General features: G+C 39.5%; 1 protein-coding gene across 2 annotated transcripts; it reads left to right on the top strand.

Annotated features, from left to right (window-relative positions):
- Positions 1 to 64,843: 64,843 nt before the first annotated feature.
- Positions 64,844 to 126,876, top strand: LOC149237648 (putative E3 ubiquitin-protein ligase RING1a). Of its 2 annotated transcripts, XM_089372733.1 has the most exons (10): positions 64,844 to 65,206; positions 65,325 to 65,367; positions 120,167 to 120,225; positions 123,683 to 123,764; positions 124,260 to 124,380; positions 124,567 to 124,608; positions 124,927 to 125,463; positions 125,774 to 125,884; positions 126,021 to 126,281; positions 126,518 to 126,876. In XM_089372733.1, the coding sequence occupies exons 1-10, from the start codon at positions 65,155 to 65,157 to the stop codon at positions 126,542 to 126,544; spliced, it is 1,335 nt and encodes a 444-aa protein (XP_089228859.1). In that variant the 5' UTR covers positions 64,844 to 65,154; the 3' UTR covers positions 126,545 to 126,876. The 2 variants fall into 2 exon arrangements, with proteins under 2 accessions (XP_089228859.1, XP_089228860.1); XM_089372734.1 differs by lacking the exon at positions 65,325 to 65,367 and having other exon boundaries at positions 64,845 to 65,206.
- The last annotated feature ends 17,303 nt before the right edge of the window (positions 126,877 to 144,179 follow it).

Genomic DNA, 144,179 nt, shown 5'->3' with positions numbered 1-144,179 from the left:
GGAGGCCAAGAAATGATTTATAAAGGAATTTCACGAAAAAACAAATGTCGGGCCGCCCACTTCTCTGTCCTCCACATGGAAGTATGGCGGTACAGCGATCGTCGATCACTAGCTTTGGGTTCTCAACATATTGGCGATTGGCAGGGTCACATATCCAAAACATGGTAAACCACCGATATTGCGATTTAGTGCAAAGTCGTCAAGGAGGCCAAAAAATCATTTGCAAAGGAAATGTTTACAAAAACAAGGTCGGGCAGGCCTTTTTCTCTCTCCTCAAAGGGGCCACGCAGCGACCTCTGATTGGTCCTCGAGGCTGACATGGCAGCTGACATCACCAATGACGTGGCACATACAGATGATGACGTGGCGGGTGGACACATGTCACTCGTTTTCAGCATTTTCAGGGGTCTTATGGGGCCATTTTCGGGTGCCACGTGTCACCACTCAAAGGGTGACACGTAGCAGTAGTGACTTCACCTATTGCAATCGGTGATCAGTGATTGTTCAAAGTAAATCATTCTCTTTAGTTGTGTTTCCTCCTCAGCTACGATTGCGATAAGGAAAGGGGCCCCCCATCTTTGATATGTTATGTGTTGTATTGTATAAAGATTTCGCGTCAGGACTGTCGACCCGCTCCAAAGTAAAACGTAAAGTGTCCCCCCATCTCTGTGGTTGTGATTGCGGTATCTTTTGGCAGCCTGACCCTGTAGATCGAAGATCACAAGGATAAAGGGAAGCGCCATAGGAAAAACACAATAACACGTCGAAGTGCGAGATTTCATAATAACAAAGGAAAGAAGCCCTCAGAAGAGGAGCTCGAATTCTTAGCGCCAGAGGGTTAAGCCCCTAGCGGTAGCCTCAGTCATATGATAAGAAAAGCACAAAGGGGCTAAAAGAATAGGGGGCTAAAGGGGAAATTAAAAGTGCTCATTTGTTCATTTGTTCTAAACATTAAGGACTCGCGGCTGTGGTGCTCTGATAATGTTCTGCAGTGGTTTCAAAGGACGTAGGGTTCAACAACTCCGGTATTAAATGAAGCAGGGGGCAGTGCATAAATGACAGTATGGGAGGCCTCTACAAAGACTTAATGCCTCGACATGGAGTCCCGCTCCTCTGCACAACGCAACACTACCCAGAAACACTCCATCACTTCTCCACGGAACAACTCACTCAGGTAGTTAAGGCATAATTGATAAAATACGACTGATGCAACAGTAAACCACCTCAATGGTAGCGAGAAGCATGAAAACAACAGGGACGTGGCTCCATCCAAGGCCTCCACTAAAGCAGCAAGGGGACACCTCCTCCTTCCTCTCTCAAATTTCTTTCTTTAAGCATTTATTTATGTATTCTTCCAAGTAAGGGATTCGATCCCTATTGTAATCTTAGGTACGTGGTAGCAGAGCCGAGACAACTAGTCTAGCATGAAATATGGGGCTCAGGATCATATATTGTGATTGTAATTCAAAGCTATCTCCCCCCTCTTCTTATAAACAGGGGGATGAAACATAATACAAAGGCTCTGGATTCTCAGACCCGCGAGCGCTGAACTCTATGTTGCCATTTTGGTTCAATTTGTCTTTCATGGAACTTCACTGATATCGTGATGAATGTGTGGAATGGTTATTAAACCCTTTGAGATAAATGGTGTTTCTCTGTTGATTCCAAGCATGATTAATGTGCAGCGTGTTTCCTCTTGGTAAATCTCACTTCATCTGTGTTTTCCATTCCTAAAATAGTGTAATGAGGCTGTTGGTTTCTTGTTGATTTGTGGATTTATCTTAGCTGCTAAATATAGAACGGTACCTAGGGTAGCTCAGATTTACTTTAGCTATTGGCAGAGAATGATACCCATCTCATGTTTAGCCTGAAACCTTCTTTTTCACTCCTCTATTTCTATCATCTCATTGGAAAACCATGGTTTAGGATTTTGTCTTGCTTACAGCCCTATCCATTGAATTCCCCTTTCTGTTGGAACATTGCTTCCTAGGATTCTGTTTGTTACAACCCTATGCATCTATTTCCCTCCTTCCTTTCCTCCTCTCCACCATCACTACAACTTCAGTTTTAAGCTGTATCATTGTTGTGTGTCACCCGTCATACAAAGAAGTCATTTCTTTTTTAGATTGCCCCAAATATTCCCCCAGCATTTGGATCCATGAGTTGGCCTGAATCTACCTCATTGAAGGCTTATTGAACCAAGCCCCTCCTATTTCCTTTTTGTTTTACATGAAAATTGGAGTGTTACAACCCCCTCACATATAAACTCACAAGCACTCCTCTATTTAATATGTCCTAGGAATTGGTCTACAATTGACCCAGAGGTTGTCTCTAGGGATCTTTCCTTACCTCCTGCTGCACTTGTGCTGTAGGTCAAGATTTAGCGACAACATCTTTCTGGCACCATTGCCAGGGAACGGATTAGAATATTTTTCCCTGGGTACGACAAAACTTTTCATTTCCTCTGTTAGGTGAGCATAGGAAGTGTGGGTTGAAGATCTCTCACCTTGGCGACTCCACTGTCAATTTTATGGTAAACATCCTGGTGACTCCACTGTCCAAATCTCTATCTGATCATCCTGGATTTCAAACAACCCCATACTCAATCTGATGTTGCAGGATCGGAAAACTTTCCCTACCTTTCAACCTGCAATCACTCATATAGGGAGGTTTTCAAGATGGTCATTCCAGCATTATTGGCCAACAAATTTTCCCCATTGTATTTCTCTTCTATTGTTGGTTATCCCAATCATGTCCCTGCATTTCATGAATGGAATACCAATTTGCCTAGATTTGGTGGAAGCACGGCTAGAAGGCCTGACGAGCACCTCAAAGAATTTCATGAATGTATGGAACAACAAGGAATTTTCCTTGAAGATGTACAAATGAAATTGTTCATGTATTCTTTAGAGGAGGGTGCTAGAATCTACTATAGAAAAATACCTCATGGCAGTATATCTTCCCTGAGATGTTTTCATATAGCATTCAATCACTATTGTAAAGAATTATATCCACTGAATGCTCTATTTGAAGATTGTTGCACACATTTTAACAATGAATACATCTCCGAGGTCGAAGACCTAGCTAAAGATGTTTGTGGAGCTCCACTCAAAGAAAACATCCTCTCGCATCAAGAAGCATCACCTACTGAGCTAGAAAGTGAAGAAATAAATATCATCTAGCTGCCTACAAACCCTAATGGGTCTAATTCAGCCGAATGCGATGTTTCCCCTTCTTATGATGAATATGACTCTCGTGAAGAGTCAAGCTATGTAGAGCCATAATGCTTCCAGTCATGGGAAGTTGTGCAAGAAGAGGAAGCCCATAAAGAGGTCAGCAAGGAGGCTCCAGTGTACAATTCTCATCCTTCGCCCGAAGAACAAGACTAAGATCCTCCTCCAATTTGTGATTCGTAATATTTAGAGGTGGAAGAGATGGTCGCGGAATTTCAAAAGGAGCTGTTTGACAGAAAGTGGAGAAGAAGCTCCCAACAACAAGTCTTTCAAGAAGAGCCCAAAGCTAAATTGTTGTAGAAAGATTTCCAAGACAACTGCCCCATTAAAAAAAGGCAGTAAAAGAGCAGCAGCTAGTCTTCCTTGAAAAGATTGAATTTGAGGAGCTGAAGGGTGTTTGTAGCTGCCTTGGCCAAGAGGACATTGGTTAGCAGACTGTCTGTAAAAAATAGATAGCTGCAAACACTCCTTGTCTATTCCATGACCCTGTGGCTGAATATATGAGCATATTTTTAATCCAGCAACATAGGTTATGTCTAGAGCATGTATCAAGTTCAATGTTTGAAGATTTTTCATGGTGCATGCTCATTTTAATTTTTGTTTTTCAGCAGTGTCAAGACACAAGGCCCAACAATATAAAGCTGGCCTGGCTCCATTGGAAGGTTGAACTCACTTAGGTGAATTGAGGCTTGATCATAAGTAGGATTGTACATAAATAAGCTCACCAACTGAGCATTTACTTTTCAGTTGTAAGAATTTTTATTTCTGCATTTTAGATTGAGGAGGAAAGTCCCATGGAGATTTTGTTGATTACAAATATGCATTTATTACTGACTCCATACCCAATGGTGAAGGAGGCTGGTCTGCAGGTTCTCAAAGCCTTGCAAGCAAGGCACTCTCCCCAGTAGCAGCCAATGTTGTCACCCACTGCTTCACAGGTCATCTCTCTCCTCCACATGGCAGTATGGTGGTACTGCGATCGTCGATCAGTGACTTTGGGTTCTCGGCATTTCGGCGATTGAAGCAGGTCACAACTCCAAAACATGGTAAACCACCGATATTGCGATTTAGTTCAAAGTTGTTGGGAAGGCCAAAAAATCATTTGCAAAGGAAATGTTTGCAAAAATAGGGTCGGGCAGGCCTTTTTCTCTCTCCTCAAAGGGGCCACGCGACGACCTTTGATTGGTCCTCGAGGTTGACATGGCAACTGATGTCACCAATGACATGGGACGTATGGATGATGACGTGGCGGGCGGACACGTGTCACTCATTTTCGGTATTTTCAAGGGTCCTATGGGGCCATTTTCAGCTGCCACATGTCACAACCCAAAGGGTGACAGGTAGCAGTGATGACATCACCTATCATAATCGGTGATCAACAATCATTCAATGTAAAGCTTTCTCTTTAGTTGTGTTTCCTCCCCGACTGCGATTGCGATAAGGAAAGGGGTTCATGGATGTAATGGGTTATGTGTTGTATTGTATAAAGATCTCGCATCCGGACTATCGGCCCGCTCCAAAGTAAAAGGTAAAGAGTCCCCCCCTCTCTGTGGTTGCGATTGTGATATCTTTTGGTGGGCCCGACCCTGCAGATCGACGATTGCAAAGATAAATGGAAGCGCCACAGGAAAAACACAATAACACAACAAAGTGTGGGATTTAATAATAACAAAGGAAAGAAGCCCCTAGACAGGATCTTAAAGGCCTTAGCGCCCAAGGGCTAAGCCCCTAGTCGTAGTCCCTGGTCATATGATAAGAAAATCACAAAGGGGCTAAAAGCATAGGGGGCTAAAGAGGAAATTAAAAATGTCTGCCTGTTCATTTGTTTTAAACATTAAGGACCTGTGGTGGTGGTACTCTGATAGTGTTCTGCAACAGTTTCAAAGGACGTAGGGGTCGGCAGCTTCGGTATTGAATGAAGCAGGGGGCAGTGCATAAATGATAGTATGGGAGGCCTCTACAGAGACTTAATGCCTTGGCATAGAGTCTCGCTCCTCTGCACATCGCAACACTGCCCAGAAACACTCCATCACTTCTCCACGGAACAACTCACTCAGGTAGTTAAGGCAGCATTGATAGAAGTCGACCGATGCAGCAGTGAACCACCTCAACAACAGAGAGAAGCATGACAACAGTAGGGACGTGGCTCCATCTAAGGCCTCCATTGAAGCAGCAAGGGGAAACCTCCTCCTTCCTCTCTCGACTTTCTTTCTCTGAGCATTTATTTCTGTATTCTTCCAAGAAAGGGATTCAATCCCTATAGTAATCTTAGGTAGGTGGTAGCAGAGCCTAAAAGAGTCGAGACAACTAGTCTAGCATGACAGGTGGGGCTCAGGGTCAGATATTTTGATTGTAATTCAAATATCTCCCCCCCCCTCTTCTTATAAATAGGGGGATTAAACATAATACAAAGGTTCCAGATTCTCATATCCGCGAGGGATGAACTATGTGTTGCCATTTTGGTTCAATTTGTCTTTCATGGGACTTCACTGATATCATGATGAATGTGTGGACTGGTTATTGGACCCTTTGATATAAATGGTGTTTCCCTGTTGATTCCAAGCATGATTAATGCGCAACGTGTTTCCTCTTGGTAAATCTCACTTCATCTGGGTTTTCCATTCCTGAAATAGTGTAATGAGGCTGTTGGTTTCTTGTTGATTTGTGGATTTATCTTAGCTACTAAATAGTGAACAGTACCTGTGGTAGCTCAGATTTACTTTATTTGTTGGCAGAGAATGATACCCATGTCATGTTTAGCCTGAAACCTTCTTTTGCACTCCTCTATTTCTATCATCTCATTGGAAAACCATGGTTTAGGATTCTGTCTTGCTTACATCCCTATCCATTGAATTCCCATTTCTACTAGAACATTGCTGCCTAGGATTCTATTTGTTACAACCCTATGCATCTATTTCCCTCCTTCCTTTCCTCCTCTACGCCATCACTACAACTTTAGTTTTAAGCTGTATCATTTTTGTGTGTCGGCCATCAGAAGGAGAAGTCATTTCTTTTTCAGATTTCCCCAAATATTCCCCAAAGATTTGGATCCATGATTTGGCCTGAATCTACCTCATTGAAGGCTTATTGAACCAATTCCCTCCTATTTCCTTTTTGTTTTACGTGAAAATTGGAATGTGGTAACCCCCTCACATATAACCTCACAAGCACTCCTCTATTTAAGATGTCATAGGCACTGATCTACAATCAACCCAGAGGTTGTCTCTAGGGAGCCTTCCTTGCCTCCTGCTACACTTGCACTCAGGTGCAAGATTTAGCAACAAAAATCTGCAACCTGACTTTCCATGCAACAAAATTGGATGAGTCACCCAACTTCTCATTTTCCTTGAAGAAGGAAGACATCTTGACTAGAATAGATTGGTTCCTTCAACTTTCCAAAGATGATTTCTTTAAGGCTTGTCCTTCACCTTAGCTCTGATACCATGTTAAATTTTTAGATTGTTTTACGTTGTGTCAATTACTTTAGTCCAATTAAATGTTTCAATTAACACTCTTTCCCATAACAATTAGTCTTTCCAATCATCAACAATAATTGAAGATAGAAAAATAAATGCAGTGACAAAGGAGACAATTACACATCAACAAGAGACACCAGGTTTGGTCAAAGACCAAGGAAAAACCCCACTAGGGGGGAAATCCTTTGAAATTATTCTTCTATTAGATTGTCATAAAATGTTCAACAGTGAGTACAATGAGCCCAATAAAATATCATCCAGCAAAACAACCGAATAACATTTGGAAATATGTTTTGAGCACCAAAATATATCAAGAGACTACTTTTCATGTCTGGGGTCAACTATGATCAACTTTGGTCACGGTCAAATCTGAGTAAAACTTCCCGGTCGCATGGAGGAGTTATGCGAGAAACTGAAGGCTTCCATTCGCTCCCTTGATCTTGCAAGCCAGTGATTGTGGTCTAATTTGTCCCGTGACAAGCCAGCAACTGCAACCCAAAAACCTTAAAACAAATATGAGCATCGGACCCTATAATTTCATACTTTTGTGAACTTCTTCTATCGTCCTAGCCTCAGACCTGTGTGAACCAATCAATGAATAAGAGAAGAAGAATATTCTTGGTGATGTCCAAATGAGATTGAGTTCAATTGTATTTATAGGCTTCCATGGGTGTCAAATTTTCTTTAGGGCTGACATGTCCAAATGTGCATATGTGGGATTTTCTTCATAAGTACACTTTCCCTTGTCCAAATTTGATGATCTTTAGGTCGATTTTGGTCCTCTCTAAAATAGGAATTCAATGCAATCATCATATCCATCAAATGAGATATCCAAAGTGGAATTTGACCGTAGTTGCATAATTTAACAACCCATAACTCAATGAGACTTTCTAGAATGATAAATAACATCTGGACAAAACAATTCATGCCAAACTTGATCAAATACTTGACCTAACCAGGCCTAACCATGACAGTCATTTTGTCAAACATATTGAGAACATGTAATCTACAAGTCATGAATGCATATAAGAACACAGGGGTCTAATACTTCTCTGAGAATCATCAAGAAGGTCTAATGCCCTCTCAAAATGGTTGAAATCGCATTTGTTAGCTCATGCATTTATTAACTATTCATCAACAAACCAAACATATTGATAACCATAGCTAGAACCTTTTATGGAACCATGCTTATAACCAACATATAACCAGAATAATAACCATGATCGAATAGTCATAAAAGCCACATAATAATAAGTACAATTACTAATGAAATACAAGAGGAAAAGAGCTCTTATTAACATATGCAAAAGCCAACCAAGTCAGGGACTTCCACGTACCACCTGACCATGGATTTAGTTGAACCAAATCTTTCTTTCAACCAATCACCCTTGTGCCATATTCCAAGAATGAATGTGGGACTCAAGAAAAAAACAACTAGGGCTTCCCGGAGATTAAACCACCTCCACCCTCATGCTTCCGCAATCCCGCCAAAACTGGTCAAGAGATCACATAAGCAAACCAATACATAAACAACTAGGGATTCCCAAATATTAAACCACCTCCATCTTCAGGATTTATTGCAATCCCGCCAAAACCAATCAAGGGATTGCTAGGCCCACAATAAGCTTGGATGCCTCAGAATTTCTTCACCAATACCTTAATGAATTTTACCATCTCCACCCTTATGCCTTACCGCAATCCTGCCAAAACCGGTCAAGGGATTCCTAGGCCCTATGGGAATTTTCCTGAGACCACCTCGCCTGGTTCCAAAACCATTTGACAATCCAAAGCTCAACCAAATAAGAGAACCCCATCACACCATGGCTATTCGGAAATGGCAAGGAAGGGTTGAAACCAATGTCACACCTTGAAAAACCCATGACAATGATAATAAGAGAACCAAATACACACATGCATGTACCATGCATTAACAAACCAGCTAGGAAATCACACATGCAACCTGTTACCTACAAGTATTCTTGTTGAATCTGCTTGATCCAATTTTTCATTGTTTGTCCCTTACTTTCCTTTGCTTCCTTGTTCATCCTTTGCTTGCTTGTTTTCGCCTCTTGATTCTCTTCTCTATCTAAAACCAATTCCAAATCCAAACTGACAAAAAGTTGTGAATTGATTCTTAGAAGCCTTTTTATCATTGAGGCTTCTATTTTCTTCAATTTCCTTTATTTTTCCCTTCAATTTTCCTCACATGAAAATCTATGACCTTTAATCTCCCTTTTCTCTTATTTTCCTTTATTTTTCATAAATAAAATGCCAATTAATGCCTCATTTCCTTTGCCAATGCCTTTGCCAATTTCCTTAGCCATAATAAACCAAATGAACACCCACTAGGATGTTTTTCCCAACATTCAACTTGGAATACGTGTCCCATGACCTTGGTCTTATTTTTCTTTATTAACTCTATTACATGAACTTCTAACTCAGGGTTGTTACATTGGAATTCTCCTAGTGAATCACCAAGTGTTGTCATTGTAGAAAACACCCTCCAAATTTTTTCCTCCTCCAAATTTTAGAGCCTCATTATGATGTTGTGATTTGTTGTTTCAAGTTGTTCATAATCGCTTCATGATTGGTTAATGTTTTTCTAAGTGCTCAAGTATCATTTTAAATAATCTAAGTGTCGAATTGACCTACTTTACATGCTTATCTTGTGATGCCCACATAACGAACTTCTTCTAAGCAAGCCTAATAGTCAATCTGTACCCTTGGAAATCAAGCATTGCACAATACTTGATGACAGTGACTGCGCAATTTCTAGAGATGGTGACTGCACAACCCTTGATGATAGTGCTTATGTTGTTCCTAGAGACAAAGACTGCACAATCATTATGGATAGAGACAACGTAAGGGAATCCCATGAAGATAATGATTGTGCACTCTTTGTTGACAACGAGAGTGTACTTCTTCAAGTTACTCAATTCACTCTTGGATTCTAGTTTCCCAACATGCACTCACCAATCTTAATCCTAATTGCATGTCTACTCTCCCTATATAAAGAGTCTAGTCCAGAGCTCATCCTTATATTCATGTTTCGATTTTAGCTCTATGCAATGTTGGAGTAGAAGGAGAATTCTCTCACTTGTGCTTGCAAATTCCCCATCTTCTGGGTGAGTCTCTTAACTTTCACTTAAGCTTTTGCAAGTGTTGCTTTTGATTTCTTTTGCTCTTACATCTGTCGTTTTTGCTTGCTCTATCTTTTGCAAGTTTTAATTTTTCCTGATTTTATTCTTGCATGTGATGCTTGTGTTTTCTTTGTGTTTGCATGTGTCACTTGTGTTTTCTTTGTGTTTGTATGTGTCACTTTTACTCTTGCATGTGTAGCTTTCGCTTGTTTTCACACATCTTGAGAGCATTATGGCACACCTTCTAGAGGCAAATCTAGCACACTCTCTTGCACTAGTTGATGCTATTTATCATTAGACATGTGTTGGACACATTCTTATGGCATATCATACCTTTTGGTTACAGTCGACACTTGCATCATAAAGGTACATCTTAAGTGTCGCAGTAGTAGATAAGTGTTTTAATATCATTTCATTGTATGCGTGTTGGTTTTAGGTACTATTTATTTTCTTGCAATGTGCATGAATGTATATGTGTGTGTGTGTGATAATGTTAAAGACCTATTATATGTTCTTACTCTCTTGTCTTATTGATCTCGCATTCAAACAATTTTGGATTTCTTCACTCTCCTCACCTCTTGCACAACTCATCAGCACATTCAACTTTTAGCTAAGTGATGAGCACATCGCACATTCCTAAGCCTTAGTGATGAAACCATTACCTCCTTGACTTGCGCATTGTACTCATCTAGAGGATAGCCTCCTTCAACTACGCATTGAGCAACCTAGGAGCACAAACCCTCAACATTGTCGCTTACACTTTCCCACTGCACAGTCCTTGATCAATATTGTCTTGTATTGCACATTGCGCAGCTCCAATGGATAGTGAGGTCATCTTTGGACCCCTGCATTAATCAACTACGCAATCCCCTGAGCCTCCTCTTCAATCATTGCACACTACGCAATTACAGTGCTCAAGCCTGTCACTCTTGTCTCTTACACTTGCTCACTGCGCAATGTCCTAGCCAACCTTGCCCTCACTGTGAATTGCATAGTCGTAGTGGATAGTAGGGACATCCTTAAGCCCTTGCAATGCTCAATTGCACAATACATGAATCCTCATCCCTGAGCACTATGTGTTGTGTAATCTCAATGACCAAGCTTGTCACCTTTGTTTCCTATACTTTCCCACTACGCAAATCCCTACCTATACCATTTTCCATTGCACACTGTGCATCCCCAGTGCCCAGTCCTTCACTCCCTGCCTCATGATTCTCTACAGTGCACATCGACGGGCTCCTCTCTCAGTCCACATGAGCAAACAAAGATAGAATATGTGATTTTGGGGTTGATGTTGCCTTGTCATGAGTGAACTTCATTTGCAGGTGCTATCACCCTATCATGACAAGGTGATGCTCAAGGAGGTGTACAAGAAGAGGTGTACAACAAGGACACTCATGGAGACAAGACACAAAAATGTTATCATGCAGGAGTAAAGGAAATTTGGACCATGATAGAGAGATGGCCACACATGTTGACTTAGAAGGTTCCAATACTTATCTAGACCCTTAGAAGGGGGATGTGGAAGTACAAGTCATATCTATCATGGAAGACAAGAAGACATAACAAGAAAGAGAGGAACTTGGCATTTGTACATCATAATGAAGTCTTATGTCACAGTCGCCAAATTATGGCCTCTCAAAGTGTCATCATAAAGTCTAATTTTGTCTGTGTATTTTGCCATAATTTATGGAATGCTATTTTGTATTTCCAAAAATGAGAAAATTTAAAATGTGTGGAAGCACAAGGCTCACACATGGAATGTGGAAAGTCACTAACAATTCCTAAGGTCATATAGAAGCTCAAAATTCATATGGGAGGTCAAGAGTCACGAGGGAGGTCAAGAGTCACATGGGCGACAAATAGTCAACTCATTTGTTATAAATATACCCTCATAACTCAAGCAAATGGAATTTTCACCTTGGCTTCTCTAGCTTGGAATAGGAGTGAAGATCATTCTTTATAGGAGCAAGGAGTGGCTTAATATTCTACTACTAGAGCTAGTGTTGCATCGTTGCAATTGTGTATCTTGGAACTTTCACTTAATGTTTGAAGCTTTCAAATCCAGTGCACTTTCGTGCATGTATCGTGGATATTTAAGAATATTTTTTTAATGTTTGCGATATATGTTTGTGTTCATACATACTAAATAAAATAAAATATTTCATTGGCTTTGGTATACCTCTTGTTGAATGTGCGTTGTTACTTTCTTTTACGATCGTTGTTATCTCATGAACTATTTTGTAGGTTAACTAACAAGTCTTTCCTTACTCTAATGTGTCTCTTCTATGATTATTACTTTTCTTCTAGAGGCTTACTCTTTCTTTTCCCTTCCATGAAAATATCTTATACACATTGCAATTGCATGCTTCACATTGTCAACTTATTTGTTTATTTCAAAGGTTGTGTGTATACTCCCTTATGTTGTTTATTGCAGCCAAGGAAAATCTCTAAGTTATGGCAGTTGAGCCTATTATCTGGATGGGGCTCCTATCCCAAACAGTGTGAGGTATAGTTGGGACTTCATACTGGGTAGGCCCCCATGTGTTGGAAAACTTCTAACATCGTCCACAAAGCCCTAGAGGCTCCTCCTCTAGGGTGGAAAGGAGCATCAAAACTCGTCTTCATGCTAAGAACGATGCCAAGCATTATTAAGCACAAACCCATGCTCCAATTCAATAGGAGATCAACCATGTATATGAGGAAGTCCATGTTGATCTTAAATAATACAGAGACAAGCAAATTCCTGTCTTTGTGGCTTAGTGGGTACCAAACCCAGGTCACACTTGAGGGCCCCAAAATTTGTATCTATGCACAAATTAATTATACTACAACATGAAATGCTTAGTAATTAAGGTCTTGGTATAATGCAATGAGGTGAAAAGTAAGATCCTTATGCAGATTGATGGATTGCAATTACAACATTGTGACATGAGGCTTGAACACATATATATGTCCCTCTAGTTGGCTAGAATTGAAGCTTTGTTGCAGAATGGAAAGGGCCCTACCTCGCTAGGGACCCTGCAGACCTGTAGATGTTTCTATGTCCTCTTGAGTTATGTTCATGGATTTTTGTTTAGATGATTTTGTTTTCATGTTGGTCATTTATAGGTTATCTATTAAGTTTAGTTGTCCTCTTTTTTTTGCTAGGCCTAAGATAGATACTATGTATTTCCATTTGGATATCGTCATTCTGGATAACTTCTATTACCATAAACACTCTTTGTTTGTACTATTTGGACCGAATCTTTGTTCTTCTATTGTTGGTCTAGTTTTCGTAGTGGCAAACCAATGTGGAACTATAACAACCCTGGTCAAAATTCCATGTAATAAAGTTAATAAAGGAAAAATAATAACTAAGGTCATGGCACACGTATTCGAAGCTAAATGTTGCACAAAGCATCCTAGTGTGGGTGTTCATTTGGTTTATTATGGCTAAGGAAATTGGCAAAGGCAATGGCAATGGCTATGGGAAGGCAAGAGGCATTAATTGGTATTTTATTTATGAAAATAAAAGAAATTACGTTTAAAGGAAGGTGAAAGGTCACAGGTTGCATGTGAGGAGGAAATTGAAGGAAATTAATGGAAAATTAAATAAAATAGAGGCCTCATTAATAAAAAGGCTTATGAGGATCAGTTGGTACCTTTTGTCAGTTCAGTTTTGAAGCTCTCTCTATTCTCTCTCTCTCACACACTCCTAGACACTTAGATCATTCTTGTAGCACTATAGCATTTGATCAAGGAAAGCAAAGGAAGGACCAAGAATGCAAAGGAAAGAAAAGAATAAGCAAGGAAGAGAAGCATCTAGCAGCTATAGTGGAATTATTTGCAGGTATCGATTTGCATGTGTGATTTCCTTGCTATATTTGGCATGCATGATACATGCATATGTGTATTTGGTTCTCTTGTTGTCATTGGCATGGGTTTTTCCAGGTGTGACAATGTTCTTCATCCTTGCCTTGTCATTTCCGGATAGCCATGGTGTGATGGGTTCTCTTATATTTGGTTGAGATGGATTGTCGAATGGTTTCGAAACTGAGTGAGGTGGTCTCTGAAAGAAAGAACACAAGGCATACGAATCCCTAGACCAGAGAAGGCAAGATTGCAGTAAAGCCAGATTTTGTGTGCCTTGGTAGGCCTAGGAATCCTCGACCCGTGAATGGCAGGATATATGGTAAATCCTAGAGGTGTGTGCCCTCAATCAAGCCTAGGAATCCTCGACCAATGAATGACAGGATATACGATAAATCTTGGAGGGTGGGGTCTTGATTAGGCCTTAGAATCCTCAACCGCTGCATGGCAGGATATACGGTAAAGCTTAGAGACTAGGAGACATGAAAATTCCTCACTGTGTAGGTGGAGAAATCTAGTGGCATCCATGCTTGTTTAGGGCCTAGTGATCCGGTGGGGATTGCAGTAAGGCTTGCAGAAACTTGGTTTGGTTTCGTTTTGAGTCGCACATTCATGCTTGGAATATGGCACGAGGGCGATTAGTTGAAAGAAATATTTGGTTCAACGAATCTATGGTTGGGTGGTTCATGGAAGTACCAAACCTGGTTGGATTTTTCATTCATTAATAGGAGCTCCTTCTCCTTGGTATTTCAGGTGTAAATGTACTGGCTTATATATGGATTTTATGGTTGTTATATCCTTGTTATTTCTGTTTTTTATATGTTGGTTATGAGTATGTTTTATGACATACTTGATGTATGGCTTTCATCATGTTTTGATTTGCAAATGAATGTACAATGAATATATGGCCAAATAGATGATAATGCAGTTATTGTGATAGGGCAATAATGCAGTTATTGTGATATGGCAATAATGCTTATTTGTGAATCTCGTATAAGTATGAGACCCCTAGGTTCAGATCTATTATTATGACTTGTATATCACATGTTTGTGACATGTTTGTGCCATTTATCATTCCTGAAAGTTTTATGAAGTTTTGGGCAGTGGCCTGAGTTCTGGCCCTGAAAATGTGGCACAAAATCTAGGGTTGATGGCTTAGAACTGCCTGGAAAAGTCCACAGTCACTGGCATGCCTTTCTGTGGGAGTGACTGGAAGGATTTGGTCACATACATGCCTTGTTGTGAGAACGAATAAGGTTCTAAGACAGTAAAAAGATAAGTTGTCTTAGGGATTAAGCACCTAAAAGGGTTGGTTACCTATTGAAGGGTATGTAGCTCCTAGGGATGGTCAGTTTGTTTGTAATTTGTCGGTTCCACTTCCTTAACTGTACTTTGGGATTTGAATTACATCATAGTAGCCTCTTGTCACATGTTTAGCCCAGTGGATTGGTTATCTTGGGTAAATGCGAGAGGAGGGCATTACAGAGTGGTATCAGAGCATGGTTCACCCCATGGATTGGATGGGCAGTGTGTTGGTCATGCATTCACGACGGTTGCATATGTGTTATTTATGCTTGTGGTCTATGTACCTATTGTGTATGCACAGTGGCGATCATGGTCGCAGTGTTGTCACCATGTGAAAGTGGATGGTGTGTTGTTGGATGTGGTCGTCATGAGTATATGTCGATTATGCATGTCAATGCTTATATATTGTTGTGCATACATTGATATGGTTGTAGTTTTCATACATGGGGTCATGGTATGTGGTTGGTATGATCAGGCATTGATAACTAGATAGTGGTTAAATTGATGTTATATACTGATGTGATTATGATTATACATGTATCGTGCTAATCTAGTTGATATTGCAGATGAGATATCCTCCCCTAAACTATACCGAGGTAAGTTAATTATGTTATGTTTTGGTTTTAGTTGACATGGTGTAATTTCAGGAAAGAGATCAAAGATGAATAGCAATATGGTAAACTACAATTCACAAGACTCCATATGGATCAGATGAGCAGTGTGGTCTTGGGCACTCTTCTGACTTAGCAGACACATTGAGAAATTTTAAGGAAGAAATAAGAAGTTGCAAGGCAGATAATGACAGGATTATTCGGGCACAAGAGAAACTAGTATTATTTAATGTAGCAATCCTTCAAAGTTTGTCAGAATTGCAGAGACATGGACCACTTCGGATCAGCCATGGGTAGGAGGATAGGACAAATGGGGCATAAGGTAGTAGATCTAGTTCTAGTTTTGATCGACACTATGAATCATCCTTACAGGAGGAGTGACAGTGGATATTTGTCAAATGAGTTCAAGAAAGCAAAGCCACCTACCTGTGATGGATATTTAAAGAAGTCGAAGGATGCAGAAGCATGGCTACTTGGGATGAAGAAATTATTTGAGTTGCATGAATACACAGATAATATGAAGGCCAGAATAACTATCTTTGGCCTCAAAGGAAAGTAGACATCTAGTGGGAAGATGTGAAGTGAGTTAGAGACATAAGGATAGAGGAGTTGAGTTTGCATGAATTCAAGAGACTTTCGGGAAGAAGTACTTGTCAGAGTAGTGCTACGATAGCAAATCCAAGGAATTCTACAAGTTAAAGATGGGATCGATGATAGAGGAGGAGTGCACGACTAAGTTCTTGGAGTTATTGAGATATGTATCATATCTTAAGGATGAGAAGGCCAAAGTTCAAATATTTTTCAATGGATTGCCATTAGAATTTAGAGATCAGATTTAGGATGATGAGCCTCATTCAATTGAGGAAGTTATTGGGAAATTAAAGCATTGTTATGAGCAGTCAAAGCACAAGACAAAATCTCAACAAGGTTGGAAAGGGAAAGACAAAACCAAAGGTAAATGGCAGCAAAATAAAGGTGATGGTACATGAAAATTGCAGTGTTAGACATGTGATAAGGAGCATCTTAAGAGAGATTGTCTGAAGAATCTGGGTGGTAGGCCTCAGATTTACAGTGCATAGGAAGCGTAGACAGTTGGGGATGTTGGGCAGAGCATTCCACGGATTTATGCAGCATCGGATAACAATCAGGTAGATCACCAGGAAACTATTATTGAGATGGACAGTAAGATTTGTGATCAAGTTGTTTCCATTTTGATTAACCTTGGATATAATTATAGTTATGTTAGTCCAAACTTGGTGGATAAGTGCGATTTGAATAAAGAAGTGCATGTAGAATCTTGGTTAGTGCAGTTGGCTACATGTACAAAGAAGAGAGTGTATCATTGGGTAAGAGCTTGTGCATTCAAGTTGAATGGTATGCCTACCTCAACACATTTGAATGTATTTCTGTTGGGATCATATAGTATGCTTTTGGGTATGGATTGGTTGTATCTTCCATTGAGTTGGTACCATGGGGCAGCACCGGCATCAAAGGCATCATGCAGGATGAGCACACCGGAGTTAGTAGAGTTGAAGTTATAGTTAAAGGAAATTCTTGACAAGGGATACATTATGCCAAGTGATTCACCTTGGGGTGCACTAATGTTGTTTGTGAAGAAGAAGGATGGTAATATCAAGCTATGCATTGATTACAGGCAGTTGAACAAGGTGACCATCAAGAATAACTATTTGTTGTCGAATATTGATGACTTGCTCGAATAGTTGAAGGGAGCAACAATGTTCTGTAAGATTGATCTAAGATCAGGATACCATTAGGTACGCATCAAGGAAGAGGACATCTACAAGACTTCTTTCAGGACTAGGTATGGGCAACTATTATTAAAATGGATGGTAAGCTTTGTGATCAAGTTGTTTCCCTTTTGATTGACCTTGGATATAATTATAGTTATGCTAGTCCTGACTTGGTGGATAAGTGTGGTTTGAATAAAGAAGTGCATGCAGAATCCTGGTTAGTGCAGCTGGCTACATGTACAAAGAAGAGAGTGTATCATTGGGTAAGAGCTTGTGCATTCAAGTTGAATGGTATGCCTACCTCAACACATTTGAATGTGTTTCGGTTGTGATCATATAGTATGCTTTTGGGTATGGATTGGTTGTATCTTCATAGGACTAAGGTGGATTGTTATGACAAAGCTATTGAGTGCTTGGATGAAAATGGTGGACAAAAGATCTTGCAAGGTAAAGAGAAGGCGATATCAATTAGAATGGTGACAGCTATGCAGGAAAATCGCAGTAGCAGAAAAGGGTGTGTTATTTGTAGAGCATATTTTTAGTGATAAAGGTAAGGATGTTGAGGATGCAGAGGTATTAAGTAGGTACCCAATATTACAATGGTTTCAGGATGTGTTTCCAACAAATATTTCAGAGTTTCGGCCTCATAGAGAGGTGGACTTTTCCATTGAGTTGGTACCATGGGGTAGCACTAGCATCAAATGCACCGTGCAGGATGAGCACACCAGAGTTAGTAGATTTGAAGTTATAGCTGAAGGAAATTCTTGACAAGGGATACATTAGGCCAAGTGATTCACCTTGGAGTGCACCAGTGTTGTTTGTGAAGAAGAAGGATGGTAATATCAAGCTATGCATTGATTATAGGCAGTTGAACAAGGTGACCATCAAGAACAACTATTTGTTGTCGAAGATTGATGAATTGTTCTAATAGTTGAAGGGAGCAACAATGTTCTCGAAGATTGATCTAAGATCAGGATACCATTAGGTACGCATCAAGGAAGAGGACATCTACAAGACTTCTTTCACGACTAGGTATGGACATTATGAGTTTGTGTAGTTCCATTTGGTTTGACTAATGCTCCAACTACTTTTATGTGCTTGAGGAATAGTGTATTACGTCTTTATCTGGACATGTTTGTTATTGTATTCATTGATGACATCTTGATATATTCTAAAAATGAGGAAGAGCATGCCGAGCACTTAGCAACAGTGTTGATATTACTGAGAGAGCATCAGTTGTATGCCAAGCTTAGCAAATGTAGTTTCTTTCAGACATAGGTACATTACTTGGGACATGTTGTTTCCAAGGAAGGCATAGCAGTGGATCCAGAGAAGATAAGGGCTATCATGGAATGGGCAGCTCCTAGAAATGTGGATGAGGTAAGATCATTTATGGGTCTAGCAGGGTATTATAGGAGGTTCATTAGGAATTTCTCTCACATTTCATATCTTATTATGTCAGTGTAGAGGCAAGGTAAGAAATTTGAATGGACAGAGAAATGTGCAGCTAGTTTTGAGAAATTGAAGTAATTGTTAACAAATGCTCCAGTGTTAAAGATTGTAGATCCAGACAAATAATTTGTGGTGTGCATAGATGCTTACAAGAGAGGACTTGGTGGAGTCCTTATGCAGGAAGGACAGGTAGTATGCTATGAGTCACAGAAACTGAATGAGCATGAGCAGAATTATCTGACACATGATCTTGAGTTGGCAACGATCATCCATGCATTGAATATGTGGAGGCACTATCTTCTTGGTAGGAGGTTTGTATTGATGAGCGATCACAGTGGATTGAGGTATCTATTTGACCAACTGAATCTGAATGCCAGGAAAGTTAGATGGTTGGCCACGATTAGTGAGTTTGACTTTGAGATCAGGTACATAAAGGGTAAGGAGAACAGGGTTGCAGATGCTCTTAGCAGGAGAGTACAGGTGAATCACATAGTATCTATGAGTTCTTATGGTAACTTACAGGATCAGATTTTACAAGCATGACAACATAATGGTAGTTACATGGAGCTTATGCACAGGTTACAACATGGTACAAGTGGTCAAGATGTGGACTATCGTCTTACAACAGATGGTTTGGTCAGTTTTAGGGACATGATATATGTGTCGAATCACAGTTAGCTCAAATAGACTATCTTGTGAGAGTTTCATGCAAAATCGTATCCAAGTCACCCAAGATAGCAGAAGACATTAACAACAGTGAAGAAGTTTTATCATTGGTCAAATATGAATTTTTCCAAGGACACCTAGACAACATAATTCCACCATGGTTATGGTGGATAGGTTGACAAAGGTAGCACACTTCATTCCAGTGAAGTCTACGTATTCAGCTAGTGATGTGGCACAAGTCTTTATCAGAGATATAGTGAGTTTGCATGGTGTTCCGAGGAAGATTGTGTCAGACAGGGATGCTAAGTTCAATTCCAAATTTTGGAAGGAGTTGTTTGTAGGCTTGGGGACAGAGTTGGATTTCAACACACCTTATCATCCGTATACAAATGGACAGACTGAGAGGGTCAACAGGATAATGGAGGACATGTTGAGGATGTATGTGCTGCATCAACAAAGGATATGGGAGGAGTACCTTCTGTTGGTTGAGCTTGCTTATAACAATGGGTACCAAGAGTCACCGAGGATGATTCTGTTTGAGGCACTATATGGGAGGAGTTGTAATACTCTCATCAGTTGGAGTGATCCAGTGAACATGGTATTGATAGGATCGAACATGTTGGCAGAGATGGAACAAGAAATGAAGGTTATCAAGAAGAATCTAAAGGCAGCATATGACAGGCATAAAATTTATGCAGATCAGAATAGGTTGTTTAAGGACTTTTAGATTGGGGAACATGTGTATTTGTACATTAAGCTAAAGAAGAGCCCCTTGAGGATTGGATCATGTGCCAAGCTGGCACCTCGGTTTTGTGAAACTTTCAAGATTCTTGAAAGGATTGGACAAATATCCTATGCATTTGCACTTCCTTCGACGGTGAAAGTCCATGATGTTTTCCATGTGTCCTTGCTTAAGAAACATGTTAAAGATGTTGATCATGTGATTGAATGGTATGTATTGCAGGTGGATCTAGATGGATAATTCTAGTCGGAACTTCATTGTATATCGCAGAGAAAGATACTCATGCTCTGGAACTGAGCAATCGAGCAGGTTAAAATGCAATGGAACTACTTTGGGCGCGATGAAGCTACATAGGATATGGTAGATCAGAAGCAAGCTATGTATCCTTCTCTATTCGCTGGTTGAGCGAATGTTTTTGGTATATGTTTTGGTGTGATGTTTTTGGTATATGTACATATGTATATTAATGTAAATATCGCCATGAGTTGTGTTATAAAGCTCCAATAAGCGGTATGGGTGTCATGTCATCATGATTGTCATGTTGTCATGTTTTTCATGTTGCTTTTCTTCTTAGCAGGTTGATCATTGTAAATATTGCATCGATCTAAGTTATAAAGCTCCATGGGAAGTATGTTTTGCTTCTAAACAGTCTTGTTGGTTGTAGGTGTCATTGAACACTGAGGACTGTGTTCTCCCAAGGGGGAGGGTTTTGTAACAACCCTGGTCAAAATTCCATGTAATAAAATTAATAAAGGCAAAATAGTAACCAAGGTCATGGGACATGTATTCCAAGATGAATTTTGGGAAAAACATCCTAGTGTGGGTATCATTTGGTTTATTGTGGATAAGGAAATTGGCAAAGGCAATGGCAAAGGATTTGGGAAGGCAAGATGCATTAATTGGCATTTTATTTATGAAAATAAAGGAGATTAGGAGAAAAGGAAGGTGAAATGTCACAGGTTGCATGTGAGGAGGAAAATGAAGGAAAATAATGGAAAATTGAAGAAAATATAGGCCTCATTAATAAAAAGGATTATGAGGAGCAGTTGGTACCTATTGTCAGTTTAGTTTTGGAGCTCTCTCTATTTTCTCTCTCTCTCACACTCCTCGACACTTAGAGCATTCTTTGAGCTCTCTAGCATTGGATCAAGGAACACAAAAGAAGGAACAAGAAGGCAAAGGAAAGCAAATATCAAGCAAGGAAGAGCGGCATCTAACAACTACAACGAGATTATTTGCAGGTATTGATTTGCATGTGTGATTTCCTTGCTAGATTTGGCATGCATGATACATGCATGTGTGTATTTGGTTCTCTTGTTGTCATTGGCATGCGTTTTTCCAGGCGTGACAGTGTTCTTCAGACTTGCCTTGCCATTTATGGATAGCCATGGTGTGATGGGATCTCTTGTATTTGGTTGAGCTGGATTTCCACATCATTTCGAAATTGAGTGGGGTGGTCATTGAAAGAAATAACACAAGGCCTAGGAATCCCTGGATCGGAGAAGGTGGGATTGCGGTAAAGTTAGATTTTATGTGCCTCGGTGGGCATAGGAATCCTCGACTAGTGAATGGCAGGATATACGGTAAATCCTAGAGGTGTGTGCCCTCGATCAGGCCTAGGAATCCTCAACTGGTGAATGGTGGGATATACAGTAAATCCTGGAGGGTGGAGTCTTTATTAGGCCTAGGAATCCTCGATCGTTGTTTGGAGGGATATACGGTAAAGCCTAGAGACTAGGAGACAATAAAATTCCTCACGGTGTAGGTGGAGAAATTCGATGGCATCCATGCTTGTTTAGGGCCTAGTGATCTGGTGGGGATTGCAATAAAGCTTGCAAAACCTGGTTTGGTTTGGTTTTGAGTCCCACACTTGTGCTTGGAATATGGCACGGGGATGATTGGCATAAAGAAAGATTTCGTTCAACTAATATATGGTTGGGTGGTTCGTGGAAGTCCCAAACCTAGTTGTCTTTTACATTCATTAATAAAATCTCCTTCTCCTTGGTATTTCAGGTGTAAATGTACTGGCTTATATGTGGATTTTATGGTTGTTATATCCTTATTATTTATGTTGGTTATATGTTGGTTATGAGCATGTTTTATGACAGACTTGATATATGGCTCTCATCATGTTTTGATTTGAAAATGAATGTACAATGAATATATGACCTAATAAACGATAACGCATCTATGTGTGATATGGAAATAATGCTTATTTGTTAATCTAAAATAAATATGAAACCCATATGCTCAAATTTGTTGTTATGACTTGTAGATTGAATATTTTTTACATGTTTGATGAAATGCCTGTCATGGCTAGTAGGGGTCCGGTCAAGTCGTTACTCAAGTGTTTGAATTGGGACCTTTGTTTCAATGTAATTTATCATTCCTGAAAGTTTCATGAAGTTCTAGGTAGTGCCCTGAGTCATGGCCCTAAAAAAGTGACACATAATCTCGGGTCGTTGGCTGAGAATTGCATGGAAAAGTCCATAGTCGTTGGCATGCCTTGCTGTGGGAGCGACTAGAAGGCTTTGTTCGCATGCATGCCTTGTCATGGGAGAGATTGAGGCTCTAGGACAATAAAAATATAAGTTTCCTCTGGGGTTAAGCACCTATAAGGATTGGTTACCTCTTGAAGGGTTTGTAGCTCCCGAGGAAGGTCAATTTGGTTGTGTTTTTTCGGTTCCACTTCCTTAACCATACTTGGGGAGTTCAATCACATCATAGTAGCCTCTTGTCACATGTTTACCCCAGTGGACTAGATAGATTCAGTAAATGTGGGAGGAGGGCGTTACAGGAACAATTAGACAACCATGCATCTTTAATGACATATTAATGGAAACTTCTTACCTTACAAAAAAATAGTGATTCATATTCATAATCATTATATTTCAAAAAAATCATATTTAAATTTAATTAATAAACATATAAAAACATAATAAGCATGCTCTCTCTCTCTCTCTCTCTCTCTCTCTCTATATATATATATATATATATATAATGGTTTTTTTTTTTTTAAATCTAGAGGAATCAAGAATTGAGTTGGTTTTGTAATCGCATGACACATGGTTGATTCCAACCACTACCACTATAACCTATAAGTGCCTATGTATGCCCCTTCCATAGGCATAGGTGAATCGAGGGGATTTGGACCTCAAACCTCTTTGCACATAACACTTCATTTTCATGGCCATCGCTGATTGAGCTACCCCTTGGGGTATATATATTATTAGGGTTTTAATAAAATAAAATAAGAGTATTTCTATCTATAGAGATGTGAAATTTATATAAATATAAATAATATTACTAAGAACTAGCATAGATCCATCTTAACTTTGGAGATACTATTTGTTGAAAGGAATCAGATCTTTGGAGGTGCAAACTTTTCCTTAAGTTTTTCACTCAAAAAGAGGTTTGTAGCTTAAGAGATTTGATCCTTCTCAACACTTGGTAGATCCAGGGTTAAGATGACTTGTTGACAATGCTGGAACTACCAACATGTCAAGGGGATCTCCCCTGTAAGAAGTCCCAATTATACCTCAGACCATTTGGTGTAGGAGTCCCAGCAGTGGGTCGTAAGGTAATGCCTTGACCGCGGTGTCGCACAAAGGCAAGTAAAATAACTCTGTCAGCAGCAAGGGTGTGACTGATTCAGTGATTCAAGGAAGGTGTATGAGAGGTTCCAACACTTCGAAAGGGGAAGGAGGTGAAGGTGAGTTCCAGGTTGAAAGGGAGCAGTCCCAACTCGGATAAGAACACACAACACAAAAGACATGCACAACTTCCAGCGGAGTAGTCCACTCGGATGCGACAGTCACATCATACAAGGTAAGATAACACGTACGACACTCACGGATCAGTCTAAAACGAGTGTGATGGTTGTTATAGCAAGGTTCAAGTGAAAGGTCTGTCTGATGTCCCACAGAGCAGTCGACACGGACGATGACAACATTAACAACATATGCAACACATTAACAACAAGATTCATATAATTAAATGTGAATCAATTCATACACAAGTACATAAGTTAAACAACACATATCACTAAAGCAACAGGAGCAGTTCAACTACAATAACAACATATGCATGAAAATGTGTTGCCTCTTATTATATAAAGAAGTGTAAGTCACAATCATACAATACATCCATGTATTCTTGCTAGCCCCAACAGTGGAACGTTACAGCCACATCCGCCTGCTTCTCCAAAGAGATGTACTAGCTCCATGCAGTGGAGAAGCCAAGGCGCGTTACAATACTGTCCAAGACTTCTTCAAGATAGTCTTAGTAGAAGCTTGGCTGACCAAAAGCCTATACAATGAGTTATGAGGGACTATTTATAGCAAAGGGTGGGGTGACCCTTGACATTCCCCTTTTTGACCATTCAACTACCCTCATGACTCTTCACCTACTCTATGACTGTTACATCCACTCTTGACACTTAACTTACACTTGACATGACTCAACATTACAATGCACATGTACCCATGTGAACAATGGCTTAGACAAGCCAAACTAGACATCATTCGGACTTAGACAACCATAGAAGTCCAACTGATCAACAATGACATATTGACGCCAAGATTGGTAGTCCTTGAGAGTGTCTGTGTGTTCTGCTGTAACATCCATATGAAACCTGAACCTTGCCTCCATAGCATTTGGGTACACTACTTGGGCTCCTCTGTCCAACTCGTCTGTGAGCATGCACATCGTTGTCTTTAGTGTGGTTGGACTATCAATGTACTTGCACATGATGTCTGCACTGATAGGCAAGTTTTGGGCTGGTAGCGATGCACATCAGCTCGTCGAAGTATGAGTCAAGCTCCTGTTGGACTACTTCTTGGTCTTCGCTTGAGTGAGGGTCCCAAGTGATGGGATCACATGAGTGTGCACTATAGCTTCCATGCTTTTGAATACTCGTGCATGGGAAACCTGTATGCTAGTGATGAGTTGCGACATGTCTTCATAGTTCCGACCCTAACTCCAGATATGTGCTTGCAGCTCGACCACATTAGCCTTCATCATCTTTGGCAAGTGAAGCGGGGCTCCCTTATACTTCATCGTCCATGCTCGCATGTTATCAACAACAGTATGTATGTTCTTCATGATGCTTACTCTTCATACACATCGTTGCTGCCATCTGTGGAGATGAACGACTGCTTGATGCACAATACCAAACTTGGAGTACAATGCTCGCATAACTGTGTCCAAGGACAATACTTCATCCAGCATTGCCTTCTTCAGTTCAACTTAGGCAGACATTGTCACCAAGTTTCCTCCCTTCTTGGCCACATGTAGTTCCTTCACCATTCGCTCATTCTCAGCTATGATAAAATGAACACTTGAGCTAGTGGCTTCGGCATACACTCTAGTTGCATCGGCCAACATAGTTGGATGCTTGTGCACATCAGTCACAATCACTTGCTCTTCAAATTGCATAGGGGATGTTTGGTCTTCCGAATTTGGTACTCTTTGAGACTGTACAACTCTGTGATGAGATTCGTCAAAGGAGATGTTGTGCATCTCTGCTTCCTATTTACCACCAAGGATCTCAGTGCCTCCTCTGTCATCTGAGGCTTGTTCATTGTCTGGATGCATTGAAGCAGGTGAGTCGACCTCTCTTTGGTGAGGCATGAGGTTAGTGTCATGTTCCAACTCCTGTTGCTCCATGTCTGCATCCAACTATTCAAGAGCATGTTCTATCTCCTGAGCAAAGTCTTGCCCCTACGAGGGTTCACCCTGTTCACCTAATGCCAAATGTTCAGAAGAATCAACTACTTGTACGGGCGTTGCTTCATTTGTCTGCACGTGATTCACCCCTTGCTGAATCTGCTGTTGTTGCGCTTCCTTCTCCAGTTGGCACAGCTCTTGTTCTTTCTGGATTTGCTCCCTCATCTCATGCAACTCTTTCTCTGCTTATTCCATTCTCTTCTTATCCCTCTACTTTCACGCGATTCGCTTGTCGCGCTGCTGCCTCTTCTATTTAATAGCCATATATGCTTGTTCTATAAGTGGATCTACTTGAAACTTGCAACTTTATTCCTCCACCATGTGTTCGACAATATTTCTCTTCGCTTTGTCGCACATAGGTATGCTTGGCTCTACTGTTTCTGCTGCTGCTACTACTATTGGTGTTCTCCGTGATGCTGCTTCATGCTGTTGTGCTAACCACTCTATGGAGAAACCGACCTGTTCATTAGGTCTGGAGGAATTGTAGCAATACCTCCATGAGTCCTCCTCGGCCCAATGACATGCCCCATGGATCCAATTGAACTGAACTCTCATGTAGTGATCCTTCACAATGCAATGTGGGTCATACAGGTTGAAGCTTCAGAGGTCGAACGGGTACTTCTTCATCTGTTCAGCTTCGACATCCGCTTGCTTGATGCTCTGGATCTCGTATAACCCAATCCATAATGGAAGAGTGGGCCAAGGTGCCTTCTTCTTCCGCTGCAACCTAGTTGTTAATCCTGCTAAGATATGATACGCTACTTCCTGCATGACAAGCACATCCAATGCAAACTTTGGCAAAACATGTGGAGGCTTCTCTACACTGAACACTCGGATGAACGTGTCGTCTGGTGAGGCATACCAATCTACAATGCCTAACAATGCCTTCATCGCTTCTTCTAACATGCAGGGTGGATCTTGTTCGAATATCAACTTGTACACTGGGGTGACAAGATGGTCGGATAGTCGTATGATCACTCCTCTGAAGTTGCACTCGGATAATAACTTGAAATACGTGCTCATAACAGTGTCCGTCGGTGACCATGCCCACTCTAAGCTCGAGAACTCATGTCAGGCGCATACTGCATCTAGAATGTAGGCGAACATATAAATCTCTTCATGCATGCCTTTGGGTGATTTTCGAGCCTTCGTGACTTGCTCCTTCAGCCGATGAGCCAATATGCCAGACTAGTTGCATAGTCTTCCTTCTCTAGCCAGTTGGTCCAGTGCGAACACCCAACTCTGAGGGAAGGTCTCAATGCTCACTTGGCCACTTAGTCAACATGTGAATATGACCAAGTATTGGTATGCCATCCTCAATATCTTTGTCTTATAGATCTAATTGGGGGTGATCCTAAAACAAGCTGGCTCCTTTACCCAATCCTTCATAATGTCTTTGGAGTGGCCTCTGCTATTGGGCAAACTAAACAGGGGAGTCATGCTAGTCATGGGCTTGGTCATCTGATACATCTCATCATAATCTCGTGCCTAGAATGTTGCAAGCTTCGTCCCATTGACACTGCTCAAGGTCATCATCTCGGGGTCAGTGTGAGAGACGATCCAACGAATCATGTCCATGCATGGGAACGCGGGATATCTGCACGCAATCCAGTACAATCTACACTTATGGATGTTCAGGTACACCTGGCAGTCTTCAATGTCTTCCCCAAAAGTACCTGTGAATGTTTCATTCACCTCTTGATACTTCAGTTTGATGTCCTTGTCTAGATACAACTTCATATCTTCATAGATCAACAAACTAGAGGACACTTGCTCAGCTGCTGCTCCAGCTACCATACCATCAGTGTCTTGAGATCTTGTTCTCTTGGAAGCCATTGAGACAAATGAACACCTGAAAGACCTGGAAACAAGCAACATGCATGGAAAGAAATATGTCAGTGAAAGCAAAGCAAATCCAAGGAAACAACACACAAATGGGAAACTGATGAGCAAGATTTCAGAAATTTCATTAGGACGTTGAGTGACTGGCTGCCAAAACTGCGCAAAAGGCAGTCTAGGCTGTCTAGGAGGCTGGAAGTTGCTGGATCTGCGAAATGCACAATCCAGTTGGGCGGCTAGCTGTTGGGATTGCGCAATGCACAATCCCAGCTAGTAAGGACTACTAGCCTAGGGACAGATTTGCGCAATTTCCTGGTCCAAGCAGCCACTATCCTTTAGGAATGCGCAAAATAGTCCAGGAGGCAAGTGTTGTGCTAGAATGCACAAATCTTGAGAGGAAGGTGAGCCTTCCTTCCCTAGATTGCGCAATACAGCCTTGGTGAAGGCAGAGACCAGGCCAAGGTTGGTATGACTCGTCGACGGGAAACTGAAAGCAAGTAAGTCGATGAAATGCATGGTGACACTAAGTGATAAACAATGCATGCAAAACATGAATGGAAGATTCAACAAACAGATCAACATGCATGTGGGTGAGGCTATTCACCGGTTGGATGAATGTCTGTGTAAAACAATTTCATGCATTCGACAGCAGTGAGATAGAAACGAAAATTGAAACAGAGCTAGGACAAGCTAGAATACATGTAAACGACAACATGCGTTCAAAGAAATCAAGTAAACAACACTCACACAAGTGAATACACAAAAAGCGACAGAAATGATGAAAAAGACAAGTTGAGGCCACTTACCCATGAATAGCTGAGCCGGATGTGTCGAAGAGTCCTGGATGTGCTGTGGGATGTTAGAGCTCCAAGATTGATGTGAATGAATGAGCTCTAATGTGTCAAATAAATAAGCTTGGTCTCATGACGTGCATGTCACAAATCTAGGAAAAAGTGACACTTGGAGGGAAACTTCTAAAACAATTTTGCATGTAACCCTCGGTTGCTAAAAATAGTTCCCTAAATCATGGGATGCCTTTTGCATGTTGTCTCTTGCTATTTTGGGAAGATCAAGTCATGCATGCATGCAAGTCAAGTTTCCTCGGTCCCAGGTGGAATTGGTCAACCAAACTGTTCATGCATGCGAGTGCTCAACTGCTCGGGAAAAATGTGCATTCCTGGCTTGGAGCTGGGCTAACTGCCTAAGGGGATTGCACAATTTATGGGCAAAGCAACTGACTGTTGCCCAGATTTGCGCAAATCCTGGGTTGAACAGCCTACTGCTGGGAAAAATTACACAAATCCTACTGGGAGGGTTGGCTAACAGGATTGCGCAATCTTGGAGCCCAGCATGTTGTCAGAGAGGATTGAGCAATCCCTAGAGGGAAGGTTGGTTTCCCTCCAGGAATGCGCAATTTTCAAGGGGAAGCTGCTCAACCTGCAGCTGGACCAAGTCCAGGTAAGCAGCCTATGAGGAGAATGGATCGACTGTGATCAATAGGCTGCCTTTGTGCGAGGAAAACATTGAATCTTGAGTACTTAACAAAACAAGACAAAGTTTTGTGTAAGGTTGGTAGGGAGGCTCCAAAACAGGCTAAGGCAAAATTTTGGAGGGTGGTTGTAGCTGCTACAACATGACTCTATTTTGGTCTTATGACACAAACAAAAATAACACCAATGTTAATCCCCTACACACAAAATTTAGAAGAGGAGTATTAGTGAGGAATGCAATCTCAACATATGAATATGGAATTATAACAAGATCATAAGATAAATTTGGCCCACAAGGATGGTGAATGATGCACAAGGGAGGATGCCATCACATTAACTTGGTGACTTGCACCCTAGAGCCAATATCCATTTCGATAAAGCTTTTGATGTAAATATTCCCTTATAAAACATCTTCATTTTGCAGTTGTCATGTATATGGAATTATTAATAACATATACAGCCAATGAAAATGTATTTAGTTAATTAAATTAATGCTTTATATAAAATCCATTAAAATTGGTTAATTTAAATCCATGGTTTAAAGCCCATGAGAATTTGAACCTCTTGTGATAATATGGCCATACCATATTTCACCCATACAATGTGTCAAACACATGCAATTTAAATGTAACATCCTTGGGTTAAAAATCCATGTAATAAACTTAATAAATGCAAAATAATAACCAAGTTCATGGGACACGTATTCCAAGCTGAATCTTGGGCAAAAACATAGTGACGAGGATCACTTGTGATTAATTAATGGCTATGGAAATTGGCAAAGGCTTTGAAAAGGCATGTGGCATTTATTGACATTTTATTTATGAAAATAATGCAAAATATGAGGAAATGAAGGTGAAAGGTCACAGGTCGCATGTGAGGAGGAAATTGAAGAAAATAGAGACCTCATTAATTATGCTTTTGAGGATTAGTTCATAGATTTTGTCATATGAACCTTTTGTCAATTTTAGCTTGGAGCTCTCTCTCCTCTATTCTCTCTCTCATACTCTTGGACACTTGGAGTTTTCTTGGAGCACTCTTGGAAGAGTGTGGTATACTTGGGATTTGGAGCAAGAAGGAAAAGGATAAGAAGGAAAGCACAAGAGGACATTGGGATTAGCATCTACCGTAGGTTTTGCTTGCAGGTACCGTGTTGCATGTATGATTTCCTTGCTAGTTTTGGCATGCATGTGGTTTCTTGGTTATGATATGTCATTGGTATAGAGCATTTCCTAGATTGATAGTGGTTTTTCCTAGCCTTTCCATTCCTAAACAGCCATGGTGTTATGGGCTTTACCTTTTGTTTTTTGGTTTGTGCTCATGTTCCGTATGGTTGTGGGTTGAGTTATTAGTTCCTGGAGCCTTGGTTGGACAAACACTTTGGAAGCCCTATAACAACTTGGGTTGAGTTACTAGTCCTAGAAGCCTTGGCTGGACAAGCACTGTAGAGCCATTGGCGGGTTGATTTACTGTTCCTGGAAGCCTTGGTTGGAAAAATGCTTTGGAGCCTGGCAGTAGTTATGGGTTGAGTTACTAGTCTTGGAAGCCGGGTTGGAACAAATGTTTTGGAGCCCTGGACAACTTAGATAGAGACCAATCTGGTGATGGTTAGTGATGTTCGACTGTGAGGTGGAATAATTGGTTGAGGGTTGAGGTGGTTTGGCCTCTGGAAGCCCTAGTTTGGTTTTCTTGGTTTATTCCATGAGATCCCACATTCATGCTTGGAATATGGCATGGGGGTGATTGGCTGAAAGAGAGATTTGGTTCAGCCCAATCTATGGTTGGATGGTACGTGGAAGTCCTTGACTTGGTTGGATTTGTATATGTTAATAAGAGCTCTTTTTCTCTTATGTTTAATGTGTAAATGTACTTGTTATTGTATGGCTATGATGGTTATTCTATTGTTATTATTTATCTAGTTATATGATGGTTATAAGTATAGTTTCATGATAGATTTGAGTTATTGCTCTCATCATGTTTTGGTTAGTAGATGAAATTTTAATGAATGAATGACCTAATAGATGATAATGCAACTAATGTGAGAGGGAATTATACATTCTTGACAATTTTAAGATAAGTATGTGGTCCCTATGTTCAGATGTGATTTTATGACCTGTACATTACATGTTCATGATGTGTTTGACGAAATGTTTGTTATGTTTAGTATGAGTGAGGTCATGTCCTTATTCAAGTTTTTCATTAGAGGCATTATCTTCTTGTTATTTATCATTTCTGAGAGTTTCATCAAGTTCTAGGAATAGGCTTGAGTCCTAGCACTAAAAAAGTGGCTCAAAATTCAGGGTCGCTGGCAGAGATTTACATGTAAAAGACTCCAGCCACATGGAGGCCTTGTTGTGGGAGTGACTGGAGGGTTTCAGTCACATGGAGGGATTTTCATGGGAGAGATTGGGGGTCTAGTTCAGTCAAGAGGCAAGTTAACTCAAGGGTTGGGAATCGGGAGTGGTTGGTTAGCCTCTAGGGTTCCTGTAGCTCTTGAGGAAGGTCAATTTGGTTTTGGTTTGTCGATTCCACTTCATTAACTCTACTGGGGGGTTGAATCATATCATAGTAACTCTTCATCACATGTTTACCCTGGTGGACCGGTTAGCTTGGTAAATGTGGGACGAGGGTGTTATAGAGTGGTATCAGAACATGGTTCAACCCTTGGATTGGATGGGAAGAATGTGTTTGTTGTGCATACATGTCGGTTTCATATGTGTTTGTTATGCTTGTGATCTATGTGTTTGTTATGTATGCATGGTGACAATCATTGTTACAGTTGTGTTTCCATGTAGAAGTTGATGATGTTGTTGTTGGGATGTGTTTTTCGTGAATTCATGTCAGTTGTATATGCATTGGTTATGCATGTTAGTGTCTATATGTTGTTGTGCATGAATTGTGTCTAGTTGGTGTTGTAGTTGTGACATCATGCATGGTAATTGGGATGATGATTGAGATGATGTTTATATACTGCTATGATTATGTTTATACATGTATTATGCTAATCTGGTTGATCTTGCAGACAAGATATCCTCCCTTGAACTATACTGAGGTATGTTGGTTATGTTTATGTTTTGGCTTAACTCACATGATATGTTTGCAGGAAGGGGAAGACCAAAGATGACTAGCAAAATGGTAGACTATAGTTCACAAGACTCTCCCTATGGATCAGATGAGAAGCATGGTGATGGGTATTCTCCTGACATAGCAGTCACTTTGAGAAGTTTGAAGGCAGAAATTGATCTGTATTCTCTCAGCTACCGGAATTAACCAAGATCTTTTACTTCTGAGATGTTAGCAGAATTGTATGTGAAAGAGTATGAAAAACCACATATGCATACTTTAAATAAGATGAAACATAAACGCAACCATCAAATCAAAGAACACACACAACTTGATAACAAAGTTCACAAAGTGTGGCACATCTTCGGGCCCGATGTCAAGATTGGAGAGTCTGATTCATTAATTATTGCAAGATGATAATGAATACATGATGTATTCTTTTTCAATACAAGGAAGAACCCCCTTAACTAGAGTGTCATGTCTCTCCATGAGACGCTCTTCTATAAAATGTTAGATCCCTATAATACTAGTGTATTCCATCATTATCATTATTAGGTAGCCCCCTTATTGTTATTGTTGTGCCCATGTAGTCCCCATATTGTTATTATTGTTCCCCATAGAAGCCCACTATTGTTATTGTTGTGCCCTTACATTATTATTGTTATGTTGGCTCTGATTTTATTGTGAGCCCTTAGAATCCTATATATAGAAAGGAGGTTTTGTCATTTGAATAATCTAAGAATTGTTCATTTGTGTAATGTAAAGGAGGTTTCCACCTAGAAGAGGCTAATTTCAAAATATTTTATCTATCTCTTCTTCTATTTTGTGAGTTGGTTACATAACATCTGGTATCATAGCTTTGGATTCTAAGGTTTTGCTTCTTCAAACAGGTCATCTTGGAATTTTCGCTATAAATTTTTTTCTACGAGGCTTCTGAGGAAGAAACGAGGAAGAAATTTTTACCACGTGGAACCAAAATCTCTGAGAACTTTGTGTTAAAATTTCAGATCTTGGTCCACTATATTTTCAGAGATATTCTCTGAGGAAGTTAGGGTTTTTGCAGGCTCCAAAATTCTGTCTCAAATAAGTGACTTGGGAAAAATTGTCATAATTATTTTTTCTACGAGGCTTCAAAAGCTGAATTTTTTACCACGTGGAGCCAAAATCATAGAGAACTTTGTGTCAATATTTCAGATATTGGTTCGCTATATTTTCATAGACATGCTCTGAGGAAGTTAGGGTTTTTCAGGCTCCATAATTCTGTCTCAAACATGTGACCTGGGGAAAATCATCATAACTTTCGTTTCATGCATCGGATTTGAATTATGTAAAAAATGGCTAAAATTGAATGGAATGCAGTTTTTCATGTAAAAATTTTAGGGCCTAAGGTTGAAACAGTGACACGTGGCATCCCGTACAACTTCGTTCTACTGAACCAGTCCATAATCAGGTCATCGTGGGAGATTTGGAATAACTCTTTCTTGAAGAATTCAATCTCAATCAGACTTGTGGGGTTGGAAAGAGGACCCAAAGAGATACCACAGGAAGATATTTTAGAACTCAAAGATCTGAAATTACAGAGTTACAATCATTTCAAAATCGGGCTCCTAAAAGAAACAAAAAGGTGTGTATTAAGCAAAGTCTTTCGGTAGAAATCACATAAGGTGTGTATTGTTTTTTAAAAATTACATAACTTTTGTTTAAAAAATTAGTTTGAAGTGATTCAAAGGGCATAGTGAAGCATAGATATCATTGTTTGATTTCAAAATGCCTCAAAGCAAGAAAATGGAAACACCTACTAAGCAACCAAAAATCTCTACTATGACGCATGAAGAACAGGAAGAAATGCAACATGATATATCAAAATTACGAGACCAAGTACAACAAATTTCCTTCTCACAAAGAATAACCAAAAATGAAATGGAAGCTAAGATGGATGGTTTGAATAATAGTTTAAAATCAAACATGGAAGGTTTGAAGGATGGCATGAAAGCTAATATGGATGACATGAAAGCTAGTATAGATGGTATAGAAGCAAAAATGAAAGGCAACATGGAAGATTTGAAGAATGGTTTAAAAGCAGACATGGAAGGTTTGACAAAGTTTCTACAATAAATGCTTCCTAATGGAAAAAATGTATTAGATGAAACTCATGATGATAACCAAATAAATTTTAATCATGATTTCATAGAATCTAACATTGGATTGAAGACCCATTCCAAAGATCAATATGAGGAAGTTTGATGGCAAGGATCTGGTAACATGGATACTACATATAAAGCAATATTTTGATCTCCATAATGTGCAACACACACAAAAGGTACGCATTGCAACTTTATATTTAGAACCCAATTAGTTTGTATGATATTGATGGCTTTGTTCTCGTAAACCACTTGTCACTTGGTCAATTTTTACGGAGGAAATGAAAGCACATTATGAGGATATAAATAGCAACACATTTTTTAGCCAATTGATAAATCTAAAACAAAAGGGTTCAATGGCAGAGCACATTAAGGACTTCCAAAATTTGAATATAAGGGTAAATGATATTCCAAAGGAGCATAAGATTGATGTCTTCATAGGGACTTTAAAGGATAACATCCAACATGAGGTTTACCTTTGGGAACTTGATTCATTGGAGAAGGCATTCAGGTTGGTAAGAAAAAATGAAAGAAAAACTATTGCAACAAGGAAGCCTACCACTCACAACTATAAAGATGGGAGTTTTGTTGCTCCTAGCCTTCCACAACCTATAAGGTTGACACCACAACAATTGGAAGAAGAAAGAGCAAAAGGGATTTGTTATAGTTATGATAACAAATACATTAAAGGTCATAAGTGTGCTGAGAAGAAATTAATCTACATAGATTGTGAAGAGGAGGAAGAAAAGGAAAAAGAAATGTCAAAAGAAGAGGATATACAACAGGAACCAACCCTAGAGAAAGAAGAAATGAATTCGACCATATCTTGTAATGCATTGGCATGAATTACCACTCCTCAAACTCTCAAGATAGAAAGACATATCATGAAGAAAAAGGTGATAGTGTTGATTGATTCAGGTAGTACCCATAATTTTATTGATTGTAAGATAACCAAGGAATTGAATTACTTCCATATCCATCACTAGAGTGTCAAGTGATGGTTGCAAATGAAGGAACCATAAATTGCTCTGGAAAGTTCCATAATATCAAGCTATCCATGGGAGAATATGTATTGAATATTCCAATGCTTTCCATTCCAATGGGTGGTGCTGATGTTGTCCTAGGAGTCCAATAGTTACAATCTTTGGGTACGATAGCTTTTAATTTTCAAGAAATTTTCTTGAATTCTTTTTGGGAAGGAAAATAAGTTGAATTAAGGGGTATAGCAAGGAAAATAGGAAATATAATCATCTCTAATGTCTTGAAAAAGCTTCTAAAGAAAGAACAACGAGGCGTAATTGCACAATTAATGTCCACTAGAGGTTCAAACATCGAAATCATCTATTTCTCTAGATCTCCAAAAAGTCTTGGACAATCACTCTAAGGTTCAAGTAGTAGAAGAACACATCGAGCATCAAAAACAAGTTCTCCAACTCTTAAAGGATAACCTCACTTTTGTGTAGAATAGAATGAAACAATAGGCAGATCAACATTGCAGCGAAAGAAGTTTGATGTGTGTGACTGGGTATTTTTACGGCTGCAACCATACAAACAAATGTACGTCAAGCAAGCTAAGAAGGATAATAAATTATCACCAAAGCATTATGGTCCTTACAAGGTGTTGCAAAAGATTGGTACCATGGCATACAAATTGGAGCTTCCTACATCTTCCCGAGTGCACCTAGTTTTCCATGTTTCATGCTTAAAGAAGGTTATAGGTGACAAGCTCCCAGTTGCCAAAACTTGACGAGGAAGGAAAAATCATATTGGAACCTAAATCAATCACTGAAAAAAGAACTCGATAGCTACGAAATCGATCAATTTCAGAGTATCTCATCAAGTGGAAGAACTTACCCGCTGAAGATTTCACATGGGAGGATGAGAATTTTATATAGAAGCATCCAAAACTAATAAAGCTTTGAGGTCAACACTTTTTTGAAGGAGAGGGTCATGTTAGGTCCCTATAATACTAGTGTATTCCCTCATTGTTATTGTCAAGTAACCCCCTTATTATTATTTTTGTGCCCATGTAGTCCCCATATTGTTATTATTGTGCCCCATAGAAGCCCACTATTGTTATTGTTGTGCCCTTACATTATTATTGTTATGTCGGCTCTGATTATATTATGACCCCTTAGACTCCTATATATAGAAAGGAGGTTTTGTCATTTGCATCATCTAAGACTTTGTCATTTGTGTAATGTAAAGGAGGTTGCCCCCTCAAAGATGCTAATTTTAAAGTCGTTTATCTATCTCTTCTTCTACTTTGTGAGTTGGTTGCATAAAATAAGAACTCCCACTCATAAAATCTCTCTTTCAACATGACAAAATATCAAACTCTCACATGAAGTGGCATACAATGATCCTCTCACAAAGTGGCATACATGGATCTCAACACCAAAGCATCATCTCAGCAAAAATCAAATGAAGACATGGCAACAATGCATCTTATACCTCCAAGTGTAGGGATGGCCTAAAAGTTGACTACTCAGATGAAGAAACCACATACACCATCGCATTACTTGCACAAAACTGTGAAATTTGAGTATAAACTTGACCCCTTTCTGACTCGGTCAAATCTGGGCTCCACGAGGAATCTCAAAGATTCTCTTATGCGCACTGTCAAAAATTCCACTGCTCAGATGAAGAAACTGATCACACCATCACCTTCCTTGTAAAAAACTGAGATGAATGAGTATAAAGTAAGTTTGGTTTTAAAACTCTCATTTTCAGGCCTCTAGGAAATCTCAAAGATTCCTCAAAGTGAATATTCTTTGAAATATTCCCTAACATATGCTCTAATAATAATCCTAGAATCTTCTTGAGATTCATGTATTTATTGGCATGCTTGTGCCCTCATCTCTCATCTATTTTCCATCATTCTCCATTGTTCCTTTTGAACCATTTGAATGACATTTTATAACAAAGTGTGAGGGTGAAGAAGAAAAAGTGTGCAGTTGGCACAATGGTTGGCATAGTCATATTAAGTTACTTATTGTTGGGGTGTTTTTGGGTTCAAAACCTATGGACTCCCAATTTTGGTTTTAATATAGTTTTCAAACCATATAATATATGGTATACATATGACAATATTGTAATGACTCCCCAAACCATGAGAATAAGACAAAAAATCCCAAACCATGAGAATAATACATAAATGTAGGTTGCACCATGCCAAGGCCACTTGAGCCTAATTTGAGGTGCCATGTGGCAGGCTCTCATTGGTCCCACTTCTGTCACCTACATGCCATGTGTCAACTTGTGATATTGCCACATCACCTGTTGTGGTCCACCTAGTCTGCTGATTGGGTTGCCATGTGGCAGCTTATGGGAGTGCCACATGACACCCTCTAGTTGACTTTTGGCTTTGACTTTTTTTTTTTGTGGTTCACTTTTCAAATTGCAATAACTTTCTCATATGGAATCAGATTTCAGTGTCATCTGTGCAATTCTAAAGCTTGTGACGAGCTCTTCAATCTGATCCTAGTTTTATTGCAATCTAAGGACCTTGATTTTTTAGCTTTTGCAAAGTCATCTTTGAATTTTGAGCATTTCTGGAGTCACCTCGATAAAAAATAAGGAATTGTAAAGCAGATAATGACATAATCATTCAGTCAGAGAGAGACTTTCCAGGGCACATGAGAAACAAGCAGAGGTTAATGTAGTCATCCTTGAGAGCTTGTCAGACTTGTAGAGACAGGGATCACTTAGGATCAATCATGGATAGGAAGATAGGACTAATGGAGCATATGGTACTAGTCTCATGATGGGCACAGGTTGGAAATATATGACACAGTTAGAAATGGCAGGTTCTTAGATACACCTAATAGACGAGGCAGTGGACATGGACTTTACTCTAGTTCGGATTCATACAGGTACCATGGTCATCATCACTATCATTCTTACAAGAGGAGTGATAGGGGATATCTGTCAAATGAGTTCAAGAAAGAAAAGCCACCTACATTTGATGGATAAATGAAGAAGTCACAAGATGCAGAAGTGTGGTTTCTTGGGATGAATAAGTTCTTCATATTACATGATTACTTAGAGAACATGAAGGCTAGAATGGCTACATTCAGTTTTAAAGGTAAAGCAAACATTTGGTGGGAAGATGTAAAGAATTTTAGAGGTATTCAGGAAGAGCAGTTGACTTAGAGTGAGTTTGAGAGACTTTTCAGGAAGAAATATCTATCTGAGAGATACTATGATGACAGGGCAAAAGAATTCTATGAGTTGAAGATAGGATCCATAACCAATGAGAAGTACACTAGCAAATTCTTGGACTTATTGAGGTATGTGCCTTATCTGAAGGAGGAGAAAGTGAAGATTCAAAGATTCATAAATGGGTTGTCGGTAGCATTCAATACAAGATTGAATTTGATGAGCCTAAATCATTTGAGGAAGCCATCAGAAAGCTAAAGCATTGTTATGAGCAATCAAAGTGCATATATGAAACTAAGAAAGATTGGAAAGGTAATGAGAGGAATAAAGGAAAATGGGATAAGAAGCGAACAAGACCTCAGGACATAGGTAACAAAGAGAATGCAACACCACATAAGAAGTTCAATGCATCTGACAGAGGGCAGGGATTTCAGTTTGAGGAGCATAACAAGGGTGATGACGTGAAGCCTTTACAGTGTTGGACTTGTGGCAAAGATCATCGCAGGAGAGATTGTCCATAGCATCAAGGTGGTAGACTGCAGATCTACAATGCTTAAGAGGTATAGACAGTGGGGGATGTTAGATAAAGTATTCCTCAGATTTATGCATCATCGGATAACAGGCAAGTGGATCACCAAACATCTATTATCAAGATGGATGGTAAGCTTTGTGATCACGTTGTTTCTATTTTGATTGACCCTCAATCTAATTATTTTCATGTTAATCCTGACTTGGTGGATAAGTGTGGTTTGAATAAAGAAGTACATGTAGAGTATTGGTTAGTAAAGTTGGCTACAAGTACTAAGAAGAGAGTTCATCACTGGGTAAGAGCTTGTGTATTTGAGTTGAATGGTATGCCGACATTATCGCATTTGAATGTGCTTCCAATGGGATCATACAGTATGTTGTTGGGTATGGACTGGTTGTATCTTCATAGAACCAAGGTCGATTGTTATGATAAGACTATTGAGTGCTTGGATGACAATGGACAACAAAGGATATTGCAGGGTAAGAAGAAGGAAACATTAGTTTGAATGGTGATAGCTATGCACGCAAAGCACAGTCGTAGGAAATGGTGTGTGTTATTTGCAGTACATATTTCTAGTAATAAAGGTAAGGATGTTGAGGATGCAGAAGTCTTGAATAGGTACCGAGTTCTACAACAATTTCAGGATGTATTTCCTACAGAGGTTCCAGAGTTACCGCCTCATAGGGAAGTGGATTTTTCTATTGAGTTAGTACTAGGGGCAACACCAACATCAATGGTACCATACAGGATGAGCACACCAGAGTTGGTAGAGTTGAAGTTGCAGTTGAAGGAAATGCTTGACAAGGGATACATCACGCCAAGTGTGTCTCCTTGGGGTGCACCGATGTTATTTGTGAAGAAGAAGGGTGGTACTCTAAGGTTATGCATTGACTATAGGTAGTTAAACAAGGTAACCATCAAGAACAAGTATTTGTTGTCGAGGATTGATGACTTGTTTGACCAGTTGAAGGGAGCAATGGTGTTCTCGAAGATTGATCTGAGATTAGGATACCATTAGGTATGCATTAAAGAAAAGGACATCTACAAGATTGTTTTTTGGACCATGTATGGGCATTATGAGTTTGTTGTAATTATTTTTAGTTTGACTAATGCTCCAACTACTTTTATATGCTTGATGAATAATGTATTTCATTCTTATCTGGACAAGTTTGTTATTGTGTTCATTTATGATATATTGATATATTCTAAGAATGAGGAAGAGCATGCCGAACACTTAGCAGAAGTGTTGAGATTGCGCATGGAACATCAGTTGTATGCAAAGATTAGTAAATACAGTTTCTTTCAGACAAAGGTACATTACTTGGGGCATGTAGTTTCCAAGGAAGGCATAGCAGTGAACCCAAAAACAAAAAAAAACAAAACAAATTGTTATGGAATGGGCCGCTCATAGGAATGTGGATGAGGTAAGGTCATTTATGGGGTTAGCAGGTTATTATAGGAGGTTCATAAGGAAATTCTCACATATTGCTTATCCTATTACATCATTGCAAAGGAAAGGTAAGAAATTTGAATGGACAAAAGAATGTGCTTGACAAATGCTTTAGTTCTAAAGATTGCATATCTAGATAAAGAGTTCATATTGTGTACAGATTCCTACAAGAGAGGACTTGGTGGAGTCTTGATGCAGGAGGGGCAGGTGGTATGTTATGAATTAAGGAAACTGAATGAGCACGAGCAGAATTATGTTACACATGATCTTGAGTTGGCAGCGATCATCCATGCATTGAAGATGTGGAGGCACTATCTTCTTGGCAGGAGGTTTGTATTGATGAGTGATCATAGTGGATTGAGATACTTGTTTGACCAACTGAATCTGAATGCCAAGCAAGCTAGATGGTTGGCCATGATTAGTGAGTTTGACTTTGAGATCAGGTACATTAAAGGGAAAGAGAACAAGGTGGCAGATGCTCTTAGCAGAAGAGTGCAAATGAATCATATAGCAACTATGAGTTCATATGGGATGGATTTAAAGGATCGAATCTTACAGGCAGGTCAACAGGATGATAGGTATAGGGAGCTTAGGCACAAGTTACATTAGGATACAAGTGATCAAGATGTGGACTATCGTCTCACAACGGATGGTTTGGTGAGATTTAGGGACAAGATCTATGTGTCGGACAACAGTGAACTCAAGAATCTTATCTTGAGGGAATTTCATACTAAGACATATTCAGGTCATCAAGGATATCAGAAGACATTAATAGCAGTGAAGAAGTTCTATTATTGGCCAAATTTGAAAAAGGAAGTGGCAAAGTTTGTGGTTAGGTGCTTGGATTGTAAATAGGTATAACCAGAGTGTAAGTGTCCACATGGATTACTACATCCGATTTTGATTCTAGAGTGAAAATGGGAGGTCATTTCCATGGATTTCATTACACGCTTGCCGAGGACATTTGGACAACATGATTCTATCATGGTTGTGGTGGATGGATTGACAAAGGTAGCACACTTCATTCCAGTGAAGTATACTTATTTAGTTAATGATGTAGCACACGTCCCCATCATAGATGCAGTAAGATTGCATGGTGTTCCGAAGAAGATTGTGTCACACAGGGATGCTAAGTTCACTTCGAAGTTTTGGAAGGAGTTATTTGCAGGTTTGGGTACAAAGTTGGCCTTCAACACAAATTATTATCCACATATAGATGGACAGACAAAGAGGGTCAACAGAATTTTGGAGGACATGTCGAGGATGTATGTGATGCATCAACAATAGAAGTGGGAAGAGTATCTTCCATTGGTAGAGTTTTCTTACAACAATGGGTATTAGGACTCACTGAGGATGAGTCTGTTTGAGGCACTCTATGCGCGGAGTCGTAATACTCCCATCAGTTGGAGTGATCTAGTGAACAAAGTATTGATAGGACCAAACATGTTGGTAGAGATGGAATAGGAAATGTAGGTAATTAAAGGCAACACAAGACAAGAAGAAAAGTTATGCAGATCAGCGCAGGTTGTTTAAGGAGTTTCAGGTTTGGGAACATGTGTACTTATGCATCAAGCCCAATAAGAGGTCATTCAGGATTGGGTCATGTGCAAAGATGACACATTGGTAATACGAGCCTTTCGAGATCCTTGAGAGAATGGATCAGTGTCCTATCGACTTGCACTGCCTCTGATGATCTAGGTGGCTCTCGAAACACTTAGTGATCAAATAGGGCTTAGGAAAGACTCAAAAATCAATTTTCTTTGATTACACTGAAACTAGGGTCAGATCGAAGAGATCAACACGAGATTTTCAATGGTGTAAATGACATAGTATGCAAAAGTTATGGCCAGTAAAAGTTTTGGTCAACTAGGCCTCTTGGCCAAAGTTAGCAGAGCACCAACTAAATTTGGAAGCCCGACGAAATCTAGTGGAGTTGCTAAATTTGAAGGAAATTAACGAGGCAACAATTTCGCATTTTGTAGCGACAATTTTTGTCGCTGGAACTGGTGAAATTATCGTCAACTTAATTATCCTAGGTGACCCCAAAATTTCAGCCAACGAATTTTGTCCATATTGAAAAAATAAAAAAATAAAATAAAATAAAAAATAAAATTGGCCAACGATCCAAGAAATTAACACTGCGAACCATTTTGCCAGGGAGACAGACTTAAAAATTAACGTCAAATTTTTATTATTTAAACTCATATTTGCCACAAGGGAATAGGGGCACAAAACCCAATGCAGAGGTGGAATCCTGAGTGGGCACGAAAACTGAGGAGCGTAACCTTGACACAGGGGAATATGCAAGGAATATGCAAGATTCCCTAAGGGCCAAATTTTGACAGTTTCAGAACCATACTGACTTTATACTCATTTTTTCTCAAGGAGCACAATGGTGAAGTCAGATTTGCCATATGAGAAACATATCTCTAGTCAGCTTGCAGAGATGAATCTTCATGGAATCATGACGAATCTAAAAGATTCCCTGAGGGCCAAATTTTAACAGTTTCAAAAATAGACTAGCTTTATACTTATTTTACTCAATTTTCCGCAAGGAGTGTAGTGGTTAAGTCATATTGTCCATCTAAGCAGCAGATATTCGGTCAACTTGCAAAGAAGAATATTTGTGGAATCATGAAGAATCTAAAAGATTCCTTAAGGGCCAAATTTTGATAGTTTCAAAACCAGACCGACTTTATACTTATTTTACTCAGTTTTTTGCAAGGAGCGTAGTGATGAAGTCAGATTTGTCATCTAAGTAGAATATCTGCAGTAAACTTGCAAAGAGGAATCTTTGTGGAATCTAAAAGATTCCCTAAGGGCCAAATTTTGATAGTTTCAGAACCATATTGAATTTATACTCATTTTACTCAGGGTTTTTCAAGGATCGCAATGGTGAAGTCAGATTTCTCATCTGAGCAACACAATTTTAGTCAACCAACAAGAATGAATATTTGGGGAATCTTTGAGATTCTCGAAGGTCCAGTTTTTGACCGAAGCAAAAAGGGGTTGACTTTGCAGTCATTTTTCACGATTTTTGGCTAGGAATTCAACAGTGCAATGCATTTCTCCAACAAAGGTGTGCATTTTCAGGCCATCCCTGGAAGTGTAGATATAAGTGTCTTTTGTACATGCATGTAATTTGATTTCTACTGAAGATTAATAAAAGATGCCTCCCCACATTGAGGAGAGCCTAGAGACATAGCCCACACTAGGTGAACTCCATTATCCACCTGTTGTGTCTTTGCTTCTCATGGTTGTTGTTTATTTCGGCTTCATTTATGTATATGCATCTTATGGTTACCCGCTCTTTAAAATGCAATTCTGTATGTATCTTTGAAGTGAAAATATATGGATCAAGTTTAGTATCATAGTGGGTCTTCTGTTGATGTGAATTGCAAGTGTATGATAACCAGGACAAAGGTTCTAAGAGGTGAAGGAAAACTTAATTCCTTTGATCTAGAAGCAGGGCGTGCAACACAAAGAGGGACAATGGTAGATGAAGATGCTTGACTGGAGGAAGAGCGAAACTATCGCAAGGCCTTTTACGCCATGGTAAAAAAAGTAGACAAATTGTTTGTAGAGTATGAGAATACAATGGTGAAATCAAAGAATAAGGACTAATGCCTCAGTGGATCATGAAGGAGGAGGAGAAGAGCCTCCTAAGCCTCCCTCTCCATCTTCCAACGAAAGTTCTTCTTCTTTCTCTTCTCATCATTCTAGAGGTAGAAAAACTCATAAAAAGCCCTTTCAAGCTGGATGTCAAGTTTTATCTACCTGTGTTTAATGGATAATCTAATGCAAAAAAGCTAGGTAATTGGATTAGAGAAGTTGAATTATATTGCCGCATCCAATGAATCAAAGAGGATGAAGCCAAGATCCAGCTAGCATCCCTTCAATTGAGTGGCACTTCTCTCTTCTGGTGGGAAGGCAAGCTACAAAAAGGTGGTAAGAGTAGTCGTAAACTTCTTTCATCTTGGTTTGAGTTCGTTTATGCTTTAAGAGGGCAATTTTACCCATTGGGTTAGAGACAAAAGGCCATGATGGAATGACAACATTTGAAACAAAGTAAAGGTCAAATTATTCAAAATTTTACAAAGGAGATTAGGAAACATGCATTAGTATTGAATATTGCACTAGACACTTATGAGATGTTGAGGCTCTTTGTATAGTTATTTGCGTCATTCATTATTATTATTTGAACCTAAAACTCTTGATGAAGCTAGTGTGAAGGTTGTACATCTTGAAACTAGGGGAAGTCATGAGTAAGAAGACTGCCCAAAGAGGACAACAAGAACTAAAAGAAAGGAAGCAAGGCCCTCTTGTACTCATTGTGAGAAAGAAGGGCATGATGAGGAACATTGCAAGAAACTGCATCCATAATTGAGGCTTAAGAGGAACGACATAAAAGAGAAGCAGAAGGTAGTTAAAATTGTGCAACAAGACCAAGAATTAGAATCAGAGGATGATAAAAATATCACATCTACAGGATTTGCAGGTGTTGGATCAATTGACCTGGGATCAGACTCAAGTGAAGAAATGAAGATTGCAACCCTTGGGACTGCAGAAGGTGAACCTATTGACTTCAGTTCTGATTCAGGTGATGAGAAAAATATTTCAACAAACATTGTGCCAAAGGTGAGAACAAAACCAAAGACTGCATGGCTCCAAGAACTGGAAGAGATCAACCAATGAATTCAAGCAAAGATTGATGAACTAAAGTGACTCCTACAAAAAGCAGAGTAGGAGAAACAAAGGTTGCAACATCAATTACAATATAAGGAGGAGGTCTTGGAAAAGTTGCAGAATAACAAGCTTGAGGTAAAAAGTGATTCTTCAATTTCATGTTCTTTTTATGATGATGATTTCACTGCATTTTGAGAAACATACTACATGAATTGGATCAAAATTGTTGAAGAAAATGGGGTATCAAGGAAAGTGCCTCAATAATGATGGCCAAGGCATTGTGAATCTCATCAAAGTGGAGGAATTGCCTCGTTATGAAGGACTTGGATATGTTAGAAAAAAAATTGGGGAATGCTCCAAGACAACCAGTGACCAACCAATGGCAGATGATGAGAGCACTTCATCACATTCCATTGATAGTGAGGATTCCATAGGGACTTATCAGAGGCGTGTCAGGAATAAGTGTTCCAAGGCAAACCAAAAAGTTTGGAGGATAAAGAATCATTGTAGTTATAGTAACAAGGATGGACACTAGAGAGCCACATGTCAGATACTCCATGCCCAGAAAGCACCTATGAAGAAACCAGTTGGTGAATATGCTCAACAAGCGAATCAACCACAGGGAGATGACCCATTCACTTTGTTGAGTGAGAGATGGTTTTATTAGATATAATAGCTTGTCATATTATTGTAAATCATATGTTACGAAATGATTGTAAAAATGATGATGTCTTTTCCATCACTTATGAAAGCAGAATAATGATGTTTTTGCCTCTTTTTATTGATAATTGGGTTATTGGTTTCTATGATGATGTACACTTGACCAAAGAGTGTGTCGTATAAACTCTTAGGAATTATGAGGACGTTTGGGTCATGATTGGTCATGTAATTGAACATGTAGTTTGCAAAGATTGTACGACATGTTTGCAGAGGATGCAGGTGTCGGCTTATCACTTACGTCTCCAAAGAACAAAGGTGAATGAAAAGGAAGTGTGCTCTGTTAGGGCACTTGTTGTGCAGATAAGGGAACACAACGGATTGCAAACTATTTTCATGCTTTTGGAAGACCAAAGCTCCTCAGTGGGGAGGAATGATCCAGGTGGCTTCTGAAACACTCAGTGATCAAAGAGGACCCAGGAAAGGCTAAAAAAACAAAGTTTTTGGATTACCATGAAACTAGGGTCAGATTGAAGAGCTCGTCATAAACTTTCCAATGGTGCAAACAACACCTCAATCTGACATTGTATGCCAAAGTAATGGTCAGTCAAAGTTTTGGTCAACTAGCCCCCTCGGCTAAAGTTATCAGAGTGCCAACTAAATTTGGAAGCCCGACTAAATCTAGCGGAGCCGCTAAATTTGGCAAAAATTAACGAGGCAAAAATTTGGCACTTTGCGGCGACGGTTTCCGGCGGCCGGAACTAGCGAAATTGTCGCCTACTTAATTTTTTCGGGTGACCCCAAAATTTCGACCAACGAATTTGTCCATATTTTAAAAAAAAAATAAATAAAATAAAATTAGCCAACGACCCAACAAATTAACACTGCCAACCATTCTGTTCGGAAGGTAGGGTTAAAAATTAATGCCAAGTATTTTGATTTAAACTCGTATTTGTCACAAGGGAACAGGAGCACAAAATCCAATGCAAAGGTGGAACTCTGAGCGGGCACAAAAACCGAGGAGCGAAACCCTGACATAGGAGAATATGCAAGGAATTTAAAAGATTCCCTAAGGGCCAAATTTCGACAGTTTCATAACGACGCCGACTTTATACTCATTTTACTCAGTTTTTCGCAAGGGGTGCAGTGGTGAAGTCATATTTGTCATCTAAGCTACAGATCTCCAGTCAACTTGCAGATAGGAATCTTTGTGGAATCATGAGGAATCTAAAAGATTCCTTAAGGGCCAAATTTTGACAGTTTCAAAACCAAGCCGACTTTATGCTGATTTTACTCAGTTTTTCGCAATGAGCGCAGTGGTAAATTTATATTTGTCATCTGAGCATCAGATATTTAGTCAAATTTCAAATAAGAATCTTTGTGGAATCATGAGGAATCTAAAAGATTCCCCGAGGGCCAAATTTTCACAGTTTCAGAACTAGGCTGACTTTATACTCATTTTACTCAGTTTTTCACAAAGAGCGCAGTGGTGAAGTCATATTTATCATCTAAGAAACATATATTCAATAAACTTGCAGAGAGGAATCTTTGTGGAATTATGAAGAATCTAAAAGATTCCATAAGGGCCAAATTTTGATAGTTTCAGAACCAGGTAGACTTTATACTCATTTTACTCAGTTTTTTGCAAGGAGCGCAATGGTGAATTCTGATTTTTCATTTGAGCAGCATATCTTCAATCAACTAGCAGAGATGAATCTTTGTAGAATCATAAGGAATCTAAAAGATTCCCTAAGGGCCAATTTTTGACAATTTCATAACTAGGTCAACTTTATACTCATTTCACTCAATTTTTCGCAAGGATTACAGTGGTGAAGTCATATTTGTCATTTGAGCAGTAGAATTCTAGTGAAATAGCGAGAATAAATCTTTGGCAAATCTTTGAGATTCCGAAGGTCCAGATTTTGACCGAAGCAGAAAGGGGTCGAGGTTATAGTCATTTTTCACGATTTTTTGCCAGGAATTCAATGGTGTAGTCCATTTCTTCATCAAAGGTGTGCATTTTCAGGCCATCCCCAGAAGTGGAGGTATTAAGTTGATTTTTGCTGAAGATTAATGAAAGAGGCCTCCCCACATTGAGCAGAGCCCGAAGACATAGCCCACATTGGGTGAACTCCGTTATCAATCTATTGTGTCTTTTCTTCCCATGGTTGTTGTTTATTTTTGCTTCGTTTATTTATATGCATCTTATGGTTACATGCTCTTTAAAATGAAATTTTGTATGCATCTTTGAAGTGAAAAGATCCAGATCATCCGACAATGAAAGTCCACGATGTTTTCCATGTTTTATTGCTTAAAAGATTTGTGAAATATGTTGATCATGTTATTGATTTGTTTGTATTGTAGGTGGAGCCAGCAGGAGAATTCCAGCCAAAACCTCAGTGCATTTTGCATAGAAAGATGCTTATGCTTCGGAACAGAGTAATCGAGTAGGTTAAAGTGCAGTGGAAGCACTTTGGGCCTAATGAAGCTATATGGGAGATGACTAATTAGATGTGGGCTATGTATCCTTCATTGTTTGCCAGTTGAGGCAAAGCAATTTTGGTATATTGTTAGGGTCCCACCCTAACCCCCTTATTTATGTAATAGGATCGAGTCATAGTTATAGTTAAGTAAAGAGTCAATAAAGCCCATATTAATAATTGTAAGTGGTTAACCCACATTTAATGACGGGACCACAGTTAGTTGCAAATGGGCTATGGTATTAGATAGATGGTATTAATAAGAACCATGGTAGTGCCCCATGGTATTGCATGTATGAATCCTATATAAAGGATAGAGACTCCCTTCGAGGAGCATCATGTCTTATTTTGTAATCGAGCTCAGCTCTATTGGAGGTTGCCCCCTCGAAGAGGCAAGTGAACTTTGCTTTCTGAATAATAAAATATTTGTTATTATTGCTCATTGTTCTATGTTCTGGGTATATTTCTTCGCATATTTGGTATTTTGGTATCGTCTTGTAGGTCAAGAGCATAACAAGTGGTATCAGAGCGCTTTCCAGGGCTGGTGGGATCTCCCATTTTTAGCAATTTTTTTTGGCTAGAGACGTGTTCTGGCGTCTTTAAACCACGGGATCTGTCATTAAGAGCATAAACCTGTGGATTTGGGGAGGCATGCAAGTAGGAAATACAAGAGGTGGTCACGCTTGTTGGACTCCCTTGTAACCCCTGTGGGTACCCCTTTGAGTAGTAGCGCATTAGACAGAACCGCACACAGACTGTCTTCCAAGTACCCTCTGGGTATATCGGAAGCCCCCTAGCTCCCTTGATAACCTCGCCATAGATAAACCATTAGCCATCTTGTTGCTACAGTACACCGAGAACAGCACTCGGAGAGATTACTCGCGCGTACGATAGGGTAGTCGGGTTGTACAACTAAGGGTACGGTTGATCCTCCTTGGTTAGTGCGTTGAAAAATTGGGTCGAGTACTACTGTCAGACCCTTATGTATATTGCGATCTATAGCACCTGACACTCCTGGAGACCATAGTTCCCTGATCTATCTCTGGATCATACATAATCTTTGCTAGATCAGATCTTGCAAGTGGGGTTTTTGTCGCCGCAGCAGCAATCAGTTCTGCAGTTCAGATCTATCAGATCAGCCATTCAGATCTCTCAGATCCGCAGCAACAATCAGTTCCGTCGTTCAGATCCACCATCCAGATCTGAGTAGTTGTGTGGGTTCCTATACCTGGGCGTGATTTTCGCAGGACTTTTGGTAGCATTGACGTTTTTGGGATTCGGCTACTGCAATATTCCTATGGAAGGAGTAAAACTCCGTTCGGAGTAAAAAAAAAAACAAAGAGTCTGAGACCCCCGAGGGCGCTTATTGGTGACTTAGCCCATAAGAATCAGGACGACGACCTGAGCAAGGTGGTACCATTCAATTGTTAGTGCCAAAAAAATTCGGGAGGTCCCAAATTTCAAGCACATCGCCTCGATGCATGGTACAAACTAGAGCTCAAACAATGGCGAATGAGAGGATGGAAAGCCTTGAAACAACCTTGACAGCCGTAGTGTAGCAGCTGAAGGAATTAAATGCAACACTCTCTAAGGGCAAGGCAGAGGCACGCGAGGAGGCATATATTGGCACTGAACATAGTGAGGGTGAGTCTAGCCAGTCTCTTCACCTCTTTGGCACCCACCAACAATCCCATCTGCGACCACCCAAGCTGGACATGTATAAATTTGATGGCTCTCACCTGGCAGCATGGATAGCACAAATGGAGCAATATTTCAATCTGAATTACATGCTGGATAATGCCACTCAGCTTAGTGTGGGTATCATGTACTTGGACAATGAAAGATGACAATGGTGGCAATGGCATCAACATTGCTATGGAAGGCCCTTGACTTGGGAGACATTCAAAAAAGCTCTTATGGATCGCTTTGACAATGAATCTGCCTTTTTGGGTCGTCTCACTAAGCTCCAACAGACAGGAACGATGGATGAATATGTTACAGCCTTTGAAGCCTTAGCTTTCCGCACTAGAGGTCTTCAATATGAGTTCTACACAGAATGTTTTGTCAGTGGTATTAAAGAAGCCATACAAGCCCACGTCCGACTGCACCACCCTCCCTCATGGTTGCAGGCTTGCAGGATAGCTCGTGAAGTAGAACGTGCGTTAGCGGCCCAGTTTAATCACCAAAATTTCACCGCTAAGGGTCACCCCCCATAGGCTCAAAGCACTACCCAAACACTCAAGGTTTAAAAGGTGTCACCTGCATAAGTGGCAGAAAGAAGAAAGCAAGGATTATGTTACTGCTGTGATGAAAAATACTCCCCAGGGCATAAATGCAAGGAGCCCAAATTCTTTCAAATTGATGCTACTGATCACAGTTCATTGGAGGAAGCCCCACCACTTGAGGAACTAGAGGAGGAAGAAGAGGACAACCAGCAGGACAATGTACCTGAAGAACCAGTTATTTCACTGCATGCTTTGGCAGGGATTTCTTCGCCTCAAACTCTCAAAATCAGAGGTTTTATTAAGCATCGCCCAGTAGTAGTCTTGATTGATAGTGGAAGTACACATAATTTTATCCATCAAAGAGTCGCAGAAGCAGTGCATTGTTTTGTACGAGCAGTTTCTAACTTCCAGGTCCAAATTGTTGATGGGGGAACAATGAAATGTGAAGGTCATTGTGAAAATGTCAAACTTCAAATGGGGGATTATCAGTTAAAGACCCACATGTTTGCCATACACATGGGAGGGTGTGACATTGTCCTAGGTGTTAAATGGCTTCGCACACTTGGCCCAATCACAATGGATTTCCAGGAGTTATATATGAGCTTTAAGCAAAAAAACCACACACATACCCTCCACGGACTCCAGGAGGGAGCTCCCTCTATCATCAGTGCACATCGGATGGAAAAATTGTTAAAAAATGGCCACCATGGAGTTATAGCTCAATTTAATGCCATCTAGGCCTTTGAACCCAATTCTCTTCAGATTCAACCTGAGATGCAACAGATCTTAAATAATCATCTGCCAGTCTTTGACAAGCCTCATGAGCTTCCACCCTCGAGAAGGGAACATGATCATAGCATCACTTTGGTCCCAGGGGCCCAACCACCAAATGTGCGCCCATATAGATATCCGTTTGCCCAAAAGAATGAAATAGAAAAAATAATCAAGGAACTTTTGGAAGCAGGCGTCATTCGTCCCAGCATTAGTCCTTATTCATCACCAGTGGTCATGGTGATCAAGAAAGATGGGGAATGGTGTCTATTTCTAGACTTCAGGGCCCTTAATAAGTTGACAGTCAAAGATAAATTTCCCATCCCGGTTGTCGATGATTTGCTGGATGAACTAAATGGGGCTCAATTCTTCACTAAGCTTAATCTTCGCTCAGGCTACCACCAAATTCGCATGAAAGAAGTCGACATTCCAAAGATTGCTTTCCGAACTTATGAAGGCCATTATGAGTTCTTGGTCATGCCATTCAGTCTTTGTAATGCCCCATCCACTTTTTAGAGCCTTATGAACCACCTGCTCAAACCATATCTCAGAAAATTTGTCCTTGTTTTCTTTGATGACATCCTCATCTACAATCGCACTTGGGCCACACATCTTCAGCATGTAGATCTGCTCTTGCAACTGCTCCGCAAGCATAAATTATTTTTCAAGATGTCCAAGTGTTCTTTTGGCATGGAAGAAGTTGAGTATTTGGACCACATTGTGGGGGTGTGAAGGTGTTAGGGTGGACCCCAAAAAGATCCAGGCAAAGCAGGATTGGCCTCAACCTAAGACCTTGAAGAGCCTGAGAGGATTTTTGGGTCTCACGGGCTACTATCACAAATTTGTCCGCAATTATGGTCGCATTGCGAGGCCCCTCACTCAACTCCTCAAGAAAAATTCATTCCTCTGGAATAATGAAGCACAACAGACCTTTACAGCTCTCAAAAATGCCATGTGTTCCACCCTAGTCTTAGCACTACCCGACTTCACCAAATCTTTTGTCATTGAATGTGATGCTTTGGGTACGAGTATTGGGGTAGTCTTAATGCAGGAAGGTCTACCCTTGGCCTTCACAAGCCAACAACTAAGTGGGAAGAATCTGGGACAATCTACCTATGAGAAGGAGATGATGGCCATCTTACATGCAGCAGATACCTGGCGACCATACTTATTGGGGCGACGTTTCCAAATCCGCATAGACCATCAAAGCCTTAAATATTTTTTGGAGCAACGCCTATCCTCACCACAACAAAATAAATGGCTTGCCAAAATGCTGGGATACGATTATGAGATAATTTACAAGAAAGGGCGCGAAAATATTGTAGCAGATGCATTATCCCGCCTATTTGAGGAAGAAAGTACCTTGCTCGCAATTTCCCTTCCCATTCCAAAATGGATTGAAGAGGCTCGCAAGGAATGGTTTTCACATCCCTGGCTCTCCAAACTCATTACTCAATTGCAGGCGGATCCAAATTCCACAGAGGGCTACTCGTGGCAGGAAGATATTCTTTGCTACAAGGACAGAGTCGTAATATCACCAACATCCACCCTCAAAAGCCACATTTTGGCAGAGTTGCACTCATCTCCCACTGCAGGACATTCAAGCTTTCAGAAGACGTATGCGCGCACTCGAAGATCATTCTTTTGGATAGGCATGAAAAAGGAAATTCTTACGTTTGTAGTTGAATGCGACGTTTGTCAGCGCCACAAAGGAGAAACAGTCAAAGCACTAGGCACATTACAGCCATTGCCTATCCTGACATCAATATGGACGGAGGTTTCTATGGATTTCATTACAGGTCTTCCAAAGTCAGGAAACAAGTCAGTCATCATGGTGGTTGTGGAAAAACTTTCTAAGTATGCTCATTTTAACACCCTACCCCACCCTTTTACACTGACTTTGGTCGCTCAATCTTTCATAGATCAGATCTTCAAATTGCATGGCATGCCCACTTCTATTGTGTCTGATCATGACCCGGTCTTCACCAATAACTTTTGGCAGGAAATCTTCCTGCTACAAGGTACCCAACTACAACTTAGTACTTCCTTTCATCCACAAACTGATGGTCAAACTGAAGCAGTCAAAAAATATCTGGAAACCTACCTTAGGTGTTTCACTTCAGAAAAGCAACATCTCTGGGTACAGTGGTTACCTCTAGGTGAATGGTGGTATAACACCAACTATCATGCCACCACCAAAATGACTCCATATGAAGCAGTTTATGGTCAACTCCCTCCTTCCCCTACTTCTTATATCAAGGGGTGCTCAAAGGTACAAGCAGTGGATCAACTCCTACAGAACCGCAAAACCATGCTGGCCCATCTTAGAGAGAATCTTCATCAAGCTCAAAACCGCATGAAGCAACAGGTAGATCAACATCGCTCAGAACGCCAATTTCAAGAAGGGGATCAAGTATTTTTGAGGCTGCAACCATATAAGCAAACATCACTCAAAGACAAGGGTTGTCAGAAACTATCTCCAAAATTCTATGGACCGTATCAAGTACTTCAGCGCATTGGAGAAGTTGCCTACAAGCTAGCTTTGCCACCCACTACAAAAATCCATCCAGTTTTCCATGTCTCATGCCTCAAGAAAGTGATTGGGAACAATTGTAGAATTCAAACCAGTCTACCTGAACTGGATGAAGAAGGGTCAACCTGTGATCCGGATTTAAACAGGAACGCAATAAAATACAGAGATAACCATAAAGACAGATATGCAGCAGAAATAATACTTCATTTCATTACTGTAAAATACTGAAATATGCTTACAAATAGAGATAGAAATAACCCAGCTAGGGCGATGGTAGCTTATCTCTGAGAAGAGATGTGTCGGCTACATGCCTCTGAACTGTTCTACAATGAGGCTCGAAGGCCTATTTATTGTTGAGAAACAATGGAAAACCCTTCACATTCCAAAACCTAACCCTAGAAGATGAAACGCCAAATTATGGGCCCCGTTTTTGGGTAAGTTGGTACATCAACTTCCCGGGGTCGCGAATTGGTCGTATTATCTCCGTTTGACGCGCATGATAGCCCGTTGGAAAGATCTATCCGAGGACTACAATGGAAAAGACGATTTTTATCAGAAAAATTGCTGCGGTATTTTTCCCAAAAAACGTCGTTTAGGGCCTCAAAACGGCTCCAGAAGTTTAGGACCCGAAAACTGCTAAAAATAGTAAACTGTGCTACAATTAAGGAAACTGAAAGCGCTGAGAGAAACAATGGTGGGAGTCCAGGTGGACTTGGCAAGTGGCCACCAATATCCACCTGGATCATTCCTCCCCCCCTTAGGAAGCAATGGTCCCCATTGCGTTGAGTTCCTCCATGAGATGAGGAAACTTTTGCTGAACTTGGTCCCTGGTGAGCCACTTGCCCCGGTGAAGGAGTTGACCTGCTTTGACAACTCGATACAATTGGATATTCTGTTGGCGAGTTTTCTTGATCTGTGTGTCCACGATCCGATCAGTTGCAGCTTGTTCCATGCAATCTGGATTTAATTCTGTGGGTGTGAGCTGTTCTGTAATGTTGGATGTGTCTAGCAATGGTGGAAAGTATGGTCGAAGGCGGTCCACGTTGAACACTGGGTGTAGGCCAAGGAATGGGGGAATGCTGAGCTCAAATGCATTGTCTCCCACAACCTTAGTAATGGTGTAAGGACCATATCGGAGTGGTCTCAGTTTCCGATAGGCTCCAGTAAGGCGTTCCTTTTGCAAATGCAACCAGACTTTGTCGCCCACTTGAAACTTGTGTGGCACCCAATGTTGATCATGTCGCTGCTTGTACTTGGCATTTGATTTCTCCAGAATGTCATGGACCTGCTGGCGAATATGTTGGATGTGTTCAATGAAGCTGGTTGCCTTGTCTGTTTCGGACTGGACATGAGCTGAATCTGTGTGAGTAGCTGCAAGTGGCATGGCCACATCAATGGGGCATAGTGGCTGGAATCCCAAGCCCACCTGAAAAGGGCTGTGGCCAGTCAAGCTATGAAGAACTCGGTTGTAGCTGTGCTGAACATAGGGGAGGCTCTCGTCCCATGTGCGTGGATGCTTTGAGTTGTACATGCGCATAATGTGTACAATCATCCTATTGACAACCTCTGTCTGGCCATCAGTTTGAGGATGGAAGGTTGTGGACTTAGTGAGTTTGGTGTCTAGCATTGACCAGAGACTGGACCAAAATGTACTGAGGAACCGACTATCCCGATCTAAGATGATAGACTGTGGGATCCCAAAGTGCACCCACACTCGTTCAAAGAAGAGTTTAGCAGTGGCTTCTGCTGTGATATTCTTCTTGCAGGCTGCCATAATGGCCATCTTCGAGAACCTGTCGACGACCACAAAAACACAGTCATTTCCATGCTTAGTGGAAGGAAGGCCTGACATGTAATCCATGAAGATGGATTCCCAAGGTCGACTAGGGGTAGGCAGCGGGTTATAGAGGCCTTGCTTCTTGATGGTCGGTTTGGCAATGGCACAGGCAATACATGATCTAATATACTTCCCGACATCTTGTCGAAGATTCGGCCAATAGAAATATGTTTGCAGTACTGCCACCGTTTTCCCGACCCCGAAATGCCCAGCAGTTCGACTATAGTGTGCTTCCCAAATCATCTTGGCACGCTCGCTTGAAGGAACACAAAGGTGACCCAGGTGGCATAACAGGGCATCCTGGAGGTGAAAATCTGGAACATGCCGACCCTCCAAGAGTGTTTGGTATGTGTGGCCAAATTCTGGGTCGCTTTTGTAGAGAATTGGCCAATCAGAAGTCTCATGCCCACAAGAGTTGAGCACAGTGGTTAACGCCATGATCGGTGGTCGACTGAGGCAATCTCCAACATTATTGGTGCTACCCTTCTTATATTTGATATTCAAATGAAACTGCTGCATGTATGTAGACCACTTCTGATGGCGATCATTCTGCAATTTCCCTTGGGTCTGTATGAACTAGAGGGGTCGGTGGTCTGTGTGGATGACCATTTCCTTCCCCAAAATGTAATGCTTCCATTGTCGGCAGGCTTGCACGATGGAATACATCTCTTTAGCATAAGTGGGACACTTCCGGACTGTGTCTGAAAGTGTTTCACTGTGATATGCCACTGGATGCCCATGTTGAGTAAGGACTGCCCCAATAGCATAGTCAGAGGCATCTGTCTCGACCTCAAATGGTTGTTGTAAATCTGGTAACGCGAGCACTGGTGTCGTGCAGAGGCGATCTTTCAACTCTATGAATGCCTTCTGTTGAGATTCAGACCAAAAGAACTTTGCTTTCGCTCCTCCCTTGGTGACTTGACTCAAGGGCCAAGTGATATGAGAGAACCCCAACACGAATCTGCGGTAGAAGTTGGCAAGACCTAGAAAGCTGCGGAGCTCTATCAGAGTGGTTGGAGATGGCCAATCCCGAATGACTTGGATCTTGGCTGGATCCACATGCACCCCCTGTTCATCAATAATGTATCCCAGATACTGAACCTGGGTCATGCCAAAAGTGCATTTCTCCAAATTGGCACATAGATTGTGTTGCCGCAGTGTTTGGAGAACCTATCGGATGTGGTGGAGGTGATCTTCCCAACTCTGGCTGAAGATCATAATGTCATCCAAGTATACCACTACAAATGAGTTGGTGAATGGCCGCAAGATGTCATCCATTAGCCTCATGAAGGTTGCAGGAGCATTCGTCAATCCAAAAGGCATAACCAACCATTCGAAAAGGCCCTCCTTGGCTTTGAAGGCAGTCTTCCACACATCATAGGGTTCGATTGGTACCTGGTGATATCTTGACTTTAGATCGATCTTGCTAAAATATTTTGCCCCCTTTAGTTGGTCCAGGAGGTCATCAATCCGTGGGATTGGGTACCTATTACGGACAGTGATCTTGTTCAGCGCCCGATGGTCAATACAGAGTCTCCAAGTCCCATCCTTCTTCTATACCAACACGATCGGGCTCCCACAAGGCGATGAACTCGGACGAATGTGACCTTTCTGTAGCAGCTCCTGAATCTGCCTCTTGATTTCATCATTCTCTAGAATGGAGCACTGATCAATTGGTCCATTGGGTAGCGGCGCACCTGGGGTCAGATCGATGGAGTGCTTGACCTGACAGTGCAGAGGGACCCCTGCGGGGAGGTGAAGATGTCCTCGTATTCCTCCACGACCTTGTCCATCTGTAGTTTTCGTGCAGAAGGGTCCTGTCTGGAGGCTGTGGCCACCGTCTTCTTCTTTCCTTGAGGGCGTATCATCAGGAAAACAAATTTCCCGGTTTTGGAAATGAGCTTACTGCATTGTTTTGCAGTAATCAAAGAGATGGCGGTAGATGGTGCTATCTCTGGTATCCTGTACAACTTGTTTCCCAATGTAATAATAACAGCACGGGGCCTTGATTCATACACAGCATGTCGCTTCCACAAGTATGGTTGCCCTAATAATACATCACAAACTTCAAGGGGAGCAATGTCACACAATACCTCATCCATGAAGGGCTTGATGTTGTATGGAAGGCGACACTGCTGGCTTACACGAAGATCTCGTCCTTGGTGAAGCCACCCGATGGTGTACGGTTGTGGATGTGCTGTGGTTGGTAAGCCCAACCGCTTCACGACCTCTGCCGAAATGAGGTTCTTTTGGCTTCCGCTATCGACAATGAACTGTAGCGAGAGCTCTTTACCCACATCTGGGAGTGGAAGAGACGCTCCTCCTCCTCTGGATCTTCGGGTTCATTTTTCTGGACCTTGGCAGTAGCAACAGTGGCGTTGGGATCTGCATCAATGATCTGCTTCCCTTTTTCATTCCCCTTGTCGGGTTCTGACTCGGAGTCGGAACATGCATCTGATTCTGAAACCTTTAGCTCAGCCACCAGTGACTGCTTGGCCCGACACTCACTTGTGTTGTGAGTGGAGCTCTTATGGAACTCACACCATTTTCCCATGTCCTTTTTCTGCTTCGCGGCACTGTTCTTTGCTTGCAGCTTTGGCGGGTTGTCTTGAGCTACCCCGCCTTGGCTTTGTCCTTTGTTTTGTGGTTTAGGGGCACCTTTCCCTTGCTTCTAATTCGCAGATCCAAAGTCTCGCTTCCTTTGTTTAAATTTTTGCTCGACCTTGACGGCATATCGATATGTTGTGCCAAGCGAGGAGATGTTCAGAAATTCTATTTCTTCCTGGATGTACTTATGCAGGCAGCCGCGGTATTTGAGTATCAAATGTTGCTCCGTATCCTTGATTCCCAACTTTGTGCGAAGGGTATGGAAAAGATTGGTGAACTCCGGCACGTCTTGGTCCCTTCCCTGTCGCAGCGTGGTCCAGTTTATGTATTCATCCTCATAGCTTCCAACAGGGTAGTACTGCTCCTTGATGGCATCCCAGAATGAATTCCAGGTGGGTGCGGCTGAAAATAGTGAGCCGGTATTTTCATCCTTCTGCTCGCAGTAGGTTTCCCACCAGTCTTTTACGTGAGGGGCTGCTTTGAGAAGAGCAAAAACAATCTTTTCCTGACTCGAAAATTCATGAACAGAAAAATAACCCTCTAGCAGATTTAACCATTTATCTACGGCATCCATGTCTATCTGACCCTCGAATATGGGGATTTCAAAATTAACTTGTACCTTAAAGGGCGTGGCGTTTCCAGAGTAGTTGCTGCAAGCCGATGCGTCGCCTCTAGGTAGCCGCTGAAGGATCTGGGCAAAACTATCCATCATTGCGTTCCGTTGTCGCTCGAGGGCTTCTTCGAGCAAGATTTTGATAGGATCTCCTGCCCCCTCGTCTTTCTTCTCATCCGCCATGGGAGGTCGTCGGGATTTGCGAGGCTGGTCTCGCAAAGGTTCGACCAGTTCAAGCCCTAACTCCTTATATCCCGACCTCGTTGGGGACATGCAAAGAAAAATAGAGAAAAAAACAGACCGCTCTGATACCACTGATCCGGATTTAAACAGGAACGCAATAAAATACAGAGATAACCATAAAGACAGATATGCAGCGGAAATAATACTTCATTTCATTACTGTAAAATACTGAAATATGCTTACAAATAGAGATAGAAATAACCCAGCTAGGGCGATGGTAGCTTATCTCTGAGAAGAGATGTGTCGGCTACATGCCTCTGAACTGTTCTACAATGAGGCTCGAAGGCCTATTTATTGTTGAGAAACAATGGAAAACCCTTCACATTCCAAAACCTAACCCTAGAAGATGAAACGCCAAATTGTGGGCCCCGTTTTTGGGTAAGTTGGTACATCAACTTACCGGGGTCGCGAATTGGTCGTATTATCTCCATTTGACGCACATGATAGCCCGTTGGAAAGATCTATCCGAGGACTACGACGAAAAAGACGATTTTTACTAGCGGTAGTTTTCCCAAAAAACGTCGTTTAGGGCCTCAAAACGGCTCCGGAAGTTTAGGACCCGAAAACTGCTAAAAATAGTAAACTGTGCTACAATTAAGGAAACTGAAAGCGCTGAGAGAAACAATGGTGGGAGTCCAGGTGGACTTGGCAGGTGGCCACCAATATCCACCTGGATCAATCTGGCTCCAACCTGAACAAGTCTTGGACACATGAGAATGGCACCTGTGTGGCCGCATGATCAAGGAAGTCCTCGTCAAGTGGAAAGACACCTCTCCGGAAGATGCAACCTGGGAACCAATCACTATTCTTCAACAATTTCCACAGCTTCAGCCTTGAGGACAAGGCTATTCTTATGGGGAGGGCATGTTAGGGTCCCACCCTAACCCCCTTATTTATGTAATAAGATCGAGTCATAGTTATAGTTAAGTAAAGAGTAAATAAAGCCCATATTAATAATTGTAAGTGGTTAACCTGCATTTAATGGCGGGACCACAATTAGTTGCAAATGGGCCATGGTATTAGATAGATGGTATTAATAAGAACCATGGTATTGCCCTATGGTATTGCATGAATGAATCCTATATAAAGGATAGAGACTCCCTTTGAGGAGCATCGTGTCTTATTTTGTAATCGAGCTCAGCTCTATTGGAGGTTGCCCCCTCGAAGAGGCAAGTGAATTTTGCTTTCTGAATAATAAAATTTTTGCTGTTATTGCTCATTGTTCTATGTTCTGGGTATATTTCTTTGCATATTTGGTATTCTGGTATCGTCTTGTAGGTTAAGAGCATAACATATATGTATATAGATGTAAATACTGCCACGAGATGTGTTATAAAGCTCCAATAAGCGGTATGGTTGTCATGTTGGTTTGCTTTTTAGTGGTCTTGCTAGTTGTAGGTGTTATTGAACACCGAGGATGGTGTTCCCCTAAGGAGGAGGGGTTTGTAACAACCCTAGGTTAAGAATCCATGTAATAAACTTAATAAAGGCAAAATAATAACCAAGGTCATGGGGAACATATTCCAAGCTGAATGTTGGGAAAAAACTTAGTGACGGGGATCACTTATGATTAATTAATGGCTATGGAAATTGGAAAAGACAATGCTAAAGACTTTGAAAAGGCATGATACGTTTATTGACATCTTATTTATGAAAATAATGGAAATTAGGAGAAAATGAAGGTGAAAGGTCACAAGTTGCATGTGAAGAGGAAATTGAAGGAAAACAATGGAAAATGAAGAAAATAGAGACCTCATTAATAAAAAGGCTTCTGGGGACCAGTTCACAACTTTTGTCAGTTGAACCTTTTGTTAGTTTAGCTTGGAGCTCTCTCTCTTCTATTCTCTCTCTAATACTCTTGGACACTTAGAGTTTTCTTGGAGCACTCTTGGAAGAGTGTGGCATACTTGGGGTTTGAAGCAAGAAGGCAAAGGAAAAGCAGGAAAGTGCAAGAGGACAATGAGATCAGTAGCTACCGCAGGCTTTGCTTGCAGGTACCAAGTTGCATGTATGATTTCCTTGCTAGTTTTGGCATGCATGTGGTTTCTTGGTTATGATCTGTCATTGGCATGGAGGATTGCCTGGATTGATAATGGTTTTGCCTAGCCTTGCCATTCCTAGATAGCCATGGTGTTGTGGGTTTTACCTTTTGTTTTCTAGTTGGTGCTCATGTTACTTATGGCTGTGGGTTGAGTTATTAGTTCCTGGAGCCTTGGTTGGACAAACACTTTGGAATCCATGTAACAACTTGGGTTGAGTTACTAGTCCTGGAAGCCTTGGTTAGACAAATGCTTTGGAGCCCTTAGTGGGTTGAGTTATTAGTCCTGGAAGCGTTTGTTGGACAAACACTTTGGAGCTCGACATTAGTTGTGGGTTGAGTTACTAGTCTTAGAAGTTGAGTTGAAACAAACGCTCTACAGCCCTGGACAACTTGGATAGAGACCGATCTGGTGATGGTTAATGATGTTCGTCTGTGAGATGGAGTCACTTGTCGAGGGTTGAGGAGGTATAGCCTTTGGAAGCCATGGTTTGGTTTTTTATTCCATGAGATCCCACATTCATGCTTGGAATATGGCATGGGGGTGATTGGTTGAAAGAGAGATTTGGTTCATCCCAATCTATGGTTGGCTGGTACGTGGAAGTCCTTGACTTGGTTGGATTTGGATATGTCAATAAGAGCTCTTTTTCTCTTATGTTTTAAGTGTAAATGTACTTGTTATTGTATGGCTTTGTTGGGCTATTCTATTATTGTTATTTATCTAGCATATGATGGTTATAAGTATGGTTTCATAACAGATTTGAGTTATGGCTCTCATCATGTTTTGGTTAGTAGATGGAATGTTAATGAATGAATGACCTGATAGATGATAATGCAGTTAATGTGAGAGGACAAACCTTCTTGACGATTTTTAGATAAGTACGAGGTCCCTATGTTCAGATGTGTTTTTATGACTTGTACATTACATGTTCATGATGTGTTTGACGAAATGCATGTTATAGTTAGGATGAGTCAGGTAAGGTCCTTGTTCAAGTTTTGTATTAGAGGCATTGTCTTCTTGTTATTTATCATTTCTAGAAATTTCATCAAGTCCTGGACAGAGGCCTGAGTCCTAGCCCTGAAAAAGTGGCTCAAAATTTAGGGTCGCTAGCACAGAACTACATGAAAAAGACTGTAGTTGCATGGATGCCTTATTGTGGGAGTGACTGGAAGGTTTTAGTTGCATGGAGGGCTTGTCATGGGAGTGACTAGGGGTCTAGTTCAGTCAAGAGACAAGTTAACTTAGGGGTTGGGCACCAAGAGTGGTTGGTTAGAATTTGGGGTTCCTGTAGCTATTGAGGAAGTTCAGTTTGGTTTTGGTTTGTCAATTTCACTTCCTTAACTATACTTGGGGAATTGAAACATATCATAGTAACTCTTCGTTACATGTTTAACCCAATGGACCGGTTAGCTTGGGTAAATGCGGGAGGAGGGTGTTACATTAAAAATGAATATTAATATATCATCGTAGTAAGATATTTTGTAATGTTACATAAATAACAATCACAAGTCAACAATGACTCTTAAAACATAAAACCCAAACCATGAACCATATTAATATTAAATATTAAATTAACAAATATGCACTCTAAAAAATGCATAAAACATAAAATCTCAACCATTATTATTATTCGAGTCATTTATCACATTACTAATAGATTTTTACTTTATAAATTAACAAAGTATTAAAACTATAAAAATAATATAAAGAAATTTCAATAATCCATATATTTAATATTTTAGTGAATGATGTCGTGATTGTAAAACTTTAAAATACTAAAAATAGTATAAATGAAGTCAAACTCTTAATATATATTTAATATTTGAGTGAGGATGATTTTTTAAAATAGTGGGAAAACCTATCATAATTCAATAGTCAAACTAGCGGTGGGGACGACCATCACTAACTACTATCCCCAAATGTAGGATGACTCATCATTTTTATTCAAGGAAAACCACACTATTTGGAATTACTCGTTGGTAGTCTGGATGTCTCTAGGTCTTGAACCATTAACTTGTTTCCTTATGTTTAAAAAAGACTAGCTCTTAGCCAAACAAAAGCAATTTTAAAGCATACTCCAAGCCTACAAAAAAAGATGATGTACACATTAGCTAAAAAAAATTACTTTATAAATCAACTAAACTTTAAGATATTAAAAATAATATACATAAAAACATAAAAGTGATATCTAAATTTCTTAAAATCTTTGAAAAACACTTATACATAAATTAATATAAAAATTTCATAAAACCTTTAAAAGTTATATAAACCATTTATAAACACTAAATTTATAAAATATATATGTTTTGATTATGAACTTGTCTTTTTTAAAATTTAAGAAATATTTTAAACCCAAACATTTCAAAGGAGAGAAAACTTACTCCTCTTCTTTTATGGTGTATAAATAGGAACTTGCTCTAGAGTATAAATATGTTATTCTAAGTAGAATGATTTTCTCTTATGTTATTCTAAGTAGAATGATTTTCTCTTTTATACATTATCAATGGGTTATTTATAAGTAGAATGATTTTCGTTTTTATAAACATTACCAATCGGCTATGTTATAAATGACTAATAAGTTATTTCAAATAATATGATTCTTTCTCTTTTAGGAACCAATTAATTTCAAATAATATAGTTCGTTTTTTTACAAACTGCTAATAGGTTATTCCAAATAATATTGCCTTCTTATCAATTAAAAAACATAATTTCTCTTAAATAATATTGGTTATTTTATAAATGACCAATAAATTATTTCAAATAATATGATTCTTTCTCTTTTAAGAACCACCAATTTCAAATAGTATAGTTCTCTTTTACAAACATCCAATAAGTTATTCCAAATAATATTGTCTTTTTATCAATTAAAGAACATAATTTCTCTTAAATAATATTGGTTATTTTATAAATGACCAACAAGTTATTTCAAATAATATGATTCTTTGGTTATTTTATAAATGACTAATAAGTTATTTCAAATAAGATGATTCTTTCTCTTTTAAGAACCACTAATTTCAAATAATATAGTTCTCTCTTTTACAAACCGCTAATAAGTTATTCCAAATAATATTGTCTTCTTATCAATTAAAGAACATAATTTCTTTTAAATAATATTGATAAGTTAAATAACATAATTTCTTCTAAATAATATTGATTAGTTGATTTGTATTTGTAAATAATGATCAATAATATATTTTTAATTTATTAGTTAATGTGAGTCCTCAAATGATTGGCACACGACTTGCCTCACCAACCTTTAACATGGCTAGATTTTTGCTTAGTAAATTTCGAACCAATAACCTTTGCACCAAAAAAACTTTTAACATAAAAACTTATCACCACCTACAAAATTTCCAACCAAAACTTTTACACCTAAAAAAAACTTTAACATAACACCTCATCACTACCTACCCTGAACACATATACTAATTATCCCAGTAATTATCCCAAATACTATTGTATAATTACTTAAAAAAAATAAATTCATAACCAAAACAAAATATAACTCCTTAAGCAATAGACCGATCCGAATTTGTTACAGTCTCGGAAAACCAATACACGCAATCCGGATGTATCGGTCTAACGAAAATGTAAAATACAACGGAGAAATCTACGAATAGGAACTGAGCGTCAAAACGCATGCGCCGGCGGGAGGATACGAAAGCTCTGCAGCGATCTACGCATCTCTCCCTTCGTCCTCCCTTTCAATCCCTCGTTCTCTCCTCCACCACCTTGAATTATCTGGTTCAGTGAATTCCTCATATTCTCACAGCGTCTCAGAGGGGCTTTTCATTCCCATTTCAGCGAAGAGGGCCATTAGGCCGAGGTTCGAAACACAATGCCAGCTCAAAAGCGCTCGGCATCTCCTCCCGCGGGCAGAGAAGACGACGGTACTATACTTCCTTACCCACTTAGAATTCTGAATTCTAACTTGTCTGCAATAATGCTAATAGCACTGGTGAGAACAGTATTGATGTCTTGCTACGTGTTTTTTGCCCAACGTGGCAGCAGATTCAGAAGACAGTCTTTCTAACAGCAGCGATAAAGACGAGTGCGCTTTCTTTCTCCCCATCTGATTGAGTTTCAATTGGATTCCTATCTTTTGTTCTTAATACATGTTGAATTCAAATGTTTTGACTGGACGGATGATTTTTAATAATACCCATTTGCAAAATAATTGAATATAAACATGCCCACATCAACATTTGAAGAGAGCGTAAGCATGTTCACAGAGATGTAATTGACATGGGATACCCACATAGAACAGGTGCTTTCATATCTCGTATCTCAGAAGAATGCTATCATGTTGAGACAATTTGTCACCAGAATAGCTATAACTTCGTTTAAAATTTAAGAGTATTGGGACATGTGGGTGATGTGTAGTTGTTGATGGATTGCTCTCTCTTGGGTTTTCTTGCATGATAGCCTATCCCAGACTTCATTTCTAAAGATAATTCCACTTTCGCCTATTTTCTTGCAATCATAGCAAAAATTGCCTAGGAATGGTACCTGTTCCCAACCATGCCGGCCCTTGCCTAGATTGGAACCATGGTGGATGGTGTAACATATCATCATCATCACCTGTAAAGCAACACCCCCATTGCCCTTGCCAAATATTGTTAGCGGAATTTGCCCTGTGAACAGAAAGATTGGATACTAGAAAGAATGAAATTCATCTGGTGAAATGAATTCCAAACTTTTTATATCGGGGTAAACTTTTTCACATTGGCGGTATTGTGGGTCTCTGGGCTGTCGAGTGGATATAATTATAGTCTAGTGTTTCGGCCTTAGGAAGCTAGGGCTTGTAGTTTTTTTCTCATGGTGTTGACTTATAATGTAGATGCCAAGGAAGGTGAATATGTTGGGCAGTCATGGAGGATTTGGTGGTTTTAGCTTTTTGGTTTTCTCAGCGTTTATTATCCAATTATTATCCAATTTGGAGGATTTGGTGCTTTTAGCCCTTTTTTTGGTTTTCTCGGCATTTATTATCCAATTATTATCCAATTTTAAGGTTATGGCCAAGCCAGACAGCATATTGGTCTATGAGACCCCTTATTTGTGGGACAAGGGACCTACTTCTACGCAGTGATTTGACTGCCAAGTCTACGAAGGCATACATACTCTACTCCTTTGACTGCCAAGTCTACGAAGGCATACATACTCTACCCCTCTGGTTTTGAACCTATGACCTCTTAGGAGGAAACACATGCTCTTAACTATTACGTCCACTCTTGATATTGGTGGCCTACTCATAGAATTGGCACTTCCCAGTGCGAGTAAAGAGTGGTGTTAGCTCTTGCATGTTTACCCCTTTATGGTACAAGGCGGTTGTCTTGCATTGATGAGATTGCTGCCCTACTAGGAGACTGGCAACAGTTCACATGACTCCTGGTATTCGATTTTAGGTTGAAAGTTAGTACCAGGCTGCTCCATATTTCCTTTACTCGTAGAATCTGGATTTCTATATATCCTTTGAACTGATAAAGGTCTACTTTGGAATTTTGTTTGTTTTTGGGCAAAACGTTTGAAGAAACTACAGAATAAGTAACAGCATGCCATCTTCGGTTCACGGACATGGCTTCTCTCTTCACAGGCAAGTATATGATTGTAGAGGAGTAGTCCATTTCTGTCTTGTACTTAGCGGTGCGGCACACTAGGTACAGACATTGTAAAGAGCATCTATTATTACGAGCAGTTCAAGGGTATCAGGGTATTGGTAAGGTGATATTAATTTTGTGTGTTTAAGGTTATCAGTTTTAATTCATGTGACTGCGATGGGGGATCTTGTTCTTAGATCCATTGCTTCCAATGGCTTAGGATTTAATTCAGTCAATATTCATCACAACCTGCAACTAACAACCACTGTGACTCTTTTTTGTTTTTTGGGTTTCTCTTTTCCTTTCTTTAGATATGGGCAGTACTGGTAAGTTTGTCAGTTCTAAAGGTGGATCATTGAAAATCTTTTCAGGGAAGACTGAAGCGACCATCTACAGGTAGACCGTTGAAGCTGCAATAAGTTTACATTGAAGCTAGTTTACCTGGAGCAGTTATAGCTGATTTAATTTAATACTGGACATTGAAGTTACTGTCTACATGTAGACTGTTGTAGCTGCACGAATTGCACATTACTGCACAAAATTCCCTATATAATGGTAAAGAGTAAAAGCCCTCTTCATGGTCATGAATTTTTAAGAAAATAACAATCTGATCTAGGTACACATTATTATAGTTGCAGCCAAATAAGAGTTAGAACAGGGGATTCTCTTACTCTTTGAGGATTCTTGCTGTTCTGCTGAAATTGTTGTCATTCGAAACATCATCACGTATTAGAATGGAGAAACACAACCAGGCCTCCAAGTACCATGTTACCATGTTCGAAAATTGTAGGTGGGTATGATACTGACGCTGCACATAAGGTATTGGGCATTAAAAGATTGTGCATGTATATAGTATTTCAAGCTCTCCAAGCTTAACATAAATGGCAGTCTCGTGCAAGATTATTTTGTTTTGAGTGTCAAACTATCTGCCATATATTATGAAGAATTTTTCATTCAATGGGGGTAGGATATCGTTTGTCTGTTGGCTTTGCATAATGCGTTACCTTGGAGACACTTTATTATTAGGATCTTGAAACTCTAGTAGGTGCACTGTGGTACCTTTTCTCCCTATGATACCAGATCTGTCTCCTATGACATTGGGTCCGGTCAAATCAGTATTTGGTACCGGTTCTGTAGTGCACACATTCGCACTTGCGCACACTTTCGTCCAATGATGATGTTAAACCATGCACATTTTATCCCTTAACCTCGTGATCAACAGACTTGTTTAATTGTAGATTCACCAAACTGGCCCTTGTAGAACAAATGAGATGTTTTGCATGGTTTCTTAGGTCACATACCTTAGGTTGAGTCCTGGCCTTTTGATTAGCTTATGTATTGAGACTTTAGAAGTTGATTGATTTGGACATCTAGACACACTTGTTCTTTTTATATCCCTTATAACATTTCAAAATCCTTTGGATAAGTAGTTAGACCAAACCATTAGGGAGGATTCGAGAGTTCCTCAGTGTTGAGAAATCAATAGGGCAGCAGATTAGGGATGATTTCTCTTTACAGGGTAATTGCTTGTGAAAGCTGGTGGCTTCTTATTAATCTTTATTATGTTCTTTTTACCAAACAATTACCATAAGCATAAACATGAAGATCACAAGAAAATAGTGAACACAAGATATAGGCTCCAAGCCCATGCAAAACCCCTCCAAGGGGAAAACCCAAAAAATTTCTCTTCTTATAGAATCAGATCAAAGCAATGTTGCACGAAGCGGGAGCGAAGCGGAAGCGCGAAGCGGAAGCGCGGAGCGCGGAAGCGTCATTTTCCAAAAATCTAGGGAGCGAAGCGTCCGCGGAAGCGTCTGCTATATATATATATTTTTTTATATTTTTTTGCATTTATACTCAAAACAAACATCCCAAATACCAAATTAATTGTAGAAGACATGAAAACATGCATATTTTTGCATAAATCAAGATAGATATGGCATCCATGATTCCATTGTAGTTACTAGTATGTACAACAATCATCTATATTCTAGCTATTACAAACATACATCAAATTTTTAAGCATATTATAAAACATAAAACATTTAAGCATATTATAAAACATAAAACATAGAGCATATTATGATTTATCTAGCAAGTGAGCAACTGTCAACATTTGTCATGTCCAAAATTCAAATAATAATGTTTACAAAATATGTCACTTGGTCACCGCCAAGCCAAAAAGGTTCAAAATTCAAATTCACAAGTCTACAAGTCTAATGAGTAATCTATGACAAAAAGAAGTAGATTGTGAATATATCTACTAATCTCTCCTCCTTCCACCACGAATAGAACGTGATGGCGGGCCTCCACGTGGTGGCAATGAAGAAGATGGTCCCTGTGTAAGTCGTGGCACTGGAACTGATGAAGAAGAACCTCCTCTAGTAGAAACCAAGGGACCAGATGGGGGTGGGGGTGGTGGCATATCAACACCCGTGTCATCATCCTAGAATCGCTCAAAAAATTCATGCAAAAAAAAAACACTAGTTAACAAAAAAATTAAAAACATGAATTCTTTATAAGGGAAAATTGGAAAATTCATACCACAATGGACATACCTGGATAAGAGAATCCTCTAATTGCTCTAGTCGCAACACTCCATCCTCCAAATTGGGCTCCTCTGGATTCTTGTCCCAAGTCAACAAGTCTTTATTAGACTTTGCATCTTCACAGTAATGGGACAACAATCGCAAGTTGTAATGAACATAAACCAAGCTCTCTGCCCGGTCTAAATTCAACCTGTTCCTTTTAACACTGTGGATGAAAGAATAAGAGCTCCAACACCTCTCTGCAGAAGAAGTGTTCACCACCTGTGATAGCACCCGCAATGCCAAACTCTGTAGAAGTGGAGTAGGCCCTCCATGCATGTTCCACCACTCAAGAGCAGAAAAATTCTCTCGATCTTGAATTGCATGCATGCTCGAAAATGGACCAGTGCTGCTCGTATAGTTGCTCACGTGTCTCCGTACCAATGCAGCCTCCTCCTCATCAGGGATTAATCTACTCAATGCAGCCATATATTTTTCGTGAACCTCTTTATCTTGGTGTGGTCTTCTCCTGACTCCCCCCCAGGTGCTGGTTTTGAAAGCCATGATGGATGATAGTATTTAGGTGTCAAAACATATGCTAATGCATGCAATGGAACATTTAGGCTATCCCATCGTTTTACCACCTCTTCACGAATATAATTGTACAAGGTGGTATCTCTAGGCTCAACAATGTCTTTAATCTGCCCCAACATGCTATCCATTTGCTCATACACCTCCCCAATTACTGGTCGATCTGAATCTGCAAAATTGATCATGTAATAAATTGGTTTGGTGAATTGCAAAACATATTTAACCTGTGACCAAAAGTAACTGTCAAGAACAATGTCCTTGACTTCATTAGCACCATCTGTGTCATTGTTAATTTCATCCCATGTTTCAGCACACACCAGATTAGTTAAAGCTTGTCTCACCCTCACTAGCCGCCTAAAGGTGAGGTAATAGCTAGCAAATCTTGTCTTTGCAATTTTAAGCAATTGCAACTTGGAGTAAGTGCCATAGAAGTAGTTTACCCTTGTATGCCCTGTGATGAATTTAATGAGCTGCTTCCCTTTCCTGTAAACCTCAGCAATCCACCCACAATCTTTGTGTTTCACAATATCATGCATCAAAAGGTTCAATGTGTGAACCAGGCACCCAGACCAAAAGATGTGTGGATGAGTACGCTCAATAATTTTTCCTGCTAACTTACAATTTGCTGCATTATCTGTGATCACTTGAATCACATTATTCGGACCAACATCTTTGATTGATTTCAATAGGAGATCTGCAATGTTTTGTGCAGTTGCACTGATGGAGGAGGAGTCATGAGATGCAATAAATACTGCACCACTAGAAGAAACACCAAGAACATTTATCAAATGTTGGTTTCTAATATTTGTCCACCCATCTGATACAATGGATACCCCATAATCCACCCACTCATGTGTAAAACGTGTCAAAGCTCTTTGAACCTTAGCTTTTTCTCTTTCTAATAACACTGTTCTAGCTTTCTCATAGTTGGGGGCCTTGTATCCTTTTGGGGCTTCATTGATGGCCTTTACCATGTCATGCCAATAGGGAGAGCGAAGCACATTGAATGGTACACCGCAAGCACAAAGAAAACGGACTATCTTTCCATCCACATCATCCCTCCCAGTAACATTAAGGAAATCCCCTATTGTTTTTCTACCTCCAGAGGTTGCAAAAGTACCATGAGGAGATGGGCAACTACCAAATTTAGAGGTTGCACTTGATTCAGAATGAGTTTTTTGTTTCTTGTTTTTTCCTTGTGCAGCCATCTCTAATTTGATGTATTTTTGTCTTTGTTCACTTGAAATGTTTGGGCAAATGGTTACCCCCACGGAACCCTTTTTTTCATCACTGTCTAGCACCCCACAAAGATGCCTCCTCAGACGGGTATATGAACCCGTATATGGTTTTCCTCCATGACAACCATGAGGGCACATCCATTTGTAAGATCCACCACCCTTTCCCCCTTCAAGTTTGGTCACAAAGGTCCACAAGGGATTTGATGTACCTTTCCCATCTTGTGCTTCAGTGTCCTCTTCAAGTTCATCCCCTTCCTCTTCAAACCCTTCCTCCTCATCATACATTGGGTCACTACTATTAGGACCAAGTTCATCCCCTTCCTCTTCCCCTCTATTCCTCACCCTTGCCATCATTAAAACCAAGAGTGGAATGATACATAGAAGCCAAAAGAACACCATCTTGGAATATGGATATAGGTGGTGGACAACCTGTAAATAAAGGAGCAAGTAGAAACAATGGGAAAGAGTAGGAGAGGGAGGAGAAAAATACAATTTTTTTTTCAAAAAAACAAGGGAGTTTGGGGTTTGAACTTACCTCTTTAGCTCTTGTAGATGAAGTCCTCCAAGCTCTTGCTCCAAGCTCCTCCTCCTTCTCCTAGCTCCTCCTTCTTCACTCCTCCAAGCTCTCCTCTCTTCTCCTCTCCTTTCCTCTCTTCTCTTCTCCTCTCCTCTCTTCTCTTCTCCAACTCTCATAAACTCAAAGTGAGAAAATGAGAAGAGAATGGGGGCTTTATTCTTTTCTAAAGTCACCCTAGACTCACCCTAAACTAACCTAACCCACCCCCTCATGCTAGTTAAGTCACATATTAAAACAAATTTAAAAAAAATAAATTAAAAAAAAGGAGGCCGCGGGGTTGCTTGCGGAATCGCCTGGGTGGCGTGCGGGTGGCGTGCGGTTCCGGGCCGGAAGCGTGGCGCCACCCCGTGCCCGAACCGCCCTCCGATCCGCGGTTCCGGGGTGGCCGCAACCCAAAAGGCAGGAATCGCCTTTTTAAATAGGATCCGCGCAACCTTAAAATCGGAACCGCGCTTCCGACTTGGATTCCGGGACGGTTCGCTCCGATCCGCGGTTCCGGGTTTGGATCCTCCGGGGGGGGGCGATTCCTGCAACCCTGGATCAAAGTGAGATGTCCAAGACCATGACCATAGAAAGACTCCAACCCTCTAGATGCCAAGTCAAACCCTCCTTCTGTACAACAAATCCATCAATAACAAGAGGCCAACAACATGTACAACATCAGAAATAATCCTTCAATAAGAGACGTGTCAAGGCAAAAATTCCACACATCCAAACCCTTCTTTTTCTTGTCAACTTCAGACTTCGACCCTCCTTCCTTTTGTGAAATTTCAGAACAGATCATGCGAATTGTGTGTCCAAATGACCTCAAATCACCCTCTATTTAGTCTGTCTAGTGTTGAAATACGTAACTAGGGTTAGTCTTCATATGTACTCTTGATTCTTGTATATTGTAAAAATGAAAAAGAAATTATTATTACTTTTTATAGCATGGGTTTCATGCTCAACGCCAATGTTTTTTAGGTCTAAGCACCCATTGAGTGCTTTTGGGTTTTGTCATTGAGTCAAGAAGTCAAAGAGTCATTGTCATATGTAGAAGACCCCATTGGGCATCTTGTAACATGTCAAAAGAATTATTTTTGAGAAGGAAGAAGGCAAGCGAAGAACCTAAAGGACGAAGGAAGACAATATTATCTATTTCTCTCTTTCTACCTCTCACACGTGCGAAAGGAAGGCTAGGGTTTTGCAGCTACTAGGCCGAAGTTTTCAAGAAGTCAAGGAGGGTCAAAATCTAAAGAAAAAGAGGCAATTTGATCTCTCATAAGGAATTGAAGAAGATGCAGTCCAAGCGAAGGATGGAAGAAGCTCTAGAAGCCCTAATTCTCCCACACGTGCGAAGCTACAGTTTGTTGCAGGGGGCCAAAAATTTCAGACCTGCAGTGGGGGCCGAAAATTTGAAGCTAGGGGTTGAAGTTGTGTTGTTGGAAGAGATTTGACTTGGTTTGACTTGGATAGAAGAGGCACATCATCAAGAGGGTCTGACTTGGTCTTGGTCTACAGGTCTTGGAATTCACCATTTGAAGAATCTATAAGAAGAGAAGGGATTTGTGGGTTTTCCTCTCAAGAGGAGAGGTTTTGGCCTTGGATAGCAACCTACAACTTGTGTACTATTGATCTTCATGTTTTGGTAGCTGTTTGCTGATAAGAACAACATAATAATAAGAAACGAAGAAGCTAATAATCAAGAAAAGTAAAAGAACATCACAAGGAGCTATCAAGTCTAAGAGAAATCACCTCATTTGTAGCCCTATTGATTTCTCAACATGGTATCAGAGCTAAGGTTGACAAAGGGCACGATGAAGATCACTACATCCTTGAAGAAGTCATTGAAGCAATTTTCTATGATGGCAAGTCACCTCAAGCAAGGCATCAAAGCATTTAAGGATCTCCTATCATCTATCAAGAACTATATGACCAAGACCTCCACTAAAAAGGACAAAGGATTATTCTTAGCACTTACAAGTACTTTTGAAGACGAAAATATATGGGTAATTGACAGTGGAGCATCTAGACATATGATAGGTGAACATAGACAACTAAAGACCATATCAAGAGGAAAAACTTCTTATTTAGTCGAACTTGGAGACAAAAAGAGTTATGTGATAAGAGGAATTGGATCAACTTTGTTGGAGCTAGAAGATGGAGGAAACATACATCTCAACAACATTCTATTTGTTCCGGGTTTGAAGAAAAATTTACTTTCCATTTCATATTTAGAAGATAAAGGAGATAGAATTGCTTTTACAGATGGAAAAGTTATGGTGTGAGATAAGGGCTCTGGCATCAACAATGCAAAAGTTATTGGGATTCATGAGGGAAGGCTCTACAAATTACTTACACCTCTCTCAAGCCTTGGTTCACATTGAAGTCAACCCATGTGAGCTTTGGCTTATAAAGTTTGGACACCCTCATTACAAAATCTTACCAACTTCAAATTAAGTGGTGAATGACATCCCTGAACTAAAGGAGGATCATGAAGGAATTTGTAAGAGATGTGCATTAGGTAAAAACGTAAAGAAACCATTTGGAAGCAATACTTTCAAGATCTAAATAAATCCTAGATCTCATTCACTCTGATGTCTGTGCTCCTATGTCTACAAAATCTCTTGGAGGTCATCTATACTATGTGACTTTCATTGATGACCACTCAGGGAAGACACAGATTTATTTACTTAAGTCCAAGGATGAAGTATTTGAAAAATTTCAAGAATTCAAAGCAGAAGTAGAGAATCTTATAGAAAGAAAGATAAAGGTACTAAGTTTTGAGGGGAGAATACACCTCAAAGGAACTCATAGCTTTCTGTAAGGAGGCTGGAACTAAGAGGGAGCTGATAGTTCCATATAATCCAAAACAAAATGGAGTAGCAGAAAGGAAGAATTGTACAATTGAAGAAAGTGTTAGAGCTATGTTACATGATCAAGACTTACCTCAATTTCTGTGGGGCGAGGCATCTAAAACAATTGTCTATATTCAAAATCGAAGTCCTCATAGGACACTTGACAACGTGATTCTTGAAGGAGTGTTTACTGGAAAGAGACCATGTGTAGATCATCTCCGAATATTTGGTTGCCTTGTCTACATTTACATTCCAAAAGATAAAAGGAAGAAAATTGATCCTACAAGCTTGAAGGGAATATTTATTGGCTATAGTAATTCATCAAAGGCATATAGGATCTAGATAAAGGAAGGGCACCGAATTGAAGTAAGCAAAGATGTGATTTTTGATGAAAGCATTGCATAGAAGAAGTCTAAGGATCTCCCGATTGATTCCGATGATGAAAAACAACCTATATTTGAAGAATGTCCAAGGGAAGAAGAAGATTCCAATCATGAAGAAGAAGGTCCCAATGAACCTGTGCAACAAGTCATAATCCCTGAAAATCAGAAGAGACCAAATTGGTTAAAGTCTACTCTTCAAGAAGCAGGACATACTACAACGAAAGGTACATTCAGAGAAAGCAAGAAGCCTAAAAGGTATTCAGGGTATGCAACCTATATGACAAAGTTAATTGAAGTAGAACCATCGAATTTTGAAGAAGTTGTCAATCATCAAGAATGGAAAGATGCTATGAATGAAAAATATCAATCTATAATAAAAAATGGAGTTTGGGAAATTGTTCCTAGGCCGAATGACAAATTTGTGGTAACTTCCAAATGGATTTGCAAGATTAAGCAAGCAGAAAATGGAAGCATTGACAAGTGCAAAGAAAGATTTGTGGCTAGGCGTTTCTCTCAACAAGAAGGTATCGATAATGAAGAAACATTTGCACCTACAACTAGATACACAATCATAAGATCGTTGGTCTTTTTGGCAACAATTATGGGGTGGAACATCCATTAAATGGATGTCAAAACAACATTCTTGAATCGTACCATTGATGAAGAAATGTATATTGAACAACCCTTGGGATTTGAAGTACATAATAGTGAAACTCAAAGAAGGCAATTTATGGCCTTAAGCAAGCTCCAAGGGCTTGGTATGCTAGGATGAACACATATCTACAAAGATTGGGCTTTTCAAAGAGTTTTGTTGATCCAGATCTTCATATCAAAGTAGTGAAGGATGAACCAGTGATCATTCTTATATATGTGGATGATCTTCTCATAACAGGTGTGGAAAGTCATATTCAAGAATGCAAGAGACAATTGGCAGTAGAATTTGATATGAAGGATCTAAGGTTGATGCACTATTACTTGGGGTTGGAAGTTTGGAAAAAACCCAGTGAAATATATCTAGGTCAAGGAAAGTATGTAATTAAGATGCTACAAAGGTTTGGCATGATGGACTGCAAACCTATGACAACCCCCATGATTAAGAAAAAAATTTCGGTAGAGATCACATAAGAGAATTTTTTGCCGATGCGTTTCGAACCATCCAGTGTGGTTCATTTTCAGGACAAGATGAAGAGGCAGATCATGGCACCAACTTAAATAGAGAGAAATGTAGAGACCCTTAGTTAAGTTAACGGCCATAATAAACGACTAGTTTATGAATAATATTTTTTAAATTATAACATCAATTATTAGGATCAAATTATATTAAATAAAATCTAATAATAGGTTATGGTTTGAAATATAGTTGAATAAATAGAATAAAAAGAATCAAAATTTCAAAGTCAAACCTAAAACAAGGAGCGAAGTCCTAAAAATAATAAATGGAGTCAAGATCCTATTAATAAATAATAATATTTTATTGAAAAAACAATGACATAATAAAAAAAATATTCCCACAATGTTAATAAAAACAAACTAAAAATAATATAAATAAAATCCAAACTAAAAATAATCAAAATAAGAGAGACTAATGAATCAAGGTCAAGAAGAGGTTAAGAAGTTCTGATTCAAGCCCTGTGGATCCTACAAGTTATAGACAATTGGTTGGCTCTCTGATGTATCTTGTGAACACTTGACCAAACATTTGCTTTGCAGTGAATATTCTCAGTCAGTTTCAGATAGAGCCTAGACATGACCACTGGATAGTAGCCAACCATATACTGAGATATCTGCAAGGAACAATACATTACTGCTTGAAGTATGATAGAAAGAATGATATCCAATTGATAGGATATATAGATTTCGATTGGGGAGGTAGTGAGACAGATGGAAGAAGCACTGCTAGAGGATGTTTTAACTTGGGATCCTCTATGATCTCATGGATGAGTACAAAGCAAGAATCAATTTCTTTGAGTAGTGCTGAAGCTGAATACATTGTAGCATGTGAAGTTAGTAGAGACGCTGTTTGGTTGAGAAAGCTGTTATCCGATTTGTTTGAAAGATCGTTGGACCCTACAATTATACATTGTGACAACACCAGTGGCATAAGGTTGTCAGAAGACCCCGTATTCCATGGAAAGACGAAGCACATAAACAAGAAGTATCATTACATACGAAAATTGGTGAAAGATGGGGTGTTGCAGCTACAATATATCTCCACTGATGAGAAACTAGCTGATATTTTGACAAAATATCTTCCTAATAAGAAGCTTGTGTATTTGAGAAACAAGCTTGGATTGGTTGATATCTCCTCCCTAGTTGAGAGGGAGAGATAGACACATCGTTCTTGTCTTCATTTTGTGAAGAAATAATGGAGGATTGGGTAAGCATTTGGTTTTCGATACTCTTTGAGGATGAGGTAGGGCATCCAATAGGTAAGAGTAGTCGAAGAGGAAATTCCTTGAGGATGTGTTAATCCAAGACAGGAATGGTCCTAGAAGGACATACCTTATGAACATTCGAATAGGTTATGTGCTTTGAGAGACAATGATGATGGTGTCTATAAGTCATTGTCTCCCCAACATTGTGCTCTAATCTTGTGGAGAGATAGAGCTGTTAGTCAAGGCCTTGCTATGTGACAATGCTGGTTGGTATGATAAGATGCACTGATATACGCTGATAAGATAACTTATGAGATGGCTTACCAATCCGACTCTTCTTATGAGATCTCTTCAGTATGAGAATGTCCTTGTACCGTTATGAATACCTCCCTAGTTAAGAGGGAGTGTTGAAATATGTAACTAGGTTCGGTCTTCATATGTACTCTTGATTCTTGTATATTGTAAAAATGAAAAAGAAATTATTATTATTTTTTGTAGCATGGGTTTTGTGCTCAAGATCAATTTATTTTAAGTCAAAGCACCCATTGAATGCTTCTAGGTTTTGTCATTGCGTCAAGAAGTCAAATAGTCATTGTCATATGTAAAAGACCCAATTGGGCATCTTGTAACATGTCAAAAGAATTATTTTTTAGTTAAAATACCCCTCCGAGACCAAGTCGGCCTGATTAGGGCATGTCGTCCTCCTTGGAAGCCTATATATAAGAAAGCATTCGACCTCCTATGGATTCACTCACTCATTAACTCAAGAAGGCAAGAAAGAGAAGGAAGAAGGCAAGTGAAGAACTTGAAGGATGAAGGAAGACATTATTTTTGATTTCTCTCTCTCTACCTCTGACATGTGCAAAAGGAAGGCTAGGGTTTTGCAGCGATTAGGCCGAAGTTTTCAAGAAGTCAAGGAGGGTCGAAATTTAAAGAAAAAGAGGCAATTTGATCTCTCATAAGGCATTGAAGAAGAAGCAATCCAAGCGAAGGAAGGAAGAAGCTCTAGAAGCCCTAGTTCTTCCACACGTGCGAAGCTGCAGTTTGTTGCAGGGGGCCGAAAATTTCAGACCTGCAGTGGGGGCTGAAAATCTAAAGCTGGGGGTCGAAGTTGCGCTGTTGGAAGAGATTTGGCTTGGTAAGCACATCATCCAGAAGTTTTGACTTGGTCTTGGTCTAGAGGTCTTGGAATTCACCATTTGAAGAATCTCTAAGAGAAGAGATATGTGGGTTTTCCTCTCAAGAGCAGAGTTTTTGGCCCTGGCTAACAACCTACATCTTGTGTCCTTGTATACTATTGATCTTCATGTTTTGGTAGCTGTTTGATGATAAGAACAACATAATAATAAGAAAAGAAGAGGCTAATAATCAAGAAAAGTAAAAGAACATCACAAGCAGTTATCAAGTCTAAGAGAAATCACCTCATTTGTAGCCATATTGATTTCTAAACATCCAGAGGGGTATGAATAGACATGTCTTTTGGGGCAGGGCCGACTTGACAAACAGGGATGACTTGGCTTATAGAGGAAATTTTGACCCAAATTACATATTTTAAAATTCTTTTTTTTCCAAGCTATAAACAAGCCTTTGAATTTGACGAATACAATAATAATGAGCATGAAGAACATGCTTCAATAAAACAATAATTTTGACTTGAGCATGAAACCCATGCTTGAGAAATAAAATTTCTTTTTCTTCTTTATGCTTTCTATATAAAATATTCAATGACAAATAATTATGAAGACCGAACCTAGTTACATTTTTCAACACTCGAAATATTCCTCCTAAGATATGTTGAGGTTCTCCTCCCTGTTACCCACCAAAAAGTGGGTAACCAATAGGAGAAGAATTTTCTCCTTCTTGGGATCTTGGATAGCCACCCAGCTAGCAGCTCTATATGATCAACGCATAACATGATGCTAGGATCCTGCACTTCTTGCTCCTGTTAGATTTCTCTCTCCCATCCAACATTCCTTCTTAAAGGAAGGTAGGTCATCCATTAGAGGATACTTTAACCATTTTGCAATCATGTGCTTTCACTTAATGTTATGGGCATACTAATATGGATCAAGCAGTGAACTGGATAATTGACTAATCTTTGATTGTATTTTTGTTCCCTCACCTCACCTTGGAGGTTACTCTTTGACTCTAGTCTAGTGGGACCTCCTTTGAGGCCTTAGGGTTTTAGCTTTTAGGAAGGGCACTGCTAGGGAGGTTGTGATTGAAGTTGCGTGTCCAACATATTCCATACTTACCACTTTCCATCTTTCCCATTATTTCATCTCCATTCTTTGGGCTGGTTGTCATTAGTCATGGGGATTGGCACCCTTTCATCCTCATCCTTGAGTTTGGGCCAGGAAAATTTGCCCTGAAGGTTGATACAACTGAAAGTAAGATAAAAGCATAAGAAAGCTACAATGAAAGAAAAAGATAAAATGCAAAAGTGTTGATTTTTGTGTAACATTGGGAGGTATTCTCACAATGCAAGAGGCCTTCGAAGTCAAACTAGAAAAATTGTGGAAATTAAAATAAAATAAGTTTTATTTTTGGGTTTCATGTAGGCTCAAAAGGAACAAGTTGGCCCCTCCATGAAAGGGTTGTCCCTTGGGTAAATGCACCCATTTGACTTGTATATAGACACATGTTGTGACTCTTCATTTGTCTCTCTCACTGATCACATCTCTTATATTGAAGGCACTCGTGGGAGAAGAAATAGGATGAAATGGCTAAAGTTTGGACTTGTTTTTTGGCACAAATTTCTAGACATTTTATTATAAACCTTGTTGAAGAAGAATTTCTCCTAGAAGAGTTGTTGGGCTCCCAAATTTGGGTTTCCTAGGGAAAATTTGTTGTCTCTATTGTGCATGACTATCTCTTTATGATCTTATTTGTTTCTACTATTTTTGCTGCATGATTGTTGATATTTTCTTTGTATAATAGCTTAATGATATATTTGGCACAAGATAAATTAATTGAAGATCATTAGAAGTAATTATCAGATCAAAAAGCTTGGTTTCTACTGTGTTTATTATAGAAAAATCAACATGGTATCAAAGCTTTTTGGAAATTAAGGAAAGAGATTTGAGGGTTGTTGGCTTAAGAATACCTTGTGGCTTTGTGTCATAGGGCAGCGAGTCAGTGGAAAAGCAGCAAGATAGTTTAGGTGTCTGACTGAGGCAACAAACTCCTTGAAAAGGCGTTTTGTGGCAATCCAAAGCTAATCGGGTAACGTACAAATCAAGGAACACTTCAAGGGTTAGCAGGGGCTTGGTAAAAGTGTGGAAATCCAACCCTGAATCTGAATGGATTCCCCCTGCAGTAATCATTCTTAACGGGTGCAGGAACGACCCTCATCCCCAGCCAATGCAACATATTAAGGCGTCCATATATCGTTGATCAAAAGGAATGAAAACACAGGTAACAATTGGTCAAAGTCAACAGTTAGTTTGTGGATCTGTGACAGCATAGGTAGTAGTCAACCGGTGGTAGCGAAGGTAATTACAACTGTAGAGGAGATCTGGGAGGTTGTTGATAGTTTGGGTCAGTGCGGTAATGGTTGAGTGTGTAAGAGGGTTGGACGGTAGCCTATCTAGGCCGCAGAAGGAAGACTGGTTTGTGACTTCATGGCCATGATCTGGATTGCATTACTAACATGGTTGGTGTCAAGTTCCGTGATGAATAAAGTCCAGCTTTGGCGTAGTTCGAATGTCCGACATATACGCTCGTTGGATTGTAATTTCATCATTCTGGTTTCATTTGCTTGAAGTCTCGTGATGGTTACACATGATAATGTCTAGCGGTGATGAAAAGCCAAACATTGTCACACATTAGACTTGAGTTGTTGATGGGTTCGTGCGCTTGGAAATTCAATTACAACGTGAAGCGCAACCTAGATGATGCTACAAACAAGCTTAATATGATCAAGGAGCAAGATTAGTTCGGTGAGGTTTGTAATTTTGGTTTGTTCTTAATGCTGCTCTCACCCGAAGGTTGAGCTCGTTTGAAGCAATGTTGCACAAAGCAGGGATGAAGTGGGGACGTTTTTTGGAAGCGGATCCACGGAAGCGTCATTTCCCAAAAATCGAGGAAGCAAAGTGTCTTGGAAGCGTCTACTATATATTTATTTTTTATTATATTTTTTTGCATTTATATTAAGAAAAACATCTAAAATACCAAATTAGTTGTAGAAGACATGAAAACATGCATATTTTACATAAATCAAGATAGATATGGCATCCATTGTACAACAATGATTAATTATTCCAACATCAGCCATTTAGATGCATCAATCATCTAGAATCTAGATTCCTCTTCTCTTGTCTAGCCTTTGCCTCTACTTCGATTCTCTAAGGATATTAGTCAACATTGCCCAATTTTGATCAAATGGCCTAATCAAAGCCTTATAATATGATAGAGAAATCTTAACATGCCTGATCAATGATTTTGACTTGAGTGAAGGGTACATTTTTGCTAAGGTCATGACGAAGGATTTCAATAATCAACAACACCAACATTGGGGTACATATACGGTTGGTGCTCTTGATTAAATTCCAATCACAAGCTAGCTATGCGAAGGCTCTTGAAACTATTGGGTCCCTATAATACTAGTGATTACCCCATTACTATTGTAGTTGTATCCCTTATTAATATTGTTGTGCCCTTATTGTCCCCATATTGTTATTACTGTGCCCCATAGAATCCCTCTATTGTTATTTTTGTGGCTTTATATTATTATTGTTAGGTCGGCTGGGTTATATTGTGGTTCCTTAGACTCCTATATATAGAAATGAGGTTTTGTCATTTGAATCATCCAAGAATTGCTCATTTGTGTAATGTAAAGGAGGTTGCCCCCTCGAAGAGGCTGAATTCTAAGGCGTTGATCTCTCTTTTCTATCTTTTTGTGAGTTGGTTTCATAACATTTGGTATCAGAGCTTTGGATTCTAGGGTTTCGCTGCTCCAAACAGGTCATCGTGGCATTTTCGCTATAACTTTTTTTTGTGATGTTTCAAAAGCTAAAAAAAAACCCATTTGAGAAGAAATCGCGCTGAATCTTGGGTCCGAATTTCAGAGCTTTTCGCGCTATATTTGCGGAGATATGATCTAAGGAAGTTGGTCTTTTTGCAGACTCCTGAATTACATTCCAAACAGGTGACCTGGGGAAAATCGTCATAACTTTCTCTCTGAGCATTGGATTGAAATTTCGTAAGAAGGTACAGAAAGAGGACGGACTGTAGTTTCTTGTATATCTTTTTCAGATCCAAAGGTCGAAACAGTGACTCGTGGCACGTTGTACAAGTTCGCTCTACTGAACTAGTCTATAATCAGGTCATCTTGGGAGATTGTGCATAACTCTTCCTTGGAGAATCCAATTTGGATCAGACTAGTGGCATTGGAAAGAGGACACAGAGGGCTACTACAGGTCGCAATTTCAGAACTGGATGATTCGAAATTGCAGAGATATATCAGATTCAATATCAAGCTTCTACAAAGTGAAAAAATGTGTGTAGTTTTTTTTAAATTTTTGCATAAGCTTGGTTTGAAAAATTAGTTTGAATCGGTAATTGATGCCCCGAGGAAAGAAAATGCAAACACCTAGTAAGCAATCTGAAAGCTCTAGCATGACTCATGAAGAAGAGGAAGAAATGCAACATGATATATCAAAATTACGAGACCAAGTGCAACAAGTGTCCCTTGCACAAAAAGCAACAGAATCTAAGATGGATGGTTTAAAGAAAGGTGTAGAAGCTAAGATGGATTGTTTAAAGAAAAATGTAGAAGCTAAGATGGATGGCATGGAAGCTAAGATGAATGGCATGGACGCTAAAATTGATGGCATGGATGATAAGATGGAAGAATTGAAGATAAATATGAATAAGTTGCTACAAGAAATGGTCACTAATGGTGAAAGGGTAGTAAAGGAAACTTATGATGAGAACAAAAGAAATGTTAATCATGATTCCATAGACTCTAATGTTGGATCGAAGACCCACCATATTCCAAAAATCGATATGAGGAAGTTTGATGGCAAGGATCCCGCAACATGGATATTACAGATGGAGCAATTTTTCGATCTCAATAATGTGCAAAACACACAAAAGGTACGTATTGCAACTTTATATTTGGAACCAAATCAGTTTGTATGGTATCAATGGCTTTGCTCTCGTAAACAAATTATCACTTGGGCAATTTTTACGGAAGAATTGACAGCACATTATGAGGATACAAAAAGCAACACTTTTTTTAGCCAATTGATAAGTCTCAAACAAAAGGGTTCAATAATGGAGCACATTGAGGAGTTCCAAAAATTGAACATAAGTGTAAAAAATATTCTAGAGGAGCATAGGATTGATGTGTTCATAGGGACTTTAAAGGATAATATCCAACATGATGTTCGCCTTTGGGAACCTGATTCATTAGAGAAGGCATTCAGGTTAGCAAGAAAAATGGAAAGCAAAATTATGGCAACCAGGAAGCATACCGCTCACAACTATAAAGATGGAAGTGTTGTTGCCCCTAGTCTTCCACAACCTATAAGGTTGACACCACAACAATTGGAAGAAAAAAGAGCAAAAGGGCTTTGTTACAGTTGTGATAGCAAATACACTAAAGGTCATAAGTGTGCTGAGAAGAAATTATTCTACATAGATTGTGAAGAGGAAGAAGAAAAGGAGCAAGAAAGGTCAAAAGAAGAGGATATACTCCAGGAACAAAGCCTAGATAAAGAAGAAATGAATCCGACCATATCTTGTAATGCATTGGCAGGAATTACCACTCCTCAAACCATCAAGATAGAAGGACAAATCAAGAAGAAAAAGGTAATAGTGTTGATTGATTCAGGAAGTACCCACAATTTTATTCATTGTAAGGTAGCAAAAGAATTGAATTGCTTCTTATATCCAGCACCAGAGTGTCAAGTGATGTTTGCAAATGGAGGAACAATAAATTGCTCTGGAAAGTGCCATAATATCAAGCTATCCATGGGAGAATATGTATTGACTAGCCCAATGCTTTCCATTCCAATGGGAGGTGCTAATGTTGTACTAGGAGTCCAATGGCTACAATCCTTGGGTACAATAGCTTTTAATTTTCAAGAACTTTTCATGAAATTTTCTGTGGAAGGAAAGGAAGTTGAATTAAGGGGTATTGCAGGGAAACCAGGAAAGATAATCAGCTCTAACGGTATGACAAAGCTTCTAAAAAAGGAACAAAGAGGTGTAATTGCACAATTATGTTCGCTAGATGTTTCCACATTGGAATCATCTATTTTTCCAGATCTCCAAAAAGTCTTGGACAATCATTCCAAGGTATTTGAGACTCCCAAAGGTCTCCCACCTATTCGTGATCATGATCATGCTATTCATCTGATTCCAGGAAGTGTTCCTCCAAACATCAGGCCGTACAGATATCCCTATGCCCAAAAGAGTGAAATTGAACGTATGGTTGCAGAAATGCTAGAGGCTGGTATAATTCAACCGAGTCAAAGTTCTTTCTCTGCTCCAGTAGTATTGGTGCACAAGAAGGATGGATCATGGCGCATGTGTCCGGATTATAGGGAGCTCAACAAGCTCACTATTAAAGATAAGTTTCCCATTCCTGTCATTGATGAATTACTAGATGAATTGCATGGATCAATTTACTTCACCAAGTTGGATCTTCGTTCAGGATATCATCAAATCAGAATGAAGACTGAAGACATTCCGAAAACAACATTTAGAACTCATGAGGGTCATTATGAATTTTTGGTCATGCCTTTTGGCCTTACCAATGCACCTTCAACATTTCAAGGTTTGATGAATTCCATTTTCAAACCATTCCTTAGAAAATTTGTGTTAGTATTTTTTGATGATATACTAATCTACAGCAAGTCTTGGAAGGATCATGTTGAACATGTTGACAGGGTGCTACAACTATTGGAGGAGAAACAATTATATGCAAAAAGATCCAAATGTTTCTTTGGAGTACAAGAGGTGGAATATCTGGGTCATATTGTATCTCATGAAGGAGTTAAGGTAGACCCTAGCAAAATTAAAGCCATTAAGGAATGGAAAATCCCCACATCCATAAAGCATCTGCGAGGATTTCTCGGGTTGACAGGGTATTATCGCAAGTTTGTTAAGAATTATGGGAGAATAGCAGCACCTTAACAACATTATTGAAGAAAGATGCATTTTCATGGACTCCAGAAGCAACAAAGGCCTTTGAACATCTTAAAGAGGCAATGTGCCAAGCACCGGTCTTAGCTACACCAGACTTCACAAAAACCTTTATTGTGGAATGTGATGCTTCAGGAAATGGAATTGGTGCTGTTTTAATGCAAGATGAAAGACCCATTGCTTTTGAAAGTCGTCCAATCAAGGGAAAGTTTTTACACAAAGCTATTTATGAGAAGGAAATGTTGGCAATACTCCATGCACTTAAGAAATGGCGACCCTACCTAATGGGAAGACACTTCAAGGTAAAAACGGATCATGATAGCCTTAAATACTTTTTAGAACAAAGATTATCCTCTGAAGAGCAACAAAAGTGGGTCACAAAGATGTTGGGTTATGACTTTGAAATCATCTACAAAAAAGGGAAGCAAAATGTGGTGGCAGATGCACTCTCAAGAAAGGATGAGGATGTGGAAGCATTGTTGTGCGCCATTTCTATTATCCAACCAGATTGGATAAACGAAGCAAGGGAGGAATGGAAGAATGATGAAGAAGTGTGGGCACTTATTCGAAAGTTACAACAAGATTCCAGTATGTCTGATACATTTAGCTGGCAAAATGATTCGTTATGGTACAAAGATCGCTTATACCTCTGTAAGAATTCCCAGCTAAAACAAAAGATTCTTATGGAATTGCACACTTCTCCCTTAGGAGGGCACTCAGGATTTTTAAAAACTTACCACAGGGTTAAGAAGGATTTTTTTTGGGAGGGCCTTAAATCAGATATTCAAAAGTTTGTGGCGGAATGTTTGGTTTGCCAACAAAATAAAGTTGAAACAATTAAGACACCGGGTCTATTACAACCTTTATCCATTCCAAGCCAACGTTGGGAGGAGGTTTCAATGGATTTTATCACAGGTTTACCCAAGTCTGAGGGAAAGAGTGTCATCATGGTGGTAGTTGACAGACTTACCAAGTATGCACACTTTTGTGCATTATCACATCCATTTAAAGCCAGTACAGTTTCTACTGCATTTATGGAAACAATTCAAAAGCTACATGGAAACCCAAAGATTATTGTAAGTGACAGAGATCCCATTTTCACTGGAAATTTTTGGACAAAATTATTTTCTTGTCTTGGTACTCAGTTAGCTCATAGCTCATCTTATCATCCTCAATCTGATGGGCAAACTGAGATAGTAAACAAATGTTTGGAAGGATATCTTCGTTGCTTTGTATCTGATAAACAGACACAATGGGTCAAATGGTTGCCTCTGGCTGAATGGTGGTATAACACTTCCTTCCATACAGCAACAAAAATGACCCCATTTATGGCACTTTATGGATATCAGCCACCATCCATCACATCATATTTAAGAGAAAATTCTAAGGTTCAAGCAGTGGAACATCACATCGAACATCAACAACAAGTCCTCCAACTCTTAAAGGATAACCTCGTGTTGGCACAAAATAGAATGAAACAACAGGCAAATCAACATCGCAGCGAAAGAAGTTTTGATGTAGGTGATTGGGTATTCCTACGGCTACAACCATATAAGCAAATGTCCCTCAAGCAAGCTAAGAAGGATAATAAATTATCACCAAAGTATTATGGTCCGTACAAGGTGTTGCAAAAGATTGGTACTATGGCATACAAATTGGAGCTTCCTGCAGTTTCTCGATTGCACCCAGTTTTCCATGTTTCATGTTTAAAGAAGGTTATAGGCGACAAGCTCCCAGTTCAAACAATATTGCCAGAACTTGACGAGGAAGGAAAAATTATATTGGAACCAAAAGCAGTCACAGAAACAAGAACTCGACAGCTACGAAATCAATCAATTTTGGAGTATCTTATCAAGTGGAAGAACTTATCCGCTGAAGATTCCACATGGGAGGATGAGAATTTTATACAGAAGCATCCAGAACTACTGAAGCGTTGAGGACAACACTTTTTTGAAGGAGAGGGGCATGTTGGGTCCCTATAATACTAGTGATTACCCCATTACTATTGTAATTGTATCCCTTATTAATATTGTTGTGCCCCTATTGTCCCCATATTGTTATTACTGTGCCCCATAGAATCCCTCAATTGTTATTTTTGTGGCTTTATATTATTATTGTTAGGTCGGCTGGGTTATATTTTGACTCCTTAGACTCCTATATATAGAAAGGAGGTTTTGTCATTTGAATCATCCAAGAATTGCTTATTTGTGTAATGTAAAGGAGGTTGCCCCCTCGAAGAGGCTGAATTCTAAGGCATTGATCTCTCTTTTCTATCTTTTTGTGAGCTGGTTTCACAACAGAAACCTTCAAGAAAGCCTTTAAATTGAAGCAAGGAAAACTAGGGTTTCCTTCTTAGGCAAACAACTTGGGCAAGAAAGTTTATGGATGAAATTGAAGTGAATGCCCACCAAAAGAATAGATTTTGTGGCAAATACTATCATCTTGATGTTTAGGCTCCAACCACCAAAAATCTACTTGCCCAGGGATTCGCACCAAACCCTAGTTCTCTAGCTTGGCCTTGAAAGCGCCAAATTAAGAGAGAAAATGGATAAAAGTAAGATGTGATCACCAACCAAATGGACCAGTTGTTGATTTTATTAGGGCATTGCTAGAACTAATTTTCTTGAACAATTTACAACTTCAAATGATCATTATTAGTTTTCATTTAACATTACATGGTTAATCAACCATTAAACCATGAAAGAGTAGTAAAATAAACCATGAAACCACGAGACAAGAGACAAAAAAATTAGGCCTGAGGCCAGGGCAAAACCCATAAGGGGAATACCTAGAAAATTCTTCCTTATGAGAGTGAGAGAGTTCATAGTACATCAATACATCAAAAGCAACTTCTGTAGAATAACCAAACCAATACCCAACTATAAGAAGAAATCCCAAAACCCTTCTTTGAAATTTCGACCCTCCTAAAATTCGTTGGATCAGAGAATACAAGACAAATTTGGTGTGTCCAAATGAGGAGCAAGTGTCTCCTATTTATAGACATGAAGAGGGGGTTGAATGGGTGCCTTTTTGGGGCCCAGTCAACCTAAAACAATTTGAGGCCGACTTGTAGAATTTTGGAGGGAAAATATAAATATAAATTACAATTTTCATCTTCTTTTCTTGATTTTATTTACATTGATGGAAATGCCGACCATGGCTACAATTTTCAACACTCCCTCTTAGCCAGGGAGGTATTTTCATTCTCTTCCATCATAAGGAAAGCAGATAGCATCACAATCCAATTTCGACGCTCCCTCTCAGCGAGGGATGTATTCTTTTGGTTACTCCATAGTGTGGAAAATCAGAAAGGCAGAAATATTTTCTTTATGTTGATAATTACTTGTGAGATACTTATGTTCTTATTAACTTTCTTCTGTTCTTCTTTTAGCTAAGTTCATCAAGCAATTATCAAAACAATAGCACGAAGATCAAAGACACCAGATGTAGGCGGACAACTAGGGCAAAACCCAGTCAACAACTCTTCCTTAATAACTTCACGAGATAATCCAAGACTCTTGACCTAGACACAGACTTCCTGCACACCAAGTCAACCCTTTCTTCCTTATGTAGATGATAGCCCTTTCAGTAATAACTTCGACCTAGCATCAACAACTTGCAGCAACAACAAAACTTCGATCTAGTAGAACTTCGACTTAGCAATAGCCCAACAAAATCTTCGACCCAACAGTTAGCCCAACAATAACTTCGATCCAACATATAGCCCAGCAACAACTTCGACCCAACAATTAGCCCAACAGTAACTTTGACCTCGCAGCTAGCCCAGTGACAACTTTGACCCAACAATATCTTCGCCCTTCCAGCAAATATCCCAGTAAATCCACATGAGTGAGAGAGAGACAATCCCAAAAACTTCAATATATCATAATGCCATGCATTGTTATCTAACAATGGATATCGAACTTGAGTGAGAGTAAGTGCTCCAAATGAATTCGAACTGCTTGTATATATACCCTTTTGGTGAGGTCGAATTACCCTGTTTGAGGTCGACTTGATCTCCTTGAGGCCGACTTGGTGTGGAGGTGACAAATGACTTATTTGGCTCAATAATAAATCTTTTTACATGATTCGAAAGCCCAATAAGGGTCTCTTTAAATGGACAATGACTCTAATGACTCAGTATAAATCCTAGAAGTCCTTAATGGGGACTTTGACCTAAAACATGATGACCCAAGCATGAAACCCATGCTTTAATAAGTCATATTAATAATAATAAAAGAATCTTTTTCTTTCTTTTGATAAATACATTTCATTATGACTCAAATACAATTTATGAAGACCGAATCTAGTTACATTCTTCAACACATAGATCTCATCTCAACTAAACAATGATGTCTCAATCCACAATGGATGATAGGGGAGATCAATTTAACACAACCAAGTCCATGATAGTCACATTGACCTTGGTAAAGATCATACACACCCTGCTAGTCTCCAGGTCAAGCTCCATGACCTAAAAGGGTATATCATAGACCCAATCTCAGATGTACATATCTCAATATAAGGAAGATTGATAGCTGCATCATCATCTCATCTCGGAAGAATGATCCACAATGACAAAGGGGAGATCGATTTACCACAACCAAGTCCATGGCAGTCATAAATGACCTTGGTAAAGATCACACACACCCTATGTCCACTAACTGACCCTCACCCAACTTGATCCTCAGTAATCAAGTGGTAGAACACTTGCATCCAATACTTAGGGAGATCAATTTACCTTAAACTAAGTCCATGGCAGTGCATCTGACTTTGGTAAAGATCCCACACACCTAAGTCTCCTCATACACTGGCTAGATGGGTGGAAATCCCATAAAGCTTAACTAAGTCCATGGCCCTTGGTTAGTAAAGACACAAGGTGACTGGTCTCCAGGTCAAGCTCCATGACCTAAAAGGGTATATCATAGACCCAATCTCAGATGTACATATCTCAATATAAGGAAGATTGATAGCTGCATCATCATCTCATCTAGGAAGAATGATCCACAATGACAAAGGGGAGATCGATTTACCACAACCAAGTCCATGGCAGTCATAAATGACCTTGGTAAAGATCACACACACCCTATGCCCACTAACTGACCCTCACCCAACTTGATCCTCAGTAATCAAGTGGTAGAACACTTGCATCCAATACTTAGGGAGATCAATTTACCTTAAACTAAGTCCATGGCAGTGCATCTGACTTTGGTAAAGATCCCACACACCTAAGTCTGCTCATACACTGGCTAGATGGGTGGAAATCCCATAAAGCTTAACCAAGTCCATGGCCCTTGGTCAGTAAAGACACAAGGTGACTTGCGGGGAGGATGCATACTCGACAAAGTTTCGCAACTTCTTCAAATTTTCCTCAAGCAAGTGACCATGGACTCATAGTCCATTATGCCACATCCTTAGTGGAGATTTTGCTAGGCTCGTATCATACGTTCAATCAACTCCCTCTTATGCAGGATGAAGAGGACCTCAGTCCTTATCAAGAACACAACAAAAAAGTCACAAACTCATCTTCAACAGCTTTGGATCAACATCACTCTAATCATCTTCATATTGGAAGTCATAGCTGACTTCTTTACAACATGGATCAAAATATGCTTCAATTAGGCTGATCTTATTTGCTCCCTTTGAGTCCAAAATCTCATCCAATCACGAGTCTTCTTGTCACTTTGTTCTTCCATCTTCCTTCATCTGTTGCCACAACCCTAGTAGTCTACATTTGTTAATTTTAGGGCTAGGTTGTTCTTTGTTGTAGATAATTGCATTTTTAAACTTTTTCAACAATTTAAACATTACATTCACCCCATATCATTATTAACAATTATATAGAGAGAACAATAACATCAACAATGTAGTAGAACAATAAGGAACAATAGAAGAAAAACATACAAAATAGAGACACCGGGATTTAGGTCAGAGACTAGGGCAAAACCCCACAAGGGGAAAACCCAAAAATCAATTCTTCTTCTTCATTAGATATTCATCAAATGTTCAGCTGAGAGCCAATGAACAATGAGACACTGATCTTTCATCAATCACATTCGGCTAATGAGATGGCAGCAGGGGCATTCATAAGTCCTCCACAAAACCTTTGATGGTAATCAACTTATGAACCTAAGAGCTACCTCCATATCGCTTGACACAAGAGCAAATATCTCAAGTAACATACATATTACTCTATCACAGACATATCCTGGGCAAGAACACAAGAATCAGTGCCATACTAATGATATCACTGCTAGATATATCATAATGCCATGCATCATTATTATGCCATACATCACATATATATCTCACTATCATTAGGACAATGCCATGCATCTCTGTTACATCACTATCATATATACTACTGTCATGAGGACACAACCGTACATCAAGGTCAGGAGAACACTCTACCATACATCACTGAAGGTTACTGACATGCCATACGTCAGACTGAAAATAACACAGTCATATAAGCTAAAGAGTCACTGCTGTACTTTACTGACATAAGCACATGTATTATACAACACTGGTTATAAGGAAAAACCTCACTGCCAAACATCACAAGTATCACTGCCATACAATACTGAAGATAACCCCTACAACTAGGGTACAAGACACAGTCCTCTTACCATCAACCTTTCTTGATATCAATAATTTAGATTGCAAACCATCTGCGCTTATTGTCTTTTATAAGAGACTATACATAGGGCTTTTCAAAGCACCATCTAACGACCTGTAATGTTCCTAAATGGAAATTAACAGCAAATACCAAGCAATGAACTAGGAACAACAAATAAACTGAAACTCATGCACAACAATTAAACATCAAAATGTCTAGCAACACAATCTAACCCATTTTATTAATATTATGATGGAAGAGTACATATAATGGGCTAAAACGATAGAACCTGGGCTTGCTATGCAATCTGAGCAAAACCCAGAAAAGATAGCTTAATCCCAAATGAGGAAGTACCCCCGGAATGATCTGCGCACTACCTAGAAACAATCTGCTACATGATGGATGAATGAAAATGGAAGTTCTGTTCAAAATATTGCTCGGAATGCTCTGAAAATTCAACTCTAAACTCCTCTCCCAAAACCCAAAAACACCTAAAAATGGTTTGGGCCAAATCCAGATGATGTAGAAGCCCTTCAAAGAGGTGCAAGTTTCTCTTTGGCTTGCTATAAGCCCGACTGGAAATTCTGCCCTGTAAACTACTCAGAAAATTCTGAAAAATTAGAGGTAAGCTCCTCGCACTCCATCCAACAAAACCCAGAAATCTTTTGGACTAATTCTAGCTGACCTGGAATGCCCAAAAAATGTGAATTTCCCAGCCAACCAATTCTGCGCTCAACAAGAGAGAAACTGTTGAGAAATGGCAAAAATCCTCCTGCAAATAGTTGAGGAATTATGCACAAATTATCCTCCAGAAAATAGCAATCTTTCCAACTGAAATCCAAGCAACCAACAATTCCAAATCTTCTACGAAATTCCCAGTCTACCAACCCCTGCGCAGACCCTGGAAAATGAAATTCGTCCCAACACTGCTTCAGCACGGAAATTTGGTGCCAATTTCTTCCGACCAATAGAAAATCTCTTGCAAAAGCCCAAAACCTGCAATAGAAGGAAGCTACTCCAAATAAACTCCGGGGTTTGTCTTTTGCGCCCAAAAATAGCGAATAGCTGAGTGGAATCACTGCAATAAACTCCAATGGAAGTCTTGAAATAGACTCCCCCAAAGCCTCACTAGGGAGACACTCGAAGTTCTCTGAAATGAGGTTGAGTTTCACTTGAAACTCTTGAGCTAAACAACTATGCTCCTCTTGTGCTCAATAACCTCCAAGAGAGTTCGATCTCAAACAATAGATGGACAAAAGATGATCCAAATATGAGTCTATCTTCCTCTTATAATTTCTCTCAATGCTTCTATACTCCCCTTCTAATTATTATTTAATTGATGGGGGACCATTTTCCACTAAGTGACTTTTTCCTCCATTTTAATAAATAATAATTTGCCACGATTCTTCAATAATACTTGCCACCTTTCTCCAAAATAATATTTGTCCCTTTTATTAATATTACCAAAATTGGGCAAATTCCCATGCTCACAAAATTGGGGATATTACAGTTGTAATTTTCCTTTTTCCAACTAAGTCCCTAATGTCAACATTGTCTCCTATTTCCAAAATCGCCTTTAATGCGAAAAATCAAAATTGGGGACATGACATGACCCACTACACCAATATACAAGCTGCTATGCAAATAGTCCCAAGCTGGACATTATCACTTACCAAATTTATCAATCATTAGGGGAATTTTGAGGTCTAAAATGGGTCTCCTAAGGAAATTATAAAATAATAATGGAAATAATAAAATAAGATTAGATTACATCATCAAATTTTAGAGGGAAAAAAGACAACTATTTTTTCAAACTTATCTCCCTGTGGGTTTACTCAAATTTCGAGCGGAAACACTTGTTGGATGCAGAATTTGATTCCTCATCCAAGGAGTACCTATGTTGCATAATTTTGATGGAGCATGCTACATGAAAAATGAGAAATACATGAAAAACATGATTGCAATCACGTTTTTTCATGTATTTTTTTATTTTTCGTGTAGTAGGGTCCATCAAAAGTATGCAACATGGGTACTTCTTGGATGAGGAATTAAATTTTACATCCAATGAGTAATCCCCCTCGAAATTTGAGTAAAAAATTAGGGAGATAAGTTGAAAATACGAGTTGATAAAGTAGTTTTATTATTTTATTATTTTTAATCTTTGTACTTTTTTACTCCAAAAATGGTGAATCATCCCCCATGGTTGAAATCATCCTCTTGAATCCTATTGGTTCTTATAAAGTTTATTTTGGTTGTACATATTTCTTAGGAGGCCCATTTTAGACCTCAAAACTTGAAAACTCCCCTAATAATAAGAATATAATAACATACCTTAAAAGATGTCAATTTCTTGTTCATATAACTTGTTCATGTACACACTTTTATCTCTGAAGATTGGGCCTTGGTTAGGGCTTCCTGAAACCCTAGTTCTAGGGCTCAAAGTCTTTAATAACGCTGCGTTGTACAAGAGACAACTTTGACCTTGCATCATCTGCCTATTGTTGATTTGGGGTAGCATCGGATGTGCTTTAGCCACGAAATTTGGTGGAGAGGCTAAGACACATGAGATCTCCAATACCAGAAATGGTTTGGGCAAATTCTAAACAGTTTGGGAGATATTAAAATAATTAATATTTTTAATGGAGTCCCTAAGTCTAAACTTAGGGAAAATAAAATATTAATGTGAATTAATATAAAACTATGGTAGAATGGTCCAAAAGTCATGGATCAAGCCAGATCTAATCTTAGCCGTTGATTAGGGACTTAATCTCAGCCGTTGATTTGTCAACGAGAAAAGTATAAGAGGAGGCTTGAGGGTCACTTGGAGAACACACCAAGAGATCAAGATTTCGACTTTCTAGGGTTGGGTTTGTTGAGAAAGTTGAGAGAGTGATTTGGAGTTGCAGCGAAGGGGCAGTGAATGTAGACACAGAGAGGCAGAGATAGTGTCGGGAGGATCAGCGCAACAGTCGGGAAAGCTGATGCAGAGGGCAGAAGCTGGAACTGTCGGGAACAATCAGAACAACCGGGAGTCGCCGGGAACAGCCGGAACTACCGGGAATTGCTGGAACAGCCGGGAACTGTCGGAACAGCCGGGAAAGCTGACGCAGAGGGCAGAAGCCAGAACTGTCGAGAACAACTGGAACTATTGGAACTTTCGGGAAAGCTGACGCCGAGGGAAAAAGTTGGAACTGCCGCAAACAGCTGGAATTGCCGGAACTGCCGGGAAAGTTGATGTAGAGAGCAGAAGCCGAAACTGCCAGGAACAACCGGAACTGTAGGGAAAGTTGATGTAGAGGGCAGAAGAGGCTGACGCAGTCCCTACAGGCTAACGCTGGGGTTTTTTGTGGGGCAGATTGGAGTTGAGGAGTTGCCGAAGTGTTTATTCGGGGTTTCAGCCAGAGCATCTGCCTTTGAAGGAGAGGTATTACTGCCGAGATTTTTCTCTGTTGGGTGAGCTAGATTTGGCACCCAGATTGTATTATGAAACTGTTTAATAAATCAAACCCTCAGATAGCTGCACCGATTTTCCCACATTGGGTTTTTCTGGGGACATTAGTCCAAAAATAACGGTGTCATTTGTGTGCTTGTTTCTGTTTCCTTCAGTTGATGATCTGTAATGTGTTGAGCATGTACTTGTATTTATTTCCAGCGTTTACAGGGTAAATAACTTGTTAATTAATAGAACAAGTAGGTAGGAATAAATCAGTAAAGTGCATGAAGGGTTTCTAACGTGTTAGACTTAGAAATTCCAACACCTATTAGGCCTTACGACCCACTCAAAACAGGCTTTATGGCCCTCAGATTTGATGTTACAGGGGCTCGACCCTCTTCCCAAAATCACAAAAATCTCTGACCCTATTTGATTGAGACTTACATCATCAAATCATGCATCAAACTGCCTTTAAACACCAATGGATAATCTTCTCAAACTTGGCCTTGTCACAGAGGTCTTGAGGTCACCTTGAAGGGTCTTCGATCCTCCTTTTTCCACAGAATTTTAGCCCTATCCTCAAGAGAAAACATCACTAGATTATGCAAAAAATAATCTCTACAATTTGGCCAGAAGTCTCCTTATTTTTTTCAAGATCAGACACTAGAAGGCACCAAAACATCTCTTCACCACTTCGGCTAGGGCTTCTCAAGCCTACGACTACCTTAGAAGACACTCTCCAAGGATGCGATGCACTTGTGTGTCGATAAATGAACTCCAAGGGCTACTTATTTATAGAATTCGGTGGAGGAGGCAACGAGTGCCTTTTGAGTCAAGGTGAGCCTTCATTTAGAGAGGTTGACTTGAACTTGTGCCGTAATAAATTCAAATAAATTATTAGCCACATAATAACATGAGTTGAGTTCTTTGATGGGGCTTGAAGATTCTTTTCCAAATAAATTTGTCACACCAAAGAGGAGTCTCATGAACACATTAATAATAATATTTCTTTTATCCAATTCATAATTCTCTTTTGGGGCAAGATGGGCTTCTTTTGGGGTAGCTGGGTTTCTTTTTGGGGTAATTGGATTTCTCTTAGGGAAATTCATCCTGAAGCTGCCCCAAATTTCAACAACATTATGTACTTGCAAACCTCACTAGGAAGTCATGGAAGAAAAAAAACAACCAAGCAGGATATATAGAGACAAGAGACTCTTAATGAAACAATAATAGAAAAAAATCAAGAAAGTACTTATCTCTAGCAAGTGTGTGAACTCCCTCTTGATCTTAACTTTCTTAGATTCAGTCAACCTTGTTCTCATCATTATTGACCTTATCAGAGGGAGTCCATATCACCATTAATCAATTCACATCATCAAGGAGTCGATATCGTTATCAACAAGTAGTCCACGTTAACATCATTAAGGAGTTCACCTCAAGGGGTCCACTTCATCGACCATCAATTTGTCCACATCATCAAGGAGTTGATTATTACATTATCAACAATAAGAAGTCCACATTATCAACAAGTCCATATATCATCATCAAGAGATCCATGTCATCAAGAATCTCATAATCAAGGAGTACAAATAATCTTGTCCACATCATCTTAATCATTAGGGTTTCTCTTTTGAGCGGACAAAAACTCTGATCTAGGATGTGGTCCATAGGCTTTAAATTTTCTTCTCCAAACCCTACCTTGTTTTTACAAACCATAAACAATCCAATGTCAGTATTGATTAAAAGCATAATACAAGATACTTATCTGGAGTTCATGACAATTCCCTCTTGATGTTTAGTCTTCTTGAGTCCAACTTGCAAGCCAACCTCATCATCAAGATGTCATTTTTTCTAGAAGCTAGGTTTTCCCTTTTTAAGAGGAAGAAATTAATTCATACGCCCTACCTAGCCTTTCAACCCCTTTTGACTTGCAGGGTTTGCAATTTGATAATTGGTCTAGAGTGTACAAACCCTAGACATTCATTCTTGTATTCAAGAATCCTGGGGTTTTGTCCTCAACCCCTAGGTCTTCCTTGTTCTCAATGTCCACATCAGTCCTAGGGTTTTTTCGATCAAACCCTCTGTAGGGTTTTGCAAGCCCATGAATCTAGACAGATATCAATTGAACAATATTCATCCTCAACCAAGTAGAAGGATTTCCTTTTCACAGTGCAATAGACATTACTAATCCGGTCTAGTCCATATAAGTAAGATCTTCAGCTCAGAATTCACTATGCTAATTTCAAATCCTTTAACAAGTAGACAAGGCGATATGTCTATAAGGCTTGTTCCAATATTTTATTGATTCAATAGTTTTCAAAAGTTGACTTCCAGTGGGAAGTTGCTTCAGATAACATCCATGTTCATAGATTTATGAGCTTTGAACCACAAAACACGTCACCAATCTTAGATTCGCATAATGTTGCAGTGAAATGGAATTCAGATCAATTTGCAAACTTTGGATGGGCTTGAGCTCCAAGATATTTCTTAGAGAACACTCCTTTCCATAGTTTGCAGACTCCTTCAAACTCACACTTATTGTAGAGATGAGTCACGACAATTGTGCTTGAGATTTTACAGAGTAAGAGCCTCAGGTAGGTTGTATATGATAAACTAAGGTCGCAGGAATGGTGCTTTAGAAACTCGATTTCGATCTCCTTTCATTCCACAAGCTACATACTTGATACGATCTTGATTTAGATGACATACCTCAGATTCTAAATAATCTCGGATTTCTTAGAGATATGAAAACTCAAAAAAAGTTTCAAACTTGGACTTGTATTCTGTACAAAGAGTGGCTAATCCTTCCATATAAGCTTGGATATAAGTCATCATAGCTTGGATCCAGGTTCTTACTAGAAATCACATTCTTTTGACTTCGAATGCCACAAAGGAGGTTTGGATTACAATGCAGATGCTCGAATTATGCTTGTCACCACAGGGTCCTTCGGATCAAGATTCCCATCAAATACCTTCCAACGTAACCACCACGTCATTCTAGAATTATACAAGAGGAAGGTGGTCTAAGTTGCTTGGATAGTTTTCAATGCAAGAAGGTCTCCATACTAGGTCTTCAAATCTTAGGTATACTATTAGGTTTTCCAGTTGTCAAAGATAGGACTAGATCTCAGCCTGTAATGGCAACTAATCCATGCTCAAGATAACCTTTGCTTTCCTCTAAGTCTCAGTCAACCCAATTCAGACTAGATCAAGCTTTTAGATCTTGGCATATGTTACACGGACAAAGCAACAAACCTTCACATTCCTTTTTAGGTCTTCGGCCTAGATTAAGGTTTACATAGTGTTGTTACCGCCTGTCACACACACCTAAGTTAGTGAGAAAAATCTCTTAACGCCACAAGGTGTGATTTGGTGGCAACACTAAGAGATGGCGCGATTACCTATTCCCAACTCTCTTCGTTAAAGCTCTCTCCTAGGTAAGCTAAGGGGGGTGGTCCTTAAATGAAAAGCTAAGTTAAAAAGTGATGTGAGGATTCTAGGAGATGTCAAGGTTAATTTGGATTACTTGAGATTATAAGCAAATATGAGGAGCAATATGAAATAAAATGTACTTCAATAACCATCAACACATAAATCAAAGATGAGCATATAAGACCTTCAATATTGATTTAAAATAAATAACACTTGTTCTAAAATGAAATGTTTCATAGTGAAACATAAGTAACCCTGTCAATCAAGAAGATGTTAGCAAGATTTAAAATTGCTTCCAAAGAAATGCTTTTGAAAATATAATCATTCACAATGCTAGAGCATGTAAGGAGGCAAATAAAATAACTTGCAACATGAAACAAGCTAAAACTTCACTTTGCAAAATGAACGATATGGTACTTGCCCAAGTGAGATAATCAATTCAAAACATTTTCATCATGACAAGTATATAAATAATTTGCAAGTAAAATAGCTTGAAAAGTAAAGTGTGTTAATATGAAATGCACTTAACTAAGGTTAGATGCAATTATCTTGGTAAATTTTAAGCTAGATGCCTAATCTAAGTGGGAGATTTTCTTTTTGAACTCTTGCCAAAGGGTAAAAATTGGGGTGATTGTAAGAAAGAGGGGTTGAGGACACGACGATGTCGTTAATGATACCATTCCCCTCAGTCTTACGAGGCAGCATGTGCCTTCATTCCTACAAGGGGACAAGCCACCTCCATAACTGCAGGGTCACACACTCTTTACCTTACTTCGTACCAGTTGGAAGAATTTTCCAAGAAAGTATTTTCCTTATAATGTCTATCAACCAAGCTTATGCTTGGAGTTAAATTATGTTAAAATTGGCAACTAGGGCCAAACTCCATGTGGGTCATCTTATTTATGGCAGCTAATATTTTTCTTGGATCCCTCTCATCGAGAGGTGTAGGATTGATCTAAAGATCATCCGATTCCGATAAGTATTCATGGAGATATGAATTTATATTTGTTATGGGACAATTCGTCAAGGTCAGCCAGCAACCAAATAACCCCCATGTCTGCTCAACGTTTTAGTATAAAAGGACGTGCCTTGATAGTCATTTGTGCACACACTTCACTCTTGATTTCTCTCCACATGTTTTGGGTTTTAGTGGAAGAGAAGTCTAAGAGGAGGAAGCCCTAAACGTAGGTCTAGAAGGAGACCCTATTTGCAGTAAAAGAAGGATGCCCTAGCTGCAGGTCTTGTGAAGGTTTGGCTGCAGTTCAAAGGGAGATCTAGCAAGGTGAAGGAGGCCTAATCGCTGTCCCTAAACACAGTATTATCATACCCTAGATGCTCTAATCTATATGCTGTCTGAGACAGCCCTTAGATGCTGGAAAAGAGATACCCTAACTGCAGTAAAGAGGCTCCCTAACTCGCTGTCTAAAGGATGCCCTAACCAACAAAGAAGGTAGGGACAACGTGGGTGTCTTAGGGCTGTTGGAGCCTCTTGGTGACTGCGTGGAGGGTTGTTCTATGCTACAGCCAAGCCGAGTTTGAAGAAGGGAGCACGCAGGTCTGTGAGGGTAGAAAGAGGTAAGGTATGACTATTTTGGAGGGCTGTTAGGGTGCCGCAGAGATCTATGGTAGGCCGCAGGCCTAGCCACTCCAAAACAGGGCTGCATGTAGGCTTGAGAGGCTGCCATATGCCCAAAACAACAACATATGGAGGAAACACTTTACCTTGACTAGGCCGCAGTTATTTGGAGGTTGTTTGTGTGGGTTGATAAGGATTGTTGCAGCATGCACATGCCCTAACCAGGAACAATAGTACAACAATATTGCAACAACGATTGTGTAGTGTGTTGGGTCAAAGTTTTGACGCAGTCAGCCCTCATCCTATACAGACTTGGAGCAACATAGCAGGATGTATAGTGCACATAGGAGCAACAATGAGTACATGTTGTACAGTGCAGCATAGTGCACATAGGAGCAGCAATGCATAGCATGATGTACAGTGCAACATATGATGATGCAACATGGTGTAGATCAGTGTTGCTGGACATTGGAGTAACAATGGGAGAACATGGTAATGATGGGCATATAGCAGCAACGAGAATGCATACAACAACAGGATGATGAGGTATTGCTGCTTGCAACATGCATTTGGGTGCAACATAGTGCAATGAAGAGCTCAGCATAGTGCAGCAGTATAGTGATGGGTATAGTCATGATTGGTGAAGCATGATGAGATGCAGCATAGTGATGATGGGTGCAACATGGTGCAACATGATGATGAGGTGTGGCACAATGATAGGTGCAGCATGGTGATGGAGTCACCTTGGAGAATCAGTTGAAGCAGCATGTCTTCAATTGAGTTCAGCTACCTCATGTATGCTATCTCTCCTTGTGTTAATTTTAGGTATGTTCTATGCTTAGAGCAATTTATTTCAATTTTCACAGTTAGCTCAATTATCTTTTCCAGATTAGCAATCACATCAGCATTAAAGTAAACCGCAGATAGAACATAAACATAAATCGCAGAAGACAAGCCAAGACAAGAGGACATAACATGTGGTGCTAACCAGGGACAAACCCCAATGTGGGGAAACCCTTGATCAATTCTCCTTATATGTTCTTCAATAGTTCAACAGAGAGAGAGAGAGAGAGATGGTACATTTACGACAGAATTCAACACTTTGACTTATCTAGATAAAAGCATAGATCATCTCTTAAGAAGATGATACATGAGATCAATTGAAGACATGCTGCTTTAATTGATTCTCCAAGGTGAGTCCTTCACTTATCATTGTGTTGCATTTTGTCATCATGCTGCAACTCACCGTGTTGCACCATGTTGCACCCATCATCACAATGTTGGACCTTATGACCATGCTATACACATCATACTGTTGCACATTATGCTGCACTGCAACCCAGTGTTTAGCACTGCTGTACCTTGTGCACCATGTTGTCACCCATGTGCTTGCTGCACCAAGTACCATACTGCTGTCCCAATGTGCTTGCAGCACCAAGTACCATACTGCTGTCCCAATGTACCATGCTTGCTACACCTTGTTGATGTTGTTGTCCCATGTACCATACTATTGTAGCACCATGAACCTGCTGCACTAAATACAATTGTCCCATGTACCATACCACTATGTACAACCACCATTTACTTGCTGTTGCTGCTGTTCCAACATGCTGCGGTACTAACATGTTGCTGTCCCAACATGCTGCTGTCCCAACTTGCTGTTGTCCCATCATTGTGCTGTCCAATGAGTTTGCAGCACCATGTACCTTTGCTGCCATGTCACAACTACTGTCCCATCACAACTTGCTATGCTTGCCATGCTTACACTGATTCTTCTAACAACACTCTCATCATCAAATTATCCTCATACTTATACTTGAATGCTAGTGCACTGTTGTAGTTCTGCAACCCTGGTTAGGGCACAATAGTACCCTAACAACCACGTCTAAACTCGGTAACATTCCTTGAAAAGAGTGTGGCTTACCTCCCTTGAGAAGTTGCTGTCCATACATCCCTTCACGCTGTCTAGGGCAGCCTCCACGTTGTCCCTTTGACCCTTTATATGACGGCTAAGACTCTGCTGTCCACATAGCCCTTCACGCTGTCTAGGGTAGCCTACACGCTATCCCTTTGACCCTTCATGCTACAACTAAGACTCTCTTGTTTGACTGCGGTTAGGGCTGAATTAGACCAGCGTTTAGGGCTGGATTAGATCAGCATTTAGGGTAACCTTTTAGGTTTGCGTTAGGGCTGCCTTCCATCTGCATCTAGGGTTGTAGGCCTCCTTCTAGACTTGCGTAGAGACCAACGTATAGGTTAGGGCTCCTTCTTGATATCGTTAGGGCTTCTCTTCATGACTGCGTCCTCTAGATTAGGGCAACGTATTTCTTCTTCTTGACTGCGGCTAGGGCAACCTCATTCCTCCAACGTCTAGGGCTACCACTCCTAGATTTCTCTTCCACTAAAACCCAAGACAAGTGGAGAGAAATCAAGATAGAAGTGTGTGTAGAAATGACTATCAAGTCATCTCCTTTTATACTAAAACGTTGAGCACATGTGGGGTTTATTTGGTTGTTGGCCGACCTTGACGAATTGTCTTATAACACAAATAAATTCATAACTCCATGAATACTTATCGGAATTGGATGATCTTTAGATCAATCCTACACCTCTCGATGAGAGGGATCCAAGAAAAATATCAGCTGTCATAAATAAGATGACCCACATGGAGTTTGGCCCTAGTTGTCAATTTTAACACTCCCTCTCAACTAGGGAGAACTCCATCTGTTGATCTATTTGCCAGACTGTACTATCTTTGCCGTCAGTGCCCTGCACTGCTCTGCTGAACAATGAAGAAGAAGAATTGATCGAGAATGTCTTGTACCATTATGTACTGAACTAAAGTCAGTTTTATTGATCCCAGATCAATATCACAAGACAATGTCTCAAACCACTCATGCTGATCCCAGATCAGTTTCATTGATTCATCCTAGCATAGGGAGTATGGTAGATACAGCGATGCATCCATCGATAGTACTACTATGGTCCCTAACCCCATTTCCCTGCTCATTGGCCAGATGAGAGGTACTTCCCATGAGTCCCAGACTGCATGGGTAGGATGCCTCAACAGGAGAACCCTTCATCCTGTCCCTAAGTCGCCTCGGGGTATCACAAGGGAAGACTGAGCCATTCACCCGTACACAACGCACCATTAGGGGAGGGTGCGCTGCCCTATGGTCGTGTGTTGCTCCAGGAAGTACCCCAAGCCCCCTGGAGCTCCTAGAGCTCAATGCATGCAACATGAAGGACCCCATTATAAGGTCTCTACATGACTCCAAGTCGTTCAGGAAAGTCACAATTTTGACCTTTTCTTGGGGCTTTGACAAAATGTCTGCGACCTGTACATCAGTCTCAATGCGATGGAGCCTCCTCGCTCATCGACGTACCATATCCCAGATAAGGTAGTATCTGATGTCTATCTACTGGAGTAGTCATAGAATATGGGATTCCTCAACAATCGAATCCCCCCTTGTTGTCACAGAGGATCACAGTGGTATTCATCATGTGTACAAACAACTCGTTGAAGAGCTTCCACAACTAGGCAGCTACACACGAGATCATACTCATAGCTATGTATTTGGTCTCAGCGGTGCTTATAGCAACCGATTTCTGCTTCCTGCTCATCCAGGATATTGAATAGAACCCAAAGAGAACCAGCATTCGGAAGTGTTCTTGCAATCCTCCACACTGCCTGCCCAGTTAGTGTTCGAATAATCATGGAGCTTCATATTTCCGGTAGTGTATCTCAATCTATGAGAGATTGTGCCCCGAAGATATCTCAGAAGATTCTTGGCACCAATCCAGTGAGGCTCAACCATATATGTGCTCATCATACTAACTGCAAATCATATGTTCAGACGGAAATTCACCAAGAATATCAACACAAATGAGTTTAAGAAACTCAGAGGCATTTCTCAAATCTGGTCCAGCATCACTACCATATAACTTCTGAAAGTTAAGATCCTCGAGGTAGTCACGGGCTTGCAGTTTACGATTCCACATCTAGAATCCAACTCCCTCTTACTTCTGCAATGAAAGGGTGTGCACCTATCAGAAATAGGTTATCCTCAAAAGGTGCTGGTATGAGAGGTCTATCATCCACAATCTTCGAGCAATGGTTTGGATTGGCTTCACTCCTAGTGAATCTCAGCTTCATCAAACAACTATCAGTCCTCTCATACTAAGCCCGGGGTGATTTGCTTCAAGCCATAGAGGGCTTTCTTTCACTGGCACACGTGAGATTCTCGAGCATGAATCTCAAAGCCCTTGGGTTGTTCCAAACTTGTGGACCTACTACTTGAGGGGAATGGTCCCCTTGTAAGATTTTCTTTCAGTACATCTTAGACATGTACCTTCATGCTCTTTTGAATTCAAGCATCCTTGTCACCATCTGACTCATAGACCTCCAGTGCTGTGTGTCAACTGACATGGTCCCCAATGGACTTCCTGCAACTTGATACAAATTGCCAACCCTGAACCCATGAGTAAAAGCATCTTTGAAAATTTTATTTTCAAACACGTACCTTTCCATCGATGAATGCCTCCCTGAAACCTTTGACTTCCAGGTTCTTCTTGCGATCAGGTACACAAAAGAGATGTTTGTAAATGAATCGAGTTACCCTCATTCAATTGAGGGGTAACATTCCCTACACCCTTTCCGGGATAGGTGGCACCGACTCCAAGTATAATCCCACGATTGTTTCCATCTCTACCAAATTAGAGAGATCACCCTTCTATTTGATGAAGTGCCTTGAAGCACTACAATCAATAAGCCAGATTCCCACAAAATCTGAAGGAGAGGGCCAATACAAGATAATGCCTCTTTATCTTATTAGAAATAACATTTGATTCTTCATACTCGGGGTTACTTGCTTTCTATGAAGAGTCTGTCGTTTCCTTGATGACCTGCATTACCTGTAATTCCTCTGATCATTGAAGTTGTCCCTGGAATGATGTTATCATCATCAAGTGATGTGTCCCTACCTCGGACACTCCTTCGTATAATGGACGAACTTATTACAACCAAGGCATCTGCCTTTCCTCCCACCCTTAGATCCGGATTTTCCATTGAAGTGATCTCTAGGTAGGCCATTAGAAACTTCTGCTGCGCCATTATGATAATATTCTTTGCTTCGACTTCACCCTCGGTGAATTTCAAGAGGGATGATGAATCAATTGATCATTTTGTCCTTTCCAAACTGTCTTCGGTGATTGTTCTTTCACTCTTGCTTGGGCTTTGTCTTCACCTCAACTCTGATACCATGTTAATTTTAGGTATGTTCTATGCTTAGAGCAATTTATTTCAATTTTCACAGTTAGCTCAATTATCTTTTCCAGATTAGCAATCACATCAGCATTAAAGTAAACTGCAGATAGAACATAAACATAAATCGCAGAAGACAAGCCAAGACAAGAGGACACAAGATGTGGTGTTAGCCAGGGACAAACCCCAATGTGGGGAAACCCTTGATCAATTCTTCTTATATGTTCTTCAATAGTTCAGCAGAGAGAGAGAGACAAAGAGATAGTACATTTACAACAGAAGTCTACACTTTGACTTATCTAGATAAGAGCATTGATCATCTCTTAAGAAGATGATACATGAGATCAGTTGAAGACATGCTGCTTCAATTGATTCTCCAAGGTGACTCCTTCACTTATCATTGTGCTGCATCTCGTCATCATGCTGCACCTCACCGTGCTGCACCATGCTGCACCCATCATCACAATGCTGGACCTTATGACCATGCTGTACACATCATACTGTTGCACCTTATGCTGCACTGCTGTCCCAGTGTTTAGCACTGCTGTACCTTGTGCACCATGTTGTCACCCATGTGCTTGCTGCACCATTGCTGCTTTGTGTACTTGCTGCACCAAGTACCATACTGCTGTCCCAATGTGCTTGCAGCACTATGCTTGTTGCACCTTGTTGATGTTGCTGTCCCATGTACCATACTATTGCAGCACCATGAACTTGCTGCACTAAATACAGTTGTCCCATGTACCATACCACTATGTACAACCACCATGTACTTGCTGTTGCTGCTGTCCTATTGTGCCACTGCTGCACAATGTCATAGCTGTCCTAATCATTGTGCTGTCCCAACATGCTGTTGTCCCAACATGTTGCTGTCCCAACATGCTGTTGTCCCAACATGTTGCTGTCCCATCATTGTGTTGTCCAATGAGTTTGCAGCACCATGTACCTTTGCTGCCATGTCACAACTACTGTCCCATCACAACTTGCTATGCTTGCCATGCTGTCCAGCCATGCTTACATTGATTCTTCTAACAACACTCTCATCATCAAATTATCCTCATACTTATACTTGAATGCTGGTGCACTGTTGTAGTTCTGCAACTCTGGTTAGGGCATCAATAGTACCCTAACAACCACCTCTAAACTTGGCAACAGTCCTTGAAAAGAGTGCGGCTTACCTCCCTTGAGAAGCTGCTGTCCATACATCCCTTCACGCTGTCTAGGGCAGCCTCCACGCTGTCCCTTTGACCCTTTATATGGCGGTTAAGACTCTGCTGTCCACACAACTCTTCACGCTGTCTAGGGTAGCCTACACGCTGCCCCTTTGACCTTTCATGCTGCGGCTAAGACTCTCTTGTTTGATTGCGGTTAGGGCTGAATTAGTCCAGCATTTAGGGCTGGATTAGATCAACGTTTAGGGCAGCCTTTTAGGTCTGCGTTAGGGCTGCCTTCCATTTGCATCTAGGGTTGTAGGCCTCCTTCTAGACTTGCGTAGAGACTAGCGTATAGGTTAGGGCTCCTTCTTGATATCGTTAGGGCTTCTTTTCATGACTGCGTCCTCTAGATTAGGGCAACGTATTTCTTCTTCTTAACTGCTGTGAGGGCATCTTCATTCCTCCAACATCTAGGGCTACCACTCCTAGATTTCTCTTCCACTAAAACCCAAGACAAGTGGAGAGAAATCAAGATAGGAGTGTGTGTAGAACTGACTATCAAGTCATCTCCTTTTATACTAAAACGTTGAGCACATGTGGGGTTTATTTGGTTGATGGCCAACCTTGACGAATTGTCTTATAACACAAATAAATTCATAACTCCATGAATAATTATCGGAATCAGATGATCTTTAGATCAATCCTACACCTCTCGACTAGATGGATCCAAGAAAAATATCAGCTGTCATAAATAAGATGACCCACATGGAGTTTGGCCCTAGTTGCCAATTTTAACACACTCTCTCTCTGCTGAACTATTGAAGAACATATAAGAAGAATTGATGAAGGGTTTCCCCACATTGGGGTTTGCCCCTGGCTAGCGCCACATCTTGTGTCCTCTTGTCTTGGCTTGTCTTTTGCGATTTATGTTTATGTTCTATCTGTAATTTACTATTACGTTGATGTGATTGCTAATCTGGAAAAAATATTGAGCTAATTGTGAAAATTGAAATAAATTGCTCTAAGCATAGAATATACCTAAAATTAACATGGTATCGGAGCTGAGGTGAAGACAAAACCCAAGCAAGAGTGAAAGAACAATCATCGAAGAAAGTTGGGAAAGGACAAAAGGCTCAATGGATTCCTCATCCCTCTTCAAATTCACCAAGGGTGAAGTCGAAGCAGAGAATATTATTAGAATGACATAGCAAAGGCTTCTGATGGCCTACTAAAGATCACTTCAATGGGAAGTCCTGATGTAAGGGTGGAAGGAAAGGCAGATGCCTTCCTTGCAATAAGTTTGGCCATTATGTGAGGGAGTGTCCGAATAGAAGGGACACATCACTTGATGATGATAACAATCATTCTAGGGGCAATTTCAATGATTGGAGGAATGACAGGTATAATGGCAAAGGAAAAGGGAATGCAGGTCATAAAGGAAATGGTTCACTCTTCAAAGAAAGCAAGGAACTCCAGACTCTTTGGGGAATCTAGCTTATTGATAGTAGTGCTTCAAGGCACTTCATCGGAGAGCAGGAAGCTCTCTCTAATTTGGTAGAGATGGAAACAATTGGGGGGATTATACTTGGAGTCAATGCCACCTATCCCGGAAAAGGTGTAGGGAATGTTACCCCTCAATTGAATAAGGGTAACACAATTCATTTACAAGAAGTTCTTTATGTACCTGATCTCAAGAAGAACCTGGCTTCCATTTCGATGATGGAAGTCAAAGGTTTCATGGTGGCATTCATCGATGGAAAGGTACGTGTTTGAAAATAGAATTTTCAAAGATGCTTTTATCCTTGAGTTTAGGATTGGCAATTTGTATCAAGTTGCAGGATGGTCCATTGGGGACCATGTCAGTTGACACATCTCATCTATAGCACTGGAGGTCTGCTTATTATGGGGCCCCACCCGATGTGAGTCAGATGGTGACAGGGATGCTTGAATTTAAGAAGAGCATGAAGGTACATGTACGAGATGTATCGAAGGAAAATCTTACAAGGGGACCATTCCCCTCATGTAGCAGGTCCACAGGATTGGAACAACCTGAGGGGTTTGAGATTCATGATCCGGAATGTCATGTATGTAGGTGGAAGAAAACCTTCTATGGTTTGAAGCAAAACATCTCGGGCTTGATATGAGAGGATTGATCGCTGTTTGATGAAGTTGAGATTCACTAGGATTGAAGCCGATCCAAACCATAGGTTGTGGATGATAGACCTCTCATACTGGTACCTAATGAGGATGACCTCTTTCTGATAGGTGCAAACCCTCTCATTTGCAAAAGTAAGAGGGAGTTGGATTCCGGATTTGGAATGATGAATTGCAAGCCCGTGACTACCTCGATGAAGCCTAACTTTAAGAAGTTATGTGGTAGTGATACCAGACCTGATTTGGGAAATGCCTCTGAGTTTCATAAACTCATACTAGCATTGATGTTCTTGGTGAACTCCCGTCCGGATATATGTTTTGCAATTAGCATGCTGAGATCATATATGGATGAGCCTCACTGGATTGGTGCCAAGAATCTTTTAAGATATCGTCAGGGCACAATCTCTCATAGATTGAGATACATTGCCGAAAAAGTGAAGCTGGATGATTATTCTGATGCTGACTAGGTAGGCAGTGTGGAGGATCGCAAGAGCACTTCTAGGTGCTGGTTCTCTTTGGGTTCTGCTTTGATATCCTGGATGAGAAGGAAGCAAAATTCGATTGCTTTGAGCACCGATGAGGCCAGATACATAGCAGTGAGTATGGCCTCCTGTGAAGCTGTCTGGTTGTGGAAGCTCTTCAGTGAGCTGTTTGACACATGATGGATACCACCGTGATCTTCTATGACAACCAGAGGGGGATTCAACTATTGAGGAATCCCGTGTGTTATGATCGCTCCAAGCATATAGACATCAGGTACCACTTTATCTGGGATATGGTACATCGATGAGCAAGAAGGCTCCATCGCATTGGGACTGATGTGCGGGTCACAGACATTCTGTCGAAGACCCGGGGAAAGGTCAAATTTGTGACTTTCCAGAACGACTTGGAGTCGTTGAGAGACCCTCTTATGAGGGTCCTATATGATGCATGCATTGAGCTCTGGGGGGATTGGGGTACTTCTTGGAGCAACAAGCGACCACAGGGCGACTTACCCTCCCCTGGTGGTGTGCTGTGTATAGAGTGAATGGTTCAGCCTTCTCCTGTGATACCCCGTGGCGACTTGTGGGCAGGATGAGTGGTTCTCTTGCTGATGCATCCTACCCATGCAGTCTGGGACTCAAGGGAAGTACCTCTCATTTGGTCAATGAGCAGGGAAATGAGGATGGGGACCATAGTAGTACCGATGGACTCATCGTGTATCTCCCGTACTCCCTATGCTAAGATGACCGACATTGATCTGGGATCAATTGGAACTGACTTCGGGTTAGTAAGAGTGATATAGCTCACTCTCTCTTGGAACTGATCTGGGATCAACGAGTGGTTTGAGACACTCTCTTTTGATATTGATCTGGGATCAATGAAACTAAATTCAGGTCAGTATGAGTGGTTTGAGACACTCTCTTTTGATATTGATATGGGATCAACGAAACTGACTTCGTGTCAGTAAGAGTGACATAATTCACTCTCTTTTGGAACTGATATGGGATCAGTAAGAGTGGTATGACACACTTTCTTCATATGGGATTGACTTCGGGTCAGTAGAGAATGGTATGAGACATTCTCGATCAATTCTTATTCTTCATGGTTCAGCAGAGCAGTGCTGGGCACTGATGGCAGAGATAGTACAGTCTGGCAGATGGAGTTCTCCCTAGTTGAGAGGGAGTGTTAAAATTGGCAACTAGGGCCACACTCCATGTGGGTCATCTTATTTATGGCAGCTAATATTTTTCTTGGATCCCTCTCATCGAGAGGTGTAGGATTGATCTAAAGATCATCCGATTCTGATAAGTATTCATGGAGATATGAATTTATTTGTGCTACGGGACAATTCGTCAAGGTCGGCCAACAACCAAATAACCCCCATGTGTGCTCAACGTTTTAGTATAAAACATGGTGACTTGATAGTCATTTGTGCACACACTTCACTCTTGATTTCTCTCCAATTGTTTTTGGTTTTAGTGGAAGAGAAGTCTAAGAGGAGGAAGCCCTAAACGCAGGTCTAGAAGGAGACCCTATTTGCAGTAAAAGAAGGATGCCCTAGCCGCAGGTCTTGTGAAGGTTTGGCCGCAGTTCAAAGGGAGATCTATCAAGGTGAAGGAGGCCTAATAGCTGTCCCTAAACGCAGTCTTATCATATCATAGATGCCCTAATCTATACGTTGTTTGAGATAGCCTTAGACGCTGGAAAAGAGATACCCTAACCACAATAAAGAGGCTCCCTAACTCACTATCTAAAGGATGCCCTAACCAGCAAAGAAGGTAGGGACAACGTGGGTGTCTTAGCGCTGTTGGAGCCTCTTGGTGACTGCGTGGAGGGTTGTTCTATGCTACAACCAAGCCGAGTTTGAAGAAGGGAGCACGCAGGTCTATGAGGGCAGAAAGACATAATGCATTACTGTTTTGGAGGGCTGTTAGGGCGTTGCAGAGATCTGTGGTAGGCCAAAGGCCTAGCCACTCCAAAACAGGGTTGCGTGTAGGCTTGAGATGCTGCCATATGCCTAGAACAACAACATATGGAGGCAACACTTTACCTTTACTAGGTCGTAGTTATTTGGAGGCTGTTTGTGTGGGTTGATAAGGATTGTTGCAGCATGCACATGTCCTAACCAGGAATAACAGTGCAATAGTATTACAACAACGATTGTGTAGTGTGTTGGGTCAAAGTTTTGACGCAGTCAGCGCTCATCCTATACAGACTTGGAGCAGCACAACATGATGTATAATGCACATAGGAGCAGCGATGAGTACATGTTGTACAATGCAACATAGTGCACATAGGAGCAACAATGCATAGCATGATGTACAGTGCAGCGTATAGTGGTGCAACATGGTGTAGATCAGTGTTGCTGGACATTGGAGCAGCAATGGGAGAACATGGTAATGATGGGTATATAGAAGCAACGAGAATGCATACAACAACAGGATGACGAGGTATTGCAGCAACAAGATGATGAGGTATTGCAACATGCATTTGGGTGTAGCATAGTGCAATGAAGAGCTCAACATAGTGTAGCAGTACAGTGATGATCGGTGAAGCATGATGAGATGCAGCGTAGTGATGATGGGTGCAGCATGGTGCAGCACAGTGAGGTGCAACATGATGATGAGGTGCAACACAATGATAGGTGCAGCATGGTGATGGAGTCACCTTGGAGAATCAGTTGAAGCAGCATGTCTTCAACTGAGTTCAGCTACCTCATGTATCATCTTCTTAGAGATGATCTATGCTCTTATTTAGATAAGTCAAAGTGTTGACTTCTGTTGTATATGTACTATCTCTCTCTCTTTCTCTGCTGAACTATTGAAGAACATATAAGAAGAATTGATCAAGGGTTTCCCCACATTGGGGTTTGTCCCTGGCTAGCGCCACATCTTGTGTCCTCTTGTCTTGGCTTGTCTTCTGCGATTTATGTTTATGTTCTATCTGCAATTTACTATTATGCTAATGTGATTGCTAATCTGGAAAAGATATTGAGCTAATTGTGAAAATTGAAATAATTGCTCTAAGCAGAACATACCTAAAATTAACAAATTAGAAATGCAAGCTAATCTAAAATGCTTAAATGAAATGCAAGTAAGTTGTCCCAAAGAAATATTAAATTTGCAATGCTTCAAAGTAAGGAAATGGCGCTCAACAATATATTGCAAATATAACTTTCAAATGGAGATTAGCTTATAAGTAAATTAGAATGATGCAATCAATTTGCTTGAGAAACAAAGTTGTTTCAAGTAGACAATAGAATGCTCCAATACTCAAGATAACAATGTAGCATTTAGAAATGAAGCATGAACTCAAGTATACATGAAACAATTTGTTACACTAAATGGAAATGAATTAGTAAACAAAATTAAAGTTTGCTAGAAATTAAAATGCTTGCATGTGAAGAGTAGATTGCTCAAAGTAAAGTGCTTGTAGCTCAAAGCAATATATAAAATAGAGAATGCAAAGCCTTGAGTTGAATTGTAGGAAACTTATCTAAACAAAATAAAAATGTGACGAGTGAGGTTGTGTAAATTTTAAGCATGCAATTAAAATGGAAACCAAGAGAATGCAAAAGTTAATCCACCCACATATTTCTTTCCATAAATGGAGAGAAGGGATACCATGGGTAAAACCCAAGCTCTCACAAGAAAAATCGATCTTTTATTAGCTTTTTTACAATGAGTAGAAGGCCCCTTAATGGGCTGCCCCAAAGAAGAAGGATAAATTACAAAATAAGAGTCTATAGGAACCAAGATCTCTTTCCAAGAAGTAGCAACCACGGTGGCCAATGAACAAACCTTGAAATCTGAAAATTAAAAGTGCCCAAAGGCCCACGACCAAGCTAATTTTCTGCTGTCCAAGATTGCCCACGACCTCCCTATAGTTGATGCTCAAGTGCTCTTGGGATCCTACAACAAATAGTTAGAGTTTCAAACTTTAGCTTCCTCGATCCTGTCAACACAAAGGGTGAGCATAGTCCATAAATAAATCTGAACTATCTCTACAAAACCAACACTCAAACTTAGTGGAAAAGAGAGAGAAATGTTAGCAAATATAATTTACAAATATTCTACACAATTTAAACTAAGGAATTGGAGCAAAACTCCAATTCTTGTCTAATTTTCAACATGCTCTTCAATTGCAAAATAAAATCGTTATTAGCACAAGAAATTGAGACAAATGATTTTAAATGAAATTGGATTTGAAACACAAGCTAAATGCCAAGGATCTCTGCAACACAATTGTAAGATGAGGCCTTGGGAGATGACAAATGCGGGTTCTTCAATGAACTTGCTCAAGAATGGGATGATTCCTCCAAGAATTTATCCTCATGCTTGAGGCTTGATCCAAGAAATGTTTCTACGCAACTTCAAATACACATTAGATCCATGTGGGTTAAAAGAAATACAATGATAAAAAGATCTTAGAGATTTATTGGAAAATCAACTAAAACTTTCTCTATCTAGACTAAACTCTCAAAACCAAATGCCGATGTGAGATATCTACACATTAACAAATCTCTAAAAGCATAATGGAAACTAATGAACACAATAGCATAAGTGGAAAATGAAACACAATGATCAAGATATTACCATGCTCAAGAAGAACAACACCTCATATGTGAACCTCAAAGTCTTTTATTGCAATAGAACATGAGTGTACATAAGAGCAAAGCTTTCCTAAGCACAATAGCTAGTTTTTCAATGGATACATAGTGAGAGCCCATGGCTCTATTATATAGAAGTTTGAGAGCCAATCCCAAGGCAAATGGTGACAATCCCAAAGCAAATGGGTGACAATCCCAATGCTCCTTCATGCAAATTCGAATTTCCCAAGTGGCATCAAGAATCCCTCAAGCAAAATCGAATTCCATGATGAAATGACAAGTGTAGAAGGGTAGGGACCCATGTGGGGACAATTTTCCACAAAAATCTCTGCCAAATATTTTCCCAAATCCTCCCAAATGTGCATTAACTCTCCAAATTCGAATTTTCCAAGTAAGCAGACTCATTTATTGCCAAAAATCCTATTTCTTTGAGTGGGCCATGTATTTATGATGCAAGGTGTCAAATCATCCTCCACTCGTTCTTTGACTCATTGCTTTGACTAGAGATAATTTCCAAGTCATTTCCATGTCATTTTGTACCATGGAGCTATTTATTTTTCTCCATTTAATTTATTTTTGGTTAAATTTATTGCCAAATTTCCCACTAAACTTAGGAAAAGTGGGATTTGAGGGTCTAAAACACATTTTTAACCCCTCAAAGTGTGTCATAGTAGAAAGTTGAGGGTGAGGTGTAATTTTGATCACACATACCCCATACAACTTCTCTAGACATCACTTATTACATTTCATATACAAAATTTATTTCAATTTCCACCTTGCGGAAAATTTTAAAAATTAAAAAATGACCCCTAAACCTAATCAAATTCCATGATTTTTTTGTGTGATTTAGTATGGTAATATACAATGACTCTAGACACTAGGACTCACCCAAGACCTCACCATCAAGTCGCACTCTGGGTTTGGGGTTATGCTTGGAGGAAAAAACTCAATTAATTATTAAGTCCTTATAAGGATATGATAATTAACCAAGTGAAAAAAAACCTCCTAGAGTAAACTCACTTGATGACAAGGTCCCAAGTTACCTAGGCTTGTTACATGACTAGACTCCTCGTATTAGTATCACTTTTACATTGTCCCCATAGGGCTTGTGGAATTTGAGTACAACATAAAAAGATGAGAAGAAGAAGTAGAGTTGAAAAAAATCTGATGACATGATGAACTACAATGGTACATTGAAGCTTTTGATACACCCTCGGGCATGGAGTCTTCAAAAAAAATTTCAGGTGCAACTTCAGTGGTCAACACATAGCAACCTTATTCAACAACTCCTTGCATCATATCTAGGTCTTGGTCTAGATCACTTCATCGGATCACAGTAGAGCCCAAAGATTGCTCAGACAAGATGCTCAACGAAACTGAACTCGAATCAATCTCCTCAACAAAGGGTCACAAAATTTCATACCTATATCGAAAGCCTATTTCAGACCTTTCCTCAGAGGAAAACTCAGATCTGAATCACAATCCTTTTGAATTGGATTATAGTGCACATACTAACCTATCAAGGAGCTCCAAAAGCAAACCTCATCTCAGTGATTCATTCCTTTTGCACAACACAATTATTTTACAGAGGTTCAAACTATGTCAAGGTTCCATAATAGGCTTAGACATCACCCTTTTTACAATAATTGATTTAGACTTCACTTCAAAAATTTTGCACATCCACAAACCTCTCATTGTTTTGAAAAATTTATACATATGGTGAAGCTCGCATAAGCCATAGAAACTTTATTCATGGATAATTCTTGCCATAGACAACTTGCATATGTGTTACAACCATAGTTGGGATGCCTTGCCATAGTTTGAGCCACATAACAGAATTTGTATTTGCAATAGAGGTTAGATACCACACAGTATGTCTGAGGAAGAATTCGATTGTCTAAGAAAGAATTCAAATGCTCTTGTCTTCTTCGAATTGTTCTTCAATGCCCCCCAGCTCTGATAGCATGTTGATTTTATTAGGGCATTGCTAGAACTAATTTTCTTGAACAATTTACAACTTCAAATGATCATTATTAGTTTTCATTTAACATTACACAGTTAATCAACCATTAGACCATGAAAGAGTAGTAAAAAAAACCATGAAACCATGAGACGAGACAAAAATTAGGTCTGAGGCCAAGGAAAAACCCACAAGGGGAAAACCCAAAAAATTCTTCCTTATGAGAGAGAGAGAGAGAGAGAGTTCATAGTACGCCAATACATCAGAAGCAACTTCTATAGAATAGCCAAACCAATACCCAACAACAAATAGAAATCCCAAAACCCTTCTCTGAAATTTTGACCCTCCTTTTGAAATCTGCTGGATCAGATACATACAAGAAAAATTTGGTGTGTCCAAATGAGGAGCAAGTGTCTCCTATTTATAGACTTGACGAGGGGGTCGAATGGGTGTCTCTTGGGGGCCCAACTGACCTAAAACAATTTGAGGCTGACTTGTAGAATTTTGGAGGGAAAATATAAATTCAAACTACAATTTTCATTTTCTTTGCTTCCATTTATTTACATTGATGGAAATGTCGGCCATGGCTACAATTTTCAACAACTTGATTATCTTATTGTTCTTTGGAAAGCTGTTGGCTTCAAACCCTTGGATGAAACCCTAAGGGAATTCATGTTTCGGTTGTGAAAGATTCAACCCTTGCCGGTAAGTTGGAGAGATCATTCTAGTTTCTCACATCTGGGGTACAGGAGATTCGATTTGGATTGGCTTTGGTGGTGAAACAAATCCACCCCAGCTGATCACGAGGAAAGATCACTCAGATCTTTCACAGGTGCTTATTGCTGAAGATCCATCTCATTGCCAGACTGTGGAATTATTTCAAGGAGGGTTGACTCAATTCCTCAAGCTTGTCCAGCAAGGTCATTTATATGATATTTCAAAACTGCCATCTACGTAGCAAAAATCGTGCCATTAGCCAGGTTCTTAGTAAATTGATTTTGCAATTAGAAGGGGCTACCCAACATGTAATTTCATGATCAGATTTAATAAACAGTTGGCTGAATTTGTTGCAGTGAATTTTATTCATATTGGCTGAGTTAGAAGGGTTTTTCTTACCAATTGCATGTGGTAATATTGCTGGTTTACTTTCGGTATTGCCTTCTTATTTAATTACTTACAAAGTGTTTGAAAAAATGTCTAAATGGTAGAAAATCAAGAAATTACTAGTTAATTAATATTTACAGTAGGGGACATTACATAGTTGTGAGTTCTTAGTGGTTGTACAAGATCATGTATGTTGCAGATGGAAACATTGAGAAATTCAATTTTAGGTTTGTGACAAGAGGGTTCTCCTAGAGAGAGGGAGTGAACTACGAGGAGATATTTGCTCCAATCGCTAAGTGCACTTCCATTAGAACAATTATGTCCTTTGTTTCATCTATGGGATGGAGGATACACCAGATGGATGTGAAGGCAACTTTCCTTATGGGATCATTAACGAAGAAGTGTACATAGAGTAGCCTTATGGCTTTGAGGCAAATAGGAAGAAGTCCCATATGTGTAGGCTTAAGAAAAACTTTGTATGGACTCAAGTAGGCATTGAGAGCATGGTATTCTAGGATCAATGGATATTTACAAGTATGGGTTTCACCAAAAATTCTAACTTACATTATATATTTGTTGAGATTGATCTTCTTATTTTGGTGCTATATACAGATGACTTGTTCTTGACAGGGGCATAGAAGTTCATTGTAGGGTGCAAAGTAGACATGGCAGCTGAGTTCGAGACGGACATGGGCATGATGCATTACTTCTCGGGGTTGGGGGTTTTGCAGAGATAAGGGGAGATTTTCTTTGGTAAGGTAAGTGCGCAGTTCAAATCTTGAAGAGGTTTTCAATGGAAGATTGCAAACCTATGGCTATGCCCATGATCATTAATATGAAGAAGGTGAAAGCCTCAGGTTTAGAGTTAGTGGATCCCACGATGTATAGGCAGTTGATAGGTTCCTTGATTTATTTGGTCAACACTAGGCTAGATATATGTTTTGTAGTGAACACTTTGAATCAGTTCACGATAGAGCCAGGGCCTGGAGCATTGGGTAGTAGAAAAACATGTGCGTAAGTATCAGAGGGACATTGTAGAGTATGGTCTAAGATATCTTGGAGATGGTGAAGTGAAGTTGCAGGGTTATTCAAACTCAAATTGGGTAGACAATGCAATTGACAGGAAGAGCACCTTGGGGTATTTCTTTAGCTTGGGATCAATGATGGTATCATGGTTCAACAGGAAATTGGAAGTAGACTTCCGTGGAACTTAGCTCAATAGTTTCAACTTTCAAGATACATGGTAGCTTGTATTGCTAGTTGTGAAGCTTTTTGGTTTTGCAAATTACTCATAGGGTTGTTTAATCAGGAGTTGGAACTTCATTAATTTATTGTGATAATTAGAGTTGCCTCAAACACTCAGAGAATCCAATGTTTCATGACAGGGCCAAGCATATAGAGATCATATATCACTTCATATGAGACGGGTTTCAAAAGAGATCTGTGAAGCTCCAACTAATCCCTGCAGAGCAACTAGGAGTTGATATTCTAGCCAAGCCCTTGGCAAAAGGGATGTTTGAGGCATTTAGAGATAACTTGGACTGGTGCAGAATTCCTTCCTCTGTAAGAGGGAGTTTTGAGAATTTTAGTTCAGATAGGAACTTTTACCCAGGTTCAATGTGAACATACGAGTAGTTTGAAATATTTTTGAAAAAAGTGATTTTCGAAAAGTATTTCTATTTTGTAATTCACTTTTATACAAAAGCGAGAGTCTTATATTTGGCAGTTGAGTTTAAAAGAGTAACTATTGCATGACTTAGACTAGGAGTGATCTCAAAAACAGATTCTCAACTAAAGGTATAAAGGCATGTCAAGGTCAAGTCTTTCAACACAGTTGCGCAGTTGAGCGGGTTGAATGATTGAAAGGGAGGGAGAGTGCAGGCAGCCAAGAAAGTGGCATTTTCGGGCAGCACACAGTCCCACGTAGTTGTATGGAACAATTCTGTACATCTGCATGGAAGTCCCTACAATCATATGGACATAACCGTACAGATCCGTACAATCGCATGGAACCAATATAGCAGAGTTGTATGGTAGTGTTGCAGTCCGTACAAGTGTAGTACAGTAGAGAACTGTTTATGTTTTTTCAGCTGGTGTGCCTCTCAAGCAGCTTGTATAAGCTTAAGCTCAAGGTGATTTTGGTAAACTGTGCAGTGCTGTTTTTGTGGGCAGTGTGTGGAGGTTTCCTTGTGAGTTCTCCAAGGAAATGAAAAGCTGATTTGAAGGAGTAATTACCTATGTATGTGTGAAATTAATTTTATGCATCTGCTATTTAATTTTTAGCTATTGTATGATTGATGCTATGGTTTGAAATTTAATTTCAGCATTGATTAAATTCAACGATCTACTTGTTTGATTGAAATAATAAAGACATTAATAATCCTGGGCTTGAAATTTTAACGTCCAGAGAAGTGCTATTTGTAAAATGGAAGGAAAATAGGACAAATTTTCAGACATCTTTGAAATATTTCGCTGATAATAAGTTACTTTTATTCAGTTCAACTGCCTGAGTTTATAGAAGGCTAATTCAGTAATTAATAATGTGTGTTTTTCTGTACATTAAGAGTATTGGTATCTCTCATACAAAACCAGGGTTGCTATTATAGTCGTTATTTTGGATCAGATAGATACCTGGAAAGAGTTTCAGAGAAGTATCTTGGATTTTATTTATTTATTTTTTTCTGTTATTCATGAAAAATAGACAGTGGTGGAACTGTTAAAATAATTATCATCCTTTTCTGGATAATCAGATCTATTTACTGATTGTGTTTGCTGTTTCACAGGTATGTTGTGGTCAAACTGTCTGATATTCGTAAGGAAGTGCAGTGTCCTATCTGCCTGGGTATGGTGCTTTTTTTTAAATAAAATACTTCTTTTAAACTATTAAGATGATCAGAGTATGTACATACTGTTGAAGGAAATGTAATTAGGTTTGGTCTTCATAAATGTACTTTTGATATTTGTACTTATTCAAGAAAAGAAATATTATTTTTATAATATATGTCAATGAGTTTCTTGCTGATTGAAATAGGTCTAGCACTATTTAAAGTGCTATAGGTGAGTCAAATAGTCAAAAGAATAAGTTGAAGACCTTAAGGGCATGTTATATCTTGTATGTATATGTATTATGGTCAAGAGAATTCCTCCAAGCAAAGTCACAAGCATCCTCCAAGCTATGACATCCTAAAAAGAAGAAATCTGAAGCATAAGAGCAGTCCTCAAGTCGGCCTACAAACAAGTTGACAAGTCGGCCTAAACGGAGGGACAGACCTCTATATATAGAGGCTGTCCACTCCTCCATAACGTATTCAAGTACTCTCTGAAATCTGCGAAGGTGAAAGGCAAGAAAGAGTGAAGGAAAAGGGTCTCCAAGGGCAGCAAGGAAGAAGGGTATACCACCGAAGTTAAGAGGTCTGTTTTAGGGCTGCTGCAGTCACACGTGCGAAGGAGAGGGTCTCTCTGCTGTCATAGCAGCCCTCTATCACAGTCATACAAACTCCATTGTTTGGGTTAAGATCATAGGCCTAAAGAGCCTCCCACTCAAGCGAGAAAGCAAGGAAGGATAGCGAAGTAAATAGGGCTGATCTGAAGCTTATTACAGTCACACGTGTGAGTGAAGGAGGGCTAACTATGGTCATCACAGCAGCACTATCACAGCCACATATATCTCACTGTTTAGGGTTCAAACTAGGCCTATCTCTTAAGCGTGGAAGAAGGGTATGCAAGCGAAGAAAGGAAGACAAGTCTAACATAGTTTTGTGAGGAGAATCACTCACATATGTGGAGAATTAGGGTTGCATTGTTGCTGCCCTAAGTCTGCAACAGTTGCCGGAAGAAGTGCCGAAGGGAGGAAGACGAAGTGCTGCAAGAGGAAGTGATCTTGAAAGGACTTGACTTGTGCTTGGAGGATATTCTTGTCAGGGGTCTAGGGTTTGGCATTGATCAATAGAAGCTTCAATAAGAGAAATTCAAGAAAGGGTTTTCCTCTCAAGCGAAGAGAGGTTTTGGCCCTGGCAGAGAGCCAACCTCTTGTGTTCTTGTTTTTATGTTTTGGTAGCAGTTTGATGAAGTACACACATATGCATTAATAATAATAAGAAGAAGATGAGCTAACAAGAAAAGTAAAGACTCCACAAATTGTTATCAAGTAACGAAGAATCACACTAGACCACTTTGCCCTAGATTCTTCAACACATACAGGGCATTTTATACAAAAAGATGGGCTGCATTGGTACCCTCAACAAGCCAACAATCAAAGTTGTGGTATCTCAAAGTGAAAAATTGCCAGACAGGCTTAATGGTCAAGCCAGAACATATTGGAGTCATTAAAATTATCAAACCATGCCAGCTGCTCCACAGAAATTAAAAATTCCTAAAAAACAGAAACAAAAATTAATCTGTAGTTGCAATCATGCCTGCATGGGCAGCAGATCATCACAGTCCATGGGGGGTGCCCCTCAATCATTGGGGAGGTGTATGACATTTTAAGAGCTTAGGTAAAAACAATATAGCAATCACTGCTTGAAAACATAATTGCTTACAAGTAGATATTATTAAGTATAACTAATATACATACGATTTATGTGCTTTGATGCAAACTGATAGCTTATCACTTCTTTTGCTGGCTTTCCGGTTGTAAGTTAGTTGTAATATGTGAGTTTAGAACTACATATAACTTCGTAGAAACTGTTTGAAGAGGGTCACTAGAAAGAGGTTGACCTTTATGTGCTTCATGATCTGGAAATTTCAAAAAATTAAAATCATTAATAGAACAATAAAGGAACAGCAGTAAAAATAGGAATTTTGAAATTTTTACCCAAACATAATATATCAAAAATTTCCTTCCCAGCTTATACATCTTTATCTAGATATTGTCATTTTGTCGTTTCTCATTGCTTTAGAAATTCCATTTTGTGAAAAAAGTAACATTTTCAAAATCCATGCCCGTTTCCTTTTCCAGCTACTACACACTGACACAAAAATAAATAAACTTGTTTGTGTAGTTTTTGATTGTCTCTGTCAGGTCTTATTGGAGAATAGCTTTTTGAAGATTGGTTGTTTTACTTCAATGCTTTGACATTTTGTTTCCTCTTAAGAAAATTTTGTGCTTTGGTCATTAGTTTTGTTGAAAATGTTACTAGTGTCAGTCTTCATAATATAATTTTATCATTGATGTATTTATCATATTCATTATTATTATTATTTTATTTTGGTCAAAGCATGTTCTTCATGCTTATAAGAGTAAAAAAGAAATTATTTTGAGTCAAAGAAAATGTACTTGAGTCATGTCCCATTTGGACATTTGTAAGGAAAAGAATTTTGAATATTTATTGAATCAAAGTCCACCAGAATGTACAAGTCAGCTCAGTCCTCTAAGAGCCACCTATTCGACCTCCTGGACGGATATATATAGAGGACAATTTGATCACTTCGAATGACATACTATCATCATCATCATCATACATATCTTCTGCACCTAACTAATGAAGAAAAGGATGAAGAAGAAGGGGAGGAAGAGCTCGCACATGTGGAAGAATTTCTGTGAAGAAACACTGAATTTCTGATATAGTTGCAGGGCTGAATTTTAGAGCTTATTGCAGGCCCGAAATTTCAGGAGGTTGACCAGTTTGACCTATGTTGATTTTGACTTTGGAAATGACTTGGAGGAGGGCTGGACTTGGAATTTTGGTGGCAGTTCTGGTCTTGGTCTTGGTCTTGGATATCTCATTTTGATCTGATTCTATAAGAGAAGGATTGTTGTTGGGTTTTCCCCCTTGTGGGGTTTTGCCCTGGCTTGGAGCCTAATTTTTGTGTCTCTTGTCTCTTGTGCATTATGTTCTTTATATTTTGCTAATGTGTAATAGCTTGATAATATAACTAAACAAGTTATATACTAAGAAAAAAATGATATCAGTCACAAGTAATTACCATGATAAGAAATTCTATTATCTATCAGAATTTCAACAAGTTTCATGCCACTGAAATTATCTCCCATCTCCACAAAAGGACATTCTTTTCACATACTTTCGATGCCTAGATTTGATTTTGCTCATGGTGAAGAAAATCTTCAAGTTCTCTTAAAGGTGATTCTTTTTCCCCATTGCATGAGTGCTTGCCGAGAATGTTGACAAAGTTGTTAAATCAGCCATTGCCTTAACTTTTTAAATTTAATGTTTTGAATCTTCAATTCCTTAACCCCAATAACTCCGTTAAAAAGTAGGCAGAAATTTATCACCACTTAGTACTTTATCTGCTTAGTCTCTAAATTAACATCAAAATGCAATCTTATTATGTGCCAGGAATTATCCGAAAGACAAGGACGGTGATGGAATGTCTCCACCGCTTTTGCAGAGAATGTATTGACAAGTCAATGCGTTTAGGGTATGTTCTCAAAATATAGTTTAGTTTACATTAGAAAGAAATTGATTATATAAACACACACACACATGGGCGTGCATCTATGTATTTTTTTTATCTGTTCTCTGGAAATTTTTGGTGAACTTCCAGCAGTTCTGGACACCCATGCCTGTGTCCCCCAGCTCCTGATCGTGGAAACACTGGATGTATTTTTGAGTCCCAGTGACCTACTTATTGTGGTCATTGGTTGGACATTAATAAAATTCTCTTATATTATACGGAAAAATATATAGACATAGGTCATTATTACTATATATAGATGTTAAACTGTTTTAACTAGCTGTCATCATGGAAGGTTGCATTCTGTCTGACTGTTGTGATTTATTGTGGTACTGATTGTCATTGAAATAATTATAACATTTTCTCCATGGGACCAGGTGAGAACCTGATATGGAAGTATATTTAGGTCTCAGATTTAATTGGTCTAAGGAATGCTCATGGTTTTTCTGGTCATCTTAGGAACAATGAATGCCCTCAATGTCGTACACACTGTGCCAGCCGCAGATCATTGAGAGATGATCCAAATTATGATGCTCTGATTGCAGCAATTTATCCCGACCTTGATAAGTATGAAGAAGAGGTCAGTAGTTACATAGCTCTTTGATTTTCTAACCCTTGTTGAATTCTTCCATAATGTTTTGATGCAATGGATATCTTATCTCAGCGTTTACTCAATTTGGTGACTTTCTTCTCTTTTGTGTTTGTTCTTTTGCATCCATAACTAGGAGAAGCCATACATTTTCTGATTGGTATGTCCTCTGTGTAGGAGTTGGCTTTGCATGAAGAAGACAAATGGCTCAACAAGCAGGTAGGGTCTCACTGAATCATGTTTTTAAAGGAAAAGTGCATCTTATATTTCATTAATGCACGTAGAAGGATATATCAAATAATCATACATCAGCAGCCCAAGGCATGGACAGGAGGGTGCCTGTTCTTTGTGTTCAATCCTTTATTTTTACTGAAAAAATTTGCCTTGCTTGGTAGTCTGAAATCATTATTATTTTGAACCATTGACTGGAGAATCCACAGTATGAACATTTTTATACCAACGTTTCAAATTCCAAATGGGATCCATCATCATTATTATTTTTATCAGCTTTGACTTTGGATGAAGGTTTCATGACAGATCCAGGCAAATATTGCACAAACATACCGGCGACAATCAGAAGCTCTTACCAGGCGCCGTAACACTGCTAAGGTCACTGCAGCAGCTATTGTTAGAAAGGCACATGGAAAATTTCGAAATGGTCAGACTGGAAGCAAAAGTGGAAGGAAACGACAAAAGAGAAGTGTGTCTACTGATGTTGATGAACACACTGCACTGAAGCATTCTTCTTCTGATGAAGATTCTCAAGAAATTAGGCATCAAAGTGAAAAAATAATACCAAGTTCTTTACCTGAAACTTCAGCAAACACAGATAATAGCAATGATGACTGTGATGAAATAAATCATGGCCAAGCAGAAGTGAGCAGAGAAAGCACTGGTGGCTCTCATCAAATAAAGGGAAACATAGAAGTATTGGTTTGGGGTAAGGGTGGTGCACGGACCAATATGCGATATGGAAGTGTAAGTGGCTCAAACAGCAAGAATGTCCGTGGCATGCGTGTTGCTAAGATGGTCAATTATCTTTTGTCTAAAGCCCGTGAAGAAGATGAGAATGAGGTAGACAAATATCTTTAAGATATGTATGGTAATTGATGAATGTCAAGTCCTTAACAAAGTGATTCAGAAATGTACAGTACTCAAACCTAATTTCTCAACCCAAAAAGGAGAAAAATTCTATCCATCTAAAGAACAGTTAGGCTTTTCCAGTCTGAATGGTGACTAGCTCATTTAAGGGTTGATTTTGGACACTAGTTAATGGGAGCCCTTTGTATAACAAGCATTCCCATTAATATTGATGTTTGCTCATAGTTATTTTTCCTGCATACTAACAGATCTTAGTTTTTGTCTATTTCCTATTGGCTTGCAGTTTGATATACAGTTCACATTGTTGCCGGTTGAAAATGATGGAAGCCTTCCGAGTTTGGAGACACCATATGTCTGTTGCCCTCCAACTGTATCCGTGAATCACTTGTGCAAAGTAAAACATTTACGTTATCCAAGCCTTACAAGGGTTTTGTTTCATCAAATTTTAGTTTGTGTAAACTAGGAAATATCTTCCAGCACAAGTTCCCTTTCTTTTCTGGAGACTTATTTTAGTCTATTTGTGTATCCAGTTACTTGCCCTTCATCTTTCTTTGCCAGCTGAAGATCTAGAAATTGTTGTGGAGAAACAAAGAAATCTTATTGAACCGGGATCAGAGAGTAAATTCTCACATCTGGGCAAGCCAGGAAAGGGAAAACCCACACTTGGTGCTTCAGACAATCAAGGAGTTATTGAGATCCTGCAGCAAGAAGCAACCCTTGCAGAGGTCCTGGAACGAGAATCAACACTTGCAGAAATCTTTTCTCATTATACAGAATGTCGGGGTAACCTTGTATGTGTATTTCTTCAAATTTCTGCCAGTAATATTGTTGATGAAAATTTTCCATTTGGAACATTGTCTTAATGTGCAATATTTCTGTGCTTGTTGCCTTAATGTCACTATCAGAAAATGTTTTAATTGATCCATGTCTGAATGAATACACAGCTTTTGAAAAATGAAATTGATGATGTCATTTTACTAGCATATGAGATTTCAAAGTTTCATATATTTTGCTCGTGCTTTTCTAGGCTTTGATGTATCGGCGCAAGTTGTGACATGGACATATGCAAGGATCTCATCATGTTGCCATTCCATGCAAAATATTTCCAGGCACCAAGAGAGGATTGTTGCCGTTTGTAAACTACTATATTACATGTAGTTTGGGACTAACCTCCATGGTTGACAAGCTTGACAAATCATTGTTTCCAAGGTACATTGTAAATTAATATTTTTTTTGTTATGTAAATAATGAAAACATCATTCATGTGGAAAATGATATACTAGCCAACATATTTTAGAACTTCTAAAATGCAGACATAGTGACGAAATTCACCAATCCCACAAGCTGAAAATAAAACAAAGGAAAGATAAGGTGTGGGATTATTTATCTAGCCTCACAGTCTAAGTTGCATGAAATGTCTGAAAGTTTTTGTAAGGGGTTTGGCTGGAAACGTGATTGCCCCCCTACCAAATGGAAATGTATTCTCTCTCTCTATTATATATATATGATTTTTTTTTTACAAATAACACATTATCTTGCCAGAAAGAAAAGAATGACACACAATAATGACATTTTGAAAGGAAAATCATGGTATATATTAACATTCATAGGTGCTTATATGATGCAAATTCCAAGATTAGCTTTTATTGACGAGGCTATACATTGAAGATTCCAAAATCAACCTTTATACATGAGGCTATACATCCAAAATCAGCCTTTATACAGGAGGCTATATGTGCTAAAAATGAAATAAAAGATGAGCTAAAGACAAGTACAATTACATACCCTAATAAACCTCTTACTTGTCCTCATCAACAAAAATAGACAAGATACTTGTTCAGCAGAACTAGAGCATGGATTGGAAGAAGAGGCAGTTCTACTCATCGTTGCATCAGTACAAATATCAAGAGCAGCAAGAGTTTTAATTTTCTTTTAAATGAATGTAAAATTGGATAATTAGTTTGTTGAGTGAATCAAAATAGAATTTAATGATAAATTTAGCTGTTTTTTCGGCCATAGAAGGCCCCACGCCCTCCTTGGGTGCTTGAGTGTGCCTGCAAAAGATTAAACCGCCCATGGATTTGCATGGAAACGCAACATTTTTCGGCTGAAAGGCCTCCAACCATACCATACAGTGTTTTCAAATCATAAAATGCCATATAGTATGTCTGGCAGCATTTCGGCCATGTTTTGGCCACCTTTTGATGTTTTGGCGAGTTGCTGGTAGGGGTATGCCAGGTTGTGGGCCATTTCCTGCAGCATAGCTCACATTTTAATGGCTGAAATCACTGTATTTTTTTCTCTGCAACTGCAATCTTTGTCATAACTTGCAGTATAATCTCTTGGCTTTTTATTTAATCTCTGCTGTTACGTTTTGAGCATGCTCTTCGCTTTGCCAATTGTTGTCAGTGATCAGTATATCTGTTATTGCTATTTATGGATATAGTTTTTCATAATTATGCAGCATGTCAGGTCTCATCTCAATCTTATAATTATTAGGGGAATGAATTTTGGGGGCAGCTCGAGAAACCCCCAAATTTCATGTGATGAACCCCAAAAATGTAAATAAATCAGAATATATATATATATATATATATATATATATATATATATGGGGATTGGTAACTAGAACACAATCATCTGTGTGACCAGGGGTATATGGGAATCGGTAACTAGAACACACAATCATCCGCGCGACCAGGGGTATATGGGAATCGGTAACTAGAACACACAATCATCCGCGCGACCAGGGATCACACTGCACTGCTGCCACTCTAATCCCTTGGCCTGATATAATAGCCCGCGAACCATATTGGGCTAGACTATCCAGGATTCATGCTATGGTGGGAGGCATTAACACCATCAGTTCCAAACACCCGGGCTGCCCAACGCACTAAAGGGGACCGAGTTAGTGTATTTTATGTCAACAAAATGTCACTTGTGGGAATTGAACCTAGTTGGGGAGAAATAACAATCATTCTTCCCAATCGCCCAGGCTAAACCCAATTGACAATTCAGAATTCAATATTTATTATTATAGGCTAAACCCAATTGAAAATTCAGAATATAATATTTATTATTGTATTTCAAACTATAATAAATAAAGCCATACATCCATAATTCTTGTTGAGACATTATTCTCATTTAGAAAAAATGTTTTATCAAGAAAGCAACTTTCCTGCTGCAAATCATGTTGCGAAATCTGGTCACTAAAGTAAACTAAAACCAACAAACAATAAGATGAGTGAAAAATTGTTGGAAATACTGAGAGGGGTGAATCAATATTTCACTTACAATTGGTTAATTATAGAATTTTAGAGCATTAACATAACAATAGAACAGTAATCAACAACACATCACAAGTGCAGCACACAACAAATTTTAGGTGGAAACCCTTCCGGGAGGAAAACCACCGAGTGCTTTTTCTAATATTTTTATGAGTACAAAAATATGCTTCAACTCCAACTGAAAACAAAGCCCCACCTCCCTAGTACTCTAGGAAAGCATTCAAGTTTATCAGGTAGCTCCAACTGTTGAAAGGATCCACCTACACCCTATTTTTACTAGCTCCAACTGGAATGATGCTCTGATGCCCTGGTTTTATCAGCTACACTTGATAGGATCCTCCAACACCCTATGAACTCCAACTTGCCCTAGCACCACCCTGCCGCCCTGAAGTATTTTCAGGCTACAACTTGAAAGAGACTTCACTCTCCTACCTTGCACCACCCAACCACTCTGAATATGATAATAAAATAGACAAACCACTGTGGGCTCCTGTACCAGGGATAATGACCCACTTACAAAGGTATTCAGTAAAACTCTTACTGCTAATATGTACTTCAGATGTACAATAAAAACCAGACTTCTTCAATTGCTACAAAATGATGTGATAATGAAACTGAGCAAGAATTTCTGTACCTCAGATCTGCTGATCCAATGATGCGTTCAAATTGTGCTTTCACTACAGGACTGACCTTTGCCTTTACTGTCTCAAGTACTGATACTTCTGCCTCAACTGCTGAAGATGAGTCCTTGACCTTGAAGACCTCTTACCCTCATTCACTTTAAAGCGACACTCAGAGACTTGTATATATACCAGAGAGTAATCAAATCCACTTGTGTATAAGGTTTAACTCCACAAAATAGTGCACTGAAGAAGACAACGGTGAATAAATGATCTACAATATATGTACTTTTGAGGGTTGAAAAAGGTCTGTCACACCAGTCAAGATCGAACCTTGTATATACCTTGTTCCATAGAAAAAGGGAGGCCACAGGTACTCAACAGAGACCCTTAAACAACATTCATTAAAGTGATTAAGCCAATCAACTTCAGTATTAGCTTGAGATCTCAACTTTGCTTGTTTTGTGTCAAAATTGCTACAACGAACCTTTAAGCATGAGAATTACTCCTTGTAACTGACTTCTGAAAATTCAACAGACTTCTGAAAAGGGAAGTCAACTCACCTTGTCTCTGATTTGCCACACGATTTGTTTTGACCTCTGGTGCAGGCCTACACAGCCTTAGATGAATACGCTCTTGGCCAGATGCTTGAGTAATGCCCAGAGTACTGAAAATGCATCAGATGGTGACCAGCAAACAAATATCCTGAGCAATGAAATTCCTCAATACAAAATTTGCCTCAGGATTGATGACTGATTGGAACCGATGACTTCCTTTTGAGGTGTGAATTATAGGAGCTGGAAGGTTTTAGATCTGTTGAATATGTTCCAAAATTGCCACAGAAATGTGCCCTAAGTGGGCCGAATCACCCTACTTCAAGACTGTCTCAGAAGCTGATCAGGTTTAAGATTTCTCTTCCAAGACAAGGCTTGAATGCTTGCATAACAGACTTCAATTAATGCCTTGAAATAGCCTCAGGAGAAGGGCTGAGTGTTTGTTTACAAATCTGCTATTAAAGAGAAACATATAGCCTTCAAAAACCTCAATGGATCACCCTTAACAAAAGCACTTCAGAATCTGGCCTGTTGCTTGAAAGTTGCTCTCGGATCTCTGGTTAGGGCTTGTAAAACCCACAGAACTAGGCTAATAATTAGGTCTCGGTACTGTAGGAAGGGCTGAATATCATATAGAAAAAGCCTTGAGTAAATATCACAGATCTGTCATTCTTGAACTCAGACTTGCCCTACTACAGAGGGCTGAAGACTCAGATTAAATCAACGAAATTTCTCAGATGTTTCTTAGTGCCCAGCAAAGTCATAAACCAAGAGATATCAACCTTAAACCCAAAAACGTCAGCCTCCTTCAGATATTCGGGACTACTCCAGGCTTACAAAAATCTCTGAAAGATGTTTCAAAAGAGCTTCAATCGATGCCCTTGGAGGAAGAATGAACCTCTTTATATAGTGATGAAGAGGGGCTCTTTCATGATCCAGGAGGGAAAATAAAATTTAAAAAGTTTGAATTTCAGTTTTAATTTTTGGAGCCAGAAATTCCCACCAACTTTAGTACCATTAAAGTTTGAATTTGAATTTTAGTTTTTGGAGCCAAAAATTCCCACCAACTTTAGGACCATATTTATTTAAATTTTGATAAATTACTTTTGAAGAAATATCCCTCCATTTTGACTTTGACTAGAATAGGATAGGCTCATTTAGTTTAATTTTCTTGGATAATATAAAATTTGCTTGTAGCACCTCCTTTGGGTTTTCGTGGCCACTAAATGGGGTTGCAATCTTTGACGAGGCATATCTCCTCAACCGTGAGGAGTTATGAGGCATGCCATATACAGTTGGAATCGGCATGACGAAAAGAGTCAGATGATGAGGGTTTCGTGATCAGAATCACTGTCCTTTAGATCCATTTTCCTCAACAAGTGTGGGGCTTCTTCTGGCACTTCTTGGGTTGGCATCAATGACAACCACTTTTCAACAAAAATACTGCATCCAAGGAAATAAAGATTGTTATACATTTATTTTTGACATGACATTATATACAAGACTGAGGGAAATAAAAATTGTCTGGTTGGGAGAGATGAGAGGAATGGGACTGCAGAAAAATTACTGCAAGAAAGACTGAAGTAAGGTTCTTTATATGAAAACTAACATTTTCATTTTTATTTTTTAGTTTTTGAAAAGAATGGAAACAGATCATTTACTCAAACAACTTGGACGAGGTCAAGAGAAAAGTAGGAAAGGGCAATTGTATCAATCCACGTATTCAACACAAAATGATACTAAACTAACCTGGTTAACACTGAGGTAGGAAAGGGCATTGTATCAATCCATGTGTTCAACACAAAATGATAGTAAACTAACCTCGTTAGCACGGAGACTTTAGTGGAAAAGAAACAGTACTACCAGTGGCCTTCAACGAGATGAGGGATGTCTAGAGGAATGGGACTGCAGAAGAGCTATTGAGGGAAAGACTGAAGTAAGGTTCTTTATAAGAAAACAAACATTTTCAAAAAATTTCTGTGAAAAAAATGGAGGCCTATCATATTCAAACAACTTGGAAGAGGTCAAGAGAAAGGCAGGAAAGGGCATTGTATCAATGCATGTGTTCAACACAAAATAATACTAAACTGACCTGGTTAGCACCAAGACCTTAGTGGAAAAGAAACAGGACTAGCAGTGACCTCAAATGAGATGAGGGATGTCTAGGGCCTAGGCATGACTCGATGGAGTTGAGGGACATCGCCAGATATTCCCCCATCCCAGCAACACTGAAAAATTGAAATGCAGAGGACACATCCCCTACTCCTGGGGTCTGTCCTCGCAGAAGGTTGAAATAAATGATATTTTGTAGATTCAATTTGTCATCCATTCAGTTGCTTTCCATTGCACTTCATCTTCTGTTCTGGAATAGCAAATGCTAAAGTTGTAATTTTTTAACAAATTTAGGTTGTATACAGATTTAAATGTATAGCGCTAATAAAATTACAACTTTGAAAATTACTTATTATCTAATTGATTTAAAAAATGGAAAACATTGTTGGCCTTTTGCAAGTAGAAAGATTTATGGATTCAAATAACTTTTCCTTTTCTATATACAGATATCTTGCCAACATGCATTGCTTCATTAGTGAGGCTGATGGACTGTTAAATCATTCCCCATGGTTCCAATCTCTCTGTGCTTTTCCCCTCTTAGATCTGTTACTTGAACCAAATGATGTCCTTCCTCTGCAGTTGTGGTCCCCAGGGATATGTTTCTTATAGCACTGAATAAAAAACGATTTGTAACCCACTTATAACATCATAGGTTCAAACTGTGAATCAAAGAGTTTGAACTAGATTGAAAGCAAATAGCATTATTTTTATGAGACAAATAATGACCAAAAACAGATTGAATAATTATCGTGCTCTATAAAATTAGCCCCTAATTCACAACTTGTAGAGACAAACCATCCAACTACTTTTCCATCGTAGCAAAAAATAGTAGAATTTAAAATTGTGTTCTTCCTTTCATTTTTTGGGTTCCACAAATAGAATGGCCATAACATCGTTGCTGAATTGTTAAAAACATGTGCAGATGCTGTTGATTAAATGCCAAATGTAGATAAAATTGGTGTCCAATGATATGATCGGGATAACAAAATAATGTAAATAAATCAGAATCAAAGGTCTATTACACTGGCACAGAGCTGAAAAAATTTGCTTTATTTTCTTGGCTGATTCTGATTATGATTTATAGAATTGTATAAGCTTATGATTTATAAACTCGAAGAAGCTTGTGCTTGAAGTGGCACTATATTCTATTAACTAAGTCATGCCAATGATTTGAGTACTTTGTGGTCAATGTAGGATGAAAAAGGTGATATCTTGTCAATCTATATTGATAGTAGGTTTGTCATTGTTTAACTTAATAAAATTTTAACTTCAGAGAATATAAATGCAAATTTTGAAATTAGTTTAAAACCCAAATAGCATGTGACTTTCAGATATAATTTAAAAGATTGAAGTATAAATATGATATTACAATTTTATTGTTCCATTGAAGGAGGAGGTAGTTACCATGAAGTGACTAGTTCTAAGTTTTGTCCACCTATTACTTGCAATTATCTAATAATGTGTTTAGTAACAAATAATTATTAATTTGTATCGATTAAATTGTTGTGCTGACATTTTAGTATATCTAGATATTAGTGGAAATCATAAGGTTAATAATCTAACCTCCCAATTTTGTGGAAAGGGAACACATTTGTCATGTACTTTTGCAATTTTTAGTTAATAAAGTTTTACCTTTATTTCACTTCGTTGGCTTATGTTATATGTTATGTGGAAAGGGAAAACATTTGTCATGTCCTTTTGCAATTTTTAGTTAATAAAATTTTACCTTTATTTCACTTCATTGGCTTATGTTATATGTTATGTACAACTTCAATTGCTATGCATGTCATTCAACAACATCACCATCTGAACTTTTATGGAGGCTTTTCTTCATGACTTGCAATAGAAAGAAATTTAATATGCAAGTATGATTGAGTATGTATTCAACTTACTTTTTCAAGTAAGGGAACAAGATTGGTGACCCTCTCCATACAATTGGTCACCACACCCTATAACACTTGAAAGTAAAGCTTTAGGGATCATTAATAATCAATAATGTAACCATTGGTTAGTACTAAAAAGAAAATCAATCATATATATATATATATATATAAATAATTTTTGGAAATACTATCTTGGGAAACTTTTATACACTTCATTTCGATTATGGTTCCTAGTGAAGTGAACAGTGTAGATAGTGTGCCTAATCTTGTGGAAATTGAACTCGTGACCTCCACAAGATTATTGATAATGTATTAGCAACAATGACATCAACTAATTGAGATAACCCTAGGACTAACGGATTTTTCTTTGGGGAACCTCCCTCTCTCTCTCTCTCACTATATATATATATATATATATATATAGTGAGAGAGAGAGAGAGAGGGAGGTTCCCCAAAGAAAAATCCGTTTCTCCTTACTCATGAAAAGACATGTAATGATACACTCAATATTAGTTTTTTCTATACTTGAAAAAAACAAATAGTGTAGACCAAAAAACTAGATAGAGCAACAACAATAATGCTGTTAAAATATTAGGGTATTTACCAGTTTGTCTAAGAGGAAACCTAATGCCCTCATCAAGATAAAATATCGACATATCATTTTTACATTATACCAGAGGCCCAAACCTTGGATGGACTGATAATAAAATTTACCTATATTAGATATCATTTTGGGATTCAACTGCGTTAAGTAAGATCATTCACGTATGACCATTTCCATGAGAGGTAGTCGTAACTAACTAATTTCTCATGATTTTTGAATAGTTCACTTAGCACTCATTGCATCGGGTGATGCTCACAGGGGTGAAGAAGTGGGATTGAAACTAATGAAATGTGGAGAACGAATCACATAGCATCAATTATCACTTCCGGGGCTTGCACCCGGTAACCAGGACTTCCCAGGAGGTCACCCATCCCAGAACTCCTCTGGCTCAAGCGCGCTTAACTATGGAGTTTTTTCCCCACAATCAAGCCCACTTAGCTTGCTACCCCATTTGCAAAACCTTAGCAAGTATTGTGCCTCATGAACCATTCAAGTAGAGATCCCTTGACTCTTTTTGAATTTAAGTATGGGGGTTTTACGCAGTGCATTATATTAGATATCATTTTGGGATTCAACTGCGTTAAGTAAGATCATTCACGTATGACCATTTCCATGAGAGGTAGTCGTAACTGACTAATTTCTCATGATTTTTGAATAGTTCACTTAGCACTCATTGCATCGGATGATGCTCACAGGGGTGAAGAAGTGGGATTGAAACTAGTGAAATGTGGAGAACGAATCACATAGCATCAATCATCACTTCCGGGGCTTGCACCCGGTAACCAGGACTTCCCAGGAGGTCACCCATGGAATCCCAAAATGATATCTAATATAATGCACTGCGTAAAACCCCCATACTTAAAATTTACCTATGTTTAAAGAAAATTTGTTTGGTGGTGGGAAGGGGGGGGGTTGGGGGGTTGGAGTGGGAGAGAGAGAGGGAGGTTCCCTAAAGAAAAATTTGTATCTCCTTCCTCAAGAAAATATATTTAATGGTTCAATACTAGTTTTTTCTATACAAATAGTTTAGACCAAAAAACTAGATAAAGCAACAACAATAATGTTGTTAAAATATTAGGGCATTTATTGGTTTGTCTAAGAGGAAACCTAATGCCCTCATCAAGATAAAGTCTCGACATATCATTTTCACATTATACCAGAGATCCAAACCTTGGATGGACCAAGAAGAAAATTTACCTATGTTTAAAGAAACTTTGTTTGGTGGGTGGGGTGGAGAAGGGGTAGAGAGAGAGTCATCTTTTTTGCATGTATTGATTTTGAACATGCACACTAGTAAATCCATTTCCCTTTTTGCAACGTCATTTGCTTCCTTGCTTTCTTTATAAACATGAGGAAATTAGATTTTGGAGGACACTCTCTAAGGTTTGTTTTACAACATCATGTAGACCACTTCACTACTAGCTTTGAGTCACCACACACATGAATCTCCCTCGTGGCTTTTTCTTTAGTCAAGGCCAAGAGCATATATTGCTACTCCTAGTTAACATTATTAGTTACTTCCCATACCAAGACCTCACTTGAAATAAAATCATTTCCCTTGATGTGTATAATCTTTCTACTACACATTGCCCGTGTTTTCCTTACATGGCTGATCACAAAAGCCCAATGAAGTGAATGTCCTTTCTTGAACTTCCACGCTTGTATCATTTTTCTTTTTTGCTTTGATCCTCAAAACACACCATCATAGGCATATCTTACCTTGTAGATAACTTGTGTATGTATGGGCTCTCCTCTTGGAATATGGTTCTATTTATTGCCACCCATATTGACCATAAAGCCACTTGTGAGAGAGAAGTGTTCAACAATCTCCTTGTTTTCCAATGGCTTCTTCACATTAATCCCTACCAAATGCCCTTTTCCTCGTGTCAATGTTGTGGTTGAGTCTCAAATTGCTTTGGTGAATGTTGGAATTTCTAAGTTTAACCCGTTAGAAATTCTTCTTGTGCTATATGATTTATTTCTTCATTCTTGTTCAATTACTTAACAAGTTATTTACCATGTAAACACTGAAAATAAATACAAGCACAATATCAACACATACAAATCATCAACTGAAAGTAAACAAGCACACAAGTGACACCGTTATTTTTGGACCAAGAAGAAAATTTACCTATGTTTAAAGAAACTTTGTTTGGTGGGTGGGGTGGAGAAGGGGTAGAGAGAGAGTCATCTTTCTTGCATGTACTGATTTTGAACATGCACACTAGTAAATCCATTTCCCTTTTTGCAACGTCATTTGCTTCCTTGCTTTCTTTAAAAAACATGAGGAAATTAGATTTTGGAGGACACTCTCTAAGGTTTGTTTTACAACATCATGTAGACCACTTCACTACTAGCTTTGAGTCACCACACACATGAATCTCCCTCGTGGCTTTTTCTTTAGTCAAGGCCAAGAGCATATATTGCTACTCCTAGTTAACATTATTAGTTACTTCCCATACCAAGACCTCACTTGAAATAAAATCATTTCCCTTGATGTGTATAATCTTTCTACTACACATTGCCCGTGTTTTCCTTAGATGGCTGATCACAAAAGCCCAACGAAGTGAATGTCCTTTCTTGAACTTCCACGCTTGTATCATTTTTCTTTTTTGCTTTGATCCTCAAAACACACCATCATAGGCAGATCTTACCTTGTAGATAACTTGTGTATGTATGGGCTCTCCTCTTGGAATATGGTTCTATTTATTGCCACCCATATTGACCATAAAGCCACTTGTGAGAGAGAAGTGTTCAACAATTTCCTTGTTTTCCAATGGCTTCTTCACATTAATCCCTACCAAATGCCCTTTTCCTCGTGTCAATGTTGTGGTTGAGTCTCAAATTGCTTTGGTGAATGTTGGAATTTCTAAGTTTAACCCGTTAGAAATTCTTCTTGTGCTATCTGATTTATTTCTTCATTCTTGTTCAATTACTTAACAAGTTATCTACTAGGTAAACACTGAAAATAAATACAAGCACAATATCAACACATACAAATCATCAACTGAAAGTAAACAAGCACACAAGTGACACCGTTATTTTTGGACTAATGTCCCCGGAAAAACCCAATACGGGAAAATTCTTGCAACTGTTCAGAGGGTTTTATTATCATGTAGTTTCAGAATACAACCTGGGTGCCAGAAATGGCTCAGCCAACATAGAATGTCCTTGACAGTAGTACCTTTCAGTCGGAGACTGATATTCCAGCTAAATCGTCGGATGAACGATCACACAGCAACAATGCAACTTCTGGTGCTCCATCACTCTGATAGGGACTGCGTCACCCTATACGGATCTCTAGCTCCCAGTCTGTCCTACGAAAAATCTCCTAGCGCTACCTCTAGGCCCTGCGTTAGCCTCTCTGGCCCAGCGTTAGCCTCTATGGGCTCTGCGTCAGCCTCTGGAGCCTCTACGTCTCACACACTAGCCCTCTCTGGCTCTGCGTAGCTCCTCGCTGGCTTTGCGTGGCCTCTGGATGGATCTACGTAGCCTCTGGCTGCCTCTGCGTGGCCTCTGGCTAGCTCTGCGTCAGCCTCTCACGGCTTCTGCGCTGATCCTCCCGGTACTAACTCTGCATCTCTGCTATGTATTCACTTCCCCTCAACGACAACTTTGATCACTCACTCAATTTCGTCAGCGAACCCTGCCCCAGAAAATCGAGTTCTTGATCTCTCTCGGTGTGTTCTCCAACTGACCCTCAAGCCTCCTCTTATACTTTTCTCGTTGGTCCATCAACGACCGAGATTAAATCTCTAATCAACGACTAAGATTAGATTTGGCTTGATCCATGACTTTTGGACCCTTCTAACCCAATTTTATATTAATACCCATTAATATTTTATTTTCCTAAGTTTAGACTTAGGAACTCCATTAAAAATATTAATTATTTTAATATCTCCCAAACCGATTAGATTCTGCCCAAACCATTTCTGGGTCTTGGAGATATCATGTGCTTTAGCCTTTCCACCAATTTTTGTGGCTAGAGCACATCTGATGCTACCCCAAATCAACACTCCCTCTTAGCGAGCACTGTGCTTTAGTAATACTCCTCACTGAGTATCACCCTGATCATCCAACATTGGTCCCTGTGCTGATGCTAAGCCTCCCCGCCCAACATCCTCTGCACTGTTGCATCATGTACTGCTGCCCATGACCCTACCACTGCCACTGCTGCATCTATATGGCAGCTCCCTCTGCATCCGTGCTGCTGCCCATGGCCCTGCCACTGCCACTGCTGCATCTGCACTGCATCCCCTTCTCCTCACACTGCATCGTGCTGCCCATAGCACTGCCACTGCTAACTGCTGCACTGCAACCCAGTTACTGAGAAGGAAGTAACTGATCCACCCAACTCTGACATCCCTGTCAGGCTAGAGACTCTCCTGATGCTGAAGCTCCCTTTGTCGCTGGCAAGTGCTCCCTCTACTGACCTTTGCGCTGCTGCAAAAACTCCATGCATCTCACACTGTTGCCTCATGCTGTCCCGGGACTCCTGCACTATAGCACCATCTGTCACTCCATCCGCATTCGTCTCTACCGACATCTGCGAGTCCTGCTACTTCTCTTTGGGGCTTCCGTAGCAAGGTATAATCCAAGAGGTTGGGTACCTCAAGGATCCTGCCCCTCATCGTCTGTAGTCCGTCCGACTACATCTTGATGTCTCCCCACTTCCTCTCAAGTGGCGCATGAGTACTCATGGCACAGTCGTCATCTATCTCCACTTCTTTCTCCGCCCTCGCTGGCACAACTTTGGTCTTAAAAGCCTCTCCCTTGCTCTTCTTCCCAGGACACTGGTTCGCATAGTGACCCAGTTCCCCACAATGGAAGCATTTGACCTTGGAGAGGTCTTTCTTCTCTCTTTTCTTGCTTTTTTGCCGATGCGAGAGCCGCATCTTTTTCTTCCTCCTTGATTTTGACCCCTTTTTCGCGACTCCTTGCTTTGGTCACCCTTCTGATCTCTTCTTGACGAAGAGCCACCCACAGTTCCTCATAATCTGGGAGACTCATCCTGCCTAGTATTCTTTGGACAAATACCTCCCAATCCTTTGACACTGTGTTCAATGCGGTCCTCACCATCAATTCTTGATCCAGCGTGGTCCCTATGGAAGTTAGTTGATCACGAATCTCCTTCAATCCACCGAAGAAGACATCTATCTACTCTCCCTTCTGCATTTGGTATGACCACAACTAATTTTCAAGTAACATCTTCCTCTGCACGGAAGTATGCTGGTACAATTTCTTCAGGGCCTCCCACATCTCATTTGTTGTGTTCTTCTTGGCAATGTGTGGCACCACATGATCCTTGACCCCATCAAGGATGATGCACTTTGCCCTGGCCATTGTCTCCTCGTACTTCTCATTTTCAGCTGGGTCAACTGGAATCGCTATCGTTTTCAAGGCGAAGTGCTTGATGCGATACCTGTCTAGAATGGACAAGATCCTGGCCTTCTAGACTACAAAGTTGGAAGCTCCGTCTAGTCTATCCTGATCTCTCAGCCCATTCACTGCGATCTCACTGCTCTTCTTCTGACTCCTATGAGTCTCTTTACTTCCCTCCTGGAAGTCCTCGGTTCAACTCCCTCTAAGTCTCGATTTCCTTTCTGGAAATCCCTCCTCCTTGGTCTTGCCCTGTTAGGCACTGTTCTAACCACAATACCCCACTAGCTTCGCTCCACCTGCAACCTCCTATACCCCAACAACTTGAATGATTGCACCTCCTGGCCACAACGTCGATCCTTCCTGACTGAGAAAGATGATCGAGCATTGCGTAGGTTAGGTCTTCTCCTCTTTGTCTCTGCGCTGATCCTCCTCCTGGCTTGAACTGACGACGCAGACCCTCTTCGTCACCCCTTCCTTGCTGCTTTCTGCTAGGAACAACTTCTGTCACTCGAGACAACTGTTTCTACTGTTACTGCTCTGCTCGGCTGATGCTTTCAGTTACCCTGTGATCCGCAACCACGCTCTGATACCATGTTGGAATTTCTAAGTTTAACTCTTAGAAATTGTTCCTGTGCTATCTGATTTATTTCTTCCTACTTGTTCAATTGCTTAACAAGTTGTTTATTATGTAAATACTGAAAATAAATACAAGAACAGTGTCAACACATACAGATCATCAACTGAAAGTAAACAAGCACACAAGTGACATCGTTATTTTTGGACTAATGTCCCCAGAAAAACCCAATGCGGGAAAACCGTTGCAGCTATTTAGAGGGTTTTATTATCATGCAGTTTCAGAATACAACCTGGGTGCCATAAATGGCTCACCCAACAGAGAATGCCCTCGATAGTAGTACCTCTCAGTCAGAGATAGATATTCCGGTTAAATCACCGGATGAACGACCCCACAACAACAATGCAACTTCTACTACTCTGCGTCACTCTTATAGGGACTGCGTCACCCTATCCGACTCTCCAGCTCCCAGTTTGTCCCACAAAAAATCTCTCAGCGCTGCCTCTAGGCCCTGCGTCAGCCTCTTTGGCCTAGCTTCAGCCTCTCTGGCCCAGCGTCAGCCTCTCTAGGCTCTGTGTCAGACTCTGGAGCTTCTGCGTCTCACAAACTGGCCCTCTCTGGCTCTGCGCAACCCCTGGCTACCTCTGCGTGGTTTTTGGCTGCCTCTGCGTGGTCTCTAGCTGGCTCTGCGTCAACCTCTCACGACTTCTGTGTTGATCTTCCTGGTACTAACTCTGCCTCTTTGCTATGTATTCACTACCCCTCTACTGCCACTCTGATCACTCACTCAATTTCCTCAGCGAACCCTGCCCCAAAAATCGAGTTCTTGATCTCTCTCGGTGTGTTCTCCAATTGACCCTCAAGCCTCCTCTTATACTTTTCTCATTGGTCCATCAACGACTGCGATTAAATCTCTAATCAACGACTAAGATTAGATTTGGCTTAATCTATGAGTTTTGGACCCTTCTAACCCAGTTTTATATTAATACCCATTAATATTTTATTTTTCCTAAGTTTAGACTTAGGAACTGCATTAAAAATATTAATTATTTTAATATCTCCCAAATTGGTTAGATTCTACCCAAACCATTTCTGGGTCTTGGAGATCTCATGTGCTTTAGCCTCTCCACCAATTTCCATGGCTAGAGCACATCCGATGCTACCCCAAATCAACAATGAAGTGAAATTCTAAAAATATGTGATTTACAATGTCCCCATTTCTTTGCATAAGAAACAAATGGTAGCTCCCATCCAAAATTGTTTCTACCAATTGTACCATGTCATGACTTTCTTCACTAGTATAAGCCACATGAATTCCTTGGCTTTTGGTGGATCCTTTAGTTTCCACATGTCAAAAAATTGCCATTTCCCTTCTTTAGTTGGTTTGAAGAAAAAACTCATGGAGCCTAATTTCATTGTGTACGAACATCCATTGAGGATTGCTATTTTCAAAAGCTTATTTTCCTATATGAGTTTGAAGGAGGTTTTAGCAAGATATTATTTGAATCTACTCCATTCCTCCATTGGAATTCCTTCTAGTCCAAGCTCTTTTTCCACCTTCCACCTAGCGCCCTCCCACCTCTCTCCACAAAAAGTGAGAGAGATCTAAGAGAAAATGGATGCTAGGATGCCAAGGTTGTAGAAATATATGTAGATACGAGGATAAAAGTAGTACAAAGAGAGACAGATCCAAGGAAAAATATATGCTAGGATGCCAACATTGTAGAAATATGTTATATGTAGATACAAGGATAAATGTAGTTTCTACACAATATAAAATACTTGAAAATATTGCTATTACCAACATTAATAGTTATGTCGATGAACATCTCTCTTATTGAATGTTGATAGATTCATGTTTCTTTTAATCCAAAGCTTTATCTTATGGTCATAAATGAAAGATGTTGGCATATTCTCATTGTCCTCTCTATATCAATGAATGGAATTTAAAATATTAACTACCTTGCATCTCTAAATCCATGTTTACCTTTTTACATTTACTTAATACAATTATGAAGTTACCATGCAAATTATCAAATAACAAATGGCATCCCATGGATAAGTAGGTTTATAAAAGCGGGAAAATGATGCTAATCAACGTATATCAACCACAATTGCTAATGTGGTTGTGCTAGTTAGTAACTTTTGCTTCAATTTATAATAAAAAGAAGAATAAGTAATTATACACAAACACGTTGTAAATAAATAGATATGATAGTCATATAAACTAAACTTGTATACTATGTTTGTTGCATTTATATGTCAAGGCTTAACATGACACGTTAATTAGAGCATTCTAACTACATAGAAAATTACATGTACACATACATAATTAAGTAGAAGGGACTCATGCTGACAACATTAAAAATTGTAATACAAACTTCAACCAAATACTCTTTTTGTTCATTGACTAAATAATTTGTTTAGGAAGAAAGGGTCACAGGTTCAAGTCTTTCACTTAATTGTGATGGTCATAAATTTTACATCCAAGAATGCGCGAACCCTTGAATTGATTATAAAGGAGATACATATTGAAAATGGGGATTTCTATAATATATATATATATATATATATATATATATATATATATATATATATATATATAAACAATTATTAATAAAATCCCCTAAGTGAAATATGTAAGGGAAATTAAATTACATAAATTTGGAAAATTTGATGTCCTCATATATTGGGTTTCGTTGTCCTTATATCACTTATAATAAATGAAGCACTTTCATATTATATATTATGATGGTAAAATTCACTATGCATATGGGTGATAGAAAACAAATTGTGTGAATGTAAATCACAAGATTATAACTTCGTTAGTAGGTGGTTGAGTAATTATAATATTTGAAGTTAATACTGAAGCTAAATATAGGTTGTTATAAGACAAACCAGGTTATTATAGAAAGCCTTATGGGATGAAATTCCTCGAAATGCTTATGAAGACTCACAAAAAAATCCATAAATCTTACTAGTTTTTTGTTGCTTAGTTGTGTACTAGTAGGAAGACTAGTTCCAAAGTCTTGAGTTCCCTTCAAGTCCTTAGAACTCTTTTTGGAGCAGACCAATGACCCTCATAAGGCTTTTGGATAAACTTGGAGAGGATTCCAACAACAAATGAAATGTCCGGTCTGGGAGTAGTCAGGTAGTTAAGACTTCTTACGAGTTGTCTGTACTTTGTTGCATCCTCAAATTCATTGCCTTCTTCAGATGCAAGCTTTAAATTTTGTTCCATTGGAGTGGTCAAAGGATTGCTCTTAGTCTTGCTAATTTTTTACATCAAATATCCAATGTAATTCTTTTGAGAGATGGATATAAACTTTGGTATTACTTCAATACCAAGATCATAGTGAACATATCCCAAATATGTCATCTCAAAAACTTTCCTCAATTTTTTCTTTATGGATGCAATGTAATTTTGATTGTTCCCTGTCATCAGTAGATCATCTTCATACACCACAAGGTATACAATAGTTTTTCCAACTTTCTTGACAAAAAAAGTTGCATCATCAAGATCATAGTGTTTGGAACTTAGTTTCAAAAGATTCCCAGTCAATTTCTCGTACCAAGTTCACAATGCTTGTTTGAGGCCATACAAGGATTTGACAAGATTATATACTTTGTGCTCCTGTCCCTTCACAACAAATCCTTCTGGTTGAGACATAAA

Source organism: Pinus tabuliformis, chromosome 8, assembly GCF_031772625.1.
Source record: "Pinus tabuliformis cultivar Carrire ecotype Pingquan chromosome 8, CPIR1, whole genome shotgun sequence".
Classification (NCBI taxonomy): Eukaryota; Viridiplantae; Streptophyta; class Pinopsida; order Pinales; family Pinaceae; genus Pinus; species Pinus tabuliformis.
This window is presented reverse-complemented; position numbering and strand designations above follow the sequence as displayed.

Excerpts from the sequence above, each read along its gene's own strand:
- LOC149237648 (XM_089372733.1), top strand. The coding sequence starts at position 65,155 with ATGCCAGCTCAAAAGCGCTCGGCATCTCCTCCCGCGGGCAGAGAAGAC. Across the intron at positions 124,381-124,566 it reads TTGATAAGTATGAAGAAGAG|GAGTTGGCTTTGCATGAAGA; the intron begins GTCAGTAGTTAC and ends TCCTCTGTGTAG. Across the intron at positions 126,282-126,517 it reads CAGAATGTCGGGGTAACCTT|GCTTTGATGTATCGGCGCAA; the intron begins GTATGTGTATTT and ends GTGCTTTTCTAG.